General features: G+C 37.9%; 3 protein-coding genes across 4 annotated transcripts in view; all 3 read left to right on the forward strand.

Moving 5' to 3' along the window:
• Positions 1–12,982, forward strand: part of arl8 (ADP-ribosylation factor-like 8) — a 13,225-nt gene extending 243 nt beyond the window's left edge. Inside the window, exons 1-6 of the mRNA XM_053503810.1 lie at positions 1–287; positions 7,047–7,107; positions 7,203–7,350; positions 8,305–8,388; positions 9,309–9,460; positions 11,230–12,982. The exon at positions 1–287 is cut by the window's left edge and continues 243 nt beyond it. Of these exons, the coding sequence (XP_053359785.1) occupies positions 242–287; positions 7,047–7,107; positions 7,203–7,350; positions 8,305–8,388; positions 9,309–9,460; positions 11,230–11,278 (540 nt within the window). The 5' untranslated portion in view covers positions 1–241 and the 3' untranslated portion in view covers positions 11,279–12,982. The remainder of the gene's footprint in view (positions 288–7,046; positions 7,108–7,202; positions 7,351–8,304; positions 8,389–9,308; positions 9,461–11,229) is intronic.
• A 31,888-nt stretch (positions 12,983–44,870) lies between these two features.
• On the forward strand, positions 44,871–121,629 carry malrd1 (MAM and LDL receptor class A domain containing 1). The gene is made up of 33 exons (XM_053503736.1): positions 44,871–45,194; positions 52,036–52,170; positions 53,841–53,929; positions 54,642–54,815; positions 56,033–56,126; positions 58,436–58,561; positions 58,919–59,071; positions 59,834–59,939; positions 60,024–60,391; positions 60,550–60,980; positions 62,341–62,428; positions 62,550–62,729; positions 62,830–62,989; positions 63,392–63,548; positions 63,766–63,876; positions 67,441–67,654; positions 67,876–68,123; positions 70,939–71,224; positions 74,698–74,943; positions 77,352–77,509; positions 89,131–89,308; positions 92,809–92,937; positions 94,814–94,966; positions 96,443–96,600; positions 102,741–102,936; positions 103,668–103,946; positions 104,589–104,714; positions 105,757–105,823; positions 115,097–115,188; positions 115,790–115,889; positions 116,026–116,086; positions 117,480–117,581; positions 120,225–121,629. Exons 1-33 carry the CDS (start codon positions 45,032–45,034, stop codon positions 120,285–120,287), a joined length of 5,391 nt encoding a protein of 1,796 aa, XP_053359711.1. The 5' UTR covers positions 44,871–45,031; the 3' UTR covers positions 120,288–121,629.
• Positions 121,630–133,268: 11,639 nt separating this feature from the next.
• Positions 133,269–143,022, forward strand: part of plxdc2b (plexin domain containing 2b) — a 140,797-nt gene continuing 131,043 nt past the window's right edge. For both annotated transcript variants that reach the window (XM_053496691.1, XM_053496700.1), the window contains exon 1: positions 133,269–133,595. In XM_053496691.1, the coding sequence (XP_053352666.1) occupies positions 133,493–133,595 (103 nt within the window). In that variant the 5' untranslated portion in view covers positions 133,269–133,492. The remainder of the gene's footprint in view (positions 133,596–143,022) is intronic.

The following is a 143,022-nucleotide window of genomic DNA, read 5'->3' on the forward strand; positions in this document are numbered from 1 at the left end:
GTGGACGCAGCCCCGGGTTTTTGACGAACAGAAACTGAAGTGACCTACCTGCCCAGGGTTTAATCATCTCCTCCACCGCTCAGGGGGTCGGCTCCGTGCTCTCTACTCCTCGCGCCGGTGAGATGGGCAGCGCGCGGCTAGCGTAGCCGGAGCAACATAACGGAATTAGCACGCGAGCGCCGCACAGGCCGCTAACTCACTCAGCGCTCGCGCGCGCGCGTGTGTATATTCAGGAGAGGCCATGGGTCTGATTGTGGCCAAACTCTGGAGCTTCTTCTGCAATCAAGGTAAGCACTCAGGCTGTTGTGCCTATCACGGTGGTATGTTAAAGCTGATTTCGTGACGTATGGCGCTAAAGGAAGCACTCCAGGGGTGGGTGTGTGTGTGTGTGTGTTTGCGTGGCTGATGCTGTTCTGCAGCTCGTTTCACCTGAACTTCGCGGTTAGCTTTACACACACAGCTGGTAATGTTACGGGACGGTGATATTATTTCCTGATGCTTGCACCTTGCGTCACCTTGCACACATCATTAACAAAGACCCCATTCCAGCTTTTGTATAACTTAAGCTGTAAATATCTCCTGTAGAAATGTAGACGTGTAAAAGCACGTGGTTAACGGTACGAGTCGATATCATCACGATGTTATCACGGTACCTAGGTGCCGATTCGATTTGAATTGCGATTCTGGTTGTATCACGATTTTACAAATATCCTGATTTTAATATATCCTCCTGAAACCCAAGCATCCTGCGCCATCTCTGAGGGTTTCCTGACTATCATCTCTGATGTGCCTCTCTCCTGTTCATTGTCACTGGACATTCAAAACTTACAGATTTCAAAAAGATGAAGATTCCTTTAAGCGATCTAGCACTTTGATAGAGGTGAAATGCTTGTGTGGGTATAGGTGGGATTCTCCTGGTAGTGACCCTGCCATGCAAACAACAGCATTTCTTCCAATCCCCACCTGCTTGTCTTGGAATGTGTTTTGACTTCTGTAGACTTTAAAATTAAGCACCAAACCACTGGCACTGGCGAACACAAAGGCTCTGCAACCTGTGAGATTTGGTTTCCCAGGCTCACACTGGCGCACAGGACACTGGCCTGTAAAAGGAATAATTTGCTCATCTTTGCCAGCTTTGAGGGACCTTGATCAATTGAGGCAGCCTTGTTGACTGGTTTCTGTTTAAAAGAGACCTGACCTTCCAAAGAGCATCCTTTTTTTTTTTTTTTTCTCTGGTCATCCAGGATAGCAAGGTCACTTAATGGACTGGCGAAGTAAAAAAAAAAACTGTCCCTGGTTATCGTATTAGCAGTAGTGGTCTTTCAGTAATGGCATTGTCTTTCCTGCCCAATACATATGAAGCTTGGTGTATTTGAGGGCAAGGGTTAAAAATGGGATAAAGCAAGTCCCACTGTCCCCTACAAAGTACATGGAGTAAAATGTGTATTTTTGAAGGCTTAAAATTAACATGCCTTATAATGTAGAATAATCTTCACAAATAAAAAAAACAATATCATAAGAAAAAATAACTACATGCTGTATTTAAAAATTTTATCACTTATATCTCAGACTGCCATAGAATGTGCTTGCTGCAATTTCCTCCAATTTAGAAATACAGAACATGTGATCTGTGTGACATCAATAGAAAGCCAAATATGTACTCTTTACAGTACATTAGGAAACTAACACACTGCATGCATGGTGTTTAAAATAAAGACCACCGTATCATGTCCCCCACAGAGGGCAAAAAGTAATTGCTGGGTCTCAGGAGGATATAGGAAAATATAATAAAATCATATTCTAAAACACATCCCAAAGCAAATAACTTACTCCTACCATTCAGGATGATGTGCTGCCTGACAATATGTTGTATCTTGGATATAGAAGAGCTGCAATATTATGAGTTAAAATTTCAAAAACATTCCGTGTTTTCAGTCTCGGGTCTGTGTGCATTGACTTTGTATGTTCTCCCTGTGCTTGGTGGGTTTCCTCAGGTACGCTGGTTTGCTCCCATAGTCCAAAGACATTTGCGGATTATGTTTATTGGCATTCCCAAGTTGCCCACTGTGTGTATGGGCGGCCTGCAATAGTGCCCAAAGTCTCCTGGGTTTGGCTTCAGACCTGCGACTTTTGGAGCCACTATGTCGATACATAAACTGAATTGATTCCGATAGGAATTTTTTCACATTGGTGATAACTTATGGCTGTAGCGGACAATTTAATGTTTTTATTTTATATATTTTTTTAATACGAAAAGGGATATGTTTGGGGTGGATAAAATCATGGTTGTGCTCTAACAAAAAAACAGGCTTGAATAAGTGACAAACAGCCAACCTACTCCTAACAATCAGACAGTAAACTGACATCAGCTCAACTAAAGAATTAGGATCTTGTATGTAAACATGGAGACACTTTGGTCGTTTGGATGTGTTTTGGGTAAAACAACTGACACTAAAAAGAAACCAGTATTTTTGGCTCTGAAGGACAGAGAATGTTGTGAAAGTTGTAAGGATTCACAGACAAACAAACACTTTATTGAGTACAGAGTGAAAGCATAGACATGTATTTAGAAAAATGGTAAACAGCCTGATTTAAAACATTGGTGGAAAGTACAACCCTAATTTATAAAATGTGTTGTTTATTATAGAGTCCTGCCAGGTACTCAGACATTTGATGGGCTTGTTAGTTTTTTTATTTTTTGACCAAACGGTGTGAAAAATATTGTTCTGTTTGTGAAATGGACTAGAAAGGACAATGGTTGTAATTTTAAAAAGTTTAAAAATGACTAGAAATAATTTTATCATCACAGATGGTAAAATGTAAATGATTTCATAGTTTTGAGAATCCTGGCTGCAAAAAGTTTGAAAAGCTTTGATCAAGTGTTTGTGCACTCGTAGGATGTTTTTAGTAAAAACTAAAAAAAAAAAAAACTAAAAATTCTTGAGAATCATAGGAAACACATTAGTATGCAGTGAGTAAGGGCTGATTACAGGTTAGAGTCCCATCCAGTTGAATAGTGGCCAGGTGAATAGACTAATCCTTTTAACTCCTGTTATTTTAATCTTGTTGCATACGCTAGTTTGGGGTGGTAGGTGTCAAGTTCTTTTCTATGGAAATGTGGAGGGTGAAAAGGTCAGTATACCACCCCTGCAGTGCTTTTGTGTTTGGAACAGACGCTGGGTCTTTTCTGACTCAGGATGTGACAGAAGGCCTGGTGTTTTGGATGACCAGCGAACAAAACGCACATGGAAGGCTTTTTCCTTTTATATTGTCTTCCGATGACGTTATTTATGTATGCGTGCACAGCCAGTGATCCTGACGGGCTGAGCAGATGTGAGAATCTCTGACAAACATCTTGAAGAATGCCTAAATACTACCTAACTTAAGTCCATTCAAAGCATCGTTATAAAGATGTTACTGCTAAGGCCGGGAAAGATCTACAAGTCATATGTGATCTTTATTAATTTTAACATCAAGAATTCCATTCCATGTTTGCCAACTGGAATTTTGGATTGTTGCATTTCGAAGGTTGTGCCTATACAAGGGTCGTTCGAGTCGAATAGGGGCTTGGCGTAACACTGATTGATTGGTACTTCAACACACTATGGTAATAAGTAAAACATTTGCACAGCATAATGTTTAAAAGAAAGACGTAAATCTGTGGAAGATGAACCTGGCCAAGGTGGCTCTGAGCCCACCGCAGTCGTTCCAGTGAACGTTCAGCGACCAGAAAACCTAATTTTTGAAAATGGACAGAAATCTTGTTAACAACTTGCAAAAGAGACGCATCTGTCTGTGGGAAAACACGATCATTTACAAACTTGCACATTACAAGAACTTGACTAGGAGTTATCGCCATGTTTCTTGTATATTCCTGACGTCGCTTCAAGCCATTTCCATGTGTTTGGGCAATTAAAAGAGTTCCTGGGAAGCCATCATTCATACGTGAAGTAGACAGTCCGATCATGCGTCTGGTGTATTGAGAGAACTGTCTCTTAAGTTGACTGTTGCAACTTATTGACCATTACTACCCCGACTCCTTTAACCACTGTTATACCCTAACCCTCCTTAAATCCGAAAAAGCCTTCGTTTGTTGGTTATTTTTTATGTTAAATATTTTTCTTTTAAGCTATTTATTATTCTCTGTACATTTACACAGAGACTCTGTATATTGATGTGCTTTTAGACAGATGTTCCAGCAAATGCTGTTGTTTTTGTGCTCATACCCTTAGATTAATATCAGCACAGCGGACTGTTTCAATTTGATAAACAAGAATGCAAGTAGATATGGGTTATGGCAGTAAAGCCAAGTTTTATACAAAAAAGCTGTATTGTTTTGTTTTTAGGATAAGAGGTTAGACCAGTGTTATGAGTTTGTTCTACTCATTGCCTAAATAAACAGGAGTGTTTTGCCTGGGGTGCTTATCCAAGTCAGGTAACTTGATCAGTTTGACAGCATTAATATCAGTAACAAAACTTTTTGAGATGATATATTGGGATATTGTAATTTAGCTAGCTTTTAAAGTAGATACTGCTCACATGTAACACTGCAAACCAAGCATGCTGCTCTGCGAGCACATCCTGTTCTTGTTTTTGTTTTGTTCAAGAAATTTGTGGAAGTTTTGGCGTAATTCTCCCAAGCTGTCTTCTTCCATCAGCTAAATAAACCAAATGAAGCCAAAATGTCCCAGTGTGGGTCAGTCAGCCCTGAGGAAGCAATACTGATACAGCCTCTTGTATGGCATTGTGCAGCTGTCTAAACCCAACAAGTTTGTGTCCTCACTTCCTTCTATTAGCCCACATCTAAACACAGGGGGCAAAAAGCCAGACTACTCATGCTCCCTTTTTTACACACACACACTTTTCACTGGCATGCCAAGTTTGATCATGAGTTGCCCATGAATAGTCATGCTTTTTTTTTTTTTTTTATGGCTAACATAAGTGTGATTCCAAATTGTGAGCGGTAGGTTCACTATAGCCCCGCAGCGAGAACGGACGTGGGTTTGCTCTGAATTGAAGAAAATGCTTCAGTGGTACATAAAGGTCTATTTCCTAAAGCATGTCATTTCAACCCTGCTCCAGATCTTGCATAGTCGACGTGCTAGACCGGGTACAAAGACGTGGCATCAGATGTGTAGTCTCTAGTGGCGTAGTGTGACGCACCGATTGCTTTGAAATTGTTAGTCCCAATGAATTATATTGACCGTAATATTTGGATTATGTTATCTAGTTTTTCACACTTGATTTTTTAACTCTGTAATTGTTTACTCTGAACTGATAATTTTTCATCTTGTGGTACACATGTCCATCCTGGTTACTAATGGGCTTGCCTGTAATGAGCAAAGAATTAGTTGCACTGGTTTTACTTGTAGTGTAGTATCCACAGGATTTTGTTTTTTTTTAAGAACATTTTTTGGTCTCTTCAACTGAAGCATGTGTTCAGAATTTGATCTAGTATGGATAGTCATGCTTCATACAAACTTGTGGCATTAAACAGTAAAGTTTATTGCTGAAACATTAATGTTTTTGCTAAAGTAAAGTTATTGCTGATGATACATTTGTCCTAAAATGTTTGTTCTAAACTAGAAAAGGAGATAAAATACCTGTATTTTCACAGGGGGTCTAAGACTTTTGTACTCCATTGTATATTAGAGCTGCAACTAACGCCTGTCAATAGTCAAATTGTCCATCAGTTATTAAAGTGAATAATAATTATAATCTTATTTGGATTATAAATTGTGCAGTTACTTAATGGCTCATATTTTAGCGATCAGCTTTTGAAGTTGCTTGAGTCATGTGTGAACTAACAATGAAGACAGACAATTCATCCCAAAAAAAAAAATAATTATTGTGTTTTGGTGAAAGTGTTCCCATCACACCATTCATGTCACTTGAGTAAGCAGTAACGCCTTGTTCATGCCAACAGTGAATGCTCCGACAACGCCCACAGACACCTCACCAAAAAAATAAATAAATAAATAAATTCATTGACAAATACACTGCCTGGTCAAAAAGAAATTCACCATTTCAGAAGGATCAAATTATTAGGAAGCATCAAGCAAAGAAAACAACTAAGGATATTAGAAATTACTCCAACTGGGCTAAAAATCCTTAAACACATTATCAAAACCTGGATAGTGCTATAAACGTCAACTTTGTGGAAGAAATGTGGTTGGAAAAAAATCCTAAATGAGGATCACAAACACTTGTTGGCGATGCATGGTAAAAAAAATTAGCTGTGTCTATCAGAAATAAGGCTACAGCTTGTTGGGTAGTATAATGGTTGGACTTTGGAGCAATGGAAAAGAGTCATGTGGTCTGTTGAGTTCAGATTGACCCTATTACAAAGTGATTGGCATTTTGGGGTAGGAAAGGAAGCTCATGAAGCGATGCACCCATGATGAATAGTGCCTACTGTACAAGCCTCTGGAGGCAGTGTTATGATCTGGGGTTACTTCAGTTGGTCAGGTCGAAGCTCAGCAATGTTATGTGGCAATAAAATGACGTCAGCTAATGACCTGAATGGACTGAACAACCAGGGTCTCACATCAAGACTCGGATTGCTAAAGTGAAAATGAAGCATGAGCAATCATTTTTATATACATTGTCTGTATATAAAATGCAGTTTTTTTTTTTGTCCGGATGAGTCTAAAACAGCGTTTTTGCCACTCATCAGTTTCAGTCACCCTTTTGCCCTGGGCTAAGCCGTGTGACTGACGTAAACAGAAGTGTGCTGTTAAAGACAAACACTTCAGCGAGTATTGCTGACAAACTCAGGAGCAATTAAAAATTATTTGTAGGAACAAATAAAAGGAAGCAGAAACATGACTCGCGTTTCTGAGTCACGCAAGAGCAAGTAGGTGGGAGGGGAACGGGATGTGGGGGAAAACAGTATGCCACCTGCTAACTCGCATCAGCTCGTTGCCCAATTGCTTTGCTTCACGTGTGTGTAAGGTTGATAAACTTTGCTTAAATTTGTCCCGCTCTCTTTGATAAGTGCACATGAGGTTCTGTCATCTCAACATGTTTTGCTCTTTGATCTGCAGAACACAAGGTGATCATTGTGGGTCTTGACAACGCTGGGAAAACGACCATTCTTTACCAGTTGTAAGTATTTATTTCTTTTAAATAAATAAATATGATGGTTATCACTAGCTGTGGAGAGTGGGACATATTAAGAAGTATTCCTATCTCTCATGCAGCCTGATGAAAGAGGTCGTCCACACGTCCCCGACGATTGGCAGTAACGTTGAAGAAATCGTTGTGAAGAACACACATTTCCTGATGTGGGACATCGGCGGCCAGGAGAGTCTTCGGTCCTCTTGGAACACTTACTACTCCAACACGGAGGTACCCTTTTCAAATGATTCTTTAACAACATATTCATTAATATCCATTTTGTTGCTGTACAGTGTATTCCAGAGCTGTAGAAGATGTATTTAATTTATTTACTCATTAATATTATTTCAGTAATTATTCAATACTCTTATTAATAGTATTTCAGTAATTATTATGAAGTATTCAAAGCATTAAAAAAATTATGATAGAACATTATGTAAGAAAAGAGTTCAGATGTTTTAAAATTTTATATAGAGAAATATGCGGCAAAAGTGTGATGAACAATGACAAAAAAGTAATAAAAAACTGCCTAGATATAGATGGATAGGTAGATGGATAAGGACTATAAGGACTAATGGAGTACTTTATTAATCTCAAAGGGAAATTTTAATGTTACAGAAGCCAGTTCACAGATTATACAAGAAACAAGATGTAGAAGAATATTAAGGCTAGGTCAAAATAATAATAAAAAAAAAGCGCATTAATCTATAGAAGTAAATCACTTTCAACAAAGTTCCACCAGCTGTACTGTTCTAGCAGATTCCTGCTTTTAGCAGCAGAACAGTGGGTCAGTACTGTAAGAGAGTGTATCAGTGTGTACCATCACATTGATCAGTGCCGTGAACTGTGTCCATTCAAAGGCCAGCTGGTGTGTGAGTGCGTTCAACAGACCCAGAGGTCAAAGTTGATCGTCGGACAAAGGGGACTAAGTGAAAGGACGTCACAGCCATTCGAGCAAAACAGTTTGTGTGTGAAAGGTCGCGATAATAGGGGCGCTACTGGGTGCTGTTCCAAACCACTGCACTCACTGCAACACACTCGCACACATTCTCATGTAGACAAGCTGGCAAGTAAGGACATGCAGACCAACTCAGGAAATGCACAAAGCCCTTTTTAGTTTGACTACATTTTTCAACTTTAACATGAATTTTTGATAAGGTGAGCTTTTATCTCTCTTGTTTACAGTTCATCATCCTGGTAGTTGACAGTACAGACCGAGAAAGGCTTGCTATCTCTAAAGAGGAGCTGTACAGAATGCTGGCGCACGAGGTAAACACTTACACATGGACTATTGGGATGGGAATCACCAGGGAGCAGCCGATACAATAATACAATACCTAATTGTCGATTGAAATTGTATTGTGATTCTCTTAGTATTGTGATTTTATAAATGTATAATCCATTATTATAATTATATATTATTATAATTAATTGTTAACTTTTTTTGTTAGATTTTGTTACAAAAGGCAAATAATTTGCTTTGACCACAGAAGGATAGTAGTTTATGTAGCCCAATAGTTTATGAATAGTTAAGATTGCACTGTCTGTAGGATTACGGAGAAACTGCAACATTTTACCACCTCATATACAGAGAATCCCAAAAATTGTATACACACTTCAACATGCACAAAAAAGACGTCAATAAAGACGTCATCATTGAAGGCATTAATGATGGTGCAACTCCTGACATCAAAACATCAAGTTTTTTTTTTTTTTTTTAAGGCATATATAACAGCTGTTAAAGTGTGTTCATTTTCAGGTCCCTCTGTATACATTAAAAATATTTATTTCAGAGTCAGTGTGGCAATTTATGACTTGCATGCAATGTGCGACTAAATCAACTTTTTTTCCAGAATCGCTAATGGACAAACTCTGTTTCTAAGTGCTAGTGTATAGATACAGAAGTATTTGTTCTGCATTATTTAGCCACATTACAGTTAAGGACAGTTTAAATTCAGGGAAATGTGAAACACTGATTGGATTTTACGCTGTAGTCATACTGGTATTGTAGTCTTAATCCTAAATAAGAGTGTTTGAGCTTCATCAGGAAGACTGCTTTTAGATCATATCTTTGTAACACATTCATAATATTAACATGTTACCGGTTAAGTAGGATTTGCATACCATTTGTATTCATTCAAAATACCATTTGCGCTCTCTCACGCTTCATCTCCTGTTCTTTTTTTTAGGATTTGCGTAAAGCAGCGGTATTGATTTTCGCCAATAAGCAGGATATGAAGGGCTGTATGTCTGCAGCAGAGATCTCAAAATACCTGACCCTGAGCTCCATCAAAGACCATCCATGGCACATTCAGTCCTGCTGTGCTCTTACCGGAGAAGGGTGAGGATCACACACTCGAGCACACACAATGATTCTTCTCCTTTGTCCCATTATATAGACAAAGGTATATGGACACCTGAAGGCACTTGTACTGTATTTCTCATCTCATTCCACATTTAGTTTGCATTTACTTTTATAATAACCCCAACACCTTTCTGATGCTCTACTAGATTTTATATTGATGTGGGGATTTGTGCTCATTCATTCGTGAGAGCATTAGTGAGGTCAGACGCTGATGTCAGGCAATGAGGGCTGGGATGGAGTTAGTGTTCCAGTTCATCCCAGAGGTGTTCAGTGGAGCGTTCTTTGTTTACAGGGGTAATGTCTTGTTGGATCAGGTTCAAACCTATTGGTTCCAGTGGAAGGAGATGTAATTCTACAGTATGAAAAGACATCCTAGACAATTCTGGTGTCAACATTCTTTTGTCTATATAGTGAGTTTGATTGTAATGTGTGCACATCATGTTGATTCCGTTTCACAATGATACAATGACATTTAGACCTAAGAACTATGGATATACTGATTGCAATTTAGTTAGCTGAGTCATTTTTTTTTCTTTCTTACTTTTTTTTTCTTACCTGTCTATTCCTATTTTCTTTGTTTCTGAGAACTATAATTGCCAACATATGCACACATGTTTGTAACTATTCTTCTTATACATTTTTGCCTTAGATTCATTAGCCCACTCATTCATTTTCTCCAAATCTGACAAGATTGCATGTCGTGACTCAACAATCCACTTTAAAAAAAAAATGCAAGGTTGCTGTAGAGAGGTTTTTTTTCCCTCATATTGTTGCATTTTTTTTTTTGCGTGTTTTAATAAAATCCAATGTGCGTCATTTGACACCATCTGACCACATTTTTTTAACTTCTGCTCTTGCGCCATTATTGGGTTAGTCCAACTGACTAGGAGACTCCTGGTTACAGATGGCTGTACCTGAACTCAAGATCTACAGATGTAAGGACAAATTCTGTGAAAAAGTCTGTTTATGACTGACATATATTTAGCAATGTGCGGCTGATCAGGGCAGATCAAGCTAAAAACCAGCCAATTCCTCTCACTGGCAGATCGATCAGTGCATCTTTACAGTGAACCTTTAGACATTGTGTGTAATTTAAAATAAAGTCAGTTGGTATGAGCTTTCATTTAAAATGTAGCCAAAACTACAGACTTCTTTTCCCTTTAAAATATCAGATTAACCAATTTTTTAATTTTAAAAGGGTTTGGCTACACATAGAAAAAGGGATCGCATATTTCCTACAGAAATTCCAGCCAAGTCTTAGTTGTGCTGCTCAAACTGTTTTACAAGGACACACTAGGGGACACACTATCTGCCCTCTTACAGAAGACCATGATTGGTTGTTGTCATTACAATTGAAAGAGAGGGAGTATTTCATTCCTCAGATACAACACCGTCGGTTTTGCACCCTTGACAAGAGCAAATTTTCGAGTAAAATACATAACAGATAAAAATAGTTAATGAATTATTTCTTACACTGGACAGTTTGAGCTGCAGGTCATCAGTGAACACAGTTTTCCGTGTCGGGTCTTAAACAAGAAAAATGTGTAAAAGGTCAAATATATCCTTATGGTACCCCATTTTTCTTTTTCATTATTGAGTTTACACATTTTAACCAATCAATTTTCTTCCTGTTGATCATTTTAAATGATTTTATTCCTCCCCTTAAGACCTCACGAAACTTTGCCAGACAAGCTTATGCATGTGCATGCACAAGCTCTGACTAATGTGCTTAATTTTTCTTTCAGGTTGTGCCAGGGCCTGGAGTGGATGACCTCAAGGGTTGGACTCAGATAGCCTCTAACTTCCTCATAGGACTGGCTTCATTTACAGCCTTCACCACAAACATCTGCCAGCAAATCGGCCTCATCCTGTCGGCTGCTTTTTTAAAAATTATAATTATTTGATTTTAAACTTTTAATCTCATGATCAGTGTTGGACCACCCTGGACAACTACCTCATCTCGGAATGACTGGATGCTAGTTGATTGGGCGAAAAGAAATTTCACTTCCTTGGGACATGCAAGTAAAAGAAGCGGAAAGCACAGAATCTGAAATGTTCCTGCATACAGAGAGACATGAGATGCATGTGTACTTTGAAAACTCATTTTTGGAAAAGTTCTCTGTTCTAGTTTATGAAAGTTGGCGGTTGTGATGTATTTTATTGGACAAACAGTTTAATGTTTTTTTCGTTTGTTTTTTTGGGGGGTCCCCCAAGAACATTAAGTGGGGAAGTCTGTTACTCGGGATGGGGGCTTGACGTGTGTGGTGTGTCTGTAACAAACTCAAAAACCACTACATATCATAAACTCTCATTACATATCATGTCAATTTACCTCAGTTGACAGCACTACAGACACTCAAGCAGCTATCTTTTACCCAGCCTGTTGCAAAATCACTGAACCGTGGGAAAAGGTTGAGTCAGTAATTAAAATTGCTTTTCTTTTATTTCTCAGTTACTTGAGATCCTCAGTGAGATCCTTTTTTTTTAAATATTTTTTTAACCATATGTGTGCTGTTCCATTTAATTTTACACACTTGCATTGCAGTTATTAATTAAAAACATGGATAATGTGTTTTTAAGCTTACATGATGATGAAACATGGATTATGGATAAACTTGAAAATCTGGATTTAGTGCTAGTTGTATTTTGTTTTAACACTTCAGGTACCAGTTTGTATTATTTTATACTGGTGATTCATATGCTGCATCAAAGCGGTTGTACTTAGACAGTTGTGTGTGTCTCAGGCTAATGAGAATTTTTGTTTTGAAGGCTGTTTTAAATAATACATGCAAACTGAGAATAAGTGAATGGGGAGATCTGTTCCACACTGAACAATGGAAGCGTTCTTGAGCAGATTCCTCTGTGATTTTGAAGGATTGGCTGTACACTCTAAAAACACGCATATATTAAATATATCTCTTTTGGATAGTTGCTGGAATCACTTGTGTGGGATTAATACTGCAAAAATTTATTAGAAACTCATTGAAAACAGAAGAGAAGTGATACTCATGTCTAGATCTAAAAAACATTGAGCACATTAAAAAATACAATGAACACAGGAACCAGATGTTTCATCTATGCTTCAGTCTTTATAGGAGTTTACAGTTGGGATTATTAGCATAATTCATGCATTGAGCTGTGCATTCCTCTGCTTTTATTTCTTAAACACTTTAAACTATGCTGCCTGCTTGAATACTAAACTCAAGGCCTTGCTATGAGTTAACATGATTTTTCTTTTATTGTACGGTTCCTGCAAACTTTTTTTTTCTTCTTTTCGTTTCACTTTTTTTTTCATAATGGATTGGCAGGGAAACACCAGAGTCAGACTTCAGAGGCACAAGTTTTAAATCTGCAGTTTTACTGATTTCTTCATTTCATCAGCAATTGAATTCCCATTCGAGGAAATCTCAGATGTGCCATTTCAGCATAAACAGGATAAATATGTATCAACTTTTATATGTCTGTAATTTTATAATAAATGCTTTTATTTTGAACTTGTCTTTAGCATGTACCTTTTTGAACTGTCACTTTACACATTCTTTGTGGAGGTGGTTTGGTATACCTTTTTTGCAATGTAATATTTATAAAAAATGGGTTTCCATGCTTCTTCTAACTTATAACAATTGTTATAACTACTTATAACTTGTTATGGCTTAATTACACCCAGGGTGAAATAAGGTGCTCTTTTTGTGGCTTCACCTGTACGTGAGATTTCACCAGCAGAGAGTGAATTCTCATTGTACGCTGATCAGTCATAACATTTACAGAGATTATTAATAATATACCTGAGAACCGGCCTCCAAACTCCCAAGGTCTCCTGGAGCACCCATGGGATGTGCTGGATAAACAGTTCTACATTTACATTTAGGCATTTGGCAGACGCTCTTATCCAGAGCGACTTACATTTTTTTTTTAAATCTCATTATACATCTGAGCAATTGAGGGTTAAGGGCCTTGCTCAAGGGCCCAACAGTGGCAACTTGGTGGTTGTGGGGTTTGAACCTGGGATCTTCCGAACCGTAGTCCAATGCCTTAACCACTGAGCTACCCCTGGCCCCACCCTTCAGTTCTGATCCCTGGAGGCCTCACCCCTCAACCCACCGCACCCAAAGGATCCACTGCTAACGTTCCGGTCCCAGACACCAGCTCATGCCTCAAGCGGTCTTGTGGAGTCATACCCTGAGGAACCAGAGCTGCTTTGATCGCACAAGGGGGACCTACACAATACTTGCCTCAATATTTTTCTATTTAATGTAATGGCTGAAATTTCATCAAGGAAATATATTTAAATAAATATAAATATAGTTAAATATGCTGTATTTTTCGTTTCTTATTGCAAGATTACAGTCAACCAAATGTGAGATTATTTTATTTTTTGCACAATTCTATCTGAAATAAACTTCTGTTGGGAAAATCAGTTTTGTTAAAAGATACATTTGTCTAAATTCCAGGTATTTTTACTTGTATAAAGTATACGTGTGGCATGTCTGAAATTCTTTACACTGATTAGCCATTTGAATTGAATACCATTATAAATTATACAGTATAAACTGGTGACAGGACCTCATCTACACCCGTGGGGACCAAAGAAGAGTCTGTCTCCGGTATCAGAACACCTGGTGCATCACGCACTGCTGCACATGGGGCTGAGCAGTCAAAGATCTCAATGTCTGATTGTTAAATAAACCAATAATTGTTAACAAGATCAATGAAGGAAGCATTAGACATTTTTTAATGAAGACTAGGTTGGAAAATTAGCTTTAAGAAGCCAGAAAGATGAGGGCGAATGAGTCCAACAGTTGGTCAAAGAAGAAGTCTGACCATGGATGCCCCACTCCGTAACCCCCATGCTAACCTCATGGCGCCAGACACCACATAAAAAATCCCAGAGGTCTTGTGGAGAAATGCTCTGCCCTGGTGGCACAAGGAGAGCCTACACAATACATGGGCATAATGGTTTGGGTTTTAATGTTATGGATGCCCAGTATACATTTTAGCCATCTAGTACCTAGTACATATCATGAATGGGAATGACAGTGTGCAGGAAAAACATGTTTAAAGTGTTCAGTATAGGATGTTGGACTGATGGACTGCTGACTCCTGTGCTCCTGAGCTGTTCCAGTGAGCATTGTGGGGATAAATGATGCTGGCATGAACCGAGTCTAGTTTATCCATCATCCTCTTTTGTATTAGTGCCTCCAGAGAGTCACGGATTCGCTTCACTACAGACTGATCTATAAGACGGGTATAAGCCCTCGGAACACACACACACGGCCAATTTGGAGTAGCCAATCCATCTACCGGCATGTTTTTGGAGGGTAGATAAAGAACAAGAAGAAGAATGCACTTGGAAAACAGGTATACGGAGTTTGTAATGAGATTGAACTCAGTGGCTTTGGAGATATTAATTTGGCTTATAGCTCAGTTTCAATGTACAATAATAATGAGGTAAAAATTACATTAATGGGAAAAGAATTACACCTTTCTTGAGTCTAAATGACAATCAGGCGGTCTTTATTTTTAGGTGACCACAAAACAAACACAACAGATTTAGAAAGCAGTTAGGAATAAATAGGTACACCCTATAATTCAGTAATAACTTTTATCAATAATAATTTAAAGAAAATGTTTTATATAGGAGTTTTCCATAATCTGGAGTATTTATTTATTTATAGATATTGATAAGGATTTGTTTCTTTTTGCCACGGCCATATATAGAAAAATGTAGTTTGCAAGATGGCACATTATTTATTTATTTTAACTAATTTTATATTTCATTAAATTCATTTATTTAAATGTATTTTTTTTAACGAATGTCCTAAAGGCCAACGCATGGCACCTTGAAAACACCACCTCTCAGCAAGTCCACCATTTGATCCATAAACATTCCAGAAGAGCGTAAGAATCCACGCGCCCAGGTTGACTATACATTAAAACAAAGCCTGCTGATGTGAGTGATGTGGGTCTGCATGTGAGATATGCTAGAGGTTAGATTACATTACAGCAAACAGAAGGACACAGACAGTATAGACCACCCAATCTGTCTGATGTGGGGAGAGAAAAACTGAGAATGTGTCTCATGACTGTCACATAATCCTTGTGTTTACGGCAGACAGAAATAGTCTGTTTGTGAATTGATCTGTGTGCACTCACGGTGCTCTCTGTGGAACAACATGCAGTGGAACATGAGATTATTTTCTGATCTTCTATAAATGCTGATGCGGATTAATATTTGTCTACCTCTGAGGCTTAAGTAAGTTTTTTTGATAATACGAACCATGTTTCGCACAAATGACTGATTTCGAGATTTTGCAACAACAATCATTTTTTTAACAGTGATAATGTTTCCAATGCTTGTTGCAGTTTTTTTTTAAATTTAGCCAAAAACAAAAACTATAGTGTTATTGTGCAATTATTATAATAATAGGTTTATTAAAATAATAACCATTTTCACATAATTAGCTAACCAGCTTGAACAAGGTTAGCTAATGATTATTTTTTCTTTCTTACCAGTATATGAATGGTGTTTTTTTTTTAAATATAAAAATTATAAAAGTATTCTAGCCACATATACTGTTTAATACTGTTTAAACACTTTTATTTATCTCCTACCTTCTTTTATTCCTCTTTTATATGCTTTTCTTTTTAACGCTGTATTTGTTCTTCCCTCGTTGTGCGACTGTTCCATAGGGATGGTATTAGCCAGTTGATCAGCAGAACCTAGTTTTAACAATTTGTAATATCTGGAGCCTCACCTGGGCACCACTAGAGATTCTGGTCCTCAACCTTGACCATGCCAACACTTTTCAACTGCCATAGCATATTAATGGCCCCCCAGTCACTCAGGGACTCTTGGCATCCCTACTTACTCCTCCTTTACACCACCCCTGAGCTTCTGAGATTTACTCGTTTTCATAACTTTACAGTTCTCAGTCCAGCACAAAATCCCTTATTCTCATTTAAAGTGACATGGTAACAGAACTTGTCCTATCTATTATATTATAGTATCTATTTTCATTCTTTTCAGTCATGTGAAGTGTAGGCAAGGCACAAGCAGAGTCATTTCAAGGGCAATAATGCACATTTGTTTTGTTCTGTATTCTGACAGCAGGGGGTGGTATTGCTTTTTCTAATCATATTTGTACCACATGGCCCTGTACTGTGATTGTATAGCTGGTGGCTGTCTCGGTATTACATGGGTAAAATAAAATGAATAAAATAAAACAAATATTATTCTCAGGTAGACAATAATCTGAAAATTTCTCAAATAAACATCACTATTAACTCACAAAAGGCAGCAGCACAATACTGTAAGACCTTCTTGTAAGTGAGAAACATTTCGCTAGTCTCCATGTTTATGTCTCTGTGCCGAGGTGTTTGTATCTGTTTTTTACACAAATAAGTCATATCGTCACCAATCATAGTTCTTACGCTCTGCTTGTACTTTTCAACATTTAGTAGTGGGATTGGAATGGATTTACACTGGAATTATACCTTATATATGCTGATCAGCCATAACATTAAAGCCACAGAGAGGTGAAGTAAACCATCTCAGTACAGTGGCACCTGAGATGAGATGTGAACAGGCCGCTCACAAAGTCAATGTGTTGGAAGCAGAAAAAAGGGTAAATGTAATTATAGCCAAGTTGTCATGGCTAGAGGACTGGGCATCTCCAAAACTGCAGCTCTTGTGAGCTGTGTCTGGTAAGCAGCTTAAGTTCCTACCAAAAATGGCCATGAAAGGACAACCAGTGAACTGGCAAAAGAATCATGTGTGCCCAAAGATCATTGATGTGATTGGGGAGCGAAGACTGAGCTGTATACACTGATCCCACAGAAGAGCTTCTGTAGCACAAATTGCTGAAAAGGTTCATGCTGACTATGGCAGAAAGGTGTCAGAGAACCATGCACTGCAGCTTGCAGCATATGTGGCTTCAGACCAGTCAGATTGCCCATGCTGACCCCGTCCACTGCCATCAGTGCACTATGGCAGTAAGTCAAGCCAGGATAGGCAGTATGATGTTGGGAAACCTTTGGTCCTGGTATTCATGTGGATGTTACTTTGATATGTACCACCTATACAGCCACTCCTGCAGATCAAGTACACCCTTTTCTAGCATCAGTATTCACTAACGGCAGTGGCCTCTTAGTAGGATAATACACCAGGTCACACTGCAAAAAATGTTCATTGATGGTTTAAGAAGTTCAAAAATGTTGCCTTGGCCTTTAAATTCCCCCTTACAAGTCTGAAACTGATCTATTCATAAGCCATAAACAACATATATCAAACCTTTAGGTGAATATGCTACAACAGCATAAGTATGAGGGTCTAAGGTTTCAGTGGGCACAACTTCTCCCCACTGGGTACATCTGGGTCAAGCCTTCATCATTGAATCGGTAATAATTTCAGTTACATGCAATAAAGTTTAAATTAAAACTCCTAATTACAAAAAATATATCCTTAATGTAAAGATTTCTGAAAAGCCGCTTTGCGACAATGTCCATTGTTCAACTATTGTTGCACTATCAAATAAACTTAAATCGAATTGAATTGTGTCCATGATGCCATTAATTAATGTTATGTTTCTTTTGTGATCTAGCTTATTCATTTTGCTATAAGCCCTGTGGTCCAGTATAAAGGAAAAAACTATATCTTACCACCCACCTGTTTAGCAAGATAATTACAGTAGGCTGTGTCTGTCATTATTTGTACAATGAAAATAACATCCAAGCAAAAATGCAAAGCAAGTCAATTTAGACTAAATGACAAACTCATTAAAACACGTTTATTCTTCGTGTATTTTCACAGTAGAAAAGAGTGGTGTTATTTCACTGCTAATAATAAAGCAAATCGCACATTTTTAAAATAGACAGGATTATACATTTTCAAGAAAATCTTCAACAACATGGTCAGAGTCAACAGCCAGTCAAGTTTATTGTAAGTTGATGATGTCACAACATAGCTGATGGACCATACACAACATTTGTTGATAAGTGTTTTAAACGCAGCTTTATTGAAGACAAAAAGTTTAAACAGGTTTAATCTCTAAAGCACTAAATCTCTAAATTTATTTTTTAAATAGCTGTTTCCTCTTACTGAGGATTTATTTTTCATCCAAATTCAAATTTTATCAGGATGTTGTCAAAGACTGCAGTTGCGCATAAGATGTAAGATACTTTGAGACAATCATTTAAATATTAATTTCCCCTTGTGATAAAAAAAAAACATCGACAGAAAGTATACATCTTTTTTTTTTATTACAGTTATGTAACATAAACCTTTATCCAGTTCTGTTTTATTTATAAAGGCAAATCTTAAACTGGAAATGTACAGGATCACAGAAAGCCTGAGGCTTGGGGCATGGGGCAGGATACACCCTGGACAGGGTGCCAGTCCTTCACAAGGCAGACAAGAATGTACACATTCACTCACATACTACAGGCAATTAGGAAAGACCAATTAGCCTAATCTGAGCAGTCTTTGGACTGTGGGAGGAAACCGGAGTACCTGGATTACAGGGAGAACATGCAAACTCCATACACAGACCCAAAGCTGGAACCTTCAAACATGGAGGTACGAGTCCACAATGCTACCCACTACACCGGCTTGCCACCTATAATCTATATAATCAACAAGTGTTATGTGAAGTTGAGTATAAGCATTAGAGTCATTTCTGAATTCATTATAAATTGGATTTGAATTCTATTGTTTCAAGCTTAGGGTAATTATCTGTTGCAGTCCTAAGCCTCTCCTAGGAACATCAACAGTCATCCTTATAGTGAGGTTTTTTTAGTGAGCTTTTAAGCTATCCACGTTGGGCCATCTAAGCCAAATCATATGATTAGGTTGGATCAGGTCCATGATGTCTGGTGAGCAGAAGGAGTTGAGATCACTTGTAGAAGTTCCGGAAGTTGTTGGCATCAAACAGTCTTGGTAAAAGTCTAGCAACATTTTTGCCCTTCAACTGGAAATTTTGCCACCATTAACTGACTTTCACAAAGGAAACAAGATAATACATGGCAAAATATAGCTGAAGAGTAGACACAAGCTCTGCAAGCACCACAATGCAAGGAGGTAAACAGTAAAGCTTAATAATCTCTTTTACAGTGTTTGAAGGAAAAACAACAAATGCAATTACATGAATATACAGATGCAGACAGGATCAATATTAAATGTCACTTTTTCAATATTCACCCTACTAGTACTGGCTTATTTGCATTTGTGCTCACTGTTGTTCTACATATGTATGCACTTTTGAAAAAGATGAATGTTCTCCACCTGTCTCCAGCGAATGCTCCAATGCTGGAATATGATGATATTTTTATAGTGCTTTAGCAGAAATTACCCATCTTTTTACTTTTAGCTGTGCATTAATTTTTGTAGATCAATAAAGAAGAATAATAGCAGCGTGTTTGGGGGAGATATGTCAAGAGCTGTAGACCTAATAACAAAACTAGTTGTCAATGTTATTTATCATACTGTGAAAAATATAGGCACGGCGGTTTAGGAGTACTTTAGAAAACCTTTGTCACTTTACAAAGTCCAGCACAGCATTCTATCGTTTGTTTAGCACTGCATGGGTGACTTACAGATGTGTGAATTTACCATTGACATACGTAGAAGCATATTTTGTGATTTATTGTATCTAGTTTCTGATTTTTTGGTTTGATATAATAAGATTTCGTATACAGTATATACTGTTTATCGATTTTGGCACCTGAAGTTATTTGTTAGTTAATCATAGTTGGTGAAGACAACCCAACATTTATTTTTATTTCATAATTTCTTATGTGCAATAGATAGTGTCCTCTGTATGGATAATCAATGGCTTGCAAAAGTATTCAACCCTCTTGAAAGTCATCATTATTTTTTCTTCACTCGAGATTCGATGTTAGAGCATCACTTCTAAATAGTGTTGAATATTTTGCAAACACCTGTAGTGGATTAACCACTGTCACCTTACACCTCCAGGGTTTGGGTTCAATTCCCACTTCGGGACTGTGTGCATGGAGTTTGCATGTTCTCCCCGTGTTTGGTGGGTGTCCTCCGAGTACTCCGGTTTTCTCCCACAGTCTAAAGACATGAAGATTAGGCTAATTGGTATTCCAATGTGTGTGTGTGTGTGTGTGTGTGTGTGTGTGTGTGTGTGTGTGTGCGCGTGTGTGTGTGTGCCCTGCGGTGGTTTGGCAACCCATCCATGGTGTACCCTGCCTCATGCCCTAAGCATGTATACCGGATAAAGTGGTATAGATGATGACTGAGTGTAGTGGATTAGAGTTAAATGACTCATTGGCTTTGAATGCTCAAGGTTTAAAGTACGGGGTATATCAGGGGGAATCAGCATTCAAAGTAAGTGTTATGCCAGCCAATTTCTGACATTTTTATTCTAATCCATGTAATCTCCTTGTTTGTCTCAGTCTGTGATCTTCAACCATTTGTTCCTCCTTTGTTGCAGATCCTTAGATTGAGACAGATCACAGGAGCGTGAGTGAGGAGTCAGGGAAAAGCAAAGAACCAGAAATACGAAGACTTTTTTACCAAACAGCCTAAAAGGCATGTGAGTTCCACAGACACACTGTCAGCATTGTTCAGGCTGATTGGTGGAACAAAATGTCAAATCAAGAAACTGTCTTTGCAGGCATAGGCTATCAATAGTTATTACATTTTTACATTCTAGGTAACATCTGGTCATGTGTAGTATTCTATACAATGAACACAATTGTAAATGGAAAGCTTCAATTTAGTTCTCATTGTTCTCATTGTCTCAGCTCCGCGTATTTCATACAGGACAATCAGAATATGTATTTACAGGACACAGCATGGGGGACAGGATTGGCAGGGACAGTGTAGCGGAGACTGAGGGGAGTTAGACGCTACATCTGCCTTCAAGGAAATGAAAACCATAATCTCATTAGGCTTTGGTATGAGTCCTGTCAGTGTTTTTATTTCAGTGGTGTAGTAAATGGTACATTTTAAACTTCCCTCAAGGTGAAACTCATTTGCAGTGGCAGTGCAGGAGATATAAAGTAAACATAAGAACTTTAATTTAGAAGATTAACAATTGTACTGTCAAATATAATTCAATTTAATTCAATTTATATAGAGCTTTTCACAATGGTCATTGTCACAAAGCACTCACTCACTCACTTACTCATTGGCTATAATAGTTTTATTGGGGGCCTGGAGCCTATCCCAGGAGACTTGGATGGGGTGCCAATCCATTGCAAGGCACACACACACACACACACACACACACACACACACACACACACAAACACAAACACACACACACACACACACACACACACACACACACACACACACACACACACACACACAGACATTCATACAATTATTTGGACTCGGAGGAAACCCACCAACCGCTGGGAGAAAATGAGAAAATGCAAACTCACACAGTCCCCCCGATGTGGCAATCGAACCCAGAACCTGGACGTGCAAGATGACAGTTTTAACCACTATGTCACTGTTTGTATTTACAGAATAAAAAATATGCTATAAGTGTGTTTGAAAAGCGGCAAAAATATGTATAAATTATAATTATCAGGGTATCTCTGATGAGCAAGCCATGGGAATAGATGGCAAGGAAAAACTCCCTGAGATGACAATAGGAAGAAACCTTGAGAGGACTGAACAGGGAACCCAACCTCACAGTGAAATCGGAGGGCAGGGATTGATCTGCAATCTTACTGTGTGTTACGAGTCTGAAGGTTCACTATAAAAAGAGAGGTGTTATTAATAGGCAGTATGATCTATAAAGCAACTGCAGTCACAAGCCATCAGAGGATAATTTCTGTTCCCAGTCACAACATGCATCCAAAGCAAACCTTATGATGCCTTCCTCAGCAGTGAGTTAGAGGCGTCTGTGATGAGATCTCCAACCAGAAGCAGGGCACCTGGATGTGTCAGAAGGAAACCACAGACTTGAGGCTCCCAGGGAAGTTAAACAACCAGTCACTACACTGTCATCAATGAGTGATCAATAAGAGTGGCACCATGCGTTTGTACACCCTCTGATGTAAATGTCAAAACAAATCAAATGTCTGAAAATGAATATCCCTTTTACCTTCTTCATCCATTTTTAAGTGAATGAATTGATTTTGAATAAGTCCACCACAACAAATTCGCCACAACATACCGCATATGAAGAAAATAATCAGCATTAACATTTCATAACAGAAATGATTAAGTGCTAGGTTTCTTTTTTATATGTGTGACAAAGCATCAAGTAATCATGTATGTAATTAGTGAATCATCAGGGAATCTGTTATGGTTTTTTGCTCCGAAAAACACCATGAACATAATGATCAACAAAAATACATAGTAACCTAATGTAGGTTAACCTAACATATGTCATGGTGGTCATGTGACTTCAAAAGGCCTATAGCTTATCAATACATTTCCTTATGATATGCAGAAACTAGCTCTGTTATATCTCGACCTGAGGAGTCAAATAAAACAAGCCTCAAATAAAACAAGCAACCAAGTTGTTAAACTGCCGTATTGCCTGTGTCCCTGATTCAGAGAGTGGGTCCTTGGTTCCCAATGATCTTCTGAGAAATCTTGTAAGAATTTGATTTGTTCGTATTGTGTGCATGTGACAGGAAATTCATTCATCATATATTTAATATGCTGTAAATACGTTGCGATGCTTTTCGGTGAAGCTGAGTAGATGTAATTTGACATTTCCTAGACTGTGATTTATATGCTGTTATTAATTTGGTCTCTAGTTTTAGTTACTCTGACCATTTGATTTATAAAAAATTGCACAAGACTGTCTTGTAAAACCATCCCCCACTGTCTCTTAGCCTTTCAGTCTGCACAGGACAGAAGCGTCTGCCTCAATCAAGGTCGTGTTCTATTTTTCACAATGATGCAATAATATGGCATGCAGTTTACATCAAAAGTGTCAAATAGATTTATTTGTTCAAATGGTGATTATTTTTTAATGCCATAGTTTTAATAAAAGCATGGTCTCTAAAAACAATCTGCATGCTTTACACTATATAGGCAATTTACATTACAGCCATGTTTCTGTGTTGGTTAGATTATCACACACAGGTACATGTGACAAATGGTCTTGTCAGCTTCATTGGGGTCAAAGGAACTTTTTTTCCCCAAAGTCATGAAGCTTACATTTGCTAGAAGCCTTTCAGTGATATCTTGATTCTTTTTTTACCCTATATATGTTGCTTGGCCATTGGGAAGAACAATTACATGTCCTTTAAGATAGACTGTCAACTGAGAGGCATTACAACTAATTAAAATTCAGACAAGAAATTATTTAAATCGATAAAAGGCTTGATTTAATAAATACTGTAAAGGTAGAAGTGTTTTTCCTGCCGGTTAGGTAAACCTGGGACTTTTATTTAGTGTTAAAATCAGAACATGGCACAAATCACATACTGTTTGCTAGCGATGCTCCACTCCTGCGTCTTACTACATGTTAAAAGGCATCAATCACTTTATTATTATTTTTTTAATTATTACAGATAATCCTATTTAAGGCACACACACACATTTAGAGATTGTAAATCTGTAAACATGGCTAGCCAACATTAAAGGTCAACAAGGATATATCATTTATACAACTAGTTATATTCAACAAATAACTTACTAAAAGAACACTTTGATGGTGTGAGAGGAGCATCATTTTTTTTTTCAATTCAAATGTGCACATCAGTTCCACATATACATCAAGCCAGTTTGTTTTTATATATTAAACATGATTTGATCACGTATTACAAAAGTCTTGAATAGAATCAAACTTGGTTTTCTCACAGGAACTAAGAAACAAATCCGATATCACTTGTGTGCCTAAACAGCTACATTACCCCTTCTACTGCACATAGTAATCATGTTAATGTCTTACTATAGCTATTTATTAACGTCAGTGCCTACAACACATTTATAATAATATATTATATACTGCCTTTATTTTTGATTACAGCAAGCAATGTGGTGACAAATTAATGCCCTGAAATATAAATCAAGGGGAAAAAAACTCCATAGATGTGATAATCTGGTCATTTAGATCATCAGCTGACTTCATTTTACCACATACCATTGCTGGGCCCATATCTGGACTTAGCTTGTTCACTGGGCACTATGCATGATGGGTGCATCATGGGTGCATACCTTTATCCATCGCTTCAAAATCCAATCATTATTCTCCTTAGCTAATCAAAGACCCTTTTTTTTTCAAATTTTTTTTTTTTTTTTTTGGTCAGAGGTAGTGTATTTGGACAGAACTCATTTTAGGTCTCCACTAAACTATTCAGTGTTTAAAAAAAGAATGGAAAGACCCTGGTTTAAAATAACAATAATAATGAACAGACATAAAATACAAAAGATTTTAGAGGAAAAGGCATTTCCTTGTTATATATATTTCATATATTTGTTAAATATTTTAATTTGAATGTACAGGTAATAGGAAATAATAGGAATAACGGCAAAAGAGACGTAATAACAACAACACTTAAATAGACTTAAATATAATCAAGAAGTATTGGCAAAAGAAATGCAATTTATAACCCAAGAACAGAAGATTCATTTCAGTAATTAAAGGCAAATAGGTCTATAGGGATGAATGTGAAGTGCTGACTCACAGCAGGATCTGTCAAAGCCAAATTAAATCCCCATCCTGTCTTGACTTTCTTCAGCAGCTTGTCTTATAAAAGAGGCTTTTTCACACAAAAAAAGATTGATGTGCTAAAATAGACCTGATAAAGCTGTAAACATGAATTATGCAGAGTCAATGCACGTCTGATATTCTGCATGGGTGTTTGATATGCCATCTGGCTATTGCCATAAAGAAGAACTGGAGAGAATTTACAGAACAGCAAAGAGGAGTGCTTTGCAACCTGTCAGAATGTCAGCAATATTTATCCATATAGTATATTCCAGCTTTCACCTGTTAATTTCTTTTTGTTCTATCTTCTCTATCATCTCTTTAACGAATCTTCAGCCCTGGGCCATGCTGCCCAATCCAAAATGCCTGCTGAATATTTAGCATAATTTTAGTTTAGCACTCCATAGTATTTTAATCGCACTTGGGAACAATCTGACAACATGATTATGAAATCATTTAATCTCTCAGATGAGGTCGCTTAGTGTGGGTCATAAATATTAATATTAAATCTCCTTAGTTTTTGCCTTTCAGAAGATCATCAGCACTTTTTAATATCCTCCACAGAACTTTATTTTGGCTAAAGTTGTTTTAAATTGCATAGTATGTCTCTGTTTAACCCAAACCAGCCAACTGGTCATATTTCAAATACAGTCACACCTTGGATTGCCAGCATATTTCGGTCGGGAATATATTTCCCCCATAAGGAATAATGGAAACTCAGATTAATAATTTTTATTATTAATTTAGCCCAAAAATATTTATAAAAAAAAAATATATATATATAAAGTAAAAATTAAATAAATCAACCTGCACTTTACCTTTGTAAAAAATAAAAATAAATCCCGACAGAGTAGTGTTTTAGTTAGTGGGGGTTTGTGCGCGCACATGCAGTGTATGTGTGTGTGTGTTTGTATGTGTGTGTGTGTGTGTGTGTGAAGCTAAAGTAAAACAAAAGGTAAAATGACTTTCTCGAACTCTCTTCTCATCTTAGAAAGTAGCCCTATCTCCTCTCTTAATTGAGAGAAGGGAGGGGACTACTGTGTGGGACGACTTTCACACATACGTACACACAATGCTCTATCGGGAAACTTCTTTAACAAAGAATATCTCTAATGACACTTGAGCATGCACGCACACACTAACAGATTCACTGCTATAAAGTAAAAATAAGGAGAAGGGAGGGGGCTACTGTGTAGGAGGAGTTTCAAACACACACACTAACGGAAACACTGCTCTGTCACGATTCTTTTTAAAGGTAAAGTGCAGGTTTTATTTTTACTTTATAGCAGTGATTCCATTTATGGAACCTCTCCAATGACACTCGCATGCACACACGCTAATGAAATCACTGTTTTCTTACAGAGAGAGAAACTCTGGATCTTTAACAAGGAACCTCTCTAATGACACTTGCTTTTACTTTACGAGCGCACACACACATGGTCACAATGTTATAATAAACTGTACACGCGCGCACGGATATTGACTATATGAGTGACGCACGTGCACTGAGACTATGCATGGGAGATTACTTGGATTACTTTTTTGATGTAACGAGTAATTTAACGCATTAGGTCGGCCATTTAAGTATTCAGTTATTTAGTTTTTTTTTTTTTAAATGTAATCCGTTTTTCAGAAAATTTATGTAATCCGCGAACCAGACAGCAGTCATTCCCAATTCGTTAGTGTGTGTGTGTGTGTGTGTGTGTGTGTGTGTGTGTGTGTGTGTGTGTGAAAGTCCCCCGCCCCCTATGTTATTCCTGCTGTTATACCCCTATCTCACCCATGCGGTTTGACTATGCAAGAAGCGATGCAAAGAAATTTGGAAACCTAATCACAGCACCAAAACTTAAAGTGAACCATGATGAACCGTACTTACGACCACCGCATAAAACCGCATAGGTGAGATTGGGGTATTAGTACTTAACATATTATGGGCCAAACTTCACTAAGTAATGATGGTAGAATAATTATAAAGATATTGACTAAAACAACATGCATGAGGAATCACAAAGGAGTTTTCATTTTCTGCAATGAAAAAATACTCTAACTAGATACTTTTATCAGAAAGTTACGCTGTAACGTAATTTTGTAATGTAATTAGTTACTTTAAAAAGTAACGTCCCCCAACACTGCCCCCTTGGCAGACAAAGCGCATACATACTACTGGTATATCATATAAGACCTCGCTCATTTATAAGTTAAAAATAAAAATTTTCTTTTGCTTGTCTTGCAAAATGCTCGCAATCCAAGGTTTCACTCTCTTATTTTCACTGCATTTTTACCCTGTTGGAATCTCTCTCTCTCTTTCTTTCTCACACACACACACACACACACACACACACACACACACACACACACACACACACACAAGTAATGGCTTTTATCCAAATCAATTTCCAATTGCCTCTTGTAAAAGGTAACAAAGAGATGCTGATGAGACTTTCAATTATTTTCAAATAGTCTCAATGGTTTAGACCATAATAAAGGTAAAACATCAGGTGATAAAAAGTATAGAAGCCATAATTAACTGGGCTGAACTAATAACGATACAAGCACCTACATGTTTCAGTCATTCTACCTTTCATTATAGTGAGATACATCTGAGGTATACCACCCTACTGTACAGTTCAAAAGTTAGTACCCCCTCATTAAATTCTGTCTTTTTTGTGGAAAAAATAATAAAAAGATCTTAGCAGGTCTCCATATTAGGCAAATACAACCTGAGACAAACAACAACATATAATCACCATGCCATGAATGTATATAATTGATGGCATGGCATGATAATAACTTTACTACTTAGTAAGTAACCCCTACTGATTCCACAGGATTTAAGAGGATTTGTGCCTTTAAGTTGCAGCCAGGTGCTGCTATTCAACAGCCCTTGATTAAGTGATTATCAGCAGGTTTGCAGATGTGTTGTTTTTTACCTCTATAAAAGCAGAAGTTTTGGCAGTTTGCTACTCTAGAGCATTCAGGTGGGTGTTAACACAATGCCAAGAAGGAAAGACATACAGTGTGCAGTGAAGCTTAGCGAAGCAACTGTTGCTGCGTATCAGTCTAGAAAGAATGAAACCATTTCTAAACAATTTGAAGAGTTCAACAGCAAGAAAAATTATTCACAAATAAATAACATACAGGAATTCAGTTGCCAATCATGCCAGGAGTTGATGTACAAATACATTTAACCTAAGGTCAGACTGTGCAATGCCCAGAGAAATAAAAAACAAGAGCTACATATCAGACTGTACAGGCCTCAGAAAGCATGTTAAATTAAAGGGTTGCCAGGAGAAACCTCTTCTGTCTAAAAAGAATGTGGGAGTATGACTGAGGTTCACAAAACTGGATCTGAACAAACAAGAAAACTATGTCCAGGACAAATGAGACCGAAGTGGAGTTGTTCGACCTTAATCCGCCACACCATGTTTGGCAAAAACCAAACAGCATTTAGCAGGAATGTTTGGCAAAAACCCCATGTTCACTGTAAAGCGTGGTGGTGGTGGAGGGGTGATGATTTGGGCCTATTTTGCAACTCAATAATTATTCTTGAGTCAATTATTTTACTTGTCCAATAGCATGCCACTTCTACAAAACAGAGACTGAAATTATAACTTTGTTTCTTTTGATTAATTTCCATCAGAATGGACTATCAAAAAATGTTATACATATATGAACCTCTTATAGCTCTTATAGCTAATTTATACTCACATAGTGTTTAGCCATCAAGTGTGCCAACAAATCAGTTTTGTGTTGAGGAAGTTGGGTAATAGGATACTGAAATAGGGTCATTAATATGCTGGTAAGTGCTTCAAGCTGGCACATTTACTGTACCTCAAAAATACACTGGGGGCAAGGAAAAGTGAATTACCCTTAACATCAAAGTCTGTCAATCTTCAAGTACTGGTTGGTGAGTTACTTGTGCCCTTGCAGAGAACTTCAAGGAAGTTTCAAGATTTTTTCATGAATTTTCTCCATAACAATTTGACTGTCAAAAACTTCACTTTAACACTATTTAACTTTTCTCTCATTTTACCTCTTATATACTGTACATACGATCCTTCTAGAATGCCTTTAAAAAAATCAATCCAATCAATCCAAGACCTCACTATCAAACAAAACTCTCCATAGGCAGCGGATTACTGTGAGCCTTATGGTTTACTTCACTTTTATACTGTAGAATCACACAGACGATGTATCTTTGTCTATACATATTTTTGCTGTTTCTGCTGAATCTTGCCCAGGAAGTTCCTCACGGTACAAAATCTCTCTTAAAAAAAAGGTTCCTCACCATGTTGTCTAGACAAAGAAAAGAAAACACACAGAACCACAAACCACATGAACGTCAGCATTCATTTCCCCGCAAAATACCAATAAATCATGTTTGTTCCTCAATCTGGCTTTAGGATTAGGTAAGCTTAGCAAATTTCTCAGAATTTACTGCATATACAAATCACTGACTTTGCATTCTGGGATAAAATGAGGAAATTGAAACATTTTTTGTTTGAATAGTCATGGGAGATCTCCTATTCTCAAATCACATGCATAAACATCTTGTATCTTGTCCCATATGACTCTTTGACTACTCCAGCTTTCTTGGAAAATACATTATTCATAAATCTCAGACAAATAACTGAAATAACCGAAATACTTCTTACAGCAGGTTATTTTCTAAAAACCTATAAGAACAGTAGCTCTTTAAAACTGACAAGTAATGTACACTGTTCTTGAAAGTATGGAAATGTTCTAGGGAGCTCTTCTTATCAGAGAGAAGAAAAAAAGGAAATGAACAGATGCCTTGTTCTGATTTACAGTAATTAGGCTTCGTGAGACATTTGTTAGACGAAGCAACTGAGAAATTGAGACATTATCTTTCATTAAGTTTAATAATATAACAGTGATAAATTGCTTTTAACACTTCATTTCATTTTTAATTTCATGTAACTCATGAGTCAGTCAACCATGTCAGTAAAATATATTAAATATAAACATATAATTAAACATATAATTTTTAAATATATCCTACACATTTTCACAAGTACAATACAATGAAAGTTTTTTTTTTTTTGAATGGCACAACATAAAAATAAAAAGCATTTTAGTTTTTACCTGCATTTTAATCATCATATACATTCCATCCATTCACGTATTAACCAACTAGGGAGTTCAACTAGGGATCATGAAGGCCAATGGTGACCATTGTATTTATTCCCATTTGTACACACACATCCACACGCTATGGGCAATTTGGAAACACCAATGAGCCTAATCTGCATGTTTTTGGACTGTTAAAGAAAACCCACCAAGCACAGGGAGGACATACAAACTCCATGCAATCAGATCCCACAAGGGAATCGAGCCCAGACCCTGGAGGTGGAACGCGACAGTGCTAACCACTAAGCCACAGTGCTGCCATATCACACACATTATGGAAACCAATATAGTGTGTTTGCTATATTCATTGCTTTTAATGATATATAACTAACTGTATCTTCTTTTTTTACATGTCTTAACAGCAATTTATTGATTTATTCACTTTCTTCAGTCAAGCTCAACATAATTTAATACTATCATTTAAAAATGTGTTATTTAACAAAGAAAATTATATAATACTTAATTTGGAAATATTTTCTGTAAAGACAGACTTTGCAGCAGTGTGTTACAAGGAAGTGTTTAGAACAGGATGTTGTAGTTTGTGGTTTCTTGCTAACATGACTAGCTTTGGTTTGCTCAATAGTTTTTTAGGATTACCATGGAGTCTGGAAATGATAGTTAAAGTGACAGTTAATTGTAAAACCTATAATATGCCATTATTTAATGAATATTTGTAATCACTTCGCTGTGGAATATGAGAAAAAAAAGCACTTGTTTTTCACTCCATCCTGTAATTAACTATTTTTCCTTAAACAGCTGCCCCATTTTGTTCATGAATTTTATTGTTTATACTGTAACCTCTGCCTGAGACTGAACATTTTTTCTACTGCATTCGACAAGTGAACTGAAACACATCAAGTCTGGAAGGTCCTGTTCACCCCATGGACTGCTTCCAAGTTCATTTGAACCACATTAGCAAGACAGAAAGATATATGCAGAGAGAAAGAGCGCTGCTCTAAAGATAGATGACTTAGACACAGCAGTGATGAATTCCTAATGCAGTCGGCTGTGAGGATTTTAAAGAGGTTGCATTTTGGTTGTGAAAGTAAATTTACCTGAACGATTAAGGCTGAATGTGGATTTGTGACCTCCCACTTTGTCCTTTATCCTCTTTTTTTAAATAAAAAAGATAAACTTTATTTTACATTACCATTAATGATGATTATTAGTAATGATTATTTTAACATTATTTTATTCACAATATGGAAAAGTGCTTTACATATAATACAAGTTGAAAAATATCAAGTGGCTTGTCTTGCAAAATGTGTTTTAAAATGTTGTAAAATGTTTTTTTAAGTATATATATATATATAATATATATAATTATATATAATATTTTTTTTTTTTTTTTTTTTTTTTTTTTTTTGTCACATTGTAGGTGTCACAGCACTCAGGGACATGATGAAAAATGTATATGAAGTAAAACAAATATATAAGATACAAAAATAAGCAGAGTTATTTCCATAAAATTCACTAAAGACATAAACAAATCCAGTTTGATATAAAGGCAAAGGCAAAAATGAGTAAATTCAAAGCACAACAAAGTCATGCACCAAGAATCAATTGAAAACAACTGTTCATGCATCACAAGATTGACTGGCAAGCAGGAAATTAAAAAGACAACTGATGAAGGGATTCAGAATTTGCTAAGATTGCACTTTGGTAGTCTAGATGGCAAAAGTCTGGACTGCATATTACAGTAGACAAGCATAATGATACTGTAATTATTTTAATTATAATTTTTTGCTTATTAACAATCCTTAATTTCCTAAATTAGTTTCACTGTTTACTAACTGTATATGGTTGAAGTGACAATAAAGCCTACTTGAACTTGAACTTAATCTGATGACAGTATTAAACAATAATCTGATTACATAATCATAACCCATTGAAAATATATGTTAAAATTATAAGCAGTTGCACAGGTCCGAGAATCTATTTGAATAATATGTATCACAGACTATTAAAAAGTTAATTAAGATTATTCATGGCAGATTACATGCATAACAAGGTCTTTAATTCAAATCATTGATTCAAAATGATCACAACTGATCATAAATTTATGATTACTTGTTTCTGATATTTTGCCTCATTTTCATTTGTTAAAGAAAACATCATTATGTTACTTTAAAATGGTGTGTAGATGGATACTTTAGAAAAAAAACTATTTTTATTTGTTTTGGCCATAAAAAGACCCATTAAAGACCTTTTTTTTTTTTACAAATGAAGCTTATTTGGCAAACTTATTTTAATTAGGCATTTCTAAAAAAAAAAAAAAAAAAAAAAAAAAAATATGAATACTTTTACAGTTCAGGGACCCCTGACCCAATCCAGGATTGATGGTAGTCTCCTGGCAACAAGCATCTTGTGTAAACTAAAATTCCTAAACCAATATTTATAGCAAATTCATATTTATTAAGCATTGGCTGTCCTTAATAGAAATCCACCACCTACACAATGACACAATTCTCTCTGGGCATAGATATGAGATGATAAGAAAGGTGGGTTATCATAACTTACATCAATAACTTGCTATTTTAACACGTATTGGCCATGTTAGAACTGACTATTCATATAATCACTAGTGTTTGTTATTTGTATAACTGAGATTGATAGCTTTGTGATGCTCAGGTTGAATAACAGTTTTTCCTAGTTCAATTGTGATTATCACCATCCTAATAAAGGGCATGGATTTATCATTGCTTTGACACTACAATGTTAAAATGATATCTATCTATCTATCTATCTATCTATCTATCTATCTATCTATCTATCTATCTATCTATCTATCTATCTATCTATCTGTCTGTCTGTCTGTCTGTCTGTCTGTCTGTCTGTCTGTCTGTTTAGGGCTTATAATTTTATAATTGTCAGTGAAAATTTCATGTGACATCTAAGTCACAATGAGAAATAAGCTGCTCAAACAATTTAACTAATTCAGTTATTTTAAATTGCTATATTTTCGATGTTTTGCTATAAATTGTTCCATTTAAACCATGTTTAAACAAATATATAACATTTTATTTAATAATTGTTTTGTAGTTTGTAGTAGCTTGAACAAGAAGAACTGTGGTGGGTCTCATCAGTAAAAATGACAAGTCAACATAGAAAGAAGGATTGGTGCGGAACCAACAACCTGTCTCTGCATGTAGAAAAAATTAAAACGATGGCTGTTTATTTTTGGGAAGCACAGAAGGGCCATTCCCCACTGAACATCAATGACTCTTCAATGGAGATCCAAATTTATTTATTTTTTTTTACCTGGAGGAGAACTTCAGCTGGACTCAGGAAAGCCCAGGATCATATCTGCTTTCTGAGATGGTTGAGAAAAGCTAATCTTCTTCTACTCATTCTCACTCAGATTGCAGATACTAAGCTGTGAGGACAGCTGAGAAGATCATGGGGTAACTCTTTCCTCTCCACAATAGACATTTACATCACATGGTGCTTGCGCAAAGACACCAGAATTGCAGATGACCACACACACTCCTGACGCACACACGTTACTCTTATGGCTTCTGGAAAAATATACCAATGCATTCAGGCATTCACAACCAGACCGTGTACTGTAACAGTTTCCCTCACTGCCAATCTGACTGGCAGTTTAAGATTATAGAGTTATTTTAGAGTTTTTTCATTTCACTGTGCACTTTACAGACTGCATATAGTGGAAATGACAATAAAAGTCACTTTGACTTTGACTTTGAGATGGAAGTGTCTGTTTAGGAATGGACAGCCAGTCCCCTGGGGGGGGGGGGGGGGCTGAAGGCAAAAGCATTCAGCCTTCCTGAGATCATAAGACCATGACAGGGTGTCCAAGAGAACAAAACTGACTGTGCTCTCTGGGTTAGTGTAAGCTGTCAGTTAGAGTGACATGAGTAGTACATTGAAGAGGTCCGTTTGCACTTTCCTTCAAGTGTGTTCTGCTAACCTGCAATATAGTATGAGTAGCAATTTAAAAAAGTGGGATTTGGAGTAGGCCTGTGTGAGACCTTTCTCTGGCCAGGTGCACAACGAAATCCCCAATGTTGAAATAACACCCAAAGTGTTTATATAGGTCTGGTTGGACTCATCTCTGAAATTGTCAATTAAACACTAGGGATTTTACTGTGTGGTAGTGGTTAGTTTGCGACATACTGTATGCATTGCATGGGGATGTTTCTGACAGTAAAACTAATGCAGTAAAAAACAAATTGAAAAACAGGTTTAGCCAAGCTAAGTACTAGCCCTTAATCTTTGGGTCGTGTGGATTTCTTCTGTGTGCTTCTGTTTCCTCCCACGTTCCAGAGACTTGCAGATTATGCTAATTGATGTTTACAAATTGCCCAGTGTTTAAGTAAGTGTGTGAGTGTTGTGTGTGTGTGTCTGTGCTTGTGTTTCCAGTGATGGGTTGGCATCCCATCCAGGGTAAACACCGCCTTGTGCCCAGAGTGTCCTGGGATAGGCTGCAGGCTTCCCATGACCCTATACAAGATAAGGGAAATTGAGTTAATCACAAACATACCAGTATTAACCATTTGACTAACATTGGAAACATTGGAAATTTTTACCTTAATTTAAATATGATGATACATGAAGCCTTGTTTTCAGGCTATACACTGAATGGCCAAAAGTTTATGGATACAAAACCATCACACGCATATGTCGTTTTACCGTAAACTGTTTGCGCAAAGTTGAAGGCACACAACTGTATAGTTTATGCAACAGTACATTTTTCATTTCCTAGAACTTCTTATTTGTCTTACGGCTGTTCCCTTTAAGGGGTCGCCACAGCGAATCATCTGCCTCCATATAACCCTATCCTCTGCCTCCTCTTCTCTTTTTACTTACCAAAAAAGTTACCAATTAACTTCATGTCCTCTCTTACTGCATCCATAAATCTCCTCTTTGGTCTTTCTCTAGACCTCCTGCCTGGCAGTTCCAACCTCAGCATCCTTCTACCGATATATTCACCATCTCTCCTCTGAACATGTCCAAACCACCTCAATCTGGCTTCTCTGACTTTATCTCCAAAACATCTAACATGGGTTGTCCCCCTGATGAACTTATTCTTGATCCTATCCATCCTTGTCACTCCCAAGAAGAACCTCAACATCTTCAGCTCTGCTACCTCCAGCTCTGCCTCCTGTCTTTTCTTCAGCGCCACTGTCTCTAAGCCGTAGAGCATCGCTGGTCTCACCACTGTCCTGTACACCTTTCCTTTCATTCTCGCTGATACTCTTTTATCGCACAACACACCTGAAATTTTCTTCACCCATTCCAACCTGCCTGTACATGCCTCTTCACCTTCTTTCCACACTCTCCGTTGCTCTGGACCGTGGACAAAAGATACTTAATGTCCTGCACCTTCTTTACCTCTGCTCTCTGTATCCTCACCATTCCTCTTGGGTTTCTCTCATTCACACACATGTATTCCGTCTTACTGAGGCTAACCTTGATTCCTCTTCTTGATCCAATTCTTAATCCATAGGGTTTAATATGATGTTGGCCCACCCTTTGCAGCTATAACAGCTTCAACTCTGGGAAGGCTTTCCACAATGTTTACAAGTGTTTTAATGGGATTTTTTTTTTAATTTTGAATCATTCCAGAAGCTTTATAGACCTTCCTTTGTGCACTGGTGTGCAATCATGTTCTAAATTGGTGTGGGGTTGTTTTTCAGTCCTTGGGTTTGGCACTTTACTTCCACTCACTCACTCACTCACTCACTCTCACTCACTCATCTTGTATACCGCTTTATCCTGCATTTAGGGGACCTGGAGCCTATCCCAGGAGCCTTAGGGCACGAGGCAGGGTACACCCTTGACAGAGTGCCAATCCATTGCACACACTACGGGCAATTTGGGAACACCAATTAGCCTAACCTGCATATCTTTGGACTGTTAGAGAAAACCAGAGTACCTGGAGGAAACCCATAAAGCACGGGGAGAACATGCAAACTCCATGCACACAGAGACAGGAATCAAGTCTGGCTGGGAATCGAATCCGAACCCAAGGCCACAGTACTAACCTGTACACCACCTGCCTCTTTACTTCCAGTGAAAGGAATCCTTAATGCTTCAGCATACTGAGACATTTTGGACAATTTCATGCTGTTCATGGAACAGTTTGGGGATGGCCTCTTCCTGATCCAACATGACTTGGTCATGGTTTGGTTCATAAAGACATAAATGAGTGAGTTTGATGTGGAAGAACATTACTGGTCTGCACAGAGTCCTGACCTCAACCCGACAGAACACCTTTGAGATAAATTAGAGCAATCCCTAGTGTTAATACATTCTGAGCACTGATTATTGTTTTTTGGATAACAAAAAACCTAAAAGGGGGAAAGGAATGAGACACACCACCATCCACTGCAACTCCAATCATCTAAAAATGAAATTATCAACTTACTAATATTTGATGTACAAAACTTTCGGCTTGCAGCTGGACAGCTAAGCATACGAAGCAATATAGTTAATGATTTGAGGTGTTGTCGAGTATGCACTAAAATAGAAACCTTGAAATAGCCTCAGGCTTCAAAACTGCTAAAGAATAAGATACAGTTATAGAATCGTGACTGTAAGTACTGTGTATAGGTGTGTGTGTGTGTGTGTTCATTTCTTTTGCTTTGTTTCATTGGAGAGCTAGTTCTTTAATGTATTCCTTTGTTCTCTGGGGCAGAGTGACATTAAACTCAGCACAAACCCAAATATCAGAAAAGTTCATCCTCTTTCACTCTTCCTCCATTTGACCTTTTCAACAGAGACCAGCCATGATATGTTTCAGTTAGACCTCACCAAGACACAGAGTATCCCTCTGTAGACCCCCTGTGTTTGTGAATGTGTGGTTTCGAATAAGTATTCCCACCACAGATATCTAGTTTATCAATCATCAAAGCACTGAAGCAGAAATAAAAAGAAGTACTCCTGGAAGAGAACAAGTAATGAAAACAAATGATGAAAATGGCCTTCATGGTGTGGGAGGAAGATTGTGTTTTCTCTAATGACTTTACAGGACTTCTAGCATTCAGAACACATGCAGGAAAGATAAAGTCTTAGAAACAATCAAATTGGAAACCGTGAACCAGCATACCTGTTTTTAAGTTAGACATAATAATAATAATAATAATAATAATAATAATAATAATAATAATGTATTTCTAGCCAGTACAACTGTGTGTGTACTTTATATATCTTTAAATCGTGAATCACATATCCTATATCTATATCTGAGAAAAATTGCTTACATAAAACCACACTGATCCCATTTGAGGACGTTACGTTTTCTTCCAGCTATGGTTTATCTTTATAGGATCCTCATATTGTTGATTATTACTCATTCTTCATTTATTCATCTTCCTGTTAATTGATGATGCTGATCCCGTTCAGTAGTGATCAGGTGCTAAAAAAACATAAAGAGTGAGTCACACAATTTTGAGAATGTTAAAATTTTGAGCTACTGAAGTGGATAAATTGCCAGATTTTGAACAGTTGTCCAATTATATAATGTTGTGCAAAAGTTTTAGGCACCCTGTGCTTTTTAGTACAAACTTTCCTTCTATTATTTTAGGACTTTACTATTGAGTTAGTACAAAACATTTTTTCAAACATCAGTATTTCACCACTAAAAAGTGACCACTTAAAAAAAACAAAAAACAAAAAACATTAATTACCTTTTACTGGGCTTTATCGATTTTCTCTCCTTTTTTGTGATGACAATCTTGCTCTACAGCATTTATTTGCATGTGCCTAAGACTTTTGCACAGTACAGTACATGCATGGCTGTTTAAAGATTCTTTTGTAAAGTATATTATTATTTACTGTACTCATGCAGGAACGCATTTGGCCTCGTTGATCTAAATTAATTTAGGGACATATTACCTATGCATGCACTCAAAGACTATTTATTGGAGTTGATCTGCTTATTGACCTGTTTTTAGGAGGTGAGAGGACAGCGAAGAACCTGGACAGAGGTTCCACAACTTAACACAGAATTGGACTTAAAGGTTGATATGAAGCTGCTTGTCAGTCCTCCATACTTCTTCACTAAGTCCTTTAAGTACATTTTATTAGTGGGTCTAAAAAGCCTTAGTCTGACCCCCATCAGGAACTATGGTAATTACTCAACAAAGCCAAGTCGACCTAAAACACAACAAATCTGTTTTTTTTTACTTGATGCTTTGCCAGATTTTTTACATTAAAAGCTTTAAGAAAGCCCTCCAAAGACAATGCTCTCTGAGACAAATATATGTGCTGCTTTATTTATATTTTTATTCTCTTTTATCAATTTCCCCCTGTTCTTTATAAAAATGTGACGGATAGAAACTGTGTATGTAGTGAAAGGATAGCTGAATAAGCAAAAGCTTAGCTTTTATTTATTATGTGACCTTTCCTCTATACCCATAAAACAACCCCCCTATTGCACTTCCTAATTCATTATACAGTAACACTTCCTCTAGCCTGTGTCCAGACGAATATGCATATCAATAGCTTATGTCTGCTTTAACCCTTTTGTCTAACCAGGAAACCCTAATGTGCTTCCTATTGACTGTCTGTCTCCGAGTCTCTCTATGACTTACATGTTAATGACTTTTGTTCTTTTGATGTACTGGGAGTACGTGACCTGGCTAAAGGCCAGACACATCATCTTCGGGCACATCATGTCTATCGCGGGTCATCTTAAACTTAACAGTTTGTTTCTTACATTACTTGCTGACTGTAAATAAAGAATATAAAAAGAGAATAGAGAATGTAAGAGCAAGGCAAAGAAAAATTTATTATAGAAGGTTATAAAGTAGTTTATAGAACCCATTGGAAGCCTCAGTGAGCCGCCATTATTCCTTTACTTAAGCTCTATACTGTATATTGAAGCTTTACATAATGCTCTGGAAAAAATGACTATGGTAATGTCTTTAAGCAGACAGGCTTGTGCAGGGTTTCCGTTTTTATTAAAAGGCAGTATATCAGACGAGGAAAAGGGCTAGGAAATGGGTGAACTGGATGAAATGAAAGAAATGGATGATCAGAACACTAGTCATGACAGGCCTATAACAAAAGCTTGGAATCTACTTATGCCTAATTTTGAAGTGAGTTTATTTACTATTATATCATAAGACCTGTATATAATCGATGGACTTTATGCACTCAAAGATGCGGTAATATGTTTAATAAGTTTTTACAAGTTGTTTGTTATTGTTTACAGGTCACTTATTGTTTAAAGGCTACCTTATCTAGAGCGACTTACATTTCTATCTCACTATGCCTCTAAGCAGTTGTCTGGTTTAATTGTAAAGAAAAGCAAATGCAGCACTAATTGCTGAAAAAAAAACTCAATGCTGGCCACATTAGAAAGGCACCAGAACACCCAGTACATCACAGCCCACCACACATGGCACCCAGCAGACGAAGAGGAAGGCCACCGACCTGGGTTCCAAGCACCTATGGGATGCACCAGACAAACAAGTCTGATTCATAGAGGTCCCAACCCACTTCTCACAGCACCCAAAAGATCCTCTGCTAATGCTAAAGTTTTTTTCATGCTATGGCTGATCGGTGTGACTTAAGGGACATTATTACAGCTTTATGAGGCATTATTAAATGTTATAAAATATTAACAAGCAATCATTTGAGCCTTATAAAAAGCTATAAATGCAACTGTTTTAGAGAGTTTGTTGTAATCTATAAATATTGGCTTCATACTGTAGCAAGTGTTATCATCATTATCATAAGCAACTGCAGTGCGCTGAACAGAAAATAACACCAGCTTTCATTTAGTCTCCTATTGTGCTCCAGTGCACAATGCATTCACTTGGTCTAAAATATATTTTGCTTAATCCACTAAATTGTTCTCCCTTGTTATTGCATGCAGTCTCATATCCGAGAGTGTGAAATGAATGTAAATGCCTCATTTCTGTCTCAGATGCTCTTTACTCTCAATATTCTATGACCTTCTGTCCTGGCAAGAACAAAGTTGGTTTTTTTTTTTTTTTGCTTTTGCATTAGTTTTTTCTTTTTCTTGCCTAATTCAACAAGGGCAGTTTCAACATTGATCAATCGTTTGTGAAGCATTTTCAAACTTAATTAACCTTCAATATTTTTCTCTTTTTATAGGTCAAAAAGAAAAACAAAAAACTCTATTTTCTTCCTGTTTTTATTATATTAGTTTTTTAAATATATTTTTTAATATTCAAGATTGTGTACTATTTCCAGGTCCCCATTTAAATGTAAACAAATGTGTAATAATGACCATGGTAACTGCTTCGTGTAAAAGGTCAGATTTTACCTTATGCATAATACTTTCTACTGAAGAATGTATTCAGACAATACTCGAAAATTCATGTTAATATGTAGAGTTGACTCAAATTATCAAAATTATAGTTTATAATAATACTTTATTGCATTCAATTAGGAAACAATGCAAAACCTTAGCATTTTTGACACTGTCCATCAAGTCCAGACTTTTGGATTCCACTTTATATACAGTTCAGGTTCTGCTGTTCTATAAATAGATCACAACAAGCGCTGGTTGACTGCTATTATCTTACAATCACTCCCAGATCAGCTCATTTACCACTGCTTTGGCTTCCTTTGTTTGGTCTGTCAATAGAACTCACATCATAATTAGGTGGCATTTAGGGAGAGCACAGCCTGTCAAGTGTCCACTTTGCACTAAAGTTCAATTAACTTCATGAATCACTGAGGTAGAAAGTAATCTTGGTGAGGTCAGATCTTTTGTCCCTTAAAGACAAGATGTGTGACTGAGAGTCTTTCATTAATTAATACCTAATTTCGTCTATCAAGGTAACACCATTATTGATGTAGCTTGACGGATATAACCAGTAGGTTATAGGAGCTGTCCTAATTGGCTAGATGAGACAATTTACCCTTAAATCTTTTGACAGAGCAAAAACTGAGACAGTCATCTCGTTTAGGTCTTTGTTTATGGGTTCTAAAACCCATGTAGCCCATGACAAAATTGAAGTTCTGTAAACATAGAAGACTTATTTATCTTCACCCATTAGAAAACACTTTCTTCAAATGTCTGCTTTACCTGTGCTGGATTAGAGTAATACTATCTCACAATCCACAAACTACCTTTAAGTCATGAAATGTAATTAATCTACTGTAAGAGTTTTACCTAATGTTCACATCAATCATCAAAATGGAGAAAAAATGTTATTTTGATTCAGATCTTTACTTCAGTTAATGGGAACATCAATCACCAGAATGTGTGATCTCTGTGACTTTAATCATGGCATGGTTGTTGGTACCAGATGTGCTTGGTTGAATATTTCAGAAACTGCTGATCTCCTGGTGTTTTCATACACATCGGTCCCTAGAGATTACACAGAATTGTGTGGGGGAAACATTTAGTGAGGAACGGTTCTATAGGTGGATATTACAAAAAGGGCCAGATTACTTTAAGGCACCAGGAAGGATATAGTAACTCATATACTCTCTCTTTGCAACAGTGGTGACCAGAAAAGCATCTCTCTCTCTCTCTTTTTTTTTTTTTTTTTGAGTTTAATGGACTGCAGCAGCAAAATACCACATTCTATTTCTGCCAACCCAGATTTGGAATCTCTTTTCTGTCAGTAATAAATATCTTCTCCTCAAGTCTGTTCATTAAGGGTATCTCTAAAGGGAGCATTAATGAGATCATATTAGGCATGGCTAACTGGACAGAGATCCCAGAGTAGACTCAGGACCAGCTGGAGAGATTATACTAGATCATAATTGGGTTTGGAAATATTTCGAAGGCAGCGCTTGAATCTTAGCCACAGAATTAGAGGTGTAGTTTGATCTCCTTGGCAAAAGTGTATAAAAAGTAATGAAGGTGATAATATACAGTCATTTCGAGGCTGTGCATTTTGCTTTGTGTTCACAATTTCCATATAGCACAGATGCTGTTATAATAATATTAACTAATAATTTTCTATGCGAACAAATATATACTGAACAACTTTTAATAAATGATTTTCTTACATAATGCAAAATAATTCATGCATGTGAAATCTAAATAAAATCATATGCACGTACCATGTGAGGCAGTAAAACATGTATTTCTGAAAGAAATAAAATAAGAATTGAATAAAGTATAAAGAGGGTTCAGGGGCATCTAAACTGAATGGATACATTCTAAATTAGTATTAAGGCATCTCATAGACATTCAAAGTTGTCTTATGTTCTTACTAAGTTTTTTGACTAATGTTGATTGCTTTCTTGATGCTCAAGCCATTTATAGTAGATAGTTGCTCAAATGCTTAAGCAGTATGACGAAGGGGGTACAGTAGTATTGTAGTGCTGAGCAACAGCATGGCTGTGATGCAGTCATTGACATGAGAGTACAGCTGTTCTGATATTAATTTCAACAGCAGCGCCTCGACTGTGATAGAGCTTTTATACAATAGTTCCACAAACACCATTTATTATAAACAGATTATGGTGTTTATTTCATCAGTTATTTTTCTGCACCAAAACATATCCTTCCTGACTGGATGAACCAGCATTAAACTGGTGAACAAGAGTTAGTGTAATTAACAGGAGTGAAGTGAAGGAGTTTAAATTCCGGCTTTAATTCTCGGCTTGCTCACCAGGGACAAACTGACCATTTTGATTCATACAAATTCACATTTCATACAAACTTAAATAATTCTTTTGACTATGTAAAGCTGCTTTGCGGCAATGAAAATTGCTAAAAGCGCTATACAAATAAAATTGAATTGAAAATTGAATTGAAATGTTTACCAGTGCTATGTAGCCAAGAGGGTAAAAGAATAAACCATGGAGGTGGTGGACAGTTTAACTTTACTTTATATTTCCTCTTATTTCACTTTAGAGTACCACATGACTTCCAGGTTTTGGGGTTGGATTCCAAATAAATGCAAAGCAAATGCACTACAGGTATGTAGGGTGTACAATCCCATGTTCCTCACACAACGTAGTGCCCTTGATCAGTTATTAGAGAAGGGTTTGGAATTCAGCCTTGTGTTAAAAGCTAGTCAGTTTTGTAGCACGTTAGCCATGAATAAAATAACACGGACAGTTTAAAAGCAATTCAAAAGGACTTAATATTTATTATTTAGTAGACTAAGTGTTGTTTAAGATCAGTTGTGTTTTTTTTTTAGCATGTAGCTGCTCTCCCTTCTATCCAGTATGAGTTTCCAGTACCAGTGTTATATGCTAAAATGCCCTCCTGCCACGGATCGCCCCCTATATATTCTCTCTCAAATATAATATTAGGACATAAATTCATAGGTTTATGATTTACAAATTACACCAAACGAATTTGATTATAAAATAAGCAATATAAAAATATACATGTTGTATATGACTTATTTTAAAATTAACACCATAAAATTAAACCATAAATTTTACACCATAAAAAACACAATCACTCTCTCTCTCTCTCTCTCTCTCTTTCTATATATATATATATATATATATATATATATATATATATATATATATAACTTAGTTATACGCTTATTTTATTTTAAAAGTCGTTTCATGTAATTTTTTATCATAAACAATATTTATTTAGTGTAAACATTTTTGTTTTACATGACAAACCCCTGCAGAATAAATGTGACACAAAATAAACATTATATGAGAATTTGTATTAATGGTCTTGACGGCTGTCATGTGCCTAGGGTTTATTATAATAGTACTGTAATATCTTATTTGATAATAATAAACCTTGTGAGTGACTTGTGAGTGATCCACACAGTTAAACATACCAGTACTGTTATGCTCTATACCACCACTTGTGGAATGCATCTCATCTAATTAGATTGCTTGGTAAAACTAACTATCTATATCAAAGGGCACTGGGCTCAGGACCATGAAAAAGGCTTTCAAGCAAATTTATAAATAAATAAATCAATTAATTACAGGCATGTAATTTGTATAATATATGGATTGTCCCTCCAAAAAGTGTTTATTCAATGATAAATTGTCATCAAAGATGCGATTCAACTCAAAAAGGTCTTAATAAGTATATTATATTCTATAAACAGAATAAAAAATTGGCTCCTACAGTACCGTAACAAATTATGGAAAAAAAATACACCCTACAATAAAAATAGATCAAGCCTTTATTTTATTAATTTGATTTATTGTAATACACATTGATTCTACAGGATATGTGACAGCTACGATTGTTGTGTTTTGGCTTCACTGAAGGCTGTTAAAATATCACCATGAACAACATGACTCATCTTCCACGTAACACTGTGTCTGGATGTTGTCCTGTCTCCACTGAGTCTTTGTAAATGTGATAATACCTGAGTAAACATTTGTAATACAGCCATGAGCTGGCAGCCAGACACCTGACACCTGACACCTGACAAATTGTGATTTACCTGATTTACAGTACCATAGGTGTTTTTTTTTTTATTCTGGATTAAACGTGTATAGAGGAACATGTGAAAGGATTGTCAAGTGCATCGAGGAAGTCCTATTTGGGTGCGCCTGCCATTTCGATTACAGATTGCATGCTTTACAATGGATTTATCTGCAGCCAATGACTTCAAGGTTGACTTTAGTCTCCCACATACGCACTATTTTGTTACCATCATAAACGTCATTTATGGCCTGTGCTTGGTTTGAGTGAATTGCTTTCTCAGTGTCACGTTCAGACTACAGAATTTACACATTACTTTCTGGATTTATAAAGATTAAACAGTGTGTGTTTGATTTTTCATTTTAGTTTTTTAATGCTGAGTTGATTATTCGTGTTCATGTGACCTACCTGCCAGAAAGCCTAATGCATGCACTTGTGTGGCCTTCTGTCTTGGTGTGGGCTGCAATGTTTGTATGGGGTCAACCATGCCAGCCGGATGAGTTTGATTGTCTGACAGGTTGTTTGCCAGAGAAGTATGTATGTGACTTCAGTCAAGATTGTTCAGATGGCAGTGACGAGAGAGACTGTAAGTATTAAAGCTCACTACTATCATATATCTTTGGGCTAAATGCTTTTAAATCGTCTTTATTGGCTTCACTCTTTATGTCTTTATGTGGTCTGGTATTTAAGAAGTTCATCATAATTTGTATAAATGTTAGAATTGGCTAACCTCTAACCTAATAAAAGCGCTATTTAACTATTGTAATCAGTATTTCACCATGTTTCATCTATTTTAATTCTGCCTAGGGATGTAAAAACTGGCATGTCAGTTTATTATTAATCTCAATGATTCTTTTGGGATTATCTAACAACATTTATTACTTATATCATATCATATCATATCATATCATATTATATTATATTATATTATATTATATTATATTATATTATATTATATTATATTATATTATATTATATTATATTATATTATATTATATTAGAATCTCGTGTTTTTCAACTATGTCGAAATATAATCTTTGTTCTCTGAATTGCTGATAACGTTCAATGTTTTCTAACATACTGTAAGTTATGGATTGTGTGTAATACTGTATATAATTTTACATTATTCCAGTATTATCTTATTGACAGGACAATATGCTTTTATATTAAATAAGTGAGTTGTATTGCATAAACACCTCAGTTGATAGAACAGAAAAAGAGCATGGCAAATGACATATACTTGAGGAAGACAACACAGAGCAGTTTTTTTTATATCGTATTCAAAGCCTCAGTGTCTATTGTAAAGGATAACCAAATTTGACTTATGTTTATGCTACCTCATAAGTGTCTTCTGAACTATTTTAATGAGGAGTAAGCTGTGAGTTTTGGACCAATTTCTAATAAATGAAGATGGGACATTATCTGGGCCATGGTGCTGTTAGACGTTAGCATCCATACACATGCATTTTCATTAAGAGCAAGCTTTTACTGTCAGCCTACAGTTTTGTTACTGAACATGAAAACAATATTTTTGTCCAAACCAATAAAATCTATAATCTTTCTTTATTCAGACTATTTTATCTTTGTCTCTTAAAATTTTATTTGCCACGAGAAATCCTTTGTGGGTTTTTTTCCATAAAGTGGAACACTCTCCCAGGTTCTGTTTTCAAAATCATAAAGTAATATGTGATGCAACATTTGCTGCAATATACACACACTTTCCATTTTTTCTTTTTGCTATGTACATTATACATGTAAACCATCTGTTAAGTAAAATCTTCAACTTTGAACTTTTTGCTTTGCAGTCTTTTAATCTTTTAATCTCAACCTTAGTGAGCATTTTATACAGCAGTCCATTGTGTCCATCAGCTTCGAGCTGGCTTTTATTCATTAGCACCAGTTATGTGTAAAAGTTAGTGCTCCTTCTTTTAATTCAGTTTTTTTTTTTTTATGGAAAAAACATTATAAAAATCATCTAATCGTAGGGAGTCTTAATGTTAGGCAAATACAACCTCTGGTGAAAAACAACTTAAATTTCTTTTACTGTGCCATTATTTAGCCAAAATGAAGCCAATTATCCAGGCAGTACTAAATACCCCCATGATTTAATAGCCTGTAGTTTTACCTTAAGCAACAATAATTAGTAGTAATCATTTTCTTTACAACATTGCTTCAATTCATTGAGGTTTTTGGGCATTCTCTTATGCCCAGTTCTGTTAAGGTCCTGCCACAGCATTTCAATTTCATAACCCAATCTAGACCAAGCTGCAGCTGTCAGACTGATAGCCTCCCATTTGCTTTTAGAAAACTCTGGTTTACAGAGGAGTTTGGTGACTCTAAGATGCTCAGTTCCTATGGCTGCAAAAAAAAAGCTCAAATCATCACCCGTCCACCACCATTGTTACATGGTTGACAATGGGTAAATACACTGAAATGCTGTTTGTTTTTCCCCCAAACATGGCACTGGGCATTAAGGCCAAACAACTCCATTTTTTCTGTCCACAAGACATTGCTCCAGAAGTCTTGTGCTTTCTTCAGTCCTGCAAACCTCAGTCCTGCTTCTATGTTCTTTTAAGACAGAAGAGACTCTTTGGGCAACCCTTCCAGTCAAAACATACTTGTTCAGTCTTCTTTTAATTGTGCTGTCATGGCCTGTGGGGTTTGAGATGTAGCAATAACACTATGTTATTGTATTGGTGATGGAGATTTAGCTATTGCAGTTTTTTTTCTAAGCATTGCGTGGTTTGACTTTGAGGTAAATGAGCTGGGACATCCACCCCTAGGATGATGAGCAACTGTCTTGATTGTTTGAACTTCAAATGGTCTTAGAATCCTTTTCAGATTGATGTGCAGCAACAATTGCTTCTCTAAGGCCATTGCTTATGTCTTTCCCTCTTGGCATTGTTTTAACACACACCTGAATGCTCCAAACCAACAAACTGCCCAAACTTTTGCTTTTATAGAGATCTGCACACCTACTGATGATGAGTTAATCAAGGGCTGATGATTATCAGCACCTGACTGTAACCTCCCCTTTTAAATCCTGTGGAAGCGGTAAGGGGGTACTTAAGTCTATCCACATTCTATTTTTTTATTTTTTTGCTTCATTTTGGTTAAAATAAATAATGGCACTGTAAAAAAAAGATTTATGTTGCTGTTTCTCTGAGGTTGTATTTGCCTAATACTGTACTAAAACCCACTACACATAGAATTAAAAGAGGGGCACTAACATTTACACATGACTGTCACTATCTAAGTTTTTCTATTATTATCTCCATGGGAACTTGCAATGATTCATAAGAGGCATTTACCTCTCATTCTTCCTACATGAATATCAGTGTATTCCATAATTAGGGAAATTTCTGTCTTTCGTCTACAGCAACATTGTAGTGGGGACAAAGTGTATTAAAGTATACATTAAAGCATTTTAAACAGGTATGACATTGTGCCTAGTAACTCGATAAAACAAAAATCCTATCTAGTTACATTACAGCATTCTCTTTGATGACGGAATGAATATGAATAAATACCTGTTAAAGGAATCCTGAGTTGCATTTTTGTTTATTATAAATCAGCTTTATCTCATATTTTATACTGAACTTCATATTGTTTTGATATTGCCTTACAAACAAAATCTGATTGGTTGTATGCAATGTTCCCTCTAATTTTTCATGTGTCTGAGCAAACACAAAAACTCCCTGATCGGTCGCTTGGACCACTGTGAGCAACATCAGACGTGTGCACTGTGGTCACGGCAGCATCGCATCTATGCAAGTCTCATGGTTTATTAAAAGAATCAAATTTCAGCATTTAAATTTCTGTTAGAATACTTTTATTATTGGAAGTATAAATATTTAATTTTAACTATGGCAAAACAGGACCTGTTAACCAAACCAGGCCAACTATAAACTCCCAATTTTGAAAACACACTGAATATTTTAATTATAATTATTATTATATTATTTTTTTCTATTTGTACATATTCTGACAGCCATTCCATCTTAAAAGATTTGCATTTCTTTTTTACTTTGGCTTGGTGAGGGGATGTGCCACTGCCGGTTCGTTTTGCCATTCTTATAAAGGGTCAATATAAGCAGCACTTCGCATCGTCCACACCGCTTTGCTAGCTAAAACACCTGTGGCTGCACATAAGAACGCTGCCATAGCCTGTCAACGTTGATTGGCTGCGTAAATACGTACTGTATTTGAATCGCATCATTGGCTGGAGCAGTCACTCACTGACTCACACTGCAAAATAGCACAGAATGAATTGTTATGTGTTTATTTTATTTTCAATTCAGGTTGGATTTTTTTGGTGTGCCGTTGAATTTTTTTGTGCGCGGAGACCGTGTCAGCAGTGCGCAATTGCGCATGCGCGCAGCTTAGAGGGAACAGTGGTTGTATGTAATGTAACCAAAAAAAAGTTTTTAACACTGATAGTGGAGCAACACAATTCATCAACATGAATTTCAACGTCCTGAAAATGCTATGCACTGTGGCATCCCAATGTGCAGGTGAAATTGATTACGATTCAGAAAGGTTACTGTGTGCAACTTGTGTTAATAATGCTAAGATTGATAACATCTGATGAAGCAATAAACCTCTAAAGCTTGCTAGAACTTTTTCAGAAGTGAGTTATTAGCCTTTGGCTACACCCCAAACATCACTGACAGAGGCATGAAGGCTGTTATGAAGCAACCTATTAATACTCTACATCCTAAACCCTAGATCTGGGGTGTTGACCAGTGGAGTCCCATATGGCCCCTCTTTGTGAGATTTTGTAAGCTGCTGAACTGAACTTGGTGTCAAAACTTAAAAATGCCTTTTTTGCTACTCATCACATCTAAAAATAAATAAGTAAAAGAATGGGAGAACTGCATGCTCTTGTATTGATGCTTATGGCCCCAGGTTGCATGATTTGATTTGTAAAACTGATTGATCTTACACCATTTTATGAACACAACAAACCAGGAGAGCATTCTTTTGCACCTGATATCCAACCTGTGGTAATATTTATACAATTTAGTTCCCTTCTCCAAGCAAGAGATTGGTTCACTGCATGATGGATGTCGTCACCACGGCTTATACACAGATTGAACAATCAGCGCACACCCTTGAAGTGAATTTGGAAGCCAAACTTAAAAATGCCTTTTTACTAGACCCATCACTTCTACAAAAAAGTGGGAGAACTGCATGCTCTGTTATTGATGATCATGGCCCAAGGTTGCATGACTCGGTTTGTAAAACTGATTGATCTTGCAGCATTTAATGAATACAAACCAAGAGAGCATTATTTTGGGCATGAAAGCTGACCTGGAATTCTATTCTATACACTTTTAAGATCCCTTTTCTAAGCAGATATCGGCCCACTGCATGATGAGTGTCATCACCATGGCTTATACAATATATAAGCTGGACAATCAGCCCATACCCTTGTATGCCACTCTAGCAAGAGTACCTCCACTGTATTGAATTTATTTAGTGTCATGCCATTTCAGGAACATCCTGGCAGCAATAATTTGGCATCAGCACATACCTTTCTAAAAAGTTAAGCTGATGCCACCCAGGGGCCTGAGTGTCCCAGTCATCACCGGTCATCTTTCTGATAAGTCCTAAGGTGTGTTTTCTAATGAGGTGAAAAGGAATACTATTACATATGCAAGTGTAATATTTAATATGTGTAACATACTTCCTGGTCAAAAAAAGTTGCACACTCTAATATTTTGTTGGATTGCCTTTAGCCTGATTAATCTACATGTGCACATTACAGCATTTATTTCCATCCAGAGTGGCATTGATTTTTGGCTGAGATCTTGTTTTGATGGTTGGAGAGTTAAACCACTTTGTAAAGACTTCTCTAGAACATCCCAAAGACTGATAAAATATTTTAAAGGAGTTCTTGCTACATATTAATGTGTGAAAATGATTCATCATGCTTTCAGAAACACTCTTTAACCAATTGAGCCTGATGAATATTGGCATTGCCATCCTGGAATATGCCAGTGCCATCAGGGAGGAAAAAAAAACCATTGATTTAATGACTTGGTCATTCAGTACATTCAAATCATCAGCCACATAATGTTGCTACGCGAAAACATGACCAACTTGAGCAAAACCCCATCATAACACTGCGTTCAGTGGGGCACTATTCATGATGGGTACATTATTTTATGTACTTCTCTTTTTATATTGATTCACCCATCACTCTGGATTAGGGTCACTCTGGACTCACCTTGACTACATGACCACTTTAAACCACATGACCTATTTCCATTGCTCCAATGTCCAGTCTTTATGCTTCCTAGCAAACTGAAGCCTTTTTTAAACTTCAATAACAAACTTTTATCATTAAGCATTATTTTTTTTATGACCACACAGATTTTCTTTTTCCCAATCTTGTGAATTCTGGTTACATTGTCCATGAAAATCTGCCTTACTTTCACTAATAAACATAATAGTGATCTTCAAACCACCACATCTTTCAATTCATCTTCCAACCACATTCCTTCTATGACATTGATGATTCAACACTATCTATCTATCTATCTATCTATCTATCTATCTATCTATCTATCTATCTATCTATCTATCTATCTATCTATCTATCTATCTATCTATCTATCTATCTATCTATCTATCTATCTATCTATCTATCTATCTATCTATCTATCTATCTATCTATCTAATATGTGTTAGACAGTTCTTAACCCAATTACAAACATATTAGCCATCTCCTTAGTTGTTTTCTTTTTTTGATGCAGGCAAATAAGTTGACCCTTCCTAAACACAGTAACATCTTATGTCCTCCATACTGTATGGTTGTTTAAAAAATTTGAAGCTACTTTCTGCCTCAGTTAAGGTTAAAACAATTTTTGCAGCTGAAACGTATTAATTACTGCATTAAATATCCAGTTAAAGTATTTGTTTATTTAAATTCAAATGTTGACTTTATTTGGCCATACAGGGTATGACCCATAAGAAAAATACTTTTGATGTATTGTCTAGGTTGGCATATACTGTAAGTATGTGGCTAGTCACAAGGAGAGTTTACTTTAAGCCAAATGAAAAGGGATAAAAATATATTGTATTTTTTCTAGGACTTTTTCAAAAAATATTGTCACAGTCTATGCCAAAGCACAGCAACAGATCCAAATATCTACAAAAAGCATTCAGTATTTATGGTTAGAAAGTCTTTGATGTACAGTAAATATATCTAAAGTCATTATTTCTGTCGATTAATTATGGGGAAATGTTTGTAAGGAACTTAATTGTTTTCCCTATCACTGAGAAATTCAAGTCATAATAATTGAATCATCTATGGCTGGACATCCAAGAGTCATGCCCTTGTTATACAGTAAGTATAGATTTAAGTAACATTAATTGACTAATGGTTTGGTAATAATTATTCCGGTTTTATATTGTTTAAGGTACTCACTCAAAAAGATGTGATTTTGAAGATGGGCTTTGTGATCTAAAAACACCAGATCCGAATAAATCGTGGATACGAGGTTCATGTCTAACCGATCCTGGACCTCTGTTAGACCACACAGGCAACCCTGCAGGTATGTGTACTTTATACAGACACCAAACAAAAATAATAAATCTGTTTATATATTATTGTTGTTATCAATGGCATCAAATGGAATGCATTTGTGCACATTTATTGCAATATATTAAATACACAAAAATGATAGGGATACAGTGGGTCCGGAAAGTATTCAGACCCCCTTAAATTTTTCACTCTTTGTTATATTGCAGCCATTTGCTAAAATCATTTAAGTTCATTTTTTTTCATTAATATACACACAGCACCCCATATTGACAGAAAAACAGATTTGTTGACATTTTTGCAGATTTATTAAAAAGTAAGAAAAATTGAAATATCACATGGTCCTAAGTATTCAGATCCTTTGCTCAATATATAGTAGAAGCACCCTTTTGATCTAATACAGCCATGAGTCTTTTTGTGAAACATGCAACAAGTTTTTCTTACCTGGATTTGGGGACCCTCGGCCATTCCTCCTTGCAGATCCTCCCCAGTTCTGTCAGGATGGATGGTAAACATTAGTGGACAGACATTTTTAGGTCTCTCCAAAGATGCTCAATTGGGCTTAAGTCAGGGCTCTGGCTGGGCCATTTAAGAATAGTCACAGAATTGTTCTTCTTTGCCACTTCTTTGTTATTTTAGCTGTGTGCTTAGGGTCATTGTCTTGTTGGAAGTAAACCTTCATCCCAGTCTAAAGTCCTGAGCACTCTGACGAAGGTTTTCTTCCAGGATATCCCTGTACTTGGCCGCATTCATCTTTCCCTCGATTGCAACCAGTCGTCCTGCCCCTGCAGCTGAAAAACACAAACCACAGCATGATGCTGCCACCACCATGCTTCACTGTTGGGACTGTATTGGACAGGTAATGAGCAGTGCCTGAATGTCTCCACACATACCGCTTAGAATTAAGGCCAAAAAGTTCTATCTTGGTCTTATCAGACCAGAGAATCTGTTTTTTAATGTCTTGCACTGAGAAGAGGCTTCCATCGGGCCACTCTGCTATAAAGCCGCGACTGGCGGAGGGCTGCAGTAATGGTTGACTTTTTAAAACTTTCTCCCATCTCCCGACTGCATCTCTGTTGCCCCAAACGTCTTCTATTTAAGGATTGTGGAGGCCACTGTGCTCTTAGGAACCAGCAGAAATGTGCTGCAGAAATGTTTTTGTAATCTTGGGTAGATCTTTGCCTTGCCACAATTCTGTCTCTGAGCTCTTCAGGCAGTTTCTTTGACCTTATGATTCTCATTTGCTCTGACATGCATTGTGAGCTGTAAGGTCTTATATAGACAGGCGTGTGGCTTTTCTAATCAAGTCCAATCAGTTTTATCAAACACAGCTGGACTCAAATGAAAGTGTAGAAACATCTCAAGGATGATCAGAAAAAATGGACAGCACCTGAGTTAAATATATGAGTGTCACAGCAAAGCGTCTGAATACTTAAGCCCATGTAATACTTCAGTTTTTCTTTTTTAATAAATCTGCAAAAATGTCAACAATTCAGTTTTTTCTGTCAATAAGGGGTGCTGTGTCTACATTAATGAATAAAAAATGAACTTAAATTATTTTAGCAAATGGCTGCAATGTAACAAAGAGCAAAAATTTTAAACGGGTCTGCATACTTTCCGTACTCACTGTATTTAAGGTATATCAAAGAAAGCATTGTATTTGTGTTCCCTTATTTTACTCAGGACACTACTTGTTTTTACGCTCTGAAACTGGAGAGACAGCCATTGCAGACTTATCCAGTTTATCTTTCCTGCCCTCAGAGTCTTGCACGGTACTGTTTATTGCATGGTTTAATAATTCCACTTTTAGACTAGAACATTATTACAGTTTTAATTATTAGAACTTGTCTTTCATGTAACTGCTGGATTATGAGCTTCAAAGTTTGGAAATGTATAAGAGGTTAATCTGTTTGACATATTAGATAAGTCAATTAAACAGACTTGAAGAGGCCAAGTGAACATATTGATGTTGAAGAAATCATTTCTTATTAATGGATAAATGAATGTACAAATTCATATTTCTTGTGCAATGAGTTTGATCACGGACTCGGGTAACTACTTGAGTGTGGTTTCATATCTTGTTTTTATGGGTTTCCTCCACCTTCTCTGGTTTTTTCCTACTTTTGAAAACATGCACTAGGCTGATTAGTTACATTGAGTTGCAGATAGCTGTAAATGATTATGTGTGTGTGTTGCCCTGCAACAGACTTGAACTTTGACCATGACCAGGATTCACCTTGGTCAAAACACTTATTGAAGGTTAATGACTAAATGAAAAATGGCGATAGCAGTACTGGAGAATTTCCTATCACAGTATTTACTAATCCATATCCAATCCAAACAGGATAGCTCTTTAAAAAACATTTAACCAATTATCTATCTGTTATAGTTTTGTTATATTAACAATTCACATCAATTTCATATCTGTTTCTTTAAAAATAAACATGTTCTAATTTAAGTGTTTTTGTTCTTTGTATCCCACAGGTCACTTTCTACTATCACATTGGTCAGGTGAATGGTGACTTACAGGTTCTGGTTAAATCAGAACTTTCAGAAGAAAAAAGACAAATCTGGGTTCAGACCAGCCTGATTTCTGAGCCAATCACAAAGCCCTGGATAAAAACATCAGTAACATTCAGACACAGTCAGGGGTTTCAGGTATATATATATATAAAGTATGGTAGAAATTCATGTTCACAAAGCTCGCTAATAACTTACTAAACGACACTTATGATTATTGCTTATTGCTTACATAGCTCTTAAGCTCTTAGAATCTATTAAGTAAGTGTATGGAACACTCAATTTTCTATTATGTAATATGTTGATACAGTAGGCAGCACGGTGGTGTAGTGATTAGCACTGTCGCTTTGCACCTCCAGGGTCTGGGTTTGATTCCCGCCCAGACTCTATTCCCGTCTCTGTGTGCATGGAGTTTGCGTGCTCTACCCGTGCTTGGTGGGTTTCCTCCGGGTACTCTGGTTTCCTCCCACAGTCCAAAGACATGCAGATTAAGCTAATTCACGTTCCCAAGTTGCCCGTAGTGTGTGAATGAGTGAGTGTATGTGTGTGGTATGTGGCATCCTGTCCAGGGTGTACCCCACCTCGTTCCCTAAGCCTCCTGGGAAAGGCTCCAGGCCCCCTGCGACCCTGAATACAGGATAAAGTGGTATAGATGATGAGTGAGTGATATGTTGATGATCGCTTAGTGGTTAACACTGTGGCTTTGCACCTCCAGGGTCGAGGTTTGTTTCCTGCCTTGAGTCTGTGTGCATAGAGTTTGTATGTTCCCCCTGTGTTTGGTTGGTTTCCTCCAGAAACCCCAGTTTCCTCCCATAAAAGTCCAAAGACATGGTTAGGTTAATTGGCATTTCCAAACTTGCTGTAGTGTGTGAATAAGTGTGTGGGTGTGTGTTCTATGATGGATTGGCACCCAATCCATTGTGTACCGTGCCTCAAGCCCAAAGTCTCCTGGGAAAAGGTGGAAGTTAATTTTACTGGAGCATAAAAATGTGAATAGTGTGTACAAAGCAGAATGAATGAATGACTGACTATAGATAGATAGATAGATAGATAGATAGATAGATAGATAGATAGATAGATAGATAGATAGATAGATAGATAGATAGATTGATTGATTGATTGATTGATTGATTGATTGATTGACCAGTAAGACCTGTTTTATGGACTGGAGTTATGAAGACATGTTTAAATCCTTATCAGACACAATCTACCTTACAAGATTAATGACTGTGTAAGGCTTAACAATTTTCTTCTTGCTGTTGATTAGGAAATTAGAAATTAAATGGTAAAAAAGTGTTCACCTTTCATTATTTGGCAAATAACATTAAGTTTTTTACCATTAAATTACCTGACAGGTAATATTTCATGGACTGGTGTTTGGCAACAGTGATCCTAATGAAGTTATTGCGTTTGATGACTTGTCATTCAGCCCAGGCTGTGTATTGGCTGGTAACACACACACGTACACACACACACACACACACACACGCACACACACACACACACACACACACACGGCATAATAACCTGATAACTCTCTTGATAATTATCAGACTTTTAAATTTAATGAGAATTACAGAATTAATGAGAATTGTAGGTAGACTTAACATAAGGAACAAAAGCTGACACTGTGCCTTTTGATGAGATTTTTATCAGTTCTCTGACAAAATTGGAGTTCACAAGTTAATTTACTGTATATTGTAGATTATATCTAGATTTAATATAAAATTATTAGAAAGTTGAATGTAAATTACAAAATACTGCAGAAATGGGGAAAAGGGGAAGGACGTGAATGACATGTTTCATCTGCAAAAAGCCACATTTAAATGTTGCTGATTGTGCAAATTAAAAAGAGGAGAAATAAAGATGACTGACATTTTTAATCTGTCTCAGTTATGGCAAGTTGTAATTTTAGTTCAGCTTTTATAGCTTACTTTTCCCCCTGTGCTGCCACAATGAAATATGTTCTCATGAGCATGGGCTCGGTTTTATTTGTCCATCAATAACTGCACTACATCTGTCAGCCTTAATGTTATCTACTGTATTTATAAAAATTAGGAAAATTACAGTTTCAGGATATTAAGAAGGACATTAAGAACCACAATGCATTAGCTACTACTATGATACTGATGGACTGGCATGATAGACAATTAATTTGCTTGCTTAATAATTGCATAATTATTTCATTGCGATCTTGACAATATAAATATAAAACATTACACTGTATATGCATAAGACAAATTAAGCTATTTCATATACACAATTTTCCAATACAAATGATCATTAATCTAGATTTTCTCTGCTGTAGTCATAACCTTCTTCTTCTTCTTCTTTGTCTTTCGGCTGTTCCCTTTCAGGGGTCGCCACAGCGAATCATCTGCCTCCATCTAACCCTGTCCTCTGCATCCTCTTCTCTCACATCAACTAACTTCATGTCCTCTCTCACTGCATCTATAAATCTCCTCTTTGGTCTTCCTCTAGACCTCCTGCCTGGCAGTTCAAACATCAGCATCCTTCTACTGATATATTCACCATCTCCTCTGAACATGTCCAAACCACCTCAATCTGGCCTCTCTGACTTTATCTCCAAAACATCTAACATGGGTTGTCCCTCTGATGAACTCACTCTTGATCCTATCCATCCTTGTCACTCCCAAAGAGAACCTCAACATCTTCAGCTCTGCTAGCTCCAACTCTGCCTCCTGTCTTTTCTTCAGTTCTCTAAGCCGTAGAGCATCGCTGGTCTCACCACTGTCCTGTACACCTTTCCTTTCATTCTCGCTAATACTTTTTTTTATCACACAACACATCTTAAACTTTTCTCCACCAAATTCCTACCTGCCTGTACCCGCCTCTTCACCTCCTTTCCACACTCTTCGTTGCTTTGGACCGTTGACCCTAAGTACTTAAAGTCCTGCATCCTTCTTTACCTCTGCTTCCTGTATCCTCACTGTTCCTCTTGGGTTCCTCTCATTCACACACATGTATTCCGTCTTACTGCGGGTAAACTTCATTCCTCTGCTTTCCAGAGCATACCTCCACCCCTCCAAATTTTCTTCCACCTGTTTCCTGCTTTCGCTACAAAGCACAATGTCATCTGCAAACATCATAGTCCATGGAGACTCCTGTCTAACCTCATCTGTCATCCTGTCCATCACCAGAGCAAACAAAAAGGGGCTTAGAGCCGATCCTTGATGCAGACCCACCTCCACCTTGAACTCTTCTGTCACACCTACAGCACATCTCACCACTGTCTTACAGTTCTCTGCTGTAGTCATAACCATTTCACCATAATATCCTAAGAGGTTGACAATTTAACTAAATCATTTTAAATACTTTCTATGCAATTTATATTTCTAAAGTACATAATATACTGTATGCATGTGCTACAGAAAGTGCCAGCAAAACATCAATATTGCATTTTAAATATACAGTACAGGAGCAGTCAAAAGTTTGGATACAGGTAAAAAATATTTAGAAACATTTTACTTCTAGAACAATGCTGGATTCTATTAAAACTATAACATAACACAACTACAATGACAACAACAGCTGTTATATTAAAGACCTGAAGGTCAGCTGTTGTGGAACAATTCTCGCAAGAACAGTATTGTCAAGTGCAAAACCCACCAAGACACATCTCAATATCAACTGTTCAAGGGAGATGATTGCATCTTTATAACTAAATTTCATAATTATATTACCTATACCAAAAAAAAATTGGACTAATATATTGCATTCTATGTGCTAAATTACAGATGAAAGACATGTATCCTATGAAAGTCCTTCTCATTTTGACTGTGGGGGAGGTGTACATGTGGACCCAAAGCAAGTGTGTGACTTTACTCCAGACTGTCCTAATGGAGAAGATGAAGCCAACTGTCGTGAGTATTTAATATTGTATACAGTAGTATGAACTGAAATGCAGTAGCTTCAATAAGTGAATATTAATCTACAGTAATACCATATAAGCTTGGATGACATGATGATGTTGGTATGGTGGATCAGTGGTTAGCACTGTGACCTCTCACTTCCACTGTTGGGGTTTTAAATCTTGCCTCCGATAAAAACCGCTGAACATTTTGGATAGGAATATTTGCCTAGATCAGCACTATTAACCATACAGTATACAGAACCTGTAAAGCATTAGTGTATTCCTTTTATCATACCTTTAACTTCCTTCACATAGATTTAAACCTAAGCCTGAGTTTAAGGATTTACAATATTTGTGTGTTCTCCAGCTGCACAGTGTGATTTTGAGGCAGATGCGTGTGGCTGGCATGAATTCGTGCCTGGTGATGGATTTGACTGGGTCAGAAGCTCACCTCACACCATGTCCACAGACCAACAAATCAAAGTACCTTTAAGAGATCACTCTACCAACACAAGCACTGGTAAGTGTGTCTGTCTGTCTGTGTCTGTATGTGTGTGTGCGTGTGTGTGTGTGCGTGCATGCACATAAATCACGTCCCAGTTGTAAGGTTCCTGGTGGGATTTCTCTGGGTACCCTGGTTTTCTCCCACAGTCCAAAGACATGCAGGTTAGGCCAGTTAGGCGTTTCCAAATTGCGTGTGAGTGTGTGCTTACCTCCTGCACTGTCAGCCGCCAATCTTTGTAGATTGTCAAAATTTACAGGCCTCCCAGAAGGTGGATCACCCATCAACCATCTTAAAAGTGTTTGTACCACAATTTTCAATGTCCAATCAAAACATATTTTTTTAAAAATAGAAAGATAGATAGATAGATAGATAGATAGATAGATAGATAGATAGATAGATAGATAGATAGATAGATCGATAGAATACCCTGTGTTAAAATTTATTTTAGAGATGCAACTGTGTAAAAACAATAATTGAAAGGTCAGTACTTTAATTATAGCCTAAAATTAGAGTTATCCAGCATTGCTTTCATAATATAAATCATGTTTAGTAATACTGCATATTAATTAATAAAACTAAATGTTAACTACTGAATTATTACAATTATTAATATGGCCTATGCTCGGCACTAAAAACAGCTTGGGATGCAGTTATATCTTCCAATAAATCATGCCATAGTGTACACTTTTTCTGTCCTTCTTATCACAGCTATCCATCAACCATTTCCACTTTCTATTGTTCTGACATACATTACTTCAGTTTGAATTTTTTTTTCAGGTCACTTTCTTCTAGTCCTGAAGAACAGTAGCAGTTTTTCTCAGTGTGCTTTACTCCGGAGTCCCACCTTCCAGCAGGCTGGGCCGGATTGTAAACTTACCTTCTGGTAAGAGGAAAGTCACATATTTTCCATCATTTATAAACATACAAAAAGTTTAGTACTATAAAGTTTTTGATATTTTGACCATAGGCATTACACCGCTGGTATATCTGTGGGAGCAGCAAACATGTACCTGCAAATCCAAGACGTGGACAACATAACTGTTCTGTGGCGCACACTTTACCATCAGGGCTACTTTTGGCAGCCAGTGACTGTGCAGCTTGGCCGCCAAACAAAGCCCTTCAACATCTTATTGTCCAAACTGAGCCTGGGTGTATATGATGGAATCTCCGCGCTGGACGACATCACTTTCCACAACTGCTCACTGCCACTGCCCATGGATAAATGCCCCACCCCTGACTACTTTCACTGTGGGCGGAGCCAAGCATGTGTGGACCACCTCAAGCTCTGTGACCTTGTTGATGACTGCGGAGACGGAACAGATGAGGAAAACTGCTGTAAATTTTTATTTTGATATTGCAAGAGATTTATAATAGAAATTTATAATATAATAGAGTATAAGAAATGTGCATTGCTAATAGATAGTGATAGAGTGAGTATGTTGTACAGTCTATATATTTTTGTGTGTTGCTCTCACCTTTGCTTCCTTTTCCAGCCTCTGAGTTGATGTGCAATTTTGAGGATGGCTTATGCAACTGGACTCAGGATAAAGAAGACATTTTTGATTGGACCTGGAATAAGGGGCCCACTCCCACTCCCAACACCGGCCCCTTTAAAGACCACACATGGTCCAGTGTGAGTGGGCATTACCTCTTTATCGAGTCCTCTGCCCCGCAGCAATTCAAAGACACTGCTGTACTTATCAGTAGACCTTTTAACCCCACTCTCAGCAAAGGAGAAATCCCGCGGGCAACCTGTGTCTTCCGTTTCCACTATCACATGCTTGGCCAGTATATATTCCGATTAGCTGTCTACATACGCAACTATGACAGTGGGCGTGGCCAAATGCTGTGGGTTCGTCATGGTGACCAGGGCAACCTATGGCACAGAAAGACTCTGTACATCAACAGTGCACGGCCCTTCCAGGTGAAATCTCATCTCGTTCCAAATTCTTTTACTCTGCATGGCATTAGATAATAAATAAATGCATGCTGCATGGTTGAAATATTGTAAATAACATCATTCTTATATATCATATTTATTTAATTCCCTTAACATTGACTTATTTTACTGAATTACCTTCATGATCAAAATGCTTCTCATGCTCTTACCTCCCCAGATTCATAAAAGAAGGCACAGAACACCTCAAATACAAACACACACTCACACTGTCACACACAGTCCTGTCCTTTACCTGATAACTGTAATTAGATGTTCTCTAAAGCAGCATAACCTTGGCAACATCTCCTATCAGCAATATTGTGGTCTCTGCCCCGAAGCTGTAAAACATTCACAAGTAGATCATTAAACACAAACACATACTCGTTCACGCTCTCTCTCTCTCTCACTCACACACACACACAAACACACACACATGCGCACACACTATACTTACATTGATTCTTTAAAAGACATCTAAAACATCTCTCATTTCCACTTATTAAGGCCAGACACTCCTCATTTCATTCTTGTGGTATCTGGATAATATCCTTAAAGGGTTTTAACCACTTGCATGTACTGATTTCATGTACTGTTGGTGGTCTGTTTAGCATCAGACCACCAACATCCTATCTTAGTACTTGTCTATAATTTTGCACATGGAGATGTATGTGCACTTAAATGACACACTGCTAAAACTCTAAGATTTTTTTAATCTATACACAAGATACTGTAGGATAGGTATAAAGGCCTCATTTCGAGGTAGGTGTAATCCTAATTCTCAAGATATGAGGTGTGTTCAAGTCAAACTGGGACTAATGAAACTTCTCAAACTTCGCGACTTAATGAAATGAATAAAGGTGTAAAACCAATTAACATTTACAGAACACTTTGAACACAGTACGGTGATCCTCTTAGCCGCATTAAAATAATTGATTTGGTCCAATAGAAGACCATACTTCTGTTAAGGATGATCCAGCTGAACTTTAACCAAGTAAAATATCTGATCCTTGAAAATCAATAGATAATCTGTTAGAACTGTACACACAATCATTCACAAACACAATACCATTAAAGGAGTTCCTGGGAGGCCAGCGTTTTAGTAATGAAGCAGACAGCCCCATCATAGCTCTGGAATACTGAGAAATCTTTCTTCCTTGATGGTGACCAAGCGTTAGGCATTAATGTAGCGGGGGATTATATATAGAAATAAAGGCGGTTTTTAATCTCATAACTGTGTTCTTTTATTCTGCGCAATTAAAAGTCTCCTTTTGACTTGAAGGCCCCTCGTACATGATACAACCGAGTGTAACTGGGAATTACTTTTCTACTCTCAAACTTGTCTTAGATTCTTGTGGAGGGCACAGTGGGGGATGACTTCACAGGAGACATAGCAATAGATGACCTCTCATTTCTGGGCTGTGAGCCATATGAGGGTAAATGTGACATCGTGACACCAACTTATAGTTTTGACACATAATGGTCAATCAAGAATGTCATGGACTGTACTATAAAACAAGTGTGTGTGCTTTTTGGATGATTTTTTTCTATGTTCAGGTGTACTCCCTTCAATTGAAGCCAGCACTATGGCTCCTGTCATCACTCACCCTACGTTGCCGCCTCACAGCTGTCAACTTGGCCAGTTTGTGTGTGGGGCTTATGGAGAGTGTGTTAGCCAGAATCAAGTGTGTGACTTCAGATGGGATTGTTCTGATGGCTCTGATGAAAAGGGCTGTGGTATGTCTGTGTTGCGCTTTATATGCATCCATCAGCCACTTCACCCATTTCATCCTCCCACATTTACGCTTTTATCTCCGTTGCACTCAAAACGTTGTAGTGATGGAGCGGTGTTATTTTGAGGGTGGAAATTTATGTGGATGGACGCTGGATAGCCCCAAGCCTCCAGTCCCTCTACATGCCTTCCAGTGGCTTATAGGACAGGGAGAAACTATATATCATGGTGAAGAAGATCATAGGCCTGTAAATGACCATACACTGTAAGTATCTGCATGTGTATATTATATATGCATATGTTGTGTTGTTCTTTATACTGTCCCCTATTAGAAGACTATTAGAATATCTTTGAATCGTTAAAAAAATATTGGAAATCTTTGAATATGGAAAATTGTAATTTAACACATTCAGATGTCATTATGTAGAAATGAAAGCAGAAATTCTCTAATATTCATATTTTATATCTTAAACTCCCAAATGTCTTCAGTGTTTGGCAAAAAAAAGTTCATTTGAACTATATATATTTTCAAACTATTTCTGTATAATACAATTCGCGTCCCTTTCCTTAAAATATAGAGTATAATCCAATTTGTTTCATTCTTTCTCACTTGCACTTTGATATTTTTTTTGTGTGCTGGATGTTTTTCTTTGTGTGTTGGACTCAGAGGCACTGCAGAAGGATGGTATATCTATGCAGACAGCTCAAATGGTGGGTATGGCCATGTGTCTGATCTTATAACCCCGCTCATCACTGCCACAGGACCACAGTGCACCATGGAATTCTGGTACTACATGAGTGGCTTCACTGTGGGAACACTACAGGTTTATGTTTTAAACATCATCTCTTAGATGAAATGATAAGCTTACTGGGATGAGAACAAAATATTCTTTTATCTCCTGTCATATTTTTAGTTTTCTGTGGGTTTAAAATTCAAAATGAGTGTATACAACACATTTCAATTCAATTTACCTAACAACCAAAAAAATACATAAATGAAAAAACTGCCATCTGACAAGATTTTCATTTGTGTGTTTGCAGGTATTTATCAGGTCTGGTAATGTCACACACAAGGTTTGGTCAGAAACTGGGAACCAAGGCAGACGATGGAAACGTGGCAAAATTTTCATCGGTATCCAACACAATTTCCAGGTCTGTGAAAAACACTTTCCAAAACTGACATTAGGAGAAAAATTCAGGAGGTGATAGGAAATAAATTAAGTGTCCAGTTATTCCCATATTAATTTATTCGTGGTGACCTGCCACAATATCAAAACTGACCGCCACATATTTCTTTTTCAAAAATGTAAAATTGTTTAAATGTTCTTTCATGGTGATTTGCTCAGCCTTCCTTGCCCTGTGTGCAAATTTTCTCTATCTCTAACATAAACATCATGAGTTTGGGAAGGCAGTGGACAATTTGTGAATAGTACAGTGTCTCAAAATGTCTCATAAACTGAGAGCCAATTAGCCTTAAAGGGGTCATCCAGACACATTTTTCATTAAATGTTAATATGATCTTTAGAGTCCTAATGAAAAGTTTGTAATATATTTAATTAAAAATTCTCAATGGTTGTGTAAAAAAACACTACTTTTAACTGGTAAAAACTAGCTCTGTTCTCAGCAACCTGTTTCAGCACATGCTCCTTTAAATGCTTATGATTTCTGCTGAGCCCGCCCCCCAGTTCTGTGGGGCGTGTCTTCACAACACACGTGGGGTATAGCCACGGGAGTGTAGTCCAGTGCGGGCAATGCTTTGGACTGCATTACCCACAAAGCATTGCCCACAACGCAGTGCGGGCAATGCTTTGTGGGTAATGCAATTCACACTGAAAAACGCTGGAATATAAAGCCTGAGCCTGTTTTCTTAAGTTGTTTTTGGTTTGATTTAAGTACGGAACCTACGCGGAAGTTTGTAATATCGCCTGACAACGCAGAAATTAAAAGAATGGACATGCATCGACTCGATTTGTCTTTCTCGTCACTGCATGGGCATGAATTAACGGGCTGTTACGCTGCCGCGAGCAATAACAACAAAAGCGGAGAAGCTTACTGAGAGAGATACGAACGCGATTTGTTTACTGATGTGTTGACATGACTTCTTAATTTTCGACAGACACGGTTATAAACCATCTAACATTACAAAAGTAAGCATAATATAGTTTTCCGACTACGTACACCGTTTGCAACTAGACAATCACCTTAATACATTGTTTATTATAAACGGGCGATTAAAAATTATATAGAGACATATGTACATAGAGAAGAAGCCATAACCATGCTCTATGAGAGTATAAGTTAACTTACACTCCGCATTCATCGTGACTATTAGAAAAGGCGATCTGCAAAGATTCATCGAAAAAGAAATTACACTCACGAGCCTGGTGAAGATGAAGCAGGAACACGAAGCGTTAGTACAGCTCCATTTTTTTAGGAGGAGCTTTGTAGTAAAACCTGCTTTATATTGACCCGCGTTTATAAAGCAGTCTGGTGAAAAATTATTAGCGCAAACATGAACGCATTTAGGTAGATCGGCGGGGACGTTAGCTTTAAAAACTAAATTCAGCCACTGCGTCCTTAGTGGCACAGATACCTAACCCTAGGTAGGTACCCTAGGTCACTAACCCTAGGTAGTGAATGACGACTGCTGTGTTCGCTATTACACCCAACAACTGTACACCACACTCGCTTAAGCGCCATTTTGCTCCAGCGGCGAAAAACAATGGCCGACAGCTTCTTCTCATTTGGGGCGGGTCTTTGCTAAAACACCAGTGTCAATCAACTATAGTAGGAGCGGCCTCTGTCGGTGTGGCGTCACATTGCAAGGCATTTGAGATTGGCCTGATTTCAGAAGGGGCATGTTATTTTATGAAAATGAAAAGAAAATCACTGGGCGGCTCTTTATCATCGTAGAGTGGTTGTGTACGCACTCTCCTAACACACTGTTCAGTCCAAACAGCTTAAAAAAGTGCATGTAGGCCCGTATGACCCCTTTAAAACTTTTCTGTTACATTTCACATACTGGTTAACAACGCATATGAAAGTAGTCTTAAAGAATTTCCAGTATTTCATAAGTCTATTAAATTTGTTGTAAATTGTTTAAATTTTGTTTAAACACTTACAGGTGTAAGTCACTCAAAAGTGAATATTTAGTAATAACTCTCGCTATGATAAAGCAATTTGAACCAAGAAAATACGCTACATACCGTGACATATGTGTAATCGATTGTATTACATGCAATGCTGGAAGTGATCTTGATTTTTTGCCAGATAAATTTCAATTCAGCATGTTCCCGAATGTTCCGGAACCAGTCACAGTATCTGACACTTTTCTCCATGTCACTTGCTTTGAGCTTTTGAGTGACATTCAAAACATTGTATCAATACTTTTGGCCACTACTTTAAGTGAATGCGGTCGAAGGATGGTTTTACTAGATGTCAATGATGCATTAAGGCACACCCAATGACCCAATGAAGGAATAGAATAATAGTATACAGGGAAGGCACAGAGTATTACAGGACCGTGATCATAAATACTGTAGCAAAGAAGACACAGAAGATAGCACTAGTGTGGAAAGAGTGATGATAATTAGCCTGGCAGTGTCTGAAAAACTGGTCCTGACTAAACAACACCCTAACAAGTAACCCTGTCATTCTATAAAGGCACTATCCTGCTCTTTTTATCCACCCCCATAACAGGAGAATGAAACAGAGTATCCCAAAGACCTCTAAACATCAATTATTCTCAGATAGTTTGGCATTTAAAGTCACGTCCAAGCAGACAGAATTTTTATTTTCGAAGACATTTTTAACAATTAGTTCTCAGAAAATAAAAATAAGGTACAGTAATTGAAATGACTGTGTCAGCAGCATACAGTAGTAAAATATTGCTTTGAAATGAAGTCAACAGCATACAGTAGTTATCACTGAACAAAAAGTGAAAATTGTTATTTAAAAAAAATATTTAAAAAATAATGAAAATGCCACATGAAAACAATAATTGTTGCATTTAAATCCTAACAACGAATTTTTCCACCCCACAACAAAAGTCTTTAACCTTTATAAATTGTACAGTGTGCTGTTACAAAGTAAAACTTATCTAACCTGATCCAGTGTTTGACACTCTGATTCCAGGATCCCAATACCAGATGGTACTAAAGGTTCCTGCCAAATTATTCTGTAATCACTCAACCAAATTCACTTAACCTCGCCATCTCCAAATGCGAAATATATTATGTACAATTGTGTAACAAACATTTAATTTCACTAAACAATTAAGTACAATTAATCAAACACACATGATTGGAGTGGCTCTTGGGGTGAATAGATTTGTCCAAAAAAATCTCCAGAAAAACCTTTATCAGCTGGTCCTTTACTTTACATCATTAACCTTTATCAACACTCCATCCATCCTGAACACACGAACACCTGCAGGTTCATGCAGACACTCTCTAATGTCCTTTCTAACGAGTACTTAGCTTTGAAGTGGTTCCTGAAATGCTAAAGTTTCTATTTTTTCATTATCTACTTTGTTTCTCACCTTATTAAACTTTATTTAAGCAATTTCCCTCTGGGATTAATAAAGTTATTTGAATCTTGAATCTTGAAAATAATAGAAAAAAAAAATAATAATTAAATAAATAAATAAAATGTTTTTGCAAATTCTAATAAGACAAATTTGTTTTTACCACGTACCAATGCATGTGGTTCTTTCAGGTCATCCTCTGTAGTAAGCGAGGTGTTAGCTACATGGGTGATGTGGTGGTTGATGATGTAGAGTTTATTGACTGTGCACCTCCAATCTTCTCTGGTCTTCCCTGCACGAAGAATGAGTTTGCATGTGCTAATGGACTCTGTGTTCCTTATGGCAATATGTGTGACTTTATCGACCACTGTGGTGACGGCTCAGACGAGAACCACTACATCTGCAGTAAGATATTACACAGATACATAGAAAACGTAGAGACATTTTTAAAATAAAAACAAATGTATTAAAATAACACTCTTTGGGGCTATCACATATGGTCTTCAATAGTTTAAAGCACCATGGCCTCACACCACCAGGGTTGAGGGTTTTGAGTCATCTTGAATGTAAAACAAACATACATTTACAGTAAATGTTTTTTTTTTTATGTCTCTTTTTTTCCCCAGAGGTCTTTCATGGACACTGTAACTTTGAATTTGACCTTTGCTCCTGGCAACAACTGGAGAATGACAATTCTGATTGGCTAATTAAGGCAGGGCGAAGAGACACTAGAGGAACAGGCCCGTCGACTGACCACACACTGCGTAATTCATCAGGCCACTACCTGTACAAGGAGAACTCTTTCTCCAAATCCTCAGGAGACATAGCTCGTATCTCCAGCCCAGTGATCAGCCAAAGCAGCAGAGAATGCAAGGTCAGATATCATGGGTATTTCCTAGTTTGGATTTAAATGTAATCTGTGTTCAAGTCAACTCAACCACCACCAGCCGTCCTTACAGTTTTACAGTATAGACATAACTTTGTTTTAGAATAAAATGAGGTGAGACCAATGACTATGGATTGGATGGATAGGTGGGTGGCTTATATGGTCATTTATATGGTGATTAAGTGGTTAACTGAAGTAGTTGTGTGAAATGGTGTTAAGATGGAAAAAAGCTGTCTCTGTGATATGGTAAAACACCAATAATGGTTAAAAGGTATTAATCTTGGTTGGCCTTTACCTCTATCAGCTATCAAGCCTTTCTCTCATGGAGGGAGAGAGAGAGAGAGAGAGTATGTCAATATGTGAATGCGTTTGTATGTGAAAAATAGAGGAAAGACTATATCATGTTCTACACTGTCTGTGTCTGGGCAAATGCATGTGGATCATTTTTGTCAAATCATTTTCACATGATTCTCTTTAATTTTAAGATGCACCCATGCAAGAATCAATCAACTATTCACTCTTGGTATGCCTGTGAAAGTAAGAAAGGCTCAAAGAGACAGGGATATATAAATGATTGGTCATCTGGAAAAGACCTGTAGACCAGCCTCAAATGAACCTACAATACTAATCAATTGCACTTCACCATCCTGACAGGGAGCCAATTAGAGGGAGACAGGCAAAGAGAAAGAGAGAGAGAGAGAGAGAGAGAGAGAGAGAAAGTGAGAGAGTGAGAGAGAGAGTATTTTGTGTGCTTTTGCAAGGATTTTGTCTGTAGAGTTAATTTTTTTTGTTTTGTTTTCATTCATTATTTCATAAGTAGTGTGGCAGTTATTTAACGTCTGTGATAAAGCAGTCCAATATGCTTCAATTTTATTTCTTTTTTTATATATATTTATTATTAATATGCATAAACCAGGGGTTGGGAAAAAATAATTACAGGTGCCAAAAAATAAAAATAAAAAATTCCCAAGTTTGTCTTATAGGCTACTGTAAGGACTCAAATGAAACAATGCTATATAAGCTAATGCTAGAGGAAAGAGAAGTGAACTGACAGAAATCATTTCGTATTTGTCTGTCAAAACTATTTATTAATGTACTTACTGAAAATAGAAAATAGACATTAAAATTCTGATTTGTGTGTGCTTGATTGATTTCTAGCTAGTCTAAAAAAAGCTACAATAAATAATACAGTAAGGTATTGCAAACAGCACACCACGTTGTGGGAGGCTCGTAACCACTTCTTGTTTAAAAGAAAATTTGTTGTCTTGAACTGCTTACTATGCTGATAGCAACTTTTCACTATCTAAGACAGAGAAAAGCTACTGCACGCTACACAGAACACACAGCATTTCATACTGATAGACACATATACACCCTTAGCTTTCAGTGCTAAGTCAATCTACATTCAATGAGAGTTCAAGACTGTCTTGTAAACTATTTTACTGCAATGGTATGAAGTTGGGAGAAATTCCATGTACTTTCTATGGTAAGGGGCTAATTATTTGCTGCCATTATGGTATTGCAGAACTGCTATGAGAATAAAGCATTAATTACTCACATGAGTTTGAGGTAAAAGTGCTAAACCACTTACTGTATGGCATGATTAGCTCTAAATGTTACTGCAGTCCTACTGTCCTCATGCTCCTCAGAAAAGCTTAGTCAATTTACCAACTTAACTTATAGGCTTAAAATTTGCCATCATGTGAGCATAAAAACAGAATTAAGTAGTCACAAAATGTTAGCTAGCTAGCTAAAAATATAAGTTGTAATCTCTTTAGCTAAATAACTAGCTAAGTAAGAAACCATACAACTTGCTAGCCAAAACAAAAAACTGCAGTTAGATATACTGTACAGTGTTGACAAAAAGTATTAAGCCAAAAGTGAAATACAATGTTTAAATTCTTAATTCATAATAATAATTATGAATAATTCAATATTTTCTGCAATGAAATTGCCATACAACAGTAAATATATAGCATTCAGTTCTTTATTCTTTAAAACCTGCTATATCTGACTGGAGTCATAAAGTCATCTGCAGCAGTGCTCTGGTGTCACTTGTTCAATCCATGTCTGCTTGATTGCTTCCTAAAGATCACATAGAGAAATTTGCCACGGCGGTTCACAATCTACTTGAGAAGTTTTAGGCACCTTTAAAAACTTTTACACCATCCTTTAACTTAACCAGCTGAAGCTACTTAGCACAACTCCTTAGCCAGATAACTAACTAGTGAAATGCTTAGGGGAAATTATAATGGCATATGTTGTCTTAATATTTTGGCCATCACTAAATGTAAGGAAAAAAGAAAGAAAAGAATCACAATGTTGTATGTAAATTACTATTACAGGACAATCCAGGTTGTTGAACATCCCATTCAAGATTTATTAACCTTTTGCAGTTAGAAATACCCCCAATGCTTTCCACTAGATTTTGGAGCATGGCTGTGGGAATTAGTTGAGGTCAGGGCTCTGTGCAGGCTACTTGAGTTTGACATTAACTTTTGTGAGCCATGTCTTTATGAACCTCGTTTTGTGCATGGCTTTTTCATGCTAGAATATGTTTGGGTCTGTTAGTTCCGGTGAATTGAAATTGTAAAGCTACAGCATACAAATATATTCTACACAGTTGTGTCTACATAACTTTGGCCATGTTAAAGTATGTATGTCAGTATGTCAATGTGATGTTACAAGCTTTCTTCATGAATCTGACAAAAAGTGAGGCCCAAACCTTGTTAACATCAATAGTACCTATGATAATATGTGATATAGCAAAAAGCCTTTTTTAGAGCATCTCTCCTTTTTGTAGATGGTGTTTTACCTGCATATGTCTGGTGAGGGCGCTGGCACACTGAGTGTGTATATGATCACAAAGTTCTCCATCTCCCTCCTCCTCAACCTCACCGGGTATCAGGGCAACTACTGGATCAGACAGGAAGTACCCCTCTTCTCTAAAGAGAATTTCCAAGTCATGTTTGAGGGCAAGATGGGTGGAAATGGAATGGGAGACATCAGCATAGATGACATCACTTTCTCGCCAGGCTGTCTCTTTAACAATGATCCAAAGATAAACCTTCCAGACCCTCCGAACGTTGGTATGCTTTTATTCTGTCTGCTGATTTTTCTGTTTTATCTTACTTTGTTTTGTGTTAGCTCAGGAAGACCTCCTTCTTTCTGTTCTGTTAACTCAGATGGCATAAACTGTGGACTGCCAACCTTCGTGGTCCATATCAATTTAAAGTAAAATCTTCTTTGAATTGCAGCACTTCAACGCCCTTATCTTTGCTCAGTCAAATCTGTGGCTCTCATGCATTATTGCTTTTTCCCTTCCTATACCACTGTGGCAATATTTAATAACCTCCTGTTGTGATGTCTGTTGTTCCATATTGCTTATATTATTTCTTCATTTTATAACCAGTTTTTCTTAGCCTTATCTTATGTCAGAAGCACCATTAAAACAGTTCCATAAGGTTAATGCAGTCAGAACATGAATCCTTATTTTATCACCATTTTATTCCATATAACACTCTTATTCAGATTCTTGTTCCTTTCTCTTTTTCCCTCCCCGGGGTTGGCCTGTTTTCTCTCACTGCATTAAGCACTGATAGGTTGTCTGTTGTGAGTTTTGCCCTGGAGGAGCATCTCAATTGGTTGTCTGCCAAAACACAAGGTAATAGCAAAGGAACACAGCCAAGTCATGCCATTATGTTTCAAAGTGCCAAGTAGAATGGGGTGAAGGAAATAAATAGAAGAAATCATTAGAAAATGAAGTTAGGATTATAAAGTATTTCTACTATATTTAGAAGAAAACAGACATTTTACTGTTTGTGGCTTTCAGAGATTTGGAGTTTGCCCATTAATTGCTCTGGATAATTCACTTCTTTAAGCGTGTTTTCTTATTAGTAAGTCTGTGTCTGTATAGACCTTGCCTAAATTGATGTCCAGCAAGTCTTTCTATGTAAAAGGCAAAGGGGCCCTTGAGCATCCCTTCATTTATTTACACATTGAGTCCTCAGAGATAGAGGCAGAATGAGTGAGAGCGCAATAGAGAGGGAGGAAAGATGTTCTAATCTATAGCTGGTTTTCACATTGATTGACAAGACCGCAGGGTGTGAGAAATGGGAACAAATGTTCCTGTGGTACAAAAAGCTTGGTGTGTATTAGTGTGTGACTCTTTGACTAAGTCTGTGTGTGGTCGGTCTGAAAACAAAGACCATGCTATGGCTGTGTCTGCTTGGACCTTCTTTGGCAGTATGCCTCTGCATAAATGTGTCTGCATAAATTTTTAAAAGAAAACCCCTATGGCAAATGTAATGACTTTCTTATAGATTCATTTTTTATAAAATTCAACAGTCATCCTGACTTGATGTGATGCTTGATGACATGAAAAACTTGATGTTTTTATAAATGTCTTCATATATACAAATTCTTTGAAGTACGGCGATATCAGTCAGTGATCTGCATACAATCATACTTGCTTCACACTGTAACAAGTTTGTCAGGTTAACGGTACCTAACTGTATGAAATTCCAACCTAACTGTATGGAATATTTTTTATATTTTCCTGTAGTCACAGCTTTTATTTGATGTACATGATAAATTCTTGATGTTTTGTGTAGCAGCAATTAACCATAAGAAAAGATAATTTTAAGCAAATCCCCCCCACCAAGTTTATTCTGTTGTATTTTAGAATGAAATCTACACTTACACTACACACCTACACCATCATGTTATAAACACATGCATGCAGTGCATCGCAAAAAATTCTAATTATAAAAAAAAGGGTTTTTTTATTTCATTGAAAAAGTTAAACATTTATATATTCTAGATTCATTACACGTAAAGTGAAAAAAGGATTTACAATACAGAAACAAGTCAAGCCATGATACAGCACCCTCGGGTCAGACAGGATTAATGGCTTTGCTGAAAGAACCCCAAGAGAAGCCTGGTGGAGCTGGGGCTTGAACTGCCGACCTTCCAATCATTAACCCTAACCCACTGAGTTACCAATTCCCAAAATGTCCAAGTTTGGAAGCGTTGGTTCATTTGTGCACTTAATACTTGGCCATGGCTCCTTTAGCACAAATTATTGTATCAATGTGGCATGGCATGGAAACAATCAGCTGAGGTGTTATTGAAGACCAGGTTGCCTTGATAGCAGCCTTCAGCTTGTCTACAGTATATTGTTGGAGGGGTGTTTCTCATCTCCCTTTAGATAATAGCAAATAAATTCTGTATTTGGTTTAGGTCAGATGAGTCAATGTGCAAAGAGTAACCCCATGGTTAGCAAACAAGTTACTGGACTTATCAAACACAGTGCACCAACACCAGCATACACATGGCACCCCAACTCATAATCGACTGTGGAAGCTTTACACTGGATTTTAAACAATTTGGATTCTGTCCCTCTCCACTCTTCCTCCAGACTCTGGAAACTTGAAATCCATATGAAATGCAAAATTTACTTTTATTTAAAAAGAGGACTGAGCAACAAAGAAAGTTCATTTTTTCCTTAGCCCTGGTTTGGTAGAAATAGATTTAAAAATGTGTAAAGGAAAGTCTAAATACCAGGGGACTAACATGTATAATTGTCTGTTTATACTTTTTTTTTAAATTATCAAAACATCCAACATTGAACTCAATACATGTTCCATTTAATTAATAACTACTGATTAAATCAAACGTTTCTAATTCCCTGTTTACATGCTGCTTGCTTAATTATTTTTGTTTGATGTGACTATTCAAATACTGAATTTAAATGTAATACATATGCATAAAAAAGAGAGTGAATTGCTTTTACACCTGAATGACTAAATATTGGACATATGCTGGATTATTGTCCTCAGTGTATTAAAGTCTTTATCAGTTTCAGTCATGCTTAAGGAGATGACATGTTTAGTTTAACTGGTGGCTTCATAATTTGAAACTTTACACTATATGTAAAGCACACATCTACAGTCAGGGTGTATGAGGTCATGTGGATTTGATCTGCATTACGTTACACATCAGATTCAGGCTTAGGGTTTTAATTATGTTCACTTTGTTCTGGAGCCACTGGAGAGATTCCCTGATGAGAGATATGATTCACACCACCCACCATACTTCTCCTCTTGTTTGCCACAGAATTTTTTTTTTGTTATCTGTTGACAGTCTGTGATTTAGTGTGTGTAGATATGTGTAGATTTTACAAGAATGTTCAGGATTGTGTTCTGTTTGGGGCTTTGATGGTGATTACATTGAAAAAATAAATCTTGTTCTAGCAGTAAGTGCTATAGAGGGAAAAAATGGATGACTGGAATGGTGTAAACAAAGAGGCGCTCTCTGGCCTTGAGCTCTGCAATGGAGGAACAGATTAGCAAATTTATTCATTCTTTTCATCACTCGTTACAGAAACCTCCCCTTTTCCTCACGCCTCATCACCCCTTTAATACCCAGAAATTCCCACAAGCAGAGATCTCATTCCATGCACGATGCTCATTCCTCCCATTCCTAAACCGTGTGTACATAATTAATTATCTTCACAATTTTTTTTTAATATCATATCTTATTTGTGTTTGTTTTTTTAAAGACTTCTGTCCACTAGGTTTACTTCGCTGTGACAATGGCAACTGTTACAAACCGGAGCATCTATGTGATTTTATTGACAACTGTGGAGACAACAGCGATGAAAAGAATTGCGGGACTTCCTGTACATTCGAAGATGGACGTTGTGGATGGAAGAGTTCTCATGCAGACAATTTCGATTTAATGCTAGGGACTGGCTCCGCCCAGAGCATCAGACCACCATATGATCACACTCTCATAAATGAAAATGGTACAAAGAATACTTTGGTGTTTAGATGCTTACTTATGCGCATCATACACATATCTGTATTTTTTCTCTTGCTTGTTTACATATACATAAGACATATATCCCCTGACAAAATTTTCTAGGCTCACTATTAAGCCATCTTGGCACCATATGTTGATCCACGTACAGTATGCTAAATTGTAGTCTACTACAATGTAAAGTAGAATGGGTGCGTTAAAGTAAATAGTTAACCCAAAAGCAAAATGTGTAAACATACAAAATAAGAGAGGTATAATATAAAGATTTGACCTAACATAAAGCTAAATATGTGAGTTTGCTCAGACTAGACCAACATTAAACCTCAATATCTGTCTCTTACTGTTGCTTCCACTATCTTTAGAATCTTTATACAAATGGTGTTCAAGTCAAACCAGGGCTTCAAATGTAATCAAATTTCTCATGAATGAAGGCGTAAAATTTACATTTACAGCAGACTTCAAGCACAGTACAGGGATGAGACTCTTAGCCGTAGTAAAACATTTAAATGGTGCAAAAAAAAAAGAAGGTTGTACGTCTGTTCGATCCGACTAAACATTTAGCGAGTGGAGCATCTGATCCTTGCAAATCAATGAAAAATTAGACATCAACTTGCAGAAGTGGGAACTGCACACACGATTATTCATGAGCACCATTTGCACTTAGAGATTGCCTCATCCCCCGTATAGTCCTGATCTCATTCCAAGGCATTTTCACCTGTTTGGATAAGTAGCATTAGTGAAGCAGAGGATTATATGGAGAAAGAAAAATAGTTTTTACTCTCATAACTGTTACATTTTTCTGAAATGCAAAATTCCTGACTTCATATTTTGGCTTTGTCTTTGCAGCCATAATTGTATCCTTATCCTTGATTGTAACCTTATATACAGTCTAGGTTCTGTTGCTAGACTGCGTTTTTTTGGTGGCACTCCCTCACAGATTGAAGTGTCATCCTTTAAGTTTCATGTGTTTTGCGAATGAGCCACGTGTCATTTCATTGTCGAATAATTAATTATTAGTCTATTTTCACATAACAATGATAATATTTATAAAAAATAAACAAAAAAGAAAAATTGGATATTGGCCAAAATTGGATATTCACGTAGATATATTCTGGAAATATAAATTCTTTTCAATGTGTTTGATGTCAGATGTGAAGAATTACATTATAGCAGACAATATTCCATTTGTGTCCGACATCAGAAAAAAATAGAATTAGTTGCCAGTGTAAATGCAGCCATAGTTTACTTTCAATATTTTTTCGATGGGCATCTTGAGACCACACAATGCAAAATTGCACTGCAAATATTTTACTGGAGACAGGACAACCATTTTAAAAAGAATTGGAAAAACAAGAAGCATAAACATGAACTGTGAATATGATGCAAGAGATGGTCTAGAGATAAATGATAATGAGGCACACATGCCAACCACAACAAAAGCTTGACAGTATGATGCTGAAAAGCTAGAACTTAAATAGTGGCACTAAACAAGGATAACAAGACACAAGCGAGGGTGATTATTAAGGCATGCAATGTGCTTGTGCTGATAGCTATCACCCATGCATTTACAGTACTGTGCAAACGTCTTGAGCCACCCCCTCATTTCTTCATATTTTGCTTCCAAAGAGGAAAACTTCTCCAGGCTTACTGAAGGAATTATTTGGCTGTTGGTTTAGGCAAATTTTTGGCAGTCCCTGTACCTGACCAACTTCAAAGCAACGTTTTGTTTGTTAAGACACACACTGACCTATGAATCATTTAAGCATACATAAAATAAAAACATCTAACTTAAGGCATGAACCAGTGAGAAACAGATGCCTATGATGACAGATGATCAGGCCGGTGTTTAGTATACTGGACATGCTGAATGCTAAGAGATTGGAACAGATGAGAGGTGAAATGAGGTTGCTGTAGAGGTTAGAGATCGTTACATAAACAACTGATGTTTAAATTCTATTTTTGCAGTCTGTTTCAGTAAAACATTTGTTCCCATTTATTTATTTGATCTATATAATTAATGACATTTATCTTAATATGAATAAATAAGCGCTGGCCTAAGACTTTTGCACAGTACTGTAATTTATCTTGTTTTGTCTTTAAAAAGACTATATCTCATGAGATTTTTATATCTCATCAAATTTATCTACTTTTTACTTTGAGTTTTTTTTCGGATGTTTTTAATAAGATTTAAACACAAGAAATTCAAATGACAATAAGCTTATGTTGTCATCAGACAGTATATAAGACAGATTATTTTGCATTGCATATACTGTAGCATGCAGAAAATAATAGTTAATCATGTCAGTTAAATGGCTTCATTCCCAAATGTCTGTAGATGTATTCTTGGTTGTAATACCCTTTTCTTTACTTTCTTTTTTCTTTTCTACTTCGCAGGTCACTTTTTGTATTTGGCAGCCACTCCCGTAGGTCTAAAAGGGGATAAAGCTCATATAAGAAGTTTTGTATATAAAGAGTCTAGCGCCACCTGCAAACTGTCTTTCTGGTACTACATATCCCCCAAGGCAACAGGTGTTATCCTTCTCTTCTTAAAGGTAAAATACTTTACAGAATTATACTCATGTTAAGTATATATTTTCTAAAAAGAAGGGAACACCGTTAGCCAAGTGAACCCTGGAAGTAAATCTATAGGCAGTTCAATCAAATCTTACTGGAAAGCGTAAGAAAAAAGAAAGGTTATAGATTAGAAAACGGCAGTCTGTGTGGCTCTTACTTGCATGGTTTCCTTCACATTCATTTGGTGCATCGGGAGTACTCATTAGAAATGGTGCTCACACACAAACACACATTTGTCTTATTATCCTTTCAGGACATTCATTATTAATGCATCTAATTACTGCTATGCATACATTAAAAACCTAACCTTGGTATCCAATAGGAAACCCTTTGGCTCTTTTTGGATTTGTTGTCTTTAAATGAAAAGCAGCACTTAAATAAATTTAAAGCTGTTGTCCTTGTAAGAACTTGCCGAATGTCCCTACAGTATTATAAATGTAATATATTCCTAGCTTTACAGGGACACAGGGGCAGGGACAATTCTCAAATCAGAAGATGTGGATTAATGTTCTGCAACAGTGCAACTCTAAAAGTTGCTCTAACTGTGTATAAACGGAAGGTTTTTATTGCTGCTCTAATTTCAACACATTATTGTTCCTGTTGTAATTTCCGTATACAGGGAATTGTAGGGCAGACACTCAACAGACATTTCACATAATCAAAGGTTTATAATAATAATTACAGTGAAACCTCGGAATGCGAGTAACTCGGTTTGTGAAGATGTTTAATAAATTTTGACTTGGAAAACGAGCAAGTCTTGGTTTACAAGTACTGAGTATTATGTATCACACATGCGCTTCTTTTTTTGACACTGAGCGTCACGTGATCACAGCTGAGTGATCTCTCTTGTGCTGCAGAATCGTAGGTAATCGTCTCCCCTGCTGGGTCTTAGTGCTCGTCTCTTACTGGTATAATCAACATTTGTGTACGCGTGTACTGTTTACTATAACACTGTGACCACGTGTGTGTGTGTAAAACATCTTTTATGTTGTGTTTGTAAGCGTGTGTGTACAGCGTGTTTGTACAGTTTCTTATAACATGTGTGCGTGAGTGTAAGGCAAAAGAAAGTCTCATTAGAAGATTAAAAATATTTTTTTTCTCTCCCTGTCGTTATGTGTGCGCATACGTAATTTTAGTTTTGCCATTAATGTGTGTGTGTGTGTGTGTGTGTGTGTGTTAAATTTAAATAAGAGAGGAGAAAGGTTTACTGTGTAAGATGAGAAAAGGGAAGCTGATTCCTCCTCTTACTACTCACACACACATACACACACACACATACACCTGCGCCCATAAACGGAAACACTTATTCGTCTGGGTTTATTTTTATTTTTTTAAAGGTAAAGTGGAGGTTAATTTGTTTTATTTATACTTTATATTTTGATTTAATTATTTTTATGTATTTATTTTTTGGGCTGTGGAACGAATGATTTCTATTATTTCTTATGTTTTGGAATACGAGCCCGCTTCCGGAACGAATTATGATCGTAATCCAAGGTTCCACTGTAAAAGACGAAAAAGAAGAAGAAATGATACATGTATAACCACTGATGTGAGGAAGTTTTCTTTTGTGGAAGTGTTAGAAGTTCTTAGTTAGTTGTTTACGCTTTTTATTTTTCAGTAACATGACAAGCTGTTTTTTTTTTGTCTCATTAACCTCAAGGCCATTGAGCAAATGACTGTTTCTATGTTAGATGTTATAATGTAAGTGACCACAGCAGGGCTGGAGTGAGACTGACACACACACACTCACTTGGGATGTCCACAATGGCAAATACAAAGTGTAAACTCTTTAGACTATTTATTCAAAAGTGTTGTACAATAAACAACAAGCACACCACAAATTAAATAAATAAATGCAAACAGTTTTTAGTTGTAACGGTAGCTCTTTATCCTGCCTGGCACTTTACCTGCTGCACCACAACTGGTGCATGCTTGGGTAGCTGCTCAGGTATTAGCTGGGGACCTTATAGATGTTTTGCTCCTTAACCCAGAACATCACCTGGTGGAGGGGCAGTGCTCAAGGACATCTCCCTGACACTTCCTGCAGTTAACTTCAGGGGTCTACTCATCTAAAGCCAGAAGCTTGCTTTCTCTACCTCTTTTGATAGACCTTTTGCATGATGTGCTCTGGCTGTCTTGAACCTAAAGCTCTTGAGAAGGCATGTTGTGTAGCTCCCACCTCCACCAGGTAGAGCCACACTCTCCATTCATCTTCCCTGCACTTGGCAACCAGGTCAATTTTTTGAGCCAGATTCCTCTTACGGGCTCTTACCATGGCACAGTGAGCTCCACCAGGACTATACACCTCACAGTCGTGGATCACAAAAACATGCCTGCCCATATCTACCTTCATCTTCCAACCCAGCCCTGGTGTCAGGAGATTGGATGCTGAGTTCTTATAGTAGTTGCCTGTGAAAGGTGATCAAATGTTGTTTGCCTCTTTCCTTTACCACCTCTGCCAGTCTCCCAGGCACTTGGTCATGCTGCCACCTCATGTCGTGGAACCTCACAAAATGTGCTTAAGGGAGGAATTGGCAGTCCTGCACAAGTCACAGGCTTGCTATGTGCTGAGCCACTGATGTAAATTAGTTAAAAGGGAAGAGTACGTTGTCATAGCTTCCCAGTAGTCGATCCTCAGGCGTTTCTAGATGTCCACCTAGCTGACATTGTGCCCTCCTTTATCGTCCAATGGACCTGCTGCCCTTGTCTAAGGGCTGAACTTTACTTCTGTAATCCTCCTGCTCCATTTTAGTTATCTCAAAGGCAACAATATCCTTTCTATTTTTATTTTTTTTGCTTGCTCTGGACTATAGGCTGGTGGGGTCACCCCATCCGAGGTTTGGCCACCCTGTCTGGACCTTGCCCATCACCTCCTGATGTTAGAGTCTGCTCTGTGCCTTCTGCACCTCCTCTTTAGCTTTCCATTGCGCTCCAGTCACTGCTCAAGCATATGTGTCCCTCAATATGCTATTGGGAGTCCCTGAAGCCCAATCAACAACCTTGCCTTTTCATGCTTGTAAAGAAGGTTTTCTGGATTTTAGACGTAGGTGAAAGGAGGTTTTAGTCATACTGGCCCACTGCAGATAAGCATTGTGGGAGCCTTAGTCATTTGAGGATAAAAAAGTTGACTTTACCACCCATCCTGTTCACAGCATTATAGCAGGTATATAGCAATTACAAATGTGCAATGTGTGATAATGCTTTATTAATAAATTGTAAAAAAAAGAATCCAGTTTAAGGTGTATGGCACTATAAGGATTATTTTTGAATTTCAGCATGGTCTGAAGTGTGTTATTTCTCTTATACTACAACTATTTGACAATGATTGATTGGGCAACATACAGCACTGTGCAAAAATCTTAGGGACATGCAAATAAATGCTATAGACCAGGCGGACCACGATCCAGACTGAGTCACTTCTATCTGGACTGTGATGCTTTTCAGATAAACAGGAATAATTAATATACCAGTGTTTTAGCACTATTTCCCTCAAGGTGGCAATGGCTATATGTGTCACTGACCAGAGCCAAATCAATGTGATTATTTACAGTATATAAACTTATTGGCCAGAAAAAACAAAAACAATAGCTGTTTTGTGTGTGTGTGTGTGTGTGTGTGTGTGTGTGTGTGTGTGTGTGTGTGTGTGTGAGAGAGAGAGAGAGAGAGAGAGAGAGAGAGACAGAGTGTGGCTTACTCCAAGATAAGGAATGCAGACTATAAGAAACAAAATGTAAAACTAAAAAGATAAATGAACAGATCAATACAGTATGTTTTTTTTTCTTTGTTTAGGAAGTTTAAAACCAGTTTGTCTCCCGCAACTGGTAATGTGGCAATAATAAAAACCAGTAATTTAAAAAGCCACTGAGAGTAAAAGAAAGAGAGAAAAATAAATGGTTCATTAGAGCAAACATATCCACACCAGACCGAGGTAAGGGGCATATTCTGTAAAATACACAAACTGAGAGCCCAGTATGACAGAGCAACCAGAGTGCTTTCACATTCATTTACAGCCCAGCAGCGTATAAATATTTATTAAAGATTGATTAAAAGTTGTTGTTTGTATTTCATACAAATGCAGGAAAATATAAAACAAAAATCAAATTGTCAATAAATACAAGTGAAACACAATTTATGTTTTAATAGACTACAATAACCGTATATATAAAGATCTGAATTATAACACAAATGTTCCACACCTCGGCTCGAAATTTTTTTTATTGACCTGACCTTCTTAAATTTTCATTTAGGACCACTGATAATCTATCTATCTATCTATCTATCTATCTATCTATCTATCTATCTATCTATCTATCTATCTATCTTTAGTCTCAGCTATATTTTGTAAATGTTTATTTAACATTTAATTTTGTGTTTAATATTAATGTTTGTAAATCAGAAATGTTTATTATTATTATTATTATTATTATTATTATTATTATTATTAATTATAATACATATATAATAATACTACCACTACTTCTAAGAATAAAATGATATAGGAAAGTTTGTACTAAAAATCACAGGGTGCTAAGACTTTTGCACAGTGCTCAACAGTGATTTTAGTTATTGACCTTAGTTAAATACATAATACAGTAAATAACTGATTGTTATGTTTTATTTAAAACCATTGTAAAGGCTAATAGTACACAATCATACAGATATAAAGTTATATAGACAAACATAAAGTTTTATTACATTTTATTACTTATTTAATAAGTACTTAATACAGGATTCAGATACAAGAAAATACTGCTGTGCAAATGATGTCACTATGTGTAGTCGCCTCTTTTCTTTCTGCAATTTGGTTTCAGTTTTACACCCTCTTCTGATTAATCAGAGGATCTTAAAGTAGCTTTGCAGCTCAGTTTGTGCCATCTGTACAGAGGGCCAAGCAATGCCAACATGCCCATGTGTTTATCTGGTCACCCAAACACCAGTGCAGCCTTCCACTACCATCTGGCCCTGTAGCTAAGATGGAAACACTCCCAGACACTGTGTGTGTGTGTGTGTGTGTGTGTGTGTGTGTGTGTGTGTGTGTGTGTGTGTGTGTGGGTGTGTGTGTGTGTGTGTGTGTGTGTGTGTGTGTGTGTGTGTGTGTGTGTGTGTGTGGGTGTGTGTGTGTGTGTGTGTGTGTGTGTGTGTGTGTGTTCAAATTTCATTGTTGTCATCTTCATGTAACTGGAATAACATGAGGTGCTGATTATGGAGGTGATTATTATTGTATTGTTATTTGTTTTTTTGTTTTGTTTGTTTGTTCACCTTCGGTAGCCAATTGATAATAATTTCTGGATTCAATCGCTATAGCTAACAAGCTGAGTTTTTGTTTCTCTGCAACAATGTTCGATTGTGAACATAATGAAAACGAGAATTTAAATGCACCCTGATGTATCCAAGAGACAATGGAAGAACTAGAGACTTATATACTGATAGTAAAAGAATGTGTGTGTGTGTGTGTGTGTGTGTGTGTGTGTGTGTGTGTGTGTGTGTACTCCAGTCAGTACACTTGCGGCACCAAATGTAAACATCACGTCTATCACTGTCTCTTTCTTTATTTTAGTTTGCACACTCCAAATTCATATAATATTTAAGTGATATCACACAAGAGCGAGTTTGTGATTTTATACAAAAGTTCCACAAACACCCTTTATTATATATAAAGATTATGATTTGATTCTTTATTTAACCAGTTAATTTGCTTGCCAACACATATCCTTCCACCCCTGCCTGAACTAATTAGCTGTGACTAGCCGGCGACTGACAATAAGTGTTCTTAAAAGCAGTGAAAGTAGTTTTTAGTTCTTATTAGTACTATATACTGTAGCCAAAAGGTAACATTCTCCTTTGGGATTTTTTGGTAGAACACAGAATTTATGGTTGCATCAATTATGGCAAGTCTCATGTCCTGAAGCTGCAAAGCAGGCCCAGACTATCACAATACAACTACCATGTTTGACTGTATATACAGTATGATGTTCTTTTTATGAAATTATGGGTTAGTTTTACCCCAGATGTAACTTCATGTAAGCTTCCAAAAATTTCAACTTTGGTCTCATCAGGCTACAGAATATTTATCCCCAAGTCTTGGGGATAATCAAGATGTTTTTTGGCAAATGTTAGACAAGCCTTTGAGCTCTTACCTTGGAACTCACCATGGATGCCATTTTTTCCAGTCTTCTAGTCGAATAAGACAATTAGCACGGACCTTGACCAAGGCGAATAAGGCCTGCTTATCTTTCTGCAGATGTTGTTCTGGTAGATGTTGTTCTGGTAGTTATTTTGGTTGACCAGCCACTTCTAGGAAGGTTTACCACTGGTCCAGGTTTTCTTCCTGGATGGATAAGGGCTCTCACTGTGGTTTGCTGAAGTCCTTAGAAATGGCTTTGTGACCCTTTCCAGACTGATAAATATAAATTCCTTTGTTTTTTGATGTTCTTGAATTTCCTTAGATCACGGCATAATGTAGCCTGACTGTAGCAAGTGAATTTGCTATCATGAATTACTACCAAAAAGTGAACAATTAGATTGCTATACATTTTCAAAATCTTAGTATTCTATGCTTTTTTTGCATTCAAAGATAATCCAAAAACATTTAGTTAATTAAAATTCATTCCTGATTTTTTATTTTTACTTTTGCTTTGTCACATAGGGCCAGGTAAGTTTGAACAGCTTTTTTTTACCCTTAATAAATAAAATTGCTTTTGTATTTACTCTGGTTATCTTTGAGTAATGTTAAAATTTCGACAATAATATGAATTAGTTAAGTGTGACAAATATGCAGGGGAAAAAACAGGGAGTGAGAAAATACTTTTCACATCACTGTACATCCAAAAGAACATGCCAAGAGAGACTGTAATGTATTTTCCCAAGGATACATGCACACAAACACTCATCTTATGTTGTTCAGTCATCCATGCCAAATACGTGATTAAGTCTGCACTTGTGCTGTCTTGCATATAAATCTCTTGAAGGTCTACATTGAGACTGGCTGTTTGTCTGCACTTACAGTATGTTGTGCCTACAGCAGTAATGTGTCTCTCTACACTGCAGTAGTCCGAGCTCCAACCTGATGACTGATGGACTGTATAGTGCCCATAACAGCGCAATTATTTTTTACCCTTTGCTAGACTCTAAGAAGCATGAGCCTGTCTCCTGTCCCGTGCTGCAGGATGGATTGGCGTGGATTGCAATGAACACTACCAAAAAGCTTACATTTAGAGTGCTATACATTTAAAAAATCTTAGTATTCTATGCTTTTTTTGCATTTTCAAAGATGATGATATCATTAAACATTGCAGCAGCCTTGCAAGTATTTTATTGGTAGTGCTTCCACATAGTTGATCATAGTTATTCAACAAACAACATAAAAATAACCATGGACCCCTGTTTGTATTTGGTTAGACAAATAATCTAGCCTGCTAGCAATGATGAATTATGTACATTTTCCTCCTCAGAGTGACTGATGTAAAACTAATGCTACTTTACTCATGCTGAAAAGAGCTATTTTGTTGGCTAATGTTGTATATAGCCATGTTGATTTGACTTCACTCAGAGACAGGGGTTGTAATAATAATAAAAAAAATAATCGAATTTGCAGTTCATATGAAAGATTATTGAGCAATTTTAAAAGGTCCTTGGTTCATTCTAATGTTAAGCAAACTGTTATATTATTATGTTTGTGTATTGCAGTCTGGTAGCAACTTTGCTTTTCTACAGGATGATAGAGTCAAGATTTATTTATTACTGTTGCCCCACCAGCCAAATCCCACTTTCACCCCTGTTCATTCTTATGAAGTTGAAATGAGGAATTACAATTTAATCAGCTTTTTATTTGTTTGTTTATTTATGTGTATGCTTTCCTAGTTGCAGATTGGGAGTTTCAAGTTGCAAACTCAAGGCAAAAACATAATCACTATGTGTTACCCAGTATTTACAAGACTCAACCCATTTTACACCAAATGCTTATTTTATATCAACAGTGCTTCTTTACACTCCTGGGTCAAATCAAATAAAAATGTTATTTGTCACGCAGTATGACATGCAGTAAAATGTTTTAAGTCATGGATGAAATGGGTAAATCATGGTAGCCTTTTAATCCTTAAAGGAATAAAGTACAGTAAACTAAGCGTGATTCATGATGTGCTGCACCCTTTCTTTTTTAGATGCGAATCGTACAGATCAATGTGAGCAGTGTTCTTGGCCAAGGTTATGACATATGAAATAGCATCAGATTAGGTTTAAGATTAGTATGAACACATGGTGCAACTGATCAAATAAAACAACCGTTTACAGATTTTACATTCAATGCTTTAAACTTTTTTAAGTTTAAAGTTTGAAAGGGTTTGCTGCTTCCATGTGCTGTTAAGATGACAGGCACAGTGTAGCATAAATATAGTATTGTATAGGGTTTTTAGTCAGACAACAGTGCAAAAGGACTGTATGAAATAGAAACGGGGCAGCTATGAAAAAAAGTCTTTTTTCTATGCTTGTTGGTTGTTAGGAAACTGTTTTAGTTTAGCTGCTGCAGCAATGGGTATCAACTGCCATGATTCTTTTTATTTGTTGTTTCCTAAATATGTGCAAATGTAAGGATTTTATTTGTGTAATTTTAAGGCAAATGTGGTAATAAATCCTACCTGTGGCATGAAGTTCTAAGTTAGATATAACATTATAAAGAATAATTTCAGTTTTGTGTGTCAGTTATAGTACAGTTTTATCCAGATCAGCTACGTATAACATTATGTCCACCCATCTTACTGTAAATTGAGTAGGTCCCTAAATTTTGCACCCAAAACATTGTGTCCTGACACATTTCCACTGGTATGCAGATAATGTGTTAGCAATTTAAGCTCTAAGAGCTCAATAGCTCTTATATTGGACCAGACTACCCAGGCCACCCTTCATCCCCCATGTGCATCAATGAGCCTTGGCCATCCATGTGGTGGCAAAAGTGGGCACCCACTTAATAATACATATGGTGTAGTTATGCCTGATCTGAGTGTAATTCCCAAACTATGTGAACAATACTAACCAGTCTGAAATGTCCTCTTTAGTAGATAGGGTTATACACACTGACCATCCAGCATTATAGGGAGCACATGCACACCTGCGCATTCATGCAGTTATGGGTTCAGTTAATCATGTGGCAGCAGCACAATGCATAAAATCATTCAAATAGAGGTCAAGAGTTTACTTACTGTTCACATCAGAAATCAGAATGAAGAAAAAGTGCTGATCATGGCATGGTTGTTGGTGCCAGATAGACTGATTAGATTATTTCAGAAAACGCTGATGTCCTTAGATTTTCACACACAACCATCTAATGTTCAGGTGACATATTTTCCAATCTTTAATCTGTCCAGGTTCATTCAGCCTGTGCTTGCTGTATTTTCAGATCTTTGTTCTTGGCTTACAGGATTGGAACCTGACATGTTGTTGTAGATCCTCTTCAATGTTTTCTCACTTGCCATTTTTTGGTTTTCTAGTTGTTGTTGTTGTTTTAATTTAGGAACAGAGTAAAAATTTAAGGGTATATCAGCTGTGTCTGAAGTCTGAAACCATAACCATGCCATGGTCAAAATCAATGAGATCCCTTTTTTCACACATGATGTTATCCATTGCATCGATGCCATTCGAGTGTCTGATTAGATAATTGTATAAATAATGACAAGGTGTACAGTAAGTTTTATATCCAGATACACCTGTATTTAAATTCTACACATTAAAAAATTGTCTAAAATTCAATATAATTGGGAAATGTTTCTATAGTACTACACTACAGGAAAAAAAATGAAATGAATAATGAAACTCTTACACTTTTAAATTTGACCTTCTTGCACAATTAATTTCACATTTTACTATAAGTTCTTTAAATGAATTTCAGCCTGTGAGTGACAGGTTGTAAGTTATGAGCCAGGCTAAGACATTAAGGTCTTCAACCGAGATCCTTAACCCTCAACTGGCCACATGCTTGCATTCTGTTATGTTTTAACTGTCATTGGATAAATGTATATTCCTAATTTATAATGCACTAGTATCTGGCTTATATTAGGAGTTTTCGGTGTACAAGGTGGCCCAAAACTCCAGATCTATAAGCAAAAAAAAACTTTAAAATACTAAAACAGCCTCATGACCACTTTGCAGCATTTTTTTTTTATTTTTTTTTTTACTTTCGCAGAATACAATAACATTTCTTTATATATCAGGACTGATGTTACATGCAGAGATGATTTCCTCCCTTAGTACAAAGATAGGTCTATTTAGTTTCCAATTCCGAGACTAGTGACTTCAGATGACCCAAGAGAAAAACACTGAGTGGTTTTAGGTCTGGTTCTATTCAATCTTCTGTTATTAGTTTCAAAGCCACCTTGGGACTGAAATACAAAGAAAAAAATCTAATTTCATATAAGGAAAACAAATGCCAATGGATCCAGACTTTTGGGCCATGCTGGATAAGAGTCTATTAATTACAAAAGTTTGGATGCGTTTTGATTACTTTGTATTGATGTTTATTGCCCCATCCTTGTAAGTTTTAGTATAGTGGTCTATTAATTTGTTCTGACATTTACCAGAACTTTTGCAGCTCAATAAATAATTCAAAGCAGCTTTGTTTCATCCATATTGGAAAAATGAATGTTATTTTTTCTGTCCAGCTTTTGTTTTTATATTTGACAAGAATACATACAGTAATCCATACAGTACATACTGTACAGCTCTATAATCCTGATTTCCCCAGCCCAACTGAAATGTGAATGCTGGTTCATACTGTATATCTGTGTGCAAGTGACTGACACCTGTGTAATGTATGAAGCTATTAGCTGACAGCGTGTATGGTCATTCGGACAACAAAAAGCATGTTTTAGATCTGACATATTGTAAATACCTAACAGTAAAAATTGTTTTACAAGAAGAGCAGCATAATTGAATGTAGTCTATTTTTAATGCTATTTCAATGAATGAATTGTAAGCTAGTTGCATAGGATTTTTTGCTTCTCAAAATTTAAAAAGGTATAGTAAAGATGAACTAAAATGTTTTTTATGTGCATATGTTAATAATTCTTCTTTATTTCACTAATAAATAATAAATGCTGAATGTAAATCTCTTGTTTTCAAATGCCTTGCTATAAAATTAAATATTGTAACCTGGATATCCCTTTATTTGCAAACACAAGATCTAGAAAAGCAATGAGGATACCTTTCCTTTTCCTTGGAGTCACATGACAAGCTGCAACTTCTTAGCTCTTACTGTAACTAAAAGGAACTTATGCTTTATAACATTACAGCTAACATATGCACAGCTAAAAAGCACAATGTGTTGTTCATCAAAACATTGAAATCGCCTTGATATAAATCATCTACTTTTTACATACTACTTTGTGCTGTGCCTCTCATCAGGCTATCTTACATCACCTTTTCATTATTATCATATAAATGTGTGAGATTTTATCTTTTGTTTGTAATTATTTACTTAAATAATTGGCTGTTTAAGGCTACTTTGATTTCTTCATGCAGTCTAAATCAAAGCAAGTGCATACAGTATAATGGGATGTTATATAATATCCTGGGTAAAGTCATAATTTTGTCTGTTGCATGTGGTGATCAGACGGAGAATGAGCTAAAGGAGGTGTGGTTGGAGCAGACGATGATGAATGAGTGGAGGAGAGCTGAGGTTCCTCTCAGGAACCTGAGGAACTTTGAACTTATTTTTGAGGTAGTCCGTTCAAGAGATGTCAGCGGCGGGGCGGCAATCGATGACCTGCAGTTTATCGACTGTGCCCATAGTGAGTACGCGCACGCACACACACACACACACACATATGCATTCTACAAGATTCTTCAAGCTTTCCCTGCTCCCAGAACACCTGATTTATTTCATCAAGACTATTAGGGAGTACCTATTTAATGAGCCTCAGTTGTGTTAAATCGATAAAAAGTTCAAAGCACCATGACTGGAATTTTTGTGTCAGACTCAAGCCCCGAGGTCTGCAACACTAACTGAATTCAGGGTTCTAATTCATTTAACGTATTTGATTCATCTGCTAATTTCCAAAGCCTTTGTGGGCTGTCTGTTGTAAGAAAAGTTTACTGCTGTGTCCCTGTTTTGAAGGACGGAGTTTAAATGTCACCAGTATTCATCCTTGATGTACAACAAAGGCCAAATATGGAAGTATTCGGAGAAAATGCCTACAGTGAAAAAGGTCTTCTAATTCATTTAGTCTGAACTAATAGCTTACTGTATTCACTCTTAAATACATATCACTGTAAAGTTTAAAGATGGATTAAAACATACTGTCTACACACCACTGAGACTTTCCTTATGTGCTTTATTTGTTTGAGTGGGTGATTATGGCCTTCGGGAAACATCTCTAGAAAGTTAACTCTTTAAATGAAGTGTCAACTTTTAATTTCCCTCAAGTATCATTACTGTTTAATATTCATGTAGTGACTTGACCAGCAGGATTCTTTGGACAGCTCTCAGCAGTGCTTAATATAATATTGCATATCACTTGCTTAATTAGCTGATGAAAAAAAAATTGTCCAAAGCTTTACTGTGTGATATTTAGATATCTACGCATAATAGCAGCGAAGGTGCTTTACAAACACAATCAGTATATAAAAGAATCACGCCCTTTGAAATAATCACATTTTGTTGCTTTGTAGCCTGCAATGAAGACAGACAGTTTTATCCAGCTGTCAGGGGAAAAAAAAAAAAACAGAATCACTGATTTGGAAAAGGATTAACCCCTCCAAAAAACACAATGTTGCACATGTAGACTTTGCAATACTTGCCCACTCTTAACTTCTTTTAAGTTAAATTTGATGGAGACCATTTGGGGACTGAGGCCTTCAAGTCATCCACATTTTATTTTGAGTCTTGGCTCTGACTAGGCCATGCAAGGATATTCACCTTTTTCTCCTTCAACCACTATGGTCAGTTTTGCTGTGTGCTTTGGATTATAAACCTTCTTCCTATTGACAGCAGATTTTCCTCAATAATTTGACGGTAGTTTGCCCCATCCATTTTCCTTCTATAACGACAAGTGCTCCAGTCCCTGGTGCAGAAAAGCACCCCATAACAGGTTATCACCACCTCCATGCTTTACAGTAGGAACGGTGTTGTATGGATTGTGATCTGTATTGGATTTAGGACAAAAATATCATTTTGTGTTATGGTTAATTCAGTTTTAGCCTCATCTGACCAACTGTGTTTCTGCAAAGCTTAGTCATGACTGCATGTGGCCATTCTTGAGAATTGTCATTTTTCCTGCAACCCTTCGATACAAGTCGCAATTGTGGTAACTGCTTCATAGTTGCTGTGGGCCTCTTGGTAGCCTCTCTGACCAGTTTCCTCCTGGTACTTTTCCAAATTAGTGATTCTGTTTTTGACATCTTAGTGTTATACTGTATATTCCATTTGGATGTTAAAAGTTGTTTAATAATGCAGCTTATTAAAACAAAAACTGTGTCTGTTTGCATTTTTGGCTGCAAAGCAAGAAAAAATTTGTCTACTTTAAAGGGTTTTTTTTATACACCCACTATATATATCCTGTCTTGCCAAAAAAAAAGGAAGATTTCATTCAGTGCATACAATGTGGTGCCAGGTCATGTATGAAAATGATTCCTCATGCTCCCAGAACCACTCTTTCAGAATTTGAGTAATGGAAGATGCCTGTGCCATCAGGGAAGAAAAACTTCATTCATTTGATAACCTCCACTGATGTGATACCCAGCTGCGTGTCCATAAACTACTTCTACTCTTAATTTGCTAGGAACCATAAAGACTTTGACTTTGGAGCAATTGACAAAGGTCATGTGCTCTGATGAGTCTAGGGTAAGAAGAGAAGCACATGAATCAACGTATCCATCATGAATGGTTCCAACTGTACACACCTCTGGAGGCAGTGCTATGATCTGAGATTGCTTCACTTGGTTATATCTAGGCTGAAGCAATGTTATGATATCAAATTTAACACTCATCTCTTAGTACTTTTTCCACCCTAGCCTAAAAATACATGATCCACACAGACACTTACTGACATGCATATACATGTTATAAATACCTACAGTGGATTTCCATGTATACTGCAAACTAACACATTTGTATTTCTCTTAAATCTTTTATGTATTTCTTTCTCTGTCTTCCCCATCTGGTTGTAAAAGCAGAAAGCCATTTTACAGCACAATGAAAACAGTGTTTCAGCTCTGTACAGCTCTCCTGAAGCTACTTCACTATTCATTTCACACGTTCTTCCCTAATGTGTTTTTAAGAAAGTTATTCAGTGTCTTTGAATATGATTTAATTATTACTTATAATACCTAAAATGAGTAACAGTAATTATAATAAAGCTAAATCATGAAGCTAAATCAGCTATTCTCACTGTTCCTCAGTAATGTCATTTCTTCTTTATGTTGGTTTTACTGCAGCATAGGAGATTTCATACTTTTCTTCTGCTGTCACTGGTGTTCTGAGATGTGCTGTGCTTTGTCTGAGGTCTTTTGCAGCATGCATGACAGCGTGCTAGAGTCTTGTGTTATTCGCTTGAAGGATAATGGATTCCTAGAAATCCTGGGGAAGGCTGATGCAGTAAACTTTGATTTCCTGCAGAGAGCTGATGTATGATGTGATAATGCATAATGTGTTGTAGCAGTATCCATGTTAGTTCTGATGTAAGAATGTGTAAAAATGCGGTGGAGCTAATGGTAGGTGATAAGATGGCATTTACTGCCTGAGAGAGAGAGAGAGAGAGAGAAATAATCCTGAAAGTGCCTTGCATCTTAGAATTTCATTAGTTTTATCTGTTTTTCACAGTTCAGTGAAGTTTGCTCTGCCATTTAGAAATGCCTTTGCTTTGCTGGACTTTATTTCTTTAAATTTGTTAAGGTCATGTTGGATTTATCGGACCTTTAATTATTTTTAATGTGTGTGTGAGAGAGAGAAAGACAGTCTGGAACTGCAGACAAGCAGTCCTAGAGGCATGTTTTTTATATCTTGAACATAAAATAAATCATATGAATATTTGACAGTTGGACATTGAACCATGAGGAAAACTGCCTTGTGCCTTTTTTATTGATGTATATGTTTCCTTGGTGTTGTTGCCATTAGTTTTACGATGTTTCTTTTTGATACTGGGATTAAGGTTATGGTTACAATTTTTAAAACATATTAATTATTTGCATTCATAATTAGATCAGGGTAAGGTCCTTTTAGCTCACGCAGTAGTAAGACAAATGTTTTTGGTATTAACATTAACAATTGAATTAACATTAGTTTATCTGCAAGGTGGAACACATCCTGGTTCTTGCCCTGCCGTCACTGATTTTGTGTGCAACAATGGAGACTGTGTCGTATCAAGTCTGGTGTGTGACAATAAGCCGGACTGCACCGATGGATCTGATGAGCTGGACTGCAGTGAGTGGACTTTCTCAGCAGTTTCTGTTTAATACAAAAGCTGTAATGCCACAGCTGTTATTTTATACCAAGCTACTGTAACACCCTTAAAATGTGTGCGGTAAAAACACCAGGGCATTACTGCAGTGTTTGCTACTTGGGTCCGAGGCTGGAGCAGGTATAAAAACATAACCATGTACAGTATGGGGAATCAATTTGACTTTCTAAACAAATCTCTTAAATATTTTAGTTACAACGCATTTGCAATCCTTTCACAGAGAGGACAAATTCACTATGAATGTAGTTAATTTTACAATTAGTGGCACCATCCTTATTCATAGGGGAAAACTAACACTGATACACACAATGAGCCTTAAGTATCATAAGAAATTTGATTTTCATAAGAATACCAAATGTACTTATACAGTAAGACGTCTAACAAATTGGCTTCAAATTCCACTGAGTTTCTGCATTTTAAATATACTGTAGATTCTGCTTATAGTAAGTTTTAATTACACACAATTTTAATAAAACTTTTGTAAAAGCCATTCTTTTTATACAGTATAAATAGAATTAACTATTTACTAAATTTCATTGATTTTGTACATGTACTTTGCGCAATGAAAAGTTAAATATAATCTGATCCAGAAATATTTTATTCATTCTTTGTCTATTACAATCATCCTGTTTAGAGGAACCTATCCCAGGGATCTTACGGTACAATGAAGGGAAAAACATGGTTGGGGTGGCACACTATTGCAGGCCACAAGATCACACATATAAAAACACACACACCCAATCATACACCCACTCACTCACTGTCTACAGTATACCGCTTTATCCTACTGTATATGCATGGTCACAGGGGGTCTGGAACCTATCTCAGAAGACTAAGGGCACAAAGCAGTGTACACCCTAGAGGGGGTGCAAATCCATCAAAGCCCAATCATACACTATGGACAATTTGTAAATGATAATCAGGCTTTAGTGCATATCTGTGCACTGCGGAAGAAAACTGAACTACGCAGAAGGAACTCATCAAGCATGGGTAGAACATGCAAACTCTATGTTTGTGTACAGACTTGTATAGAGACCCCAACCCCGGAGGTAGAGGCAACAGTGAAATCCACTAAGTTACCATGCCAAAAAAGAAGTATTAAATCTGAAAAAAGAAAAAAAAATTCAGCAAAAGAACATAAGTCTACAATTTAAACTAGACATTCAATTAATAATGTCTCTATATAATAGGAGAACAAAGTCATGTAGTATATACGTGAGTCAGTTAATTTGCTATAGCCTTTTTATAGCATTTATAAATCATTTCACTGCATATCGTACTGTGTATGACTGTGTATGTGACAAATAAAATTAGAATTTAATAACAATGTTTAAAATGTTAAAATTTTATATAAAATGTCATAAGAGGCTGATCTTAGTCTCAAGCAGTGCACTGCAACCTCACTATTATGGCATTAATCAACATACACTTTATCCAAACCTTTGTAAATCTCATATGAAAATGCTTTCAATCTGGAAGGCTAGGGGGGGGAAAGCCCATGAAGAGAAGGAGCAAAACTAAAGTTTTAAAAATGAATTGCTGCATGAATAAATCCTTTTGCAGTGAGCAACAATAAAATGCATCAGCTGAACTTTAAAATAGGACTTGCATTTCAATCAATAAGAAATCTATTATCTTGCAGTAAAAAATATACAATATGCCTGGATGCTTAAGCTCAACATATCACTTACTGCCTTGTTTTATAAATGGTACCAATAACTCTGAAGGTATCTTCAAAGGGATTATTTATTACATTTAATTAGCGTCAATGCTTGCTCAAGACAGTTAAGATTTTTGTTTATAAAATAGATGCATTAAGCCTATTTTTATGTTTTCCAGGCAGCCTGGCAGGATCCTGTAACTTCAACAAGCCTGAAGATCAGTGGGAGGCAGCATGTCAGCTTGTCCAAGATCAGGATGATGATTTTGACTGGCAGATTGGACATGGCAGAAAATATCAAGGAACAGGACCCTCCACTGATCACAGTGCTGGTAGGTGGTACGACTACAGAAAACTTAAAATGAAAAATAAAAATGTATGTATTTTAACTAAATAATTTGAATTTTATTTAAAAAAAACAGTTCAATTCAATTGAAAGAGTCATTCAGAAAGATGTAAAATATCAGTACAGGTTATTTTCTTATCTAAAAGGCTTTACCTAATAAGAGTTTGAAATAATATGACACCATAATCAGTGTCTTATAACATGGTTTTCTGTTATAATGGCCCTGAATTATTGACATACCCTAATATAATTGTGGCAATTTTTAGAAAGAAAACTGAGGCATTGTTTTATTTAATTAATTTATTTATTTATTTATTTATTTATTTATTTATTTTTGCTGGTTATGGAGATAATTGAACCTGCTACATGCATGTGTAAACCTGGCCATCATGGACATCCCAAACTGTTGCCACAAAATACAGAATTGCCTTTCAATTTTTTTTTTTATTGGAACTAAAAGGTTAAAACCTGTTCCAGCATGGCAATGCCCCTGTGTAGAAAATAGGTTTCTTGAAGGCGCGTTTTGCTGTGGTTGGAGGGGAAGAACTTAAGTGTCTTGCACAGAGCCTAGACCTCAACCCCACTAAGCACCGTTGGGAAGAATTGAAAAACCAATTGCACTCCAGGCCTCCTGACCTGACATCAGTGCCTGACCTCACTAATGCTTTTGTGGCTGAATAAGCACAATTCCCCACAGCCACGCTCTGAAATCAAGTGGAAAGCCTTCCCAGATGTTTAGAGCTTATTGCAATAGTCAAGAAAGGCTAACTCTCAAATGGAATGTTCAAGTTCTACAAACACATATGTGTGTAATGATCAGGGCTTCTTTTTGTTGTTTGTTTGATTGATTGATTAAATGTTTTTTTTGCCATGTACTGTAGGGTATTTTACTCTGAAATATAAATCTTAAAATACTTATATTTAATATTTGATATCTTATATCTTACTTATCTTTAATATTTAATGCCAGGCACACTTCTCCATGAGTAATTTTTACATAGTAAAAATTATGTTTGATCAACAGGTAAATATGTCACTTTTGTTACTAAAATTTTAAATTGTAAGTAAAAATTTCATTTACAAAAAATGAACATGACTAGATTGTGTGGTTCGCATAGATAGTGGTTTAATTTCTGTAACTTTACAGCAAAGTGCATCAAATATCTGTTGAAAAATGTAAATGAGATTGTTGTAGACATTATGGTACTATCACTATATATTTTTTTACTTGTATTTTAAAGAGTAACAGTCTTTATGGCAGGCTAATCATGAAAAACCTCTAATAGATTTCATTAAATTCAAATGATTTTGTTCTGACTTGTTTTCACAGTTTAAAATGTTGTTTCCTTTAATGTCCTACATTAAAGTAATACAAACAATATATGCTTTGATTCAAAATTTGATCAAACATTTCATGTGCATAATGAATGTCTCTTGTCTATCTGTTGGTGTGAACTGGGAGATGGTACAGGAAGGTACCTGTATGTGAACTCAGCCTTGCAGCGCGAGGGGGATGTTGCTCGTATAATCACCCAGCAGGAGTTTCCTGCCAGTTTTGGTGTCTGCCATCTGCGCTTCTGGTTCCACATGTACGGCACCAAACCAGTGGGCACACTGAAGGTGAGAAAGAGAAAGGTGTTGAGAGATTGATGCTGGCAGGCTTCGATCTGAAGTGAAAAAGTCAATATTTTTAGACAGAAAGAACTAGAAACAAGGATAAACAACTGCTCAATAATTATCTCCCATCCCCTCTGCTGCATCATCAATAAGGCTCTTAAATCTGCTTCTGCTCCACTGAGCCATAAAATAACTGTGGTTCCACCAGTGCTGGAGCTGGGTTTGATTCTCCTGAGCTCTCTAACTGTATTGTATTTTCAGCAGTGGTAGGTAACAGAGCATGATTATTTACTTGTTAAATGTTACTGAACTTTATGTTTTTTAAATATGTTTGTTAAACTTACTTCAGTTATATTTCACAACTATTTACTCCATTTAAAAATACATTTACTATTTTTTTATTATAAAGATTTTATTACATTCATCATTTGTCAAAACATTTTAACATTCAGAGACTGGTGACGATTCACCAGTACCGGCGGTTGTTTGTTTGCCACATGTTCCTTGTGGATTAAAGAGTGTACCTGTGTGGATAATTTGTAGGTGATGTCGCTATTTGCAATCAGGGCAAGCTTGTTGAATTTGCTCAATCCTTTCAGTTTTATGAACGGAAAAAAACATCTGTCAAGCTGTGGGATGATTTCTGGTGACTGCTGCTGTTTTGCTACCAGTTTTATAGTGCAATTTTAAAGTTCAACACAATGATTTGATGCCTCTGACCTTCGCTGAGGTTTCAACTCTTCGTCCAGCACATTGCTGTGATGCAGTTGGTGTGCTCCAGGGCTAATTAGTTGCACACTCAGCTCTAGCTTTGTGATTTTTTTTTTTTTTTTTTATGGAGTTTTATAGATATCCACATGCATATTCATGCATTATTGTACATCAGTAATTATTGAAGATAATGGTATTACTGATCATATTTTATATACTTTGTTTAGTCAGTATTTTGCCATTGCGAAGCTGATGAGCCATACAATGAAGCTTTGGGAAAGAGTAGTGGAAGCTAGGTTAAGGGCAGAGGTGAGCATCTGTGAGCAGCAATATTCTTTCATGCCTAGAAAGAGAAGAACAGATGCTGTATTTGTTTTAAAGATGCTGATGGAGAAATACAGAGAAGGTAATAGGAAGTTGCATTGTGTTTTTGTAGATTTAGAGAAAGCGTATGACAAGGTGCCGAGAGAGGAGCTGTGGAACTGTATGAAGAAGTCTGGAGTGGCAGGGAAGTACAGTACGGTATGTTAGAGTGGTGCAGGACATGTATGAGAGCTGTAAGACAGTGGTGAGATGTGCTGTAGGTGTGATAGAAGAGTTCAAGGTGGAAGTGGGTCTGAGATGACAGATGAGGTTGGACCGGAGTCTCCATGGACAATAATGTTTGCAGATGACATTGTGCTTTGTAACGAGAGCAGGGAACAGGTGAGGGAAAATCTAGAGAGGTGGACGTACACTCTGGAAAGCAGAGGAATGAAGGTTAGCCGGAGCAAGAGAAAATACATGTCAGTGAATGAGAGGAACCTAAGTGGAACGTTGAGGCTACAGGGAGCAGAGGTAAAGAAGGTGCAGGACTTTAAGTACTTGGGGTCAACAGTCCAGAGCAACGGAGAGTGTGGAAAAGAGGTGAAGAGGCATGTACAGGCACGTTGGAATGGGTGGAGAAAAGTATCAGGTGTGTTATGTGACAAAATGTATCAGTGAGAATTAAAGGAAAGGTGTACAGGACAGTGGTGAGACCAGCGATGCTCTACAACTTAGAAATAGTGGCACTGAAGAAAAGACAGGAGGCAGAGTTGGAGGTAGCAGAGATGAAGATGTTGAGGTTCTCTTTGGGAGTGACAAGGATGGATAGGATCAAGAATAAGTTCATCAGAGGGACAAAACAGGTTAAATGTTTTTTAGAGATAAAGTTAGAGAGGCCAGATTGAGGTGGTTTGGACATGTTCAGAGGAGAGATTGTGTGCTTATTGGTAGAAGGATGCTAAGTTTGAAAATGCCAGGCAGGGAGGTCTAGAGGAAAACCAAAGAGGAGATTTATGGATGCAGTGAGAGAGGACATGAAGTTAGTTGAGGTGAGAGGGATAGAGTTGGATGCAACTGTGGCAACCCTTGAAAGGGAAACACCAAAAGACAAAGAAGAAGTCAGTATTTTGCCATTGAGGATGGTGTAGTCAGTAACCCTCTTCATAGATTAATGCTTTTAGTTCTGGAGTAACTCAGACAATCTGGTGTAGTCAGCAGGATCCGAAATTTACACATTAACTTTTTTTGTGTTTTTTTGGCTGTAGAATATTTCTTTGGTTGTGTTTATAATGTGCATCAGCTATCTAGATATTTTATTTATTTCATATTTATTTAGTTTATTGGTCAGTTGGGAACCAAACAGTGGCAGTTCTGTTTTGACAGAGCTACTTATTGTCTTTAAAAAAAATATATTACTTTGCTGTATATTGTTTTGCAATTATGGGACTTGGTTGCCCAGCTTCATGCAAAGAAGTGGCTCTTCTTTAATGTTAATATGAGTTTTGGAATATAAATTTGAGGAATGGATAGAAAAGGTCCAGGCTGCTAAGCTAATGTGTCATTTGTCAGTAGTGGACCAAGCCCTTTCCTTGTTTGATCCCCTGGAGGGTGAGGAGAAAGAGGGGATTTAATTCTACTCTAGTATTGAATATAGTAACCCACAGAAACCCACAGAAGTTCAGTTCTTTGAGAATTGTACAATGATGCGCAATCTTAAGTCTCCTTTTACTTGATTAGCTTAATCAAATGTGTTAAAGCAAGGGTACCCCACTATATCAACAGTTCTAAGGTGTTACTATAGGATCAATGTGTAGATCATGTGTCAGATTGTACTATGCCATGGGAGTTGAAGCAGTTGGTTCATCGACAGTCTACTGCAACCCATCTAGATTTTCGAGGGGATGCTATACACTGGGAGCATAAGGGTATAGTATGCCAGGGTAGTGTGGGCCCATAGCTATTCTGACACTTCAACATGTGGGGTACAGCACAAGGGGCATCTCGGGTAAATTTTAGGGTGGCCACAGAAATGCTGAGTTTGAGAAGTAAATGTTCCTAAGAGCCAACAGTAACAAATTTACCAGCTCAATCAATGTGTAGAATGGGCAATGATCTAGCAGGGTGTCTCTAACTTTGTGGTCGAGTGGTCAGGCAATACTAAGTAGATTATTTGTGATCTGAGATCTCCTTGGTGGCACTTAGTCTTTGGCCCCTGTGGTGCTGGGAATGAATATTATTAGAAAGTGCTACCAGGATGTGTTTGGTGTGCCTAATGTAGTGCTTTATTTAATGCACCATCTATTTTAAGACCCCATGTGCAGTCCATCATGCACTGCAATTGTTTCATCAGGGTAGTCTCCAATTCACCACAGTTGTTCCTCTTTATGTTAAATTCTGTGTCCCTCAGGGTACCTTTGCCAGGTCAGGGTTGTTGTTTCATGGAAGTTTTGTTTTGTTGTCCCATTCATCACCATTGGTGGTTATTTGTTTGTTGCGTGCTTCGGGTAGATTAAAGAGTATACCTGTATACCTATTTGTAGGTGATGTTGCTATTTGCAATCAGTGAGTTGGAGCCACATTTTTAACAATATATGTTTAGTATTGGGCCAGGCCATTAAGCTTGTAAGAGAAACCATCTGTCATGCATTTACCGTATATTTCTTGTTATATAAGTAGAATCTGGTTTCTTGAGGAGACCCAGTAATGCAGGATTGTAACAATTGCAGGGATGTTTTCTGGTAAGTGCTGCTGTTTTTTTTACTAGTTTTATAGTGCAGTACCTCTGACCTTTGCTGAGGTTTCTAAGCTTCATCCAGCACATTGCTAGGAAGCAGTTTGCTTGCTCCAGAGATGCTTTAGTTAATTACTTGCACACTCAGCTCTGGCTTGGTGACTGATTTTATAGATATCCTTTAATGTGAAAAGTTAATTTATGTGTTCAGGCATTGTTGTATGTAGACTAATGTTCAATAAATAATTTTTTTTATAATTTAATTATATTTTAGTTAAGGGTCCTTTGTTTATTCAATATTTCCCACCACATGATCTCATACATACTGTGAACAATTACATAAAATGTAAAGATCTGAAATATGGAAAATCATTAAGAGGCATACTACAGTTCCATCCGGCATAGAGGTAATCTGATAAACATCTTATAACACTTAAATAATATCTTTAATAGAGAGTATGAGGGCAGCTAACCTGATCGTCATTAAAACTAAGATTAGTTTCCCATGTACAGAATTTGTGTAAGAAGTGTAAAGCTGTGATAGCGTCAAGTACTGGGACACGTGTGCTCGCAAGTGTCTACACTTTTCATAGAATCAAGGTTCAATTCATAGCACCTTGTGCTGATGAAATAAGCCTAATTTGTCCGCTTTTTAGCAAACGCTATATTGCCACCCACATGTAGCACAGTACGATAATGATGGCACAGTATTTTATGTGTGTCCTGAAATGGCATGACAATGATGCTTCCTTTTAATAGAAGCTTATGCAGCACCTTGCATGTGACAGATTTTGTCTGTGAGAAAAAATGGTGTGTGACATTGCTGATTTGTAATACTAAGTACAGTGGAACCTTGGATTACGAGCATAATTTGTTCCGAAAGCAGACTTGTGTTCTAAAACATCTGTAAACTAAATTGAATTTTCCCATAAGAAATAATGGAAACTTAAAATATTTGTTTTACAGTCCAAAAAAATAAATACATAAAAATAATTAACACAAAATATAAAGTAACCTGCACTTTACCTTTTAAAAAAGTACAAATAAATCCCAAAAGATAGAAAGAATGTGTGTGTGTGTCTGTGTGTCTGTGATGGCGAAAGAAGGAGGGGTCTGTGTGTGTGTGGCACGGTGTCCAATGACGCTCGCGCACACAGGCACATAGAGCAGGCTGAGTCTTGAGGAGAGAGATTTTTACTGTCTCTAATGAGACTTGCTTTTGCTTTACACGTGCACTGTACACACACGCATACAGATACAAAATCAAATATGTTTTACGCACACATGTGGTCACAGTGTTAGTACACGCGTGCACGCATGCTGATTATACCAGATAGACCCAGCAGGGGAAACGATTACCCACAACTCCACAGCGCAAGAGAGAAAAAAAAACTGTTAACTCAGTTGTGATCATGTGACGCTCTGCGTCAAAACAAAAATCACATGCGTGATACATAATACTTGGTACTCATAAACCAAGTCAAAATTTATTACAAATCTTTGCTCGTCTTGCGGAACACTTGCAAACCGCGTTACTCGCAATCCGAGGTTTAACTGTAATCATTTTCCTTTCGAGGAATATCTTTGAATACGTAAGACATGGATTTCTCCAATGCTTAGTAAAAAGTTCCTTTGCATATGTCTAAACTTTTATCCCCCACTTTGTCCGAAGTGCTAAAAAGAGCGGTAGCCTGTCAGCTGAAGTTACTTTACCATTGACCGCAGCTTTGATCCTCTGCTTTGTGCACTATATAGCATTGAGACAGCTCTTTTAAGAGGCTTTAATGATCTTCAATCTACTCACTCTGTTGCCTTTAAGAGACTTACTCCACTGGACCTTAGAGCGGCCTTTAACACAGTGAATCATGACATTCATCTTTCATGTCTGCTTTTTTTGGAGTCCTGCAACTCTGTGGATAACCATCATTGAAGCAATCAAGATGTGATTGGCATGCAGTCTTTTATTTTGTACTTTCCAGATCCTGAATATCTCTGTCAGTAGAGCAGCAGACTTTTATTGTGAGTGTTTAGGGTTCAAGTCTCTGTTCAGTGATTACCTTATCTGAAATTTCCCTTGGGGGAAATTATATCATTTTATCTTTTTACTTTTAATATTTATCAATAGATTACTAGAAACAATACAGCTAGATAAGAGCAGCAAGAAAAGCTGGCATCTGCACTAAATCCTGTATTCATCTTCAAACTCTGAGTTAGTAGAATTCATAAGTATCATCCATTTATCATCAAATAAAATAGCTTAGCTATTTATTTTTTTTTGTGGAAAGTTTTAGTGGTACTTTTTTATTAGGATTGTAAATTCTTCAGAAAGGGAACATTATAAAACCTGAACACAAAGTGTACTATGAATCTAAAGTTTTTCCACTGTACTCTGTAGGTTTTCACAGTAGCCAGTGGTGGCATTCCCTTACTGATGTGGGCTGCTAGTAGAAACTATGGAAACAGTTGGCATTACAGTAATGTAGTGCTGTCAAACCCTCATCCCTTCAGAGTGAGTTTTCAGGCTGAGGTTGGAAAAAATACAGACATCGCCATTGACGACCTCTCATTTACCCAGGAGTGCGCTATAGGAGGTACAACACTCACACTAACTTAGTTACTCTTACACATAAGATACTTATTAGGGCTGTAAAGGTAAACCTATGCAGCCATATAAAGTTTTTTTTATGTGCATGATAGCATTTGCATTTATTTAGGAGGGATTTGTCATGTTACATAATTCGTTTAAACTAATTCTTTAACTGATGGTTTGGACATTCAGCCATTAAAAATGATTATGCGGCCTCTGAGTGGCGCAGTGGTAAAGTGCTCGCCCTATCATCACAGTATCATCACATTAATTACGGCCCTACAGCCAATCAGAGGCATCTGTGAACTTACACAAGCCGTGGGAGCAGATAGCGCTGTCCTCCGAGTGTGTAATGCCGCCCCCAATGGTGTGTGAGCGAGCACTTCAAAAAGATTCGGTCGGCTGGGGTCACGTGGTTCGTAGGAAACACATTATAGTCTTCGGCCCTCCCGACTGAGTGGTAGTAGTAGCCTTAATATGGGGAATTGGACAGGACTAAATTAGGGACAAAAATCTGTGGGAAAAAAATAATAAAATAAATAAATAAATGATTATGCATGTATTGTGATCCTATAATGCTTAATGTTTTTTTTTAAGATTGTAATAGGTCCTAAATATATAAAATATGAACAATATTTTATTTTACAAAGATTCTACTCTGTTCAGCTCTGTAAGAGGTGAAAGAAATACTTTAAAAAATGATTGATCTTCTTTTGTATTTTACTGTTTTCTCAGCTCCTGTCACTCCTGTCCCTCCAACGTGTGATTCAGGAAACTTCCAGTGTTTGTACTTGATGGCATGTGTCCCCCAGAGCTGGCGCTGTGATGGAGAAGCAGACTGTGTGGATGGTTCAGATGAGGAGGACTGTGGAAGTTTGGTACCTGGGACCGTTCCACCACAAACAGGCTGTGAGGATGCGCAATACAGCTGTGCTAAAAACATGTGCATTCCGACATTGTTGCGCTGTGACAGCATACCGGACTGCCCCAATGGCGAGGACGAATATGGATGTCGTAAGACGTACACACACACACACACACACACACACACAAACAAAGTGTAAAGTACCTCATTTCTGTTTACCTTTTAAATTACATTATGTAGATTACATTTTAAATGTTAAATTCAACAGCCTGCAAATTTGTTGTTTATGTAACAACCTCTGCAGCAGCCTCATTTCCCCTCTCGTATGTTCCAACAACTCAGCCTTCAGCATCACCAGTATACTAATCACCTGATCATCTGTCAACATTTGCACCAGTTTCTCACTGGTTTATGCCATGTTATGTTTTCAAGCTTGAATGATTCATAATTTAAATTCATAATTCATAAATCACTGTGTGGCTTAATAAACAAAACATTCCTCTGAAACTGGTGCGGTATAGGCACTAGACTAAAAATCAGTGCCAAAAATAACAGCCCACAAAAAAATCCTTAAGGAAGCCTGGAGAACTATTCCTCAAGACTACATTAAATTTACAAGAACGTCTGGCTATTTGGAAGCAAAATATGAAATAATACGTTTGTTTTTTTTCTGATAGGGTACAGGGGCTCTGAGAAACAGAAACACAATTGCTAAAGTCAGGAGTGCTACAAAGTAAATGCTGGGTTTATATGATAAAATGCTAACACTTCTTCTCGCTCTAAATGTGTAGCTGTGGTGCAGTGTAAGATTGGGGAGTTGGTGTGTGAAGGAAATGGTAGCTGTATACCTCACAGCAAGCGATGTGATCACACTGTAGACTGTCCTGCGTTTAACTCTGACGAGTCCAGCTGCAATGGTAAAACTGGTTTTCTTTTTTTCTGTCTCTATTTCTCTCTTTCTTTCTCTATCACTCAAGCAATCACTCTGAATCATACATGCATAGCTATCAGAGAACGCATACTGTATATGTGCAGGTTCATACAGAAAATGTATATTTGTGTGAAATGTGTCTGTGAATCTTGTAAAAAAATCTTAATTGAGATTACTCCTTATTGCGATTAAGCCTCTCTTCTAAATCAGGGCTCCTACTATTTCTGAATTCATGAAGAAATGAGTTTAAATAAAGCTTCGTGACCAGACACAGTGTGAAGCCTTAGCCTTAAACTAATTAGTAATAATTAATAAGTTTTCCCTGTGTATTTCCACTTTTTACCTGATTTAATTACCAGCTCACAGAGAGCTCGGCAGCTCACCATTAAGCTGTCAGAGCCTGCTTCGTGCTCTGTACCTTATTTGCAGCTGTGCACAGCATGTGTGCTTATAGAATTACGGCGTTATGACGACCCGGCTCAATTTAGCATTCGTCTAACGGAAGAAATATGCGAGGCCATTTACGCTTCATTCTCATACATGCTGATCGCTATAATGAAAATATTAAAAAGTTACAAATAACTCGCCGCACTCCTTCAGTATATTTTTTCAATCAGCCTCATGAGATTATTTTTTGTTACAAACTGCTGTGTCACTTATTAGTCAGTAGCACAAGCTGAGGAATTGAGTTTGAAATGCGAAGCTCGTGTAGGAAGTTTAATTCCCGAGAAATATCGTGGAGAATGATTTTAAGACAAAGGAGATCTGACATTACTTCCCACTCTCCAGTCACTTTTTTCCAGGGTTTATAAAACCTCATCTGTTCCTCTTCAAGCCTCAATGATTTGCAAGTATTGCCATGAAAATTTCTTAGAAACTGTTTGTAATAAATTATTACCGAATATGTAAATGACACAAATCATGAAAGATTTTAGAAAATATTTTGTGTGTGTGTGTGTGTATATACTGTATTTACAAAATATTTTATATGTGTGTGTCTTTTTAATATATTTGCACGTGGTTAACAGAATGCCCCTCTGGTTACTGCCTCAATAATGGAGTGTGCATTGTGGGGAACCGTGGGCCTGTGTGTATGTAAGTAACACACAAACACACACAAACTCACACTGCAAACATATTGTAGACATTTTGTTTTCAATTTTACTACTCATAACATTACAAAATTACACACCATACAGCTTATGAGACAAAATGGCCTGAAAAAATATTTTAACACCACTAATATTTCTTCCTGGGAATCTGAACCAAACTAAACTATTTTGCAGTCCTGAAATGCTTCAGACTTATTTAAACTAAACAATGAGCTTTATTTAGACATTTCTGACACTCAGAATGCTTGCAATTGATATTAAAGTCATGTCACAATGTATTATTACGTTGCTTGTTGAAAGATAAGTCAATATGATAGACACAAAACTGGACACGTACTGGAAACATTACAGTACATGATATTTCTGAAAATAGTGGCAGAAAATTCCGGAAAAGAGTTGGCTTGTTTCGAAACTGTGTAAAAGTCTTGAGCCACACCTCATTTCTTCATTTTGTGTTTCCAAAGAGCCAGACCTTTTTTTTTTTTCAATATAGACTTGAGTTAGTAGTTTTCCAGGCTTTTGCCTCTGATTTAAGGCAAGATATTGACTCTGATTTTCAGTCCAATTCCTGTGCCTGACCCATTTCAGATTTCTTTGGTAATGTTTTGGTCATCTACACCTAATTTATATCCACAATATAGTGACCTATGATTAATTCATGCATTAAAAAACTCTAACTTCTAGCATTAACCAGTGAGAAACAGGTGCAGATGATGACAGATGATCAGGCCGGTTATTATACTCACCCACTCATCGTCATTACTGCTTTATCCTGTATTCAGGGTTGCAGGGACCTGAAACCTATCCCATGAGGCTTAGGGCACAAGGCAGGGTATACCCTGGACAGGGCGCCAATCCATCACAGGGCACACACACATACTTACACTTATGATTAAATCAACAAAATCAGGGTCAAGACTTTTGCACAGAACTGTATATTACATGTATATGAATATAAAATACTTAAAGGTTATAAGTAGTTTAGTATTAGCTTACTGAAGATGTGACACCTGATAATATATACTCGTAAGCCATCAAAGTGCAAGTTCACAGTAGAAAAGTTTCCTAAAGACCACAGTACAGGTGCACACACAGACTCTTTAAGGGGCAATTTTAAAACAGTGGTCAGCCTACAACACATGTTTGTGGCTTGTGAGAAGGAGCAAAAGTATACAGATGAAACCTTTCACAAGCTCCATCATCACAAACCAAGGGCGAGATTTGAACCAGCAGCCCAGGAGGTAAGAGGTGACAGTGATAACCACTAAGCCACTGTACCACCTTAACCTCTCTGGCTAATTATTTTGTGTATGATCACTAAATGCTGATGATAGCAATTACAAGTAGGTAGGCAGGATATCTATTTCTATAGTGCTTCATTTTGTTTGGCACCACGGTTAGTTTTGACTGGTTATTTTGAAGCCAACAACTCAGAGTCTCTATTATATAAATGATGCAGCATAATCCATCATTTCCTAAAATTAAAGCAGTAAAACTATAACACTAGCTTACTACTCTGAAATGTCTCATGCCCTGTGGATTCCTTATATTTTTTCACATGACATTAAGCTATGTGCATGATACACTGCAACATCAGCAGCAGACACAATCTCTGGATTCAAAACAATAGCTTAAACATGACTGCCAAAATATATAAATAGAAAGGTTGTGCGGATAGTATAGGTATGTTTAAAGGCTGGAATTCTACAGGGCCCACAAACAAGTGGTTGTTTGATGCAAGCAGAAGCCAGTGATCAGATTTGATGCTTGTGGGACAAAAAAAAAGCCAAGGTTTATTAACATGTATGTCAGAGACATAGCTACAGGATAGGCAACAGAGGCAATTCTTTGAAGCCCCCAAGGTTCGGCCTTTGATGGCTGAAACAAATTGTTTGTGATGAATTTGACATGAATAAAGGCGTAAACCTGTTTAACATTTACAGAAGACTTAAAGCACGGACCAGTGATGAGACTTTTAGCTGCTATGAAACATTTGAATAATGCAAACATTTTTAATTCCCATGCATCTGGGAATGATGACCAAAGTGGCTTGGAGCTTACTGCCGTCATGGCAGTGAACGCCTGATCATTGATAATCGACGGATAATCTGTCGCCAACTTGCAGAAGAGATGTATCTGTGTGTGGGAACTGTACACACAATCATTCAACAACCAACGATACAGGAACTTGACTGTGAATTACAGCCACATCTCCCAGACAGTCCTAACTTTGCTTCAAGATATTTTAACATGTTTGGGCAAACATTAAAGGAGTTCCTGGGAGGCCAGCATTTCAGACATGAAGCAGGCAGTTGAATCATGGCTCAGGTGTACTGAGAGAACTTTATATCTTGATGATATTTAGGCACTAGTGAAACAGCGGGATAAGGGCATTAGTGTCGTAGGGGATTATACAGGTATAGAGAAATAAAGCGAGTTTTTACACTTATACTGTAAATGTGTTCTGTTATTCAGTACAATCAATTTGAACCCACCTCATAAAGCACAATATCTGAGCACCCCCCCACACCCCACACCTCCACATCAGACTCTTTGTTTAAATTAAATCGCATTTTGCTTTTCAAATTGAAGTGAACTTACCTGTTCAGAAGCCAAGAAGAAGTGAAAAAGAGGAAGCTGACCTGTCATAGGTGCTGGAGGAACAAATTTTTTCATACAGTATAATATTGTAGCGTTTTTCACCGCTAAGCAGGCACTTGGAGAGAGGGAGGAGCTTCCTTGCTGCCCAATGCAAATGGCTGGGAGTAATTTATTTAACACAGCACATAAACCACACATTGACATTACTAAAGACACACTTCTGACTCACACACACACACCCTGGCCGAAGCCACTAACCCAAACACCTTTCCTCGACAGGGTGAACACCTAACAACCCCTCCCGCAAAGCATGATGGTTACTAGTGCCAAACCCCGCCCACGCCACACTGCCCCCACCCGAGCTGTGACCGTCCCCGGTCACGATGGCGCACTCAGTCCTGGAAGCGTGACGGTGGTCGGCGCTGGCGTTGTGAACGTCTGAGTCTTGTTGCGGGGGAAGGAGGGCCGCTACCCTCTCCCTGAGGCGGACCGGCCTCCCCAGAGTTCAAGGTCTCGCTGGCGTTGGGCTGGTAGGGCGCAAGACGGTCCCGGTGGAGCACGACCACTCGCGACCGCCCCGTCAACCTTACCCGGTAGACTACCTCAGAGAGCTGGGCGATTACCGTACAGGGGCCCACCCAGTGAGACATGAGCTTAGGCGAGAGCCCCCGTTTCCTTCCGGGGGAATACACCCAAACCCGCTCCCCAGTAGCAAAGTCTCGCCCTCGGCTGTGAGTGTCATACATGGGAAATGGGAAACAAGGGCGTAACTTTGAGGCAGAGGTGTTTGCGGCGGTGTATGAGCGCCTCGGGGTGAAAGAGACCCGCACCACGCCCCTTCATCCACAAAGTGACGGCCTCGTGGAGCGGTTCAATCGGACGCTCACCACCCAACTCGCCGTGCTGACCAGCGACCGGCAGAAGGATTGGGACGAACATTTGCCTCTCGTGCTGTGGGCATATCGCACAGCAGTGCAGGAGTCCTCACAGCTGACGCCAGCTGCGTTAATGTTCGGGCGCGAGTTGCGCACGCCTGTGGACCTTGTGTTCGGGCCACCTCCACAGTCTGATTTACCCACGAAGCCTGGGTTGGATTATTTTTGTTATTTGAAAGACAAATTGTTCCGTGTTCACGAATTGGCGCGTAGACACTTGGCGGACGCCGGTGTTAAACATCATCACCTGTAGTCGTTCCGCCGGTGCCGCAGATGGACTGTGATCAGCTCATTGCCGAGCAGGAAAAGGATCCGGCACTGCAGCGGGTACTAGGTTGGGTTAACGCGGGCCACTTGGTGAAGTAGTCCATGGCCACTAGCACATACCGGTTCCCGCGATCGGAAATGGGAAACGGCCCGAGAATGTCCACGCCCACACGCTCCATAGGTGCCCCCACCCGAAAGTCTTGCAGGGGTGCGCGCGAGCGCTGGGTAGGGCCCTTCTTTGCCGTGCAGACGTCGCATCTGTGAACAAAGAGTTCACTATCCGTGTGGCAGCCCGGCCAGTAGAAACGAGCGCGCAACCGCCGCAGCGTTTTAGTGACTCCAAAGTGTCCCGCGCCCGCGTGCCCATGGACCATCCCCAACACACGTGCCCGCAGAGTCCGTGGCACCAGCAGCTGAAAAGATTCGCCAGCGCCGCACGGCCGTTCCCAGTGGCGGTAGAGTAAGCCCCCCCGCAACACGAGTCGATTAAACTGCGAGTGGAGGGCCTTTTCCTCTTGTCCCAGGTGAGCCACCGCGGCGTAATCCGGTCTCTGGCCCGCGTTAACCCAACCTAGTACCCGCTGCAGTGCCGGATCCTTTTCCTGCTCGGCAATGAGCTGATCACAGTCCATCTGCGGCACCGGCGGAACGACTACAGGTGATGATGTTTAACACCGGCGTCCGCCAAGTGTCTACGCGCCAATTCGTGAACACGGAACAATTTGTCTTTCAAATAACAAAAATAATCCAACCCAGGCTTCGTGGGTAAATCAGACTGTGGAGGTGGCCCGAACACAAGGTCCACAGGCGTGCGCAACTCGCGCCCGAACATTAACGCAGCTGGCGTCAGCTGTGAGGACTCCTGCACTGCTGTGCGATATGCCCACAGCACGAGAGGCAAATGTTCGTCCCAATCCTTCTGCCGGTCGCTGGTCAGCACGGCGAGTTGGGTGGTGAGCGTCCGATTGAACCGCTCCACGAGGCCGTCACTTTGTGGATGAAGGGGCGTGGTGCGGGTCTCTTTCACCCCGAGGCGCTCACACACCGCCGCAAACACCTCTGCCTCAAAGTTACGCCCTTGTTCGCTGTGTAACTGCTCCGGGGCGCCAAACCGGCTGAACTCCTCATCCACCAGCACTCGGGCGGTGGTGGAAGCGCTCTGGTCAGGCACAGCAAACGCCTCCGGCCACTTGGTGAAGTAGTCCATGGCCACTAGCACATACCGGTTCCCGCGATCGGAAATGGGAAACGGCCCGAGAATGTCCACGCCCACACGCTCCATAGGTGCCCCCACCCGAAAGTCTTGCAGGGGTGCGCGCGAGCGCTGGGTAGGGCCCTTCTTTGCCGTGCAGACGTCGCATCTGTGAACAAAGAGTTCACTATCCGTGTGGCAGCCCGGCCAGTAGAAACGAGCGCGCAACCGCCGCAGCGTTTTAGTGACTCCAAAGTGTCCCGCGCCCGCGTGCCCATGGACCATCCCCAACACACGTGCCCGCAGAGTCCGTGGCACCAGCAGCTGAAAAGATTCGCCAGCGCCGCACGGCCGTTCCCAGTGGCGGTAGAGTAAGCCCCCCCGCAACACGAGTCGATTAAACTGCGAGTGGAGGGCCTTTTCCTCTTGTCCCAGGTGAGCCACCGCGGCGTAATCCGGTCTCTGGCCCGCGTTAACCCAACCTAGTACCCGCTGCAGTGCCGGATCCTTTTCCTGCTCGGCAATGAGCTGATCACAGTCCATCTGCGGCACCGGCGGAACGACTACAGGTGATGATGTAGGCGACACAGTAACTCGGCTGCACGCCGGCTCGGTCGGCTGATTATTAACGGGGGCTCCGGAGGACTGCGCAGGGAGAATGTTCTGATTCACGGGGGTCGGAGAGTGTTCGATGTCGCGACTACCCACGCGCTCTTCAACCCATTTGCAGTGCCGACAACGCTCTTTGCTACACGGCCGGCGGGATAAAGCATCGGCGTTAGCATGCAGTTTTCCCGCTCGGTGCTGAACGGTAAAATTATAATCCTGCAACCGCTCGAGCCAGCGCGCTAACTGCCCCTTGGGCTCTTTAAAGCTAAGCAGCCACACCAGCGAAGCGTGATCGGTCCGCAGCGAGAAGGATTGCCCATATAAATACGGCCTAAAATGTTTAAGGGCCGCGACGACCGCTAGCAGCTCGCGCCGCGTGACGCAGTAATTTTTCTCCGGTCCAGACAACGCGCGGCTGAAGTAGGCGATAGCACGCTCTTTACCCTCGGAAACCTGAGACAGGACAGCCCCTAGCCCTACATCGCTCGCGTCCGTGTCGAGGATAAACGTACGAGACGCGTCAGGATATCCGAGAACGGGCGACGTGACCAGAGCTTCCCGTAACCGAGTGAAAGCGCGCGCGTGCACCCCGTCCCAGCGAAACGGCTGATTCTTTTTCGTGAGCCCGTGCAGCGGACTAGCGATCGTGGCAAAATCCTTCACGAACCGACGATAGTATGAGGCTAACCCGAGGAAGGTGCGTAGCTGCGACACGGTTAAAGGTTCAGGCCGATTCTGTACCGCAGCAATTTTGGCTGGATCGGTGGCAATCCCTTGAGCGCTAATCACGTGTCCCAGAAACACGGTCTCTTGCCGCAACAGCTGGCACTTTTTCGGGTTAAGCCGCAAATTCGCCCGCCGGATAGCCAAAAATACCTCCCGTAGGTTAGCTAGCGCGATCTCAAACTCCTTGCCGTGCACCATTAAATCGTCCAGGTAGACGACACAACGATTGCGAGGAATGTCGGCCAACACTTTCTCCATCAACCGTTCGAACGTAGCTGGAGCGTTACATAGGCCGAACGGCATGCGCCGGAATTGCCATAGCCCTTGCCCGATCGAGAACGCGGTTTTAGGTCGCGCTTCCGGGGCGAGCTCTACTTGCCAGTACCCGCTACGCAGATCTAACGAGCTAAACCACGCCGAGCCCGCAACGTGTTCCAGCGCATCATCTATTCGCGGCAACGGATAAGAATCTTTGCGCGTTACCTCGTTCAACCGCCGGTAATCGACACAAAACCGCCACGATTCGTCCTTTTTACGCACCAAAACAACCGGTGAAGACCACGGTCCGGACGCTGGCTCTATGACGCCCGAGTCGGCCATCTCACGCAGCTTCTGCTCGGCTATAGCTCGTTTAGCTAAAGGAAGGCGTCTCGGATGTAACCGAACAGGAGCTGCGTTACCCGTATCAATCGTGTGCTGCACCAAATTAGTATGTGTGCACTCGCACTCATCTACCGCGAAAATGTCCGCGAACTCATGTAACAGGGACTTCACTGTGTCGGTCTGTGTCTGACTTAGCCCCACACTGCTACGCTGCATAAGCTCGGCCATTATTCTCGCTCGGTCTGCTACCGGATGTTTACACGGCGCGTCCACCGGAAGTTCCGCCCCCCGGGTGCGCGCTACTAACTCGTCCGGCTGCGCTTTGGGAACTAGCAACCTGGCTAACCCGAAGTTACCACGTATCGTTCCGTCAGCGAGATTCAGTACCGCACCCCACCTTTCCAAAATGTCCAACCCCAAGATACAATCATCCTCAATGTCTGCCACAAAGAATGGATGAGAAAGACTGATTGCACCTACATGTATTCGCACAGTGCGACAGGCCCGTATTTCCAAATAGCTCCCCGATACGGTCCGAATGGTCAAGGCTGGGGCCGGCAGCATACAACCGCGCTCGCCCTGTTCCAATACTCCCCAGCGCAGCAGCGAAACTGTAGAGCCGGTGTCCACGAGCGCCCGTAGCGAAACGTTGTCCAGGCCACAGTTCACGTAGACGCCCGCGCAATTTCCTACACGTCCTGACCGAAAGTTAGGCCCGGCAGTTGGGGAAACAGAGACGGCTGTGGGAGGCGGCTTCCCCCCAGCTGGTTGTAACGGCTGCTGGGGTACGCTGTCCTCAGGACGGGGAACGTTGCAGCGGTAGTCCGGCTGTCCTTGGCCTCGGCGTCGTCCCGGAATCTCGGATGCTGAGTCGAGGCCTAGCCGCGACGGGTAGCCCTGTCCCCGGCTAGGTTCACCTACCGAGCGGCCCCGAGCCATGGGAAAACGCTCGGCTCTTTCGCCGCGATGTTCTGCCATGATGGCCTCAGCACGCTCGGCTTCGCGTAGCGCCTCAGACAGGGAAGCCGGTGCCGCTAACCGGAGGTGCTCGCGCAGCCGCGCCGGCCGAATTCCCCGCAGGAACGCACGGCGAGCTAGCTCTTCCTGCTGGACGGGCCCGAATTCCGGGTAGCCCCGGCGAGCGAGAGATCTCACGTCCATGGCGAACGCCCCCAGTGGCTCGGAGGCGCTTTGCTCGCGGGTCGCTAGCTCTTCGCCCGCGGCCTCCTGACGGTCACTCGCGCCGAACCAGAAGTGGAGCGATTCCCGCAGCTTCGCCCAGTCCTTCCTCTCATCCGCCCGGAGGTCTTCCAACGACCGGAGCGCCTCGCCCTCAAGCGAGAGAGCCACCCGGACGGCTGTTTCCGCCGGGGACCAGCCCGCACAGTCGGCGGCTAGCTCCACCTGGGGCCATCGTAGGACGGCAGGTGCAGCTGCAGGTCGCCTCGCCGGCTGACGGCGCACGGAGCTGTAGCTTCCTCCGGGGTGCGCTCTAACCCGTTATTCTCCATCCCACTTCTGACACCAATGTAGCGTTTTTACGCCGGAAGGAATGCTAGAGAGAGGAGTGAGCTTATTTGCTGCCCAATGCAATGGCTGGGAGTACTTTATTGAGCACACAGCAGGTAAGGCATGAGCAGCACCTTCACTCAGGAGCCTACATCTAATTCAGTGTTAGCCTGAACTAGAGCACATTTCACACGTCACACACACACACCCTGGCCGAAGCCACTAACCCAAACACCTTTCCTCGACAGGGTAAACACCTAACAACCCCTCCCGCAAAGCATGATGGTTACTAGTGCCAAACCCCGCCCACGCCACACTATAAATGCATCTGAGTAACACAGTGGCAAAAAGAAAAAAAATACCAGGACAAAGCCTTGCATTTTTCTGCTTGGGGTTTCAAAGTCCCTAGCATTACCTCTAATGTAAGCTGATTGCGTTCTAGTATAGCATTAGGAAATGTTTCATCATAAATTACCATTTCTGGTCATTCTGTGTCATGCAGTCTTAAATGATTAATTAGTTTTTGGGAAATGAAGCCAACTACATTTCATGAGAATTTTAGGTGGGCAGGTGGAAATGAAATGCAGACTTGGGTAGAACTCATTAAAGGAATGCTTATGGTATGCAGTAATGTTGGTGCCAGTTTATGACTCATTATAGACGACACAAATCCCAGAAACATTTACTGCTGATCAGGAGCATATGTGGACCAACAGGAAGAATTTACCTTTGTTTACTAAGGTCAGAGTTTTAGTAAGCAGATGGTATGAGTGTGTGTGTGTATGAGTCAGTTGTTTGTTTATTTCCCGTCCAGCTGTAAATCAACATGGACTGGCAACCGCTGCAATGTGCAGCAAAAACCAACCCCTCCCACATCTTCAATTGTGATTGCTGACACCAAACCAGGTAAACTGTATGTGAGTAAATAAATCTATATAAATAAATGAAAGGTTTTGTCTTCACAATGGTCAGAACTTGCTCTTTTAATTATATATTTACGTTTCATACATTGGAGTCAGAGATTTGGTTTCGGGTCATTCAATATATAAACCTGCGCCATAAATGAAATCAAAATGTTGATTACAAAAAAGTCATAAGCAGTTATGTACCGGACTATAAACCACAAGTTTTAACTGCGTACTGCACATGCGTCAAACTGACGGTGCTTAATCTCAAATCGACCGGCCAATAGTTTAACTTGCACCATTAAGTGAAATAAAATGTTTTGTGCATGTTATGTGCCAGCCCGATTACTGAACAGGGAGTGTATTTGGTTGACGACAAAATTAGTGTAAACAAGTCCTATACTCAACCTTACAAAATTTTATTTCTTTGCATTAATAAGTTAGGTAGTGAATTTTGCTGTACAGAAAGACAAGCAAACATGTACGTGGGCTTCAACCTGAAATAATAATAACACTGATTACATTAAAGCTGATCAGTTTATTTTATAAAACTGTCAACAGCGGGTATTTACGCAAGTATGTCATAATTTTCTGTGTTTCAGTGACAGTGTACATTGCCATAAGTGTAGCAGTGTTCCTGATAATGGCTGTTCTCCTTGGAGCTGGTATACTCTACCTTGTTAAAAGAAAGTGCACAGCTAAGTAAGTGTTGCACAATTTGCACCTGCTGAATTTCATATGCCTCATACTTTGCCGTAATCATACTAATCATACGTCTTGAATTAAATGTAAAATTTTGTTTTGTTTATTTGTTTTTGTAATTGTTTGCTCTGCTTAGGGATTCCAGGTTGATTGCTAATGATGAATTGGATAATTACGCTGCTGAGTGTAGAGGACAGGTCAGTCGCACACATTTCAACATATTCATATGAATCACACAGAGCGCACTTCTGTGTTTGTTTATTTTTATATATACTGTACAAGTTCGTCTTAGATGTTTGTGTATTCTGCATTAGTAGGTCAGAAAATAAGTGTTACAGCAAGTGATATATAATGTATGATATATATATATAAATAAAACCTTAAATGCCATTTTTCTTACAAAAACTGCACATTGTACCCGAGTCTCCTGATATGTGAAGGTTGTTGTGACACCAAATATTAACACTTCAGGATTTATTACTATTTACTGCTTTGAATACAAACAGTATTTTTGTAGAAAATTTTTCATTTCATTATTCCATTATTCTGATATTGTCTATATACATATATATATAGTATATAAAGATATTTTTACAGTATTGTGCTATTGTGCTATGCAGTATAAAATTATATGCTGTTATAACACTTATTCACTGTATAGACAGCATATGATGAGGCATGCTGTTTACTAATCCCTGACCAGGTGGTGTGATGCATCTTGACATGTAGCAGACTTTGATTATATTGTATTAAAAAGGATGTACAGTATTCCTCTTATACCTCAGCTATTTTTAAAGACTTAAAATCGATCCCGAACAACATACTTGACTTCTTCATCAGTCCCTAGTTACATTTAGAAATAAAGCTACCACTTTCTAAAGTTATAACACCTACAAAATATGGTCACTCATCAGCCTTTTATTAGTCTCTCTCGTAAAGTTAATAAGACAGAAAAACTGCAGTGCCCTCCATCCTGTGCCATAGATACAGCCTTCCCTCAGACTGTTAAAAAAGTGCTGACACTAGAGATTTCTTTCTGCAGGAAATAGTAGGTGTCTGCACAGTGGTGTGAAAAGTATTAGCCCCCTTTCTGAATTTTTTTTTGGGGGGGCATATTTGTCATGCATAAAAGATTAAAATAAACAAACAATTTTTAATATTACTCCAAGATAAACCAAGTAAGTACAAAATGCAGTTTTTAAATGATTTATTTAATTTTTTGGGGAAAAAAGGTATCAAATCCTATGTAAAAAGTAATTCCCCCTAAACCAAACAACTGCAACCAAGCCTTTGCGGTAACTGCAAATTGCGAAAAAAGGTTGGCCCACTCTTCTTGGCAGAATTGTTTTAATTCAGCCACCCTGGAGGGATTTTGGGCATGAACGGCCTGTTTGAGGTCATGCCACAGCATCTCAAACCAATTGAAGTAAGACTTTGACTAGGCCACTCCCCCTTTTTTTTGGCCACACAGAGGTGGACTTGGTGTGTTTCAGCTCAATGTCCTTTGCTCAAAGTATAGTTATTGTTGTTTAGCCATGAGGCTTTTCATTTATTGTATCAATGTCTAATAGAGTATATTTAATTATTCAGCTTCCAGATGTGAGGCCCAGAGAATCAACTGTCTTTAGGGTGAAATGGAGTAAATTCCACAAACTGGCTATCAGTGTTTATCCATGGAGAGATGAACCAGAGGTACATGCAATAACACACATGAACACACACATTTACAGTATGTGTGCTGGAGTTAGCAGGACATTCACTTTCATGATAAAACACATTTATTTAATTCCATATGCATATATGAATTTAGTTTATTGTTGATCACATTGCTTTTTAGTCGCTTATGTGTTTCAAATTGACACCTCAAAAAGGATTAAATGTCCAATTTCAGTATACGATCATTTACCTTTTTATTTTCTGGACTACAGCAAATGAGATGAGTAATGACTTGCCATGACACTAAATGTAGCCCATTTGCAGCTTAGAACAGATTTTGCTTAGATGCCATACAGTTATTTCCAACCACAATGTACAGTAGTGGGAGTGAATATTGAGCAGTATATGAGTGCAGCTAGAGCGTATACTGTATATACACACACTTTAAATGTAAATAACTATAGCTCTTTACTCAGCATCTACAATTTAAAATAAAGTACTGACTACAAGAGTGCTTCAATCTATTAGTTCTTTTACATAGTCCTAATTACAGTGTAATTAGAGCGCTGTGTTTTGTTTGCACTGCACAAATTTACATAGGAAAAGGCTGGAATGCAGAAATCTAGAATACAGAATAGATTATATGTTCTGCAGCAAATGTCGGTATAGCAGTAATGCACATAATGTTTAATTTGCTTCCTGGAGTTTGGTCAAATATAAGGGTGAATCATGTTTTCACTTCAATCAAACAGCACAAGGATATTTTTTAAGAGTATTGAGAACATGGCCTGTTTGAAACTGTACCTGATTGAGACCGGCTTTTTTAGTCATGTGTACGTATATGGAGAATAACAAGCCAGCGTTTCATTCGAAAGTCCTGTATATAAGAAGCACCCCAAGATTCATCCAAATACAAATTACCTTTATGCCTCATTTTTCTGTTGTGTAGGAAGAGGCATACACTTAGGGTAACAAAAATCTTATGTAATATTTAGCAACGGGTAAGGCCAAAAGTTTGTACACCTTAAACTTAACGCATTTCATGTTACCATTTATTTCTTTTGGCACAACAGTTAGGGCATCTTATTTGTAAACATTGGTAATTTTTAGTATTTAAACAAGAAAATACATGCAGATTTATTTTAAAATGTTTACACCAAGTGAACTGTCATTTTGTACAATTTCAGACATCGATGGAATGACTTTTGTTGAAATTTGGAGGGCAGTTCTGTCGCTGTAATTAAGGATCTAGCTTTAAAACCAGTGCATTTTTACGCATAATACCATGAGAAATCTCAACTAAATCTCAATCCTAAGCAGACAACGATCCGTAACATAATAGCTTAAAGACACAAAGTGAAAGTGGCCGCAATCAAAAGCTTGATCTGAATACCACAGAAAATGTGGCAGCTGAACTAAAACAAACATGTCTGAGTGTGCAGGCTAACTAACCCGACGGTGTTACACCAGTTCAGTCAAAAAGAATGGGCTCAAATTTGGCAAAGTATTATGGGAAACTTACTGAAGGTCTCCAAGAGGTTGTTCTGAAAGTTAAAAAGCAGTGGCACCGAAAACTACCAAAATGTTTGTTGCACTGAAAAAAAACTGATATAGGATTTAAAAGCAGCAATAAATTTGTCCTTCTTTAATTATTTTGACAAGACCGTTTATGGAAATAAAGTAGATGCCCCTATTGAGAATGTCTAGAGCTGTACATGGATTGTGTAGAGGTGTGCAAAGCTACAGTAAGTTTGTATGCCTTTAACCTACTGTACTGTAAGTGTGTGTAAACTTTTGGCCTCAAATACCTGTAAATACCGCATGGTCCACTCATTAATGCTGGGTGTACTTAATGTTAACATTCCACCAGAAATGTAGTCAAGTTCTGCATGTTTTGGAACCTTTTGCCTCACGTTTTGTCTTAGTTAATGTGCATACTCAGACTGACTCATCCAGACGTTATTATTCCTCACTGTTAGAACTGAATCACTCCAAAGTTGCTGTAATGGCACATTGTTCAGTGGTAAGATAAAGCACTTGAGTCATAAGTGAAGAATGTTGAATTATGTATTTTTTTTTTTAAATATTAAAAATGCGCTTTTTTGCAAAAACTAATAAAATGGTGTTTAATGCTTGGTTCAGTCAGTGTCAGAATAGAAGGACTCAAGCTTGATCTTAAGCTGATATTTTACTCTTATCATTGTCAGTTTTTATGCACAATTAAATCCGAACCAATTCGGGGCATTAACTGGGAAAACTGGGACTTGTGATGATGAAAAAAAAAAAACAATTAACATTTTTCAGAAAACATCACACGCAGCACACTGATGAGACTCTGAAACATTTGAATGGTGCAGATGTTTTAAAGAACATCACCACATTTTTGGGTGATTAAAGGAGGTCCTGGGAGGACAGCATTTGAAGCAGACATGAAGCAGGCAGTCTGATCTTGAAAAACTTATTACTTAATGGTATCCAAGCACTGGTAAAAAACTGTGATAAGTGCATTAGGCTTATATAGAGAAATAAAGTTGTTTTAAATCTCTTAAATGCGATCTGTTATTTTGCACATTCAAAGGTCCTGGTTTGAAACACCCCTTGTATTTTTTAGTATCATTTGAACTGTTGTGAAAAGCTACTGTACTTTATACCCTACATATTCCTGTGTGTTGTTTTTAGGTTCCTGCCAAGCTGTCTTTTTCCAACCCACTCTACAAGGAACCTAAAAGCTCTGAAGCCTGAGGACAGACACACACACACACACGCACACGCACACACACACACACACACACACACACACACACAAACACACACAATGGCACTACAAAACCCCTATGGATGTACTATGTAATTTGAACCATCTCAGCTTACATGACTGTACTTGTACAAAGGCGAAAGCCTTGGAAAATATATATCTATGAAATTTTAATTTATTTACCTCTACTGGGAAAAACACTGGGAGCAACTGCAAATTACCAGCTCATTACTTTGGTCCTGAGACGATGTAGCCTACATTTACAGTTTTCAAAGTGGAGGAAGTTGTAGCATTAAGCAGCAAAAGACAAACTCATTATACTGTATCTCCATCCTCTTTCAATTAACAAGACAAATTTCCTACTTGTTTTTATTTCCTGTATTGTTTAGAGTACAACTATGTGTGGTTTTCTTCATTATTTATATAATATGGAATAGACCACAATACTATTATAAAATATGGGCTTTGTTTAAAATTTTAATCATAAAATGGTTTTCCTGTGGGATCGCAATGTGCGCCAATAAATGTGGACAGTTTACCAAAACCAATATAAAGATGGCAGCATGACTTTTCAGCTCTCTTTCTCTCTCTCTCTCTCTCTCTCTCTCTCTCTCTCGCTCTCCTTTAACCTAAAGAGAAAAAAAATGACAAATAGTATGTCCTGTACCTATAATGTTTTGGAACAGCTTACAAATTACACCAAATAACATGAAAATATTAAAACGTTCCATATTTTACTTTTAATTTTTACTTTTTTTCTTCCAGCTGCAATACCCTTCAGAGAACGCATTTTTATATCTCAATTTCCTCTGTTTCACTCCTCCTTCAGACACACTGTTTCAGTGTCTATGTACAGTAATTGAGCCATGTCCCAGCAGATAATTTCACATCTGAGGAGGAGAGTTTTCTTTATATGAGGTCACATCAGGGCAAAATAAAATTTTAAGTCCCAGTCAGTACAAAAACAGAGGAATGTTTTGATACCTATAGGTACTAGATGCCTAATATTTGATATCTAAATGTCAAAATATTACTAAAAAGTGAATTTTGCATTAACCCTTAAAACTCAAGCAGGACGGATCTGAGCTGGCAACACGGCATACTGTAGGTCAATCACTGATTTAAAAAAATAATAATATATGCATTTTAATAAACACTATTCCTCTATTCTGGTAACGTTAAATTGTATGTATAATGATAACTGACTAAAATCCCGACAACCCAAATGCATATTTTGATGTCCGAAGCCTGGCACTGGCAGGACTTCTGTAAAAGTAGCTGTTTTCTTTTGTTTTTTTTAATGAACTGTTGAACTGTTTTTTTTTGTTTTTTTTTTTGGTCATAAAAGCAAAAGCAAACAACCATAAAAATCATGATCATATGTGTAATATATATTTTTGACTTAGTCATATATTTACAGTTATAGATATACAGATATATTAAATTAAACTCAATTCAACATATTGTCTAGGTTGTATAGGAAAAAATGGGTTATGCCACTCTACATTGCACAATCCTGACCCATAAAACATAGCAAAAATGGAAGAAATGGGTTTTAAATGACAAAGCATATCAAGGATGAAGGATAAAATATGTTGCTAATATACCGTATAATAAGTAAAAATTAACACCCTAAGTTGTTGTGGCAGTGTGTGAATGCTGAATTATGCTGGATGTTTAAGATTAATGCATAGCTGATGCTCAAAACACACACACACACACACACACACACACACACACTAATCATGTGGTATTGAATGAATCATTGAACTGTTGCTCTGAGGTTCAGTGAAAAGACAGCTTTATTGATTACCTTTTCCATGCACAGTTTGCGTGTGTGTGTGTGTGTGTGTGTGTGTGTGTGTGTGTGTGTGTGTGTGTGTGTGTGTGTGTGTGTGTGTGTGTGCGTGTGTTTGTTTGTGGGTTGGGGTTTTACTTGATCCTTGTTTTTTTTTTTCACTAGAAATTTAGAATAGTTGGCAAAACAATGTAGGAATTATTATGTGCCTCCATCCGTGTTCACAGTGTAATCAAAATACTGAAGCATCCACTCAGAATATCATAATTCATACCAAAATTATCCCTTTATTGCATTGGTTCTCAAACTTTTTAACTGCTTTAACTATAAAATAAATTTCATGTACTATGTGGTACAGATTTATAAACACAATCCACCCATTAAAATATCACACTCATAATTTAAACATGTGCAGTAATATTCTAGCTATTGGAGATTTTTAATAATTTAGCTTTTTAATCAAGGTCCAAGCTGGCATTTTTTTTATATGAGGGGGTTATTTAGGGTTTTGAGGTCTAAATTCAACCCATTGAATTCAAGTGGCTAGAAAAACAGGTTAATAAAATAAAGAAATAAATAAATCCAAGTGTGAGTCAAAAATTATCCTCACTGTGGCTGGACCGTTTGTTTAAAAAAAAATTTTTTTTTTACATAATCTTCTTGTTTTGCAATACAATTTATTGATCCGTCATCAGGCAAAGTTAGAACTACTGTATATGGAGGATGCTTTAACACCTCAAAATGAAGTTTTTGCAGAGGGTCAACAGTGTCGGGAAAAGTGTGCCGACGTATATTGTCATGCGAGATCACAACGCCCTTGGAGAGCAGTTCTCTGTGTTTAATCCGAAGTTTCGGCTTCAGCTTTTCAATAAGCATCTCCCTGTAACGAGCACTGCTGATTGTTGAATTTTTTAAGGTTTTCTTAGTCAGCTATTGGTGATGATTCCATTCTATGCTTTGCTGTTTACTCCCAGGCTCATAATAATAAATCCATGTCTTGTCACCAGTAAGAAACTTTCAGCTTTCTTAGAGTATTGGTTGTACAGTAAGGAGTAATTTTTTTTTGCAGATAGCCAAACAAATAATAATAAATATAAAAACAAATAATAAATTGTATAATATAACGAATATATATATTGAATGTTTTAAGTACTTTACAGTATATGAAATAGAAAATATAGAAAATGAATGAATATGAAAATGAACTCACAAGATCACAGAGCTGTTAAAAACCCAAAGTCCATTTTTGTCAATGCATCACTAGGAAATTCTTGTTACTGAAATATCCATCTGTCAAAAGGTGGCTAAATGTAGGATTTTTATAGAATCACCCTATTTTGATCACCAGATGAACTGAGTTCATTCGGGCATTGATCCAAACATGTCCAGGGTATATTTAAAGGGTACTTAAGGCACACATATTAATAAGAAGAAGGACTAGATTTGTTGGCAGCAAAGGCATCCCCACTGACACTGAGTCATTTATTTAAAATCTGTCAAGTTTTATCATGTAGAAACTCCACATTTGAATAACAATAAGTGGAGTTAATTCCTCTTTATAGTGCAGGACAAGCCAAGTGCATCAGAAGCAGGGTGCATCAGACTGACAGCCTATGTACTGTATGCCTCTATAATAAAAGTGGAACACAATATTCATATTTGTATAAATATTTTAGTATTAGAATCTAATATATCTGTATCTAAATATATTTGATAATTATCTAAAAGTGGTCATGGTCACAACCAGAACCATTCTTAAATAGTGTGGTGCATGCATTTGTTGTTTTTTTATGTACCTGCATGCATTTTTTTTTATTATTTTGATTTCTTGTGCATTTCGCACAAAATAAAAAATTCCTAAAACACGCCATTTTGCAGGAAATAAAAAACATGAATGCACATGGGTATAATGACACTGTGCATATAACTGTGCATACTCACAACACAGTTTTGCAGAACAGTGCTGGACGATGTATTTCAAGGTGACATGTTACTGTATATTACAAAAATAATAGAAATCGTTGTTCCATATATGAAGGAAAACCTTAACATGAAGAGTATGATATACAAATGTGTAATGTACTCTGGGTGTAGTAATAGTGAATGGTGATGAGATTGATTTTCAGGAAATGCAATAAGTTCAAGCACTGTACCATCATTGATTGGTCCATAATCAAACCGAAGGTTAATGATAAAATGATTACGGACTCCCTTAATACTACCAGCTGTACAGTAAGTGTAGAAGGTGTACACTTTTCCCCCCTAGTGGTTTTGTACGTACAGAAAAGTAAAGCTGTTTTAGTATCAGGTGGCTGTGGTTTGGATAGTACAGCAGCCTCAGCCTCAATGGGCGATCAATGGAAGGGTCATTTATTTGATAGATTGTTCCATTCCACCTTATCCACTCAATAAATTGTGCTTTGAAGTTAAGTAGCACAAGGACAGACAGCAATACCATGGCAAAAAAAATAACAGGTTCTAACAGTATTTCAACCATTTTAAGTTTTATTTTCTTAAACTATATATACTGTATTTATTTATTTTCTATTCAGCTGTTATCTGAAATAATGTTATAAGGTTTGCACTTGACTTGACATCCATTCTCACTCACCTCATGTCTGCCCACAAACATGTGACACTCAGCTGACTGAAAAAGTGCTCAAAGTGCTGTGATTGTCATTCCTCTCTTCCCTTTCTTTCATTCTATTTGTTCTGTTCTCTGCCCCCGTTTGTTTGTTCTGTGCTCTGGGACACTCGTTTTTCACTGATAAACAATGAGGAAAATGAGCGTGTGTATTGTACTTAACAGGACAGCCCCAAATTTGAAAAAGGTCCTATATACAGTACCTCATACCTCATTCATTCATCTCCAGAAACTGCTTTATTCTAGTCAGGCCCATCCTTGTTCTTGCTGGTTCTCACTCACACCCTGTTCCTCATCACATTCTTTCATTAACACCTTGTTTCTTCTTGAGTCTCTAGAGAGGCTCGGATGAGCTGTGTGCAGAGCCTATAATTATAATGTCCACATGGGTATCTGGACATTTTTATGCACAGTCATCATTTGGTAACCTAACCATAAAAGCTCCATGATCATAATTATGTTAACGAGTTGCAAAGCGTTTGAATAGATTTTCAGTCTTTAATGCATTCTCATTACTGAATTTATCTTTTCAACATTCTCATCCAGTCCTTCCTTCACCATTTTTTTGTTTTACATGTACATACAGTATGACTGGTTTGAAAGTCAAAAAGCTCTAAGAAAGTGGGGACGAGGCAAGCCATTTTCATATGAATAAAAGTCTAAGATTGTCCATTCAGCCTTACACAATGGTAAAATGACTGAGATCATCTACATCTATATCACTATCATTCACCCCGTATCTCTGAATTCTTCACTCAAAATGTACCCAGATGCATCTCCACATAATGTCACTGATAGCACTGCCACTCGTTCACATCTCATAGCCTGCCTATTACCCTCTCATGGGTTCTGCATGGATTTGATATAGCTTACAAGTTGAAAATCAGGAAGAAAACAAATCAAAGGTTTTTCTTTCATGTGTCCTCAAACGAAAACTAATATCCAAGTACATTTATGTTTTTTCCAGTAATGCTAACAGTTCGAATGACATACATTATTACTGTCATCTCAATTTTTTACACTTGAACTAAATGATTTTGGCTCTATGTAGCTTTTTTCCACAATCATAGTATGTCTATACTGTATTATGTATAATTTTTTTTTACCATTATTTATAATTTTACAACAACAAGTAATTAAACTTGTATCACTTTCAGCAAAAAAACACATCTAACAACTATATGTAATCTTAAACAACACTATTGTCAGTAATTACATTCTGAATTACTTCTGAAACATCTGTGTTGTATTGTTCATGGTTAATGCTAGCTACAAAGCTAACTACAGTAGCTTCAAACACAAGGCTGAATCTCAAATCCTAAGCAAGAGTACTGAATAGTGTGTGAAAAAAATAGTATTCCCTACATAGCACAAGAGCTTCCAATATATCCATTTTGAATTTCAACCGTGGAACCCAGAAGTAAGCTGATATTTTAAAAACATTAAGTCGAAATATAAAGTAAAGTTTCGCAGGACTGCCTATTTTTTTGGTTGCCAGCTTAACATTAGTTCCACCAGTCGTGGAAGGATATATGCTAGCAGCGCAAAATATCTAATATCAAATTACCAAACAAACCATATCTGGTGATACTATAAGGTGTTTGTAGAACTGTTGTATAATAGCATTATCACACTCAATGTCTTGTTGTTGTACTGAATATCAGCACGGCTGTGATGCCTTATTTTTATTTAGCTTATATATTTTACATGAGGCTCTTAATTTAAACATTTTGATACATCAACATTTATTTCAGTGTACACTTCATAGGTCCTGTTAAAAAAAAACTCTAATAATTAAAGTGCAAACTCAAAAGACAGTAAGCCAATTAAAAGACAGTACATGCACATGTTCAACCATTTTTTAAGTTCAACCTTTATTCATCAAATAGCTATACATTACAGCACAGTGAAGTTCTTTATTCTTCACATATCCCAGCTTTTTTGTTAGTAGCCAGAGCTCAGCCATTTTACAGCGCCCCTGGAGCAGATTGGGTTAAGGCCATTGCTTAAGGTTCCAACAGTAGCAACCTAATGAAGTTCTGAGTTTTAACAGCCTTAAAACACTGACCATAACCACCATCATTAAAGTAACCGTGTGAAAATAATGGCATTTAACAGTTTAACTTCCAGCCTTTTGAAATACACTACATACAGGTAAGTCATTTGCTAGCTGAGTGAGCAAGACTAGCTATCGCATCCTTTAGTTATGTTTTATACAAAAAGTTAAAATTTTTGTATAAAACATCAAATTTCATCATTCTCTGTAGCAAATACCTTTTGTGGTGAATTCCTCTATTTGCTACTACAGACTATAGATACAGTAACACCCAGGGAAATGCGTACAAGGCATATCTGTTCGATAGATAACAACGCCACTAGATACACTATATGGATTAAAGTATTTGGCCAAACCTGCAATAAATCTGTATCCAAATACATAGACTTCAATATGGAATTGCAACAATGTAACAGTTTCCACTCTTCTTGTGTTTCCGTGGGAATTCATGCCCATTCATTCTGTAGAGCATTTATGAGGTCAGGCACTGATGTTGGACGAGAAGGCCTGGCGCCCAGTTCATCCCAAAGATGAATCCCCAACAGCATTTGGCTATGTTAGCTAACCAGCTAATGTTACCCTTACTTCCATATTGTTAATGTGGTGCTTATATAAGTAGCCTAATAACCTGAAGGGCGGTTAGGGGTGCTGTAAAACCACACTGAATAGTGAATTAATGCTTAGCACTAACCAAGTCCAGTACCCAAGTCAGTGTTAAGACTCTTCGCACAGATATCATAAGAAGTCCTTTTTTTGTTTCAATATTTAAATAGTAATCTAGTTTGTTTAGTTCTGCCTATGTGGGTGTTGAAGGGCAGCAGTGTGTTAAGAGCATGACTGCCTAGGGGAAGAAGCTGATGTACAGTCTGGCAGTTACAGCCTGGATATTCTGCTAACTTCTGCCAGGCAGCAGTGGTGCAAAAAGTACATGGGAGGGTCATTTAAAATGTGGGTGGTTTAGAGGATGCCCCCTGGGTCCTTCCAAAGTCAACATTCCTCTCATTTATTTTAATGATATTACCATCTCTAGTAGCACCACAGTGGAGGCCCTCAGTGGTTACACTACTGCATGCAGCTCACTTTGCTGATTCATGACTGTGCTGCTACGCACAGCTTGAATCACATCGTTAAGTTTACTGATGAGACAATAGTGCTAGGCCTCATCGGCACTTACGAAACATCACCATACAGAAAGGTGGTCTCAGAAATTGCTTGATTTTTGATTGTCTAAACTGCATTATTGATTCAGACTCATAGCCAGTATTGAGATGGCAAATACATACACATGAGATCTTTACCAGTTGGGAGATGGTGGTATGCAATAGGTGGTGTGCACTTCAGCCTGAGTGCTGTGCGTTAGCATTTAGCACAAGAAGATACGCAGGCAATATTTAGCATCACTGACGGGGCATACGCTATACAGCGCTCCAGACATTGTAATCATACTAGAGACACATGACAGTTACTGTGATGCCCAAATCAACTGGTTGATTCCAACATGCTCAGCAATACCAAACAACCTGGGAGACCAGTGAAGACCACAATACCAGATGACTAGAGAATATACTTAAACATAATCTAAAAAAAAAAAAAAACATGACATTGAACATTTAAATAAACTCAATACAACATACAACAATAAACTCCCACACATAACAGACTTCCCTCAAGGGAAAAATATTTATCATAAACATAGGCTTGATGTCTCTTATGGTCACAGACTCCAATCACTCATTGATTGGAACAACACTAAACATGTTCTTATGTTAATTTGATAATTTACTCTTGATATAATAAAATACCTGGATTGTGTGTGAATAATCGTGAGCTATAATAATTCATCTTTTTTTGGAGACTGAATTTACTGTAAAAACGGACAGCTTTGAGAGTCATTGATTTATCCATGAGTTGAAGTTCTGAGCCAGAAGGAAAAGATTTTTTTTTCTTATTTACAGTACATAGTTTAGTGTAGTGTGAATTCCTGACGGATAACAACACAAATAGGAGCCCCCGGGACAAACATTTCTCCTGGGTATGGATAAAAACCTATGTCATGTTTGATTTATGTCATGTAATAAATAAAAGCATTACCCCCCCTCAATGTTTTTGGCTTTACAACAGTTGACTAATTGTTCACAAAATCTTCTGACATTCTTGAAAGCAATGATTGACCCGTTGTGTTTGGTGCATGTAGAGCTGTGGTTTGTACTTCATAAGGAGTGCTGGAGGGGCCTATGAGAACTTGGCGCAGTGAGACAAATAACACAGACACACATACCTCCTTCTAGGCTCACAAGCCACTTTCAAAGGCTTTTGCTTGTAAAAGCTATAACACCAGAATCCAAATTCAATTTACACAAGATGGTTGCTTTTACATGCCATTTTAATGTGGCCTTTTCACAGCTGCACCGTGAGGGTGTTTGAATTGGAGCCTCTGCGGTGTCTCTAAGCGATTTTTCCCCAACAGGCTTGTCCTGGCCTGCACAAATGAGGGGTACGATGGAGTAGTTAGTGCTCAGGAGTGCCTTACTAATTTTCAGGGCCCCTGAGGGTCTTGGGCTCGAGCTGTCTGGCACACAAAAAGAATAGACCTGGCAACATACAGTATCTGCCAGCTACTAATGACCCTCCTCCACACATTAGTCTGCCTGAGGAGGAGGAGAGGAGTGAGCTACTGTTTCTACAGTAAGTCACTTTAGTCTCTACTCAGTACTGTTGGAACCGTACCATTTAAAGGGGTTCGTGAAAGAAAAAAAAACATTTGCAAACATATATTGCCTTTTGGTACATGAAAAAGACCTGAAGGCATCACACACACGATTTATAGCAGTTCATATCAACTGCATTTTGGTGAGTTAAGTAAAACAGGTCTGGTAGATTATAAAAACATGGTGATTATAGATAAATAATTTAAACTAATACAGTATACATTGATCATTTTTGAGGTATTACCAAAATGCAGGATGGTCTTTTATGTCTTTAATATGAAGAAAAGCTTACCTTTAGCAACCAAAGATGGCACACGTTTTGACCAGACTAAAACAGTCCTCGGCTATACTGGTTCAAAGATTAATGGATGAAGATAAGATAAGATAAGATGGTAAGGTAAGGTAAAGTAAGGTAAATCCACCTGTTACAGTACCTCACAGACAGAGGTAGAAGAAAGCAGGTAGGAATAATATGGAAATAAAATACAGAATAGAGCAACTACACATAGAATCCTCTCCAAGATTTAGTATTGATGATGGGAGAGTCAGACTAACGTCTTCTTCAGCACATCCCAAAGATTCCCATTGAGGTTAGGGCAAATCCATGTGTGAAAATGATGTGATGCCTTGTGCTTACTGAACCACTGTGTCACCGTTTGAGCAGGATGAATCCTAGCATTGTCGTCTTGGAATATGCCTGTGATGGAAAAGAAATTGTTAATTCAGTATATTAAGGTTGGCAGCTTAACCTCATTATTTGGTCACATAACGTTGCTAAACCTAGAACCAACCAACTGAAGTAACCCCGGATCATAAAACTGTCTCCACATGCTTTTATGGTAGGCACTCGGCATGATGATCCACCTCTCTTCTTACCCTTGCGTACCTACTGTATCACTCTAGAATAGGGTCAATCTGGACTCATCCAACAACATTTCCTCCTCAAAGATGATGGTTCACCACTATACTTCCAGGTTTATGGAATGCAGTTAATGCAGTTCTTAACTCAATTGTAGTAGTTTTAGCAATCTCCTCAGTAGTTTTCTTTGCTTAATGCAGGCCACTTATTGGCCCTTCTGAAAAGGAGTAACATCTTTGCCATGACAACAGGATATGTCTGCTGACATGAATGTTTAAGAAATGAAAAGCTACTCACTGCATTACTTAGGCTTATTTCTTTCCAGCTGAAACAAATCAATCCCTACAATAGTTATCCAATGGAAGGCTCTTACCTATTTGCTTAGTTAAAACAGGTTTGTTACTTTGATTTGTCTAGGCAGTGTATTTTATATCATATGAGTTATACCAGAGTGATGACAGATCCAGTATGTTGGTCCAGAAACAGTTTATTAAATGTTGTTTAGTCTGACTGCCATCAGAATTAAAGACCTGCAGTAGCGTTCCTTCCTACACTGTGGGTGTGACTGCTGCTGAAGGAGCTGCAAAGGGCCTCCACAGTCTCATGCCAGGAATAGTAGGTATTATCCATATCTGATGTCAGCTCTACCAGCTTCCTCCTTTGTGCCATCTCCTCTAAGGAGTCCAGCAGACAGACTAGAGCAGAGCTTTCTTTCTCAACTAGTTTGTTCAGTCTCTTCCTGTCCCTCTCCATGTTGCCTCTCCTCCCCAGGAGACCACAGTGTAGAAGACTGCAGAGGTTACCACTGTGTCATAAAGAAATATTGATAACGTTCTGCACACTAGCCCTTCTTGAAAGGGTGCACCATAAAAACGAATGCTTACAAACTAAATTGCAGGATAAAAGAGTTTATTAACACAGAAGACCCTCAATAATAGTGGGTGTTAATGTAAAAGTGGTATATACAGTGCTGTGAAAAAAATATTTGCCTGATATTTTTTTGCATATTTGTCACCCTTAAATTGTGCAGATTATCAAACAAATTGTAATATTACACGAAGATAACCCAAATAAATGAAGAAAAATGCAAAATGAAGTTTTAAGTGATTATTTCACTTATAAGGGGAAAACATGCTGTTCCTACTGTATGTAAAAATGTAATCCCCTTGCTGAATGAATTGTGATTTTTGAATTTTTTTAAATTTCCCTTGTCACACACAGGCTTCATTACTGCCAGATCTGTTGAATCAAGAAATCATTTAAATAGAAATTGTCTGACAAAATAAAGTGCTCCAAAATATCTCAAAAAGCAACACATTATGTCGGAATCTCGAAATTCAAGAACTAGGCTACTTTTTTCCCAGCATTCTAGACCCAGGCACAAACATGACTAACTTTTAACTTTGTACTTTTGAACCTAAAACCATGATGGTGTCACTAATAATTGAAGTTGATTTAAAAAAAAAAAAGTTTCCATTTAAAAAAAGTTTCCATTTAAAAGCTCTTGGGGAGCATCAGTTAGGCTGTAACACTTTTCCAACATGGCACCAGTTTGAACTTGTGGGAGATTTGTCCTGGAATGTAAACATATGGAAATAATCAGACTGGTTCCAAATTCACAATGTCTAAGTAGAGACACCTTACTAAGTTATAATATTTTATCATGTTTATTATCTGGATCTGTTGTCCGCGGTTATGAGTACAGTATAAACTTGGGTATGATACTAAGCTCCAAGAACAACAAACTCAGCGGCTAAAACATTATTCTGTTGAGGGCAGAGGCTTTCAGTTTTCAACCGAGCTGTCAAGCAAGCCTCTTTCTCTTTTTCTCACTACTGTCACTACACACAGACAAATACATGCATACACTTTATCTTGCTAGGCTTATCTACAGTGGTAACACAATTATTAATAATATGCCTCCATCTAAGCCTAACCATAATCTGAATCTCAGTAAGTAACCCTTTGGTTGTTTTTGTGGTTGTTTTTATTGAATAAAATCTACATTTGGTATAAAATACATATGTCTTAGGGTCAAAGCTGTCAATAATCTGGTTGGCATTAAACATGCTGTACACCGATCAGCCATACCGTAGCATTATAACCACCTGGCTAATATTGAGTACTTACCCCACTTTTGCCACCATAACAGTGATGCACTGTGTGTTTTGACACCTTTCTATCATTTTCTATCAGTGCTTCTATTGGATCGGACTACACCAGCCAGCCTTCACTCCCCATGTAGCATCATTGAGCCTTGGCCACCCATGACCCTGTCACCTGTTCACTCTTTTTTTTTCATTGGACCACTTTTGGTATGTCCTGACGACTGCAGCCTGGGAACATCCCAAAAGAGCTGCAATTTTGGAGTAGCTCTGACCCAGTACTCTAGCCTTTACAATTTGGCTCTTATCAAAGTTTCTTTCCTAATTCCTTATGTTTGCCCCTTTTTTTTTTTACTTCCAACTCGTCAACTTCAGGGGAAAAAAGGTCACTCAGAGGTACTGCCTAATATATCCCACCCACTTCCATCCCAACGAGATATTGAAAATGGAGCTACTGTGAGAAGGGCCGAATTGTAGACAACTGGGTCAGCAGCAGTATCTCGTTAAAATGGCATTACTGTTATGGTGGCAAAGCGGGACTCAATATTAGGCAGGTGGTCATAATGTTATAGCTGATCAGTGTGTAAACATACACGCACGCGCGCACAGAGAGAGAGAATTCTGCATCTGAGCAGCAGTGGTGTGTGCGCGTGCGTGCTCTGTTGTTTGATGACACAACTGTTTATAAGTGGGTCCCGTTGCACTGGTGATTTTCCGGCGAAAAATCCTACACACACTCAGACACACGCTGAGTGAGCGAGTGTGTGTGTGTGTGTGTGTGTGAGAGAGAGAGAGAGAGAGGGAGAGGGAGAGAGCGCGCGATACAAGCGCGCGCACATCCAGGTCCGCTCGAGCAGTGTGGAGTTGTGGAGCAGAGCGGAGAGAGCGCGCGCCGGAGAGAAGAGAGCGCGAGGAGGTGCGAGGATTCACGCGCTTGCTTTCAGTCTCGTCTGCGCTCGCGTTTAAAGAGTTTAAGAGGATCGCATTAGATCTGATCAGATCACACGCAGATCTTCTCGGTCATGGCGGGGGCGAAGGCGCTCGACCTCATGCTTGGAGTTGTGTTACTTCTGCACGCTCTCGGAAGTCTGTTCCAGATCACACGCGGGGAATTAACCACGGATGGTAGGTACACACGGGGCACTTACTTGGTTAGTTTCTTGTTTTTAACTGCAGTGGGGGAAAAAAAACGAGATTGAGGCTTGGGATCGGATTTAAACCTTAAGGCAGCTTCATTTTCACTCGTACTGTTTTAATCTGGTTATGATTGTCCTGTTCATCTCATCACGCTTGCAGGCATGCATGCAAATAATCGAATAATCTGAGGTCTATGAGATGCAAGTTTGTATAATCAGGTAGTCTTTCTGCAAAGCAAAAACAAACAACAGCAAAAAAAAAAAAAAAACATCTGTTGTGTTTGTACATTCTACAAGTCCAGATGCATGTAAACATCTGCAGCCCATAATCAGGGGTATTTATTTATTTATTTATTTATTTTAACCAATAATATATGAAGAATGTTGAAAATGTTCTTAGAATTAAACTTTGATTGCTATTGAATAAAGTCAGTGCCTGCGTCCAGATCAGATCACAGGGCATTGTACAGTATAATGGGATTTGCTGGTGGTGCACGGTGCACTTGTGCGCGTGCCTATATGTGTGTGTGTGTGTGTATTTGGGTGCATGCATGGAAACGGAGTTTACTAATATAGCTATGTTTGTGTAGCTTCCTCATCCATGATGGTTTTGCCAAATTAGGGTACCATTGACTTTATTTACTCAGTGTATACACACACACACACACACACACACACACAAAAGCTTAAGCTTGTTTTAATAAACACCCTAAAATGTTTATTCCCATGGAAACCCTCTAAAAATATATATTGTAGAACCCTGTTCCTGCCCCCTGTGTCAGCCTGATTAGGTGGGGGATCGTCCTCATCTTTCTCATCAACCTCTTATCTACAACCTGCTTTGAGCTGCCAACTGTGTGACAGTGTGAGTGCGTGTTTGTGTGTTCCTCTGTTACACTCCACTAACACACCAGGTGGCTGATTTTGCTCTTGTTTGAAACACCCATCATCACATCTGATGCTTCAGTAACATGGTTGATGCTTCAGCACCCAGAGGATCGATTAAAATAAATGAATTCCAAATGTTGTCATTAAAGTGTTTGGATATGTTCTGGGGCATTTAAAATTGTCCATAACTATTACTGGGCTACAGACACACACACAAAAAAACATAAGAGATGAAGTAAACAGCTCCGACATAGCAATTTTCTCTGAAGTGTAAACAGGCAGGTGTAGCTACCTGGAACACAGAGGTATACATTTATTTGAATAAACCCAGTGACTTAGTCTGGGTTTACATTCATTCACTATTTAAGCAGTGCTTCTTTTTTTTAAAGCAGCTGCCTTGCAGTGTTATTATCAGGTTTTTATTGCGTATCGATACAATGTCATCAATCAACACTACACTTTTTCATGGCTTGTTTTTTTAATCTGCTCCCAAATCATCCCCAGAAACTTGGCTTGCATACCTGCGTATTAAGTGCTTCCATACCCAGGATGTGTTTCCTTCTCGACTAGAAAAAAACAGTTCCATCTGAGAAAAACATGGTTGATATGTTGTGTCTGTTGTAGTTGTGAGCATGTGTTTATGGTATATGCTGGATGTGCATTCTGTCACAATTATACTGTACTATATATACCGAATACTTAAAGCATGCTGCTCTTAGATGGATGGTCAAGGACAGTTATATAGCCAGTGTTTGTGCTCTTTATCTAAAATGGTTTATCGTGGGTTCTTTGAATCCTGAAATCCGACAGGCTTCTCAAAGAGGATTTATTAAGGGTTTTCCAGAAGGATAAACCAAACAACCCTTTAGGGTTCTGGACTTAACTTGTTGAAGTGTAGAACCTGTAGTATCGTTCAGGAGCATTTAGTTGGGTTTCGGGCAAAAACATGATTTTCGAATACTGTCTGTTTAAATTCAGTTCTGTTGATGTGTGTATTAAATGCACGTTCCTTAAAACACATTTTGGTTGTAACCTAGTAATGGTTTTGTGTGGTTACATATTGTATGAGTTCTGTTAGTTATACAGGAACTATGCTTGTACAGTATTATAATCTATATCAATAAATAAAACAATCATTAACCTCTTTGTGAGCTCTGACAAGACGCTAGTGCAGTAAAAAATTCATAAGTGAACTAACGGTAAATCTACATCTCCACTTTCCTTTTGCATGCCTCGTCATTTTTTGCATTAGATGCAGCTGGATGAGGAAGTGGGGCTGAATTAGTAAAAATCCTGCACCTGGTGATGGGGATGGGTGAATGGCTCTGGAGGACTATATTGTTCTGTGTGAATTCAGAGCCAGGGTCTGGAATACTTGACTTGGTAGACCTTATCGCTGGGTTGATTTCATGTGCATCTCAAGCTCTCGATTATGAAAAGCAACAATCGAATTAAATTGTTAAAAATTCTTTTACGTGCACCCATGCAAATGCTGTGTGGCAGAAACATACATGCATATAAATACAGTACAGAATAACTGACAAAAGATCAGATTTAAAAGAAGCCTTTGCAGTCTCTCTGAGCTAAATCAGGTTGGAATATTTTACAGTGTATTATACAGTGTATTCAGTACCAATTTAACCATTTTCTTTACCTGGAAAAATACTCCCACAGGTTTGTGTACCACAGAATTATTTGGATTTTTCAGAATTTTCTTTCCTAATTCTTAGTTGTACCCAATTCCCCATTAAGGCTACAGCCACCATCCAGGCTATCGAAGGCTATCACATGTTTGATGCCAGCCAACCACATCTTTTGGAACTGTACTGAGTGGTGTAAAACATGCAGAGAAAAGTTCTATCCGCTCGTTTCGCTTTTGAGAGCTCACAGATTCCCATGATTGGCTAGCGTCATGATTATTGCTGTGAGAGTGCTAGTATGCCACCCATCCCTTCCCACATCCAATCAGTTGATTGTCCAAGCTCTTTCTAGACTCCCCAGATGCCGGATGCTACAGCATCACCAGGATTCGAACTTGCGATCTCCGGATGATAGGGCGAACTTGTTACTGCTGAGCCACTCTAAGGACGTTAAACAGGTTATTAATCAAACATCAATTGAGTTTCTCAAATAGATGATCGATTATAGAATGGTAACCAACTCCCCAAACTCCCAAAGGTCTGTGGAATGGAACAGAACACAGTCACGCATATGAAACATGTTAAACATTCCTTGAGTCATGTCATCTAAACTGCCTTTCCATCAATCATGGAAAGAAGCAGTATATTTTTTTTTCTTGTGACAGCAGTATTGATTGATGATACTCACTTTAAATGTAATGTACGACCTTGTTATGTACAAAGGTATTTAAGTTCACTCTTATTACTAGCATAGATACTGGTTCACCACTTTTTGTATATCTGCAAATTCTAAAAGCTTGCAAAGCTTTACTACCATATATATTAGTTGAGTACAGAAGTGTACAGAGAAAACGTTGGTTTTCTCCTATTTAGGATCTTCTCAGGCTTCTCAGGCATGATGTATCAGATTATAGTTGCATTGCTACTGTAGGTTCACTCACTCATCGTCAATACCGATATATCCAGTATACAGGGTCACAGGAGGGTGCGAGTCTTGGTACACCATGGATGGGCTGGCAGTCTATCAGTGGGCACACACACTGACACGTTTATTCCTACATCATGGGCAATTTGGGAGCGGCTGTGGGAGAAAACCCACCAAGGATGGGGAGAATATGCAAACTCCATGCACACAGACCAAAAGCGGGAAATGAACCCAGACTCTGGAGGTGCTAGGCGACTGTGCTAACCACTAAGCCACCGTGCTGCGTTAGCTTGGTTTAGCAGCTACAAATTTTTAGCAAAAACCTTATATTAGCTAACTAAGATAGCTAGTAGGGATGTAACGATGAATAAAAGCACACTGATCACATGGTCACAATACTTTCATTGACAGGGTGCGCTAATTCTAGGAATCAACATATCATTAAAAAAGGAGAAAAAAATAAAAAGCAGTGCAACTAACAAAATGAAGACAGAAGTATTATTATTTTTTTTTTAAAGGATCCATCCACAGTCTGGTAGAACTGGTTTTGCTTTTCAAAGCTAAGCAGAAAAAAATGTCTGCTAGACTACTTAGTGGTATATTGCTTTTTGATGTTAACTGCTGAGGGTAGGGGGCACTGACTGATACACACAGCTCTCCATGTTTGCTGTTGCTGATTTTCGGCCCATACATACAGTAGTAGGAATATTTTCAATGTAACAACATATGTTGTAACACATATGCATTTGAGGTTACTTTTATTTTTGTTATTTTGACTTTCCTTTTAACCAAACCTGACCTGGCTAATAATTTGTGTCTCTTCATTGTGTATTTAAACTTAGAACTTAATTATGAGAGAAAAAAAGTACCTTTATCTCTCTATATAATGCACTAATGCACTTATCCCAGTGTTTCACTAGTGCTTGGATACCATCAAGTTAGAAGGTTTTCCCAGTAGAGCCATGATGGGGCTGCCTGCTTTACATCTGAAACGCTGGTCTCCCAGGAAAAGGCTTGGAGTCAGGACTAAGACAGAACTGTAAATGTCTTCTGTAAATGTCGTTCAGTTTCGCTTCATTCAAGAGAAATCTCATCGCAAGTCCCGCTTTGACTTGAACACCCTTCGTCACTGAGCTTCAGAAAGTTTTCATGTCTGTTTAGCTGTACACAGTGCCTTTAAACAAGGAGCTATCAAATAATTCAGTATACAGTATGTAAAACCACCTGATTGTATGAAGTGGGCTATATGAGTCTATGTTTATAATGTCTAAGATGAGGCTTTTTCTCTTGGTTATCATCAATCCCTATATTATGAATTGCTCATTCTTGCTATTCAAGGGCAACCTAGAAATTATTAATTTTGTCCCACAAGAAATGGCAAGAAGTCATCACAGGAAGGTTGTTCCTACTGATGGCTTTGTTGTCCTTTCATTTAGGCATCGCAGTGACAGAAGGCAATTTATGAGACAGAAATTTGCATAATAAGAGCTCTTTTCTGCTCTGTCACATAATGGAATATGACAGAAATAGACACCTGCGGTTTCCCAGCTAGGCAGTTATCGAGTTATACATTTCATGCGTATGGAGTATTATTGGACATGCTATGAACACAGCTGTTCTGGTCGGTCTGTGATTTTGTCTGTATGTTGTCGTATGTATAAATCCCTATTGCTTATTTTTTGAAGTTTACAGTTTAGATTGCAAGATTTTGCATACCCCTATGACAAATATGACAATTTCAAAAGAATGTGAATTTATATTAACATGACATTAAGTTAGGTTTCATAGCTTATCAAAAACATCTGCTCAAATTGGATGTTAAAATGAATAGTGGGGGAGTAGAAGTAAGCTTTGACATCTCCGTACTCTAGAGACCTTGCTATGATCTTGAGCTCAGGTTGCAGTCTATATGGAGTGTTGTTTGTTTCTGCCGAACTTCCAAAAACATGTCAGAAGTTATACTGTACTTGCTAAGGTTTTTTCTGCTTCCATCAAATCAGAACAGTTGGTTTCTTACTTTTGGTTATCTTTAGTCATGTTTTTTTCCAAGCATTGATGGATGATCTTAGTGTAGGGCTGCACGATTTAATCAGAAAATCACTTTGTAATTATTTTGACAGATATAGTGATTGAGATTTAAACTGTGATATGTACAGTAACTATTAAACAAACCATTTTGTGTTCAAACATATTAATCTAGACTAACACCATATAATGGCAAAACTTATATACACCAGAAATACAAAAATTATTGACATATTCATAAATACAATACATGAATTCCTGACTATGCATATATTACCTGTAATAATTTGCAGCCTTTTCAATGAAATAATTTCACAACTCTATACTACAATGTCATGGCCATACAATGGACATGCTGATAATCATACTGTAGGTAGACTCAGATTTTTGGCCAATTCAATTCAGTTGTACCAATGTTCATTGTCTGTTTTGGCTAAAGCAGCTATAATTTTCTAAATAAAATGGAGAAAAATATTTACAACTTTGAAAGTATTCAATAAGCATTGAAATGCTGTGTAACTCGTTTAGATTGTTTAAATGTCAGGTCCTGTACAAAACAATAATGTTTTTTGTCTTGCAATATTCTGCTCCATACTCTATTGCACGGAGCCACCCAGCGACACAATATTGCACTAACCACCCATAAACTCAAAAGTAGAAGAGGAAGAGGCAAGCAGAATATTGCAAAATGAGAGTATTATGCAGACTAGACAGTACAAGTGGTTTGAATTTTCTGCCAAAGCTGTGGCATACTGTACATATTTTTAAGGAATTTGTAAATTTTTGATCATTTCACCAACCATCAAACCAAACATTAAAAAACAAGACCAAACCAAAATAAATAAATATGTACCTGCTCTGTTTTCCAATTTACGATTTTGTGCTCGAATGCAAAACGAAAAAAAAAGTGAAGAGCAACATTCCACATCCCTTATTTTATCAATTACTTTACTTTTGCTGAATAACTGACATTTTATTTCATTTTGTGTTCCCTGAAAAGCATGAATGCAATTTAAGTGGGGTCTGTGTCTCTTTTATTTATTCGTTTTTCAATATTAAACCGAAAAAACAAAATCCCGTGTTTTTTAATTGTTGTTTCCAAGACCACATGTACAGTACGAACGGATAACAACGCATTTCGATTTCTGATTGAGTGCTCAAATCAAAAATTAAAAATAAAACAAATGCTTTTTTAAATGTGGCAGGACCCAGAGGTTTGTACTTGTTTCCTCACATGTTGTGTTAAAAAACTTTTTTAATTGACTAATGAATTTTTATCTGGGGTGTATTGCAATTCTCATGACATTTACCCTAAGAAAGCAAAAACATGTACAGTAACCATAAAAGCCAGCTGCACTGGGTAATTAGGCTTTTACACATTTCAAAACCCTATCTTTTAAAAAATGTGAACCTTGTTGGTATTGTACGCAAGCACAAGGTGACGTAAAAGACTACTGGACAGGTATGTGTGGGGAAAAGATGCTCTCTTAAAGGCTATGCAGGTTTTATATATAAAATTGATATCAGCAGTCATGTCTTCCTCTTTGACGATCAATAACTTGTTTCCCATAAATAAAAAATATAGGAATCCCTACTCAAGGGCTAACAAATAGTAAATAGTTAAATAAGTTGAATGTGCGTTAAACTGTTTCCTGTACTTTTTTATATCCGGGTTGCTAAAGTAAAAAAAAAAGATTAAAACACAAAAATGGAAGTTAGCACTTGTTTTTTTATGTTTTACTTGGTTTTGGTAAAGAACACTAAGACTTTATTAATATTATTTTGGTTTTTATAATGAAAAACAAATGAATGGAAGGTACAGAACATAGACCAAGTGGTTTGCATGTTTTTTTATTTTTGCTTTTTTCTGTGTAAAAAACAACTAATACATGGATTATTTAACGTTTGTAAGTTTACCTACAGTTAATAAGTGTATATTGATTTTGATTTGAAAAATCCCCCAGCAATTCACTAAATCAAATCGACCAACAAATGACCAGTTGAATTGCATAATAGGTTCAATCACACACCTCTAAACAAAAATAAATAATAACTTGAATAGTAACGTTATAAATAATAACATTTCCCCTTTCCCCTAGCCATTCAAGAGCCATGGCGTATGAAAACATTTGCACTTTCTCCATTTTCACTTTACAAAGCATGATTTCCTGGCATTCAATGCAGTCCCCACCACATAACAATCCACAACAGTATTTTGCTACAGATGAGTCTGTGTATGAATACTGTTGGCTAAAGGACAAGTGATGGGTGGAGTAGGTTTCCATTACTTGCATTTCCTCTTGTGCTAATAATAAGTGCAGTAACTGACCATATTTGATAGTGTGCATATACAGTAGTATATGTTCTTAGATATTCTCTACTCAGGTGACGTGTGTGAATCTTTACAAACAACTGTCATTCAGTCCTGATGACATTATATCATGCATAAACTAAACTAATCCTGTTGGTGCATTTATGGGAATTTAAGACATGCCGATCACTCAAACTCTTGATGAAGTTGCATGGTCCATACACACGCAGTGTGATGAGAACTCACTAAATAGGGACTAAACAGCCGTGTGATCGGCTTGTTAGTGAGACTAATCAGAAATGAGGGCTTGAAGTAGATAGGGGGGCATAAAGATTGGACTGTGGAGCAATGGAGAAAGGTCAATGTCTTTGATGAGTTCAGTTCAGAGTGTCATGATCTGGGGTTGCTTCAGTTAGAGCTTCAGGTCTAGACTTAGCAGTGTTATATGGCAATAAAATGAAGTCAGTTGATGAGCCTAATATACTGAATGACCAGCGTATCACACGCGTGGGGTTTTTCTTCACTGATGGCACAGGCTCAGAGTGTGAAAGCGCGGTCCTGGGAGCATGAGGAATTATTTTCACACATGAGCTGGACGCCACACTGTGTGCTATAATTAAAGCTAAAGGTGATTAAATGAAATGTAAGAGTGCACAAACCTTTTTTTTTTTCAGCTAAGCAGTGTATCTCTCTATAGTATAGATGAAGAACATTCTGCCTCTTCCATTATCGCACTGCTTTAGACATTTCACTGCATCTATAGTGTATGGATTTATGGTACTCCGCTTGATCTGAGCTGTCAATACTTACCCTCTCATTTATAGCATTTTCATTTGTACCTCTTCTCTGGCCTTGACCATCATATCATCATATTAACAGCCCATGAGTCAGAGATTTTTTTCCTCCCTAACCACACTCGGTATGAGTTCTGACGTTGTGCTTCTCTTGTCCGTCAGGGTTTCTGTATCGGTGTGCATGGCCCAGATAGAGCAGTATTTATAGAGCTGCAGCAGCTTGCTCTTCCTGCTGTGTTGCCATATCCACTGAGGAGTTTTAATAGGGTCATGATAAAGTTTGCAGAGCCAGGACTTGGTCGAGGATCTTCCCTGGGCACACACCTTGTACAGATGTAGACTCTTACACACGCACACTTCTAGAGAGATATATGATATCTCTCCTACCTTTTGTAAAAGATAAAGCAAAGGACAATCCCTGCGCAAATATCCTGGCTTTTCCCTCCTCTGCTATGTAAGACAAAGGTTATCAGCCATACTTGCCGTGTTTTTGTGTTTGTGTGTGTGTGTGTGTTATAAAGCAAAAGCATGACTTAGATATGAGTCATCTTAAACTGCGAGACATGGTGCTTTGGTATGGCATGCACGCACACTGAGTGGGTCATTGGGTTGACAGCAATGGCTGTGATACACAGCCTGGTTCTAGGGGAGAGTTTCCCATTCATCATAATGCCACCGGTCTCTCTCACACAACACATACACCCACACGCACACACACTTAAAGCAGCAGAGGCAACCACTGGAACTTCCATTGACCTTCATGTCTCTGAAAGCTGACCTGGAGCGTCACTCGACACTCCACACTAACAGAGAGAGAGAGAGAGAGAGAGTTG

This window comes from Clarias gariepinus, chromosome 1, assembly GCF_024256425.1.
Source record: "Clarias gariepinus isolate MV-2021 ecotype Netherlands chromosome 1, CGAR_prim_01v2, whole genome shotgun sequence".
In the NCBI taxonomy this organism is placed as follows: Eukaryota; Metazoa; Chordata; class Actinopteri; order Siluriformes; family Clariidae; genus Clarias; species Clarias gariepinus.

Excerpts from the sequence above, each read along its gene's own strand:
- malrd1 (XM_053503736.1), top strand. The coding sequence starts at position 45,032 with ATGCATGCACTTGTGTGGCCTTCTGTCTTGGTGTGGGCTGCAATGTTT. Across the intron at positions 77,510-89,130 it reads TTATCCTTCTCTTCTTAAAG|ACGGAGAATGAGCTAAAGGA; the intron begins GTAAAATACTTT and ends TGTGGTGATCAG. Across the intron at positions 94,967-96,442 it reads CTCCACTGATCACAGTGCTG|ATGGTACAGGAAGGTACCTG; the intron begins GTAGGTGGTACG and ends GTGAACTGGGAG.